This window comes from Lemur catta, chromosome 20 (genome assembly GCF_020740605.2).
Source record: "Lemur catta isolate mLemCat1 chromosome 20, mLemCat1.pri, whole genome shotgun sequence".
NCBI classification, from domain to species: Eukaryota; Metazoa; Chordata; class Mammalia; order Primates; family Lemuridae; genus Lemur; species Lemur catta.
The window spans coordinates 21,811,668-21,955,846 of record NC_059147.1 but is presented as its reverse complement, the minus strand read 5'-3'; the positions used below and the strand labels follow the sequence as shown (position 1 = coordinate 21,955,846).

Genomic DNA, 144,179 nt, shown 5'->3' with positions numbered 1-144,179 from the left:
CACTGTCTTTCTCCCCCATGTGTCTTCCAACGACAGAAATCCCTTTTAGTCTTTCACCCCACAATTGGAATAGGACTTCACCTGCAGGTCCTCCCTGAAGGAGTAATGATGGCCCTAAAGTCATACTTTGGTGTGAATGTCTGATGTCAGACTCTTACATGCTCTCCCAGAGACATATTTTGTAAGAGAGCAAGCAGACCATGAGGGCCTGGGCACCTGAAATCTAGGGCAATGGAAGCATGGAGACACAAGTTAATCATTTCCCAGTCTTGTATGGGGCAGACCTAGATGAAAGCTCTAGGAAACACATGTTTTGGAGTATACAGGCTTTGGAGTCATCCTGAATTTGAATCTCACCTCAATCTGTTCCTAGCTGTGAGCCCTTGGCCAAGTACTTAACCTCTCCCTATCTCAGTTTCCTCATCTGTAAAATGGGAATCCTAATAACACCTATGTTGAATGGGTTGACATGAGAATGAGAGGAGCCCATGTGGGTGGCCACAGGCAGCACCATGGATGACCCACTTTAGGTGTTCAGTACCTGGGAGCCTTTCTCACTTAGATCTGCCTGGGCTGCCTCAAGGCCACACATGTGATATGGGGTTGTGGGGGGAGGATGGTGACAGAGAGGAGCAGCGACATGGAACAATACCAAGAATGAAAGCAGGGCGGCGGGGCTGACTCACTGGATGACTCACTTCCTTGCCCAGGGATGTTCTGAGCATCCACAGAGCTGCTTCTCATACTCCTCACACCCTCGGTTCCCTTTTTGTGGGGAAGGCCTGAGGAAGATGCCATCGTGCCCCCTCCACCAGCCCCAGAGTGCAGGGAGCAGAATGTCAGACCTTTCCTTCATACCCAGGACCAAAGGAGAGTTCATCCAGCTAGCATACCATTTCTTTAATTCACAAAATAACAGTCCCCACAAGATGCAATCTTTTTAAGACAGAGCAGTTTTCGCTCAGAGTACAGGAGAGATTCTAGACTCCTGTTGCCCTTTTCTAGATTGTCACAGAGATATCTGCACCCCATAGAACACTTGAAAGAACAGAAAAGCATAAAGAAGCTGAAAAAGTTATCTGTAATCCTATCATTTAGACTTAATCACAGTGATGAGTTTGGTAGTTTTCCACTCTGTTTTTTTCTCTTCATTTTTTTTTTTTTAGTTTACAGTCAAGTTTATCATGTTTATATCAGTACTATTCAAAAGAAATATTATGCAAACCACAGATGTGAGCCATGTAATTTAAAATGTTTCAGTAGCCACATTAAAGAAAAATGAAAACAAACAGGTGAAATTAACTTTAATAATAATATATTTTATTTAACCCAATGTCCAAAATATTATTTTATCATATAATCAATATAAAAATTACTAATGAGATATTATTTTACATACTTGCACAGCTCAATTCAGACTCACCACTGAGCACATTTCAAGTGCTTTATAGCCACAAAGAGTTGGTGGCTACTGTATCGAACTGTGTAGGTGTGTACAATTTCTATCTTGATTTTGTCTTTGCTTAAATTGAATCCTAAGTATTTTTTCATATCATATGCTATCTTTTGAAAAAGATAACTTTTAAGAGTTTCAGTGATATGTATTTACTATCTGATACCAAAGGTTTTTGCTTTGGTTTGGTTTTTTGTTTCTCTCCACTCCAAGACAATTTGTGTTAGTCATTTGATGTAAATACTTCTAGTCTATTTTCTCAGCAGATATTTATATTGAACACAAATTGGATGCATACAATATGCACTGCTTTATAACCAGTCTTTTCACTTAATGATACAGTGTCAACACACAAACCGTGATAATGTCAGAGTCAGTTTTGAGCCTCTACAGAGAGCCGAGCACGTTCAAACACCTGTTCTCTTCTCAGTGGTGGGAGGGGTAGCATTTCTATTCCTGCTTCTCAAAAGTGGAAACTGAGGCTTAGAAAAGTAAAGCGATTTTCATTATTACAAAGTTGGGATTCAACCCAGATCTTCTGATTTTATCTTCAGAGCATTTTGTTTTCGCCATATGGTCTCCTTCTGGAGGGAGGCAGGGAGGGGATCCAAGATATGCCAAAGAAGCAATTTACAAATTAACTTTTGGAGTAGGATTCTCAGGGAATTGGGACTGTCTCTACCCATAGTTTTGTCTAACAACCTCCATAATCACCCAGGTAAATCCTTTTTCCTCCTGCACCCACATGGCCCCAGGGCTGCCATCTTCTCCTTGTGGAACATCTGTCTCCCCAACCCCACAAGATTTCCCCTTCTGTGTAACTTCCAAGAAAGAATCCTGATAGTCTAAGTAAGGATTTCTAAATCTCAGCATTATTAATATCTGAGCCAGGTCATTCTTTGTTGTGGGTGTGTTCTGTACATTGTAGGGTGTTTAGTATCCCTGACTTCTATCCACTAGATGCCTGTAGCACTTCTTCCCATCCCCCAGATGTGACGTTCAAAAGTGTCTGCAGACATTGCCAAATGTCCCCTGGGGGAACATGGCTCCCTACCCTATGACAACTACGGTTCTTAGTATTATCAGATGGAGGAGCCCTTCCTAAATCAGTCATTTGATGCTACCCAGAAACTAGGTAGGACAATTACTTCTTGTACAGACTGCATTGCTCACAAAGACAGGAACATTTTCTCTCCACCATTGAGTCTCCTGTGTCTGCATATAGTAAGCACCCAATAAATGTGTGCACAATGAATGACACTGGTGATTTTTTATTCGTATCTTATATTAGGTTTTTCGAGACTGAGCTAAATGCACACAAGATATGTTCCAAATGATGGTGCTTTTTAAAGATCATATCCTTTTCTCCTGGAGTTCTGTGTCTTTCAGATTCTGATATTCAATCTATCATTTTCTTACATGATATGAAGTCTTCAAAATTACTTCCCTGAATATCATATTACATTTGGATCGTGCACATATGCCATATGCTAGATTGACAAATATTTCTATGAGGCAAAGGAAAGATAATTTTTAACACTTGTAACATATGCCATCTTGTGAACATACCATAATCAACTTTTTCTATGATAATTTGGGGCATTTAGATTGTTTCCAATTTTTCCATTTTAAGTAACACTACAATGAACATCTTTGTGCATATATCTCTGCTGTACACTTTTTTTAATAAAGAAAACCAATACCCCATCTGTGGAATCCAAAAGAACAAATCCCTTCCTGCTCAGCATGTAGACTTTTTTTTTCCTGTAAATTTTGTAGAGAAGTAGCACATAGACTGTTTTGCTGAATTTTATACCTAGAAACTCTCTAATACGGAAAATAAATCACCAACATTGTCTGAACTAATCAAATTCCACTAAATTCAGCTCAAGTTGGCCTCCATCTTTGGGAATATAACTAGAGTAGACTCTTGTTTGTTCCTCCAAGTCTTTAAATTTCAACTTCCTCATCCATTAAATGGAAGTAATAATAATACCAGCTTCAAAGGGTTTTTTTAAAATTCTCTAATCTTTTATTTTTATTTTGTTTATTTCAGCATATTACAGGGGCACAAATGTTTAGGTTACATATATTGCCTTTGCCCTACCCAAGTCAGAACTTCCAGCATGTCCATCCCCCTAAAGAGTTTTTTTCAAGGATTAAGTGAGATAAACATGTGACATTCTTGGCACATATTAAAAAGAATAAAGAAAATTTTTTATTGGTAGAATCTAGGTTGTGGTATATGAGTGTTCTCTATATAATTCCTTCAATTTGTCTATATGTTTGAAATTTTTCATAATAAAATATTGGGAAAGAAAACTGTATGTTATATTAGTTGATATCATGATAATTTACTGTAGAGTGGGAGGGACAAATATTAGAGACAGTCAGGTACCAGGTACACACATTATACCAAGCTTGAAATATGGAATCTGTATCTTGGGGATCACAATGAATTTATTTAGATTTTCCTTGAGTGTAGAAAAGTGTGATCAGAACTTTTATGAGTGCTAGAAAGGACTGTTGGTTTTTATTTCACCATCTAGCCTCGGAATATAAACCACAGTATGGTGATAGCATATGCTGTAGAAGCCATTTTGGTTTTTTTCTGTTGTTGTTTTTAACTTAGGAAATGAAAATACATAGTTTGTTTGCAAAGTAACTTTGGAACATTTAGAACAAACATCTGCTTTGGAGTCAAATGAGAAAGATTTGGTGTGGAATCCTGTCTTAGCTGGTTATGGAATGTGATGTTTGGGCAAGATGCCGCTCTTCTTTGAGCTCGGTTTCTTCGTCTGTAAAATGGGGATGATAATATGCAGTATATTCCTGACAGAGTGGTGTGAGGATTAAGTGAGAGCACAGAAAAGTGTTTAATGCAGGGCTTGGCACAGAGTGAAGGCTAATAAGATAGAGTGTAGTTTCCTCCTTTCTAAGAGGCAAAACTTCCAGTGCATTTTGCCAGGGCATTATTCAGAATGCCGCTTGTGCTAATGTATCTAAAGGTGATTTCTCTGTTGGGAAGGTCACCCAGGGCTCAATATCCTTGAACTGCCCACAGGCCAGTGGTGAAAAACTCAGCATATTGTTGTCCTGATTTCCTCCTATTCAGAGCCCCCGCAAGTGGTGACTGGCTTCGTGATTCACTGAGATCCCTCCCAGAAATTTCACTTTGACCTTAAACATGTGAAAATTCCATTCCTAGCAAGTGGAGCACATTGCTTTGAGAAAGACAGCTGAATACATTTTGCGCTTTGAATCTTCTGCTGTTGGTTAACATCAGAGGACCCAAAGTGTGCACCCATCATCTGCAGAATGTGGGCTTGCTAGAATATGCTATGTGATTCCATACTCCTGTGTTTCCTGATATTTACAGAATACACCTCCCTTCACATCCTTCACCACTGGCAACATGAAACACATCCCAAATCACACTCGTTATTTTCTACAACGATCGGCCATGGCCAACATCGCCTTCCTCTTGGCATAGGATAGAGGCAAGGAAGAGGGCTGGGGCTAGTCCCTAGGGAGCCTTCATGCCAAGTAAAGGAGGACCCTACTTCTCCATACAGGTGTAGCCCTTGCCTGAGTGTGTGACTTGGGGAACACAAAGCGGGCTCCCACTCACCCACCCCCTGAGCTAAACACCCTTGTGCAGGGTACAGCCTGGTGGATCCTGGCAACAGCATGGCCTTTGCAATTAGGTAGAGTCTGCTTTGAATATAGTCCCTGACATTTACTATTTACTAGCTGTGCCTATGGGCCAGTTACTTATTTAACCTCTCTGAGCCTCAGTTTCCTTACTTGATTGTCGTGCCCATTTAATATAATTGTTTGAGGGCTTAAATGAGATAGAATATTTTAACACTTAGGGGAGTGTGTGTTTGAATAAACGTAAAAGAATATACCTGGAAAGAGACACACTGAGCTATTAAAAGTGATTAGAATTTAGGTGCAGAATTACAAGGCAGAAAGGAAGGACTTTAATTCTTTTTGTTATTGTTTCTTTAAACTCTGTTTTGTTGGAACTTGTTCTAATGTGCCTTTATTATGCCTTTTTTTTTTTTTTTGAGACAGAATCTCACTCTGTTGCCCGGGCTAGAGTGAGTGTCGTGGCGTCAGCCTAGCTCACAGCAACCTCAAACTCCTGGGCTCAAGCGATCCTACTGCCTCAGCCTCCCGAGTAGCTGGGACTACAGGCATGTGCCACCATGCCCGGCTAATTTTTTCTATATATATATTTTTAGATGTCCATATAATTTCTTTCTATTTTTTCAGTAGAGACAGGGTCTCGTTCTTGCTCAGCCTGGTGTCGAACTCCTGACCTCGAGCGATCCACCCGCCTTGGCCTCCCAGAGTGCTAGGATTACAGGCATAAGCTACCGCACCCAGCCTATTACTTCTTTTTTAAAAAATCTTTTTATTTTTGAATAGCTTGTTTATTTATTTATTTATTTTGAGACAGAGTCTCGCTGTGTTGCCTGGGCTAGAGTGAGTGCCGTGGCGTCAGCCTAGCTCACAGCAACCTCAAACTCCTGAGCTTAAGCGATCCTTCTGTCTCAGCCTCCCCAGTAGCTGGGACTACAGGCATGCGCTACCATGCCCGGCTAATTTTTTCTATATACATATTTTAGTTGTCCAGATAATTTCTTTCTATTTTTAGTAGAGACGGGGTCTCGCTCTTGCTCAGGCTGGTCTCGAACTCCTGACCTCGAGCAATCCACCTGCCTCAGCCTCCCAGAGTGCTAGGATTACAGGCGTGAACCACCGCGCCTGGGCTATTTATTTATTTATTTTTGGAGACAGAGTCTTGCTTTGTCACCAGGGCCAGAGTGCAGTGGTGTCATTGTAGTTCACAGCAACCTCAAACTCTTGGGCTCTAAGTGATCCTCCTGCCTTAGCCTCCCAAGGAGCTGGGACTACAGGTGCTCACCACAATGCCCAGCTAATATTTCTATTTTTAGTAGAGATGAGGTCTCACTCTTGCTGAGGCTGGTTTCGAACTCCTGAGCTCAAGCAATCCTCCTGCCTCGGCCTCCCAGAGTGCTAGGATTACAGCCATGAGCCACCGTGCCCGGTCATGGAATAGTTTTAGATTTATAGAAGAGATGCAAAAATAGTACAGATATTCCATCTGTCCCTTACCTTGTTTCCACTACTGTTATCATCTTCCATAACTATGGAACATTTGTCAAAACTTAGAAACCAATACTCGTACCTTACTACTAATTGAACTCCAGAATTTATTAGGATTTCACTGGTTTTTTCACTAATGTCCTTCCTCTGTTCCAGGATCCTCATATTGCATAATATACACATATATAAAATATATAATTAATGTATATTATATAGTCTTTTGTTGTTCCCAGATGTAGGGGAAAGAGCTCAAGAAGTTTGAGAATGACTCTGCCACAAATAGCTGTGCAACTTTGAGCCAGACACTTCCTCTCCATGGACTTTAGTCTCCTTGTCTATAAAATAAGTGGTAGGACAGAAGAACACTAAGCCAACCTCTCTCACAGTTCAGGCTCCCTGTTTTTCAGGGGGAAGACAATGAGGAAGTCATAGTAGGATGCAAAGCTGCTTTTAAAACACAATTCTCAAAATATTAAAATAGATGCCATAGCTCCAAGGAGTCCCTTTTGGCCTCATTAAGGAACAGTTAAAGATCTGATCACATCTTGCATCTGGGGACTGCTGACTACCATGGTCCCTGGGGATGAAGGCATTTGGTGATCTAACAGGTCTTTTCCAATTCTCTCTACTAGGATTTATTTTTGTTGTAAAGGCTTGGAGTGAGGCAGAGGGAGATTTTGCCCAAATCCTTCGAGAAAGGAGAAATGTGATAAATCCTGATTCTCATTTTGCTCTGTTATTTATGCCCTCCAGATTTGTGGTGAGGAAGACAGGACCTGCAGCTGGTCTTCATTTTTTACTAGCTGGTTTAGTCTCAAGTTCATGGCAGCCTGCCCAAGCAGTGCCAGTTGAGTTAGCTCCAGATAGCAGGATCTGAAATGGATAATTATGCATAAAACCCAGCCTATATTACCTCTCCTAAAGGAATCTGACATCTGACTTCCTTTCTCCTGCACCATAGGCCCTGACTTGTTTATTCAGAATTGTGTCCAATGCAGGCAAATTCTGTCCACGTTTGGCAAAAAGGAGAGGCAACATTGACTCATCCTCAGGGAAGCTTTCTACAGTTACCCCTTAAAGATTAGGGCAGGCCCCTGGTAAATGCTTTCAAAGCAACCCACACATCCCCATCAAAATAGTCAGTGCACTTATCATCATTTAAGTAATCTGGTATAATTTGATTAATGTTTGTCTTTCCCTCTGGTTCTCAGTGCGACAGTTTTGTCCCCAAGGGGACATCTGGCATGTCAAAAGACATTTTTGTTTGTCACAACTTGGGGAGGGGTGTTTTTGGCATTTAGTGGGTAGAGACCAGGGATGCTGCTAAACATCCTGAAGTGCACAGGAGAGCACCCAGAAGAAAGAATGAGCCGTCCAAAATGTCCACAGTGTTGAGAAACCCTGCTGTGGATTGTGAGAACCACAAGGACAGGGACTGTGTCTGTTATGTTTACCACTGACCCTGGGCCTTGCACAGAGTCTGCCACGGAAAAGGCATTCATCACATAGTTGATGACTGACATCGACTTAATCTGTTCTCTGGGGCTGGGCTGGCATCAGATTGAATTTTGTTTCCCAAGGACTGAACCCAGGGCTTAACATGTAGTAAGTAAATGATTCCAAATGAATGAAGAGTTTATAAATGAATGAATGAATCCATCCATCCATCCATCCACCCATGACCCAAAGAAGCCCTCATGCCAAAAACACTTCAGTAGAGGTCTTCTGACACCAGTTTTGGTTTCACCACTACTCAGCTACATGATTTTATGAATCTGGCATGTATTTTTCTAGACCAGTATTGTCCAATAGAACTTCCTGCAATTATAAAAATCTTGTATATATATGTAGCTCAAAACAGTAGCTACTAAGCACATGTGGCTATTGAACCGTTGAAATGTAGCTAGTGTGACTATTTTTTTTTTCTTTCTGTTTTCAGTACAGACGGTGTCTCAACTCCGGCTCAGGCTGGTCTTGAACTCCTAAACTCAAGCAATCCTCCTGCCTCCGCTTCCCAGAGTGCTAGGATTACAGGCGTGAGCCACAGTGGCCGGCCTAGTATGACTATTTTAATTAATTTAAATTTAAAATAGCCACATGTGACTAGTAGCTACTGTATTGGACAGCACAGTTCTAGACCTTTTAGGAGATTTTTACATTCAGGATCATATCACATACCGCATATATTGTACTCATGTAAAAATAGTTTGTTGCATGAGTTTTTATATAAATATATTTTTCACAGGTTCTGCAACTTGGCTCTTTTACTGTGTTTTTAACATCTGTCCTCTTAGATCTAGCTCATTCCTTCTATCTACTGCATAATGCTTTGTGGTATGACCATTTTATGTTTTATTAACCGTTCCCCTACTGACGGATGTTTTGGTAGTTTCAATTTTTTGTCCTGTTACAAACAATACTGTGATGAACAACTTTGTATGTTAGTCTATTTTCTGTTGCTGTGACAGAATACCACAGACTGGTTAATTTATGAAGAAAAATGTTTATCTAGCTCACCATTCTGGAGACTGGGAAATCCAAGAGCATGGTGCTGGCATTTGTTGAAGGCCTTCCTGCTTTGTCATAACATGGCAAAGGGTGTCACATGGTAAGAGGGCAAGTGTATGTGTGCATGCTCAGGTTTCTTTCCCTCTTCTTATAAAGCCACCTATCCCATCATGGGGACTCCACCCTGATGACCTTATCAAATCCTAATTACCTCCCAAAGGCCCCAGTCGACATATTAATTTGGGGATTAAGTTTCTAACACATGAAATTTGGGGGACATATTCAAATCATACCATTAAGCTTTTCCTGGCTAGCTTTCCAGCATACAATTACTTCATAGTGTATGCCTAAGTTTAATTTCATTATTTCTGCCAAAATTTTGCCCTGATTTGTAAAAAGAGAGGGATTCAGTGATTCCTAAGGTTCTTCCTCCAGCATAAAACCCAATTCTTCTGGAACAATAGAGGTGATAGGCAGAGTTTAAACTTCTGGCAATGATTAGTCTATACTGTGCTCAGTCAGATACAGCGGAAACAGATAACATCCAGGGTCATGTGTTCCCAGTTGTTCTCTCTCTGGGTCCCTGGGAAGAGAAAGCTCTATAACACATCAGATCAAATTTTCTTTTAATCCTCTAAGTAATGAAGTGGGTAAAAGTTTCTGGCAGTGGAAAACTCCAGTTATTCAATTACATTAAAATAAATCTGTCACTAGACTTGGAAACCCAAGCATTGCTTGCTCAGATAGCTACAAAAGTAAAAAGGTTTCCATGCTATGCACAGTTTTTCTAACTTCCCCCATGTGATTGTGATTTAGAGTCATTTTACCCACTCACACCTGCTGTTACCCAACTGTTAATATCAATGCAATGAAAGACAAAACAGATTGTAAGAGGAACCCTATCTCATTCCAGTAAATACCTCATTTCTACTAATTTTCAATATGTCAATTGTCTTTGGGCAGTAACCACAATTCAGTATTTCAGAATATGCACATGTGCAGGCAAATATATGTTCTATTCCTTAGAGATTAAAGACACAATGAACGTTGACATTCTGTCCATGACTCATGTCCACATGATTCTAAGCTTAGGAGAGGGTTTTAACCCATTTTTCTGGGTGGGGGAATATTGTTAGAAAAATATGGGCTTTTCCACCATCTATTTAATTGTAGATACTTGGTACAGGGTATTGATTCTATACTGACATTAACTACCTCCAGATATTAGGATTAATTTGCTAAAAGCTAAAGTTTAGAACAAAATGATTTGGTGGTTTCCCTCTCATTATAGATTTGCTTATTATAAAAACTTCGGAAATTTTAGAAAAGCAGAAGGAAGATTAAATGGATGGGCACTATTGCTATTTTGGTATAGTTCCTTCCCATTTTTTTCTTTAGAAATTCTTTTATATTTTGAGAAACTTAAAAAATACAGAAAACAAAGAATTTTGAAAAGCCCATATTCTCACTGTAAATAATCATTAACATTTTGTCATATTTGCTACCAGTCTTTGTTTTGTTTCTTCCTTTCTAAAAAAACCTCAAAATATTGCAGATAAAGTGAAAGATGAATTTAACCACCATCACCTATCATGAGGTTGGAATTTTGCCTTCCAGTTCATTAAAAAAATACATATACACACACACACACACACACACACACACACACACACACAGATACATATATTTTATATAAAACAATATATAATATTCTTTTTAGTGTGTTTTTAAAAAGTTTACTCTTATTTATAGCTATTGTTTTGATGTATCATAGTGTGTAGATGTATAGTATGTTGATATACCCATTGTTGGGTTTTTTTTGGTGTTGTTCTGATATATAGTGATAGTGTTTAGATGTATAGTATACTGATATTAAACCTGGTTTTTTGTTTGTTTGTTTGTTTTGTTTTTTGAGACAGAGTCTTGCTCTGTCACCCAGGTTAGAGTGCAGTGGTGTCATCATAGCTCACTACAACCTCAAACTCCTGAGTTCACACGATCTTCCTGCCTCAGCCTATAGAATAGCTGGGACTACAGGCACGTGCCACCATGCCCGGCTAATTTTTCTGTTTTCTGTAGAGACGGGGGTCTCAACTCTTGCTGAGGCCGGTCTCACTCTCCTGAGCTCAAACAATCCTCCCACCTCAACCTCCCAGAGTGCTAGCAATACAGGCGTGAGCCACTGTGCCTGGCCTTGTTTTGGATCTTAACGTCCCTCTTAAGCAAGGGGAATCCTGAGCTGGGTTGAAAAATAAAACCTCAGTTTCCCCCATGTGTAAAATGGGAACAGTAATAGTACTGTGACATTGTGAAATATATGTTTGGTCTTCGTCCAGTTTCCTGGCATGCAACTCCTAAAATCCTTGGAATTTTCAAAGTGATGTGTCTTTGTACCTACCCTGTAGGTAGCTTCAGGATGGGGCTGGTCACAGAAAAGACCAAGGACTTTCCCCCTAATCCCACCCCCACAACCTCCAGAGAGGGGAGAGGGGCTGAAGGTTAAGTTGATTCCCAGTGGCCAGTGATTTAATCAATCATGCCTATGTAATGAAGGCTCCATAAAAACCCAAAAGGACTGGGTTGCAGGAGCTTCCTGATAGCTGAACATGTAGAGGTTCCTAGAGGGTGGTGCGCCAGGGAGCGCCTGGGGATTCTGTGCACCATGCCTTGCCCTCTGCGCCTCTTCGTCTGTATCCTTTGTACTGTCCTTTATAATAAACTGGTAAGTATAAGTGAAGTGTTCCCCTGAGTTCTGGGAGCTGCTCTAGGAAATTAATCAAATCTGAGGAGGGGTCGTGGGAACCCTGATTTATAGCTGGTCGGACACCTGGGGCTTGCAATTGGCTACTGGAAAGTTGTGAGCAATCTTGTGAACCCTCAACCTGTGGGATGTGACAATATCTCCAGGTGGACAGTGTTGGAATTGAACTGAGTTATAGGACACCCAGCTGGTGTCCACTGAAGACTACTCTAGAGAATAGGTTGCTGGTGGGGAGAAATTCACACATATATTTGGTGACCTGAGGTCAAAAAAGTGATTTCTTGTGTGAGAGAATAGAAAAACTGAGTCTGTTTTTTTCCTACAAGTACTTGACAGTCATTATTATTATTATTATTATTATTATTATTATTATTATTATTGCTTCCCTATCCCTTGCTCCTTAACTTGATCCTGCTCAGAAGATCTTAATGGCTGCAAATGGATTCACAGAAAAAATGTCAGTAGTCAAATGACAGTTTGGGAAACCCTATGTATTGTAGCTAGCCCTTGGTTTACAGTGCATAGCAAAATATCAAAAGTAAAAAAGTCCAAGGTAAAAAGAGTTTTAACTTTTCCCAAACATATTTGACCACAAAATCCTTTTCTTCCACTAACATCTATAAATGTCCCAAAGAATGAATGATCTATGTGGAATGCACTTTGGGTATTAGTTTAAGATATATACTTGTGTAGCAAAAGTACAAAAACAAGCCAGGCAATGACACATACCAAGTTCAGAAAAGTGATTACTATGAGGAGGAAGAAAGGAAAAAAGGATAGGTAATGGGACTTAAGTGTTATGTATACTGTTTTCTTTCTTTCTGAAAAATATGAACATAAATGAAGAAATATAGAAAATGTTGACAACTGTTGAATCTGGATGGTGGATATGTGGCATCCATTTTCTGTATATTTGAAATGTTTCCTATTCTAAATTAAACAAAAGAAAAAAATTTACCTTGAGCTGATTTATATGAATGTAAAGTTTTATAAGATATTATTTATAAAATATTTTCTTGTAGTTTAAGTATTATGTTTATTTCACTTCTTTTATTATTGATTTTGTGCTTTGATCAATGGAGTTATCCGGAATAGTTTGTACATTGTAAACATCAGAGATGTTGGTTGTTGTGGTTTAATTAGCCTCTAGGGCCTAGAGTTGAGGCATTTAGGCTTTGCTCGATAGTTGTTGCCTTTTTCCTGTTTTTAAAAACTGGGTATGGATTTAGATTACTTGATGATAGTCTCTAGATGTATCAGGACCCAATAAGATTGCAAATGAAAGAAAAATCATCTCAAACAGGCTTAAGATGGAATTTTATTTGGATGTGTTACTAAAGAGTTTTGGGAAATTGGTCAAACTTTGGGGAACCAATGGATCCAGGGTCTTAAATGATGACATCTAGTCACACTTTCAAGATTACAATAATTTTCAGTATTTCAGTAATAGTTTTTTAGTATTACAAATAATGTTGCAATATGCATGTCATCTTATACACATGAGTGAGAGTTTCTCAAACCTAGAAGTGAATTAACAATACTATTGATTTTTGGATCTTGTCTTTATCAGCAAGTTGCTCGACTATTTTAATATTTTTCTTGGACTTCCTATGTAAATAGTTATTTCAACTGCAAATGACAACGATTTTTCTTTCGTACTTTGCAACCCTATTCCTCTCTTTTATTTATTTTTTCATATTGCATTGACTAGAATCTCTAGGATAATGTTTAATAGCAAAGTGAGGAAAGCATCTTTGTCTTTTTTTTTATTTTAATGAAATGCTTCTAAATTTTTACCATGAATTATGATGCTTGCTGTAGGTTTGCTGTAGATTTTTGGTAGAGAGTTATCTCCTGTTATCAGTTGTTATTCTCCTTATAGTAATGGAGTCCTAGATTTTTAACTGGTCAGATAGCTGTCTGAAATGCATGCTATTTTTTTTAGCCTCCTTTGCAGTTAGTAGATGTGGTTATATCTCTAAGCTCTGGCTAGCAAGATATAATTAGAAGTGGTGCTTGTCCTTAAAGGGAAGGCAAGCTCTTCTCTTTTCTTTTCCTCCTCCTTTCTGTTGGCTGGTATATGTCTTGGTAGCTGAGGTAGAATAGCTATCTTGACCCACAAGGTGGAATGATTGCAGGAAATCAAGATAGGAGTTGGGTTTTCATGATTTTGGAGCTGCCATACGAGGCAGGGATTGCCTATATTCACAAGAGTTAGAAATTTGAGCCACTGGGGTTTTTTTTTTGTTTGTTTTTGGTCATTTGCAGCTAAACTTAATTAAGCGTTTATTAGGTTAAAGACATTCTCTTTTATTCCTAGTTGGTTTGCTTAGCATTTAAAAATTTTTAAATCATGACAATGCTTTTTTTCCTGCATTGATTGAGATGATCACAAATTTTGTCTTCTCTTATAATGTTTTTTCTACCCTGCCTATGACATTTGTTTACCTCATGTTTCTAATCAGGATAGGCAGGATAGGAAGATTGGTTTTATTTTTCTAAAACATAGATTAGAATAATATGTTTTCTGTCTAATTAGAAATATCTTGAAAGTTGAGTGGGAATAAGCTGATTGATTAAAGGACCCAGAACTCTAAGTACTCTCAAGTTGGGATGAATTTCTTTAAGTTGATTTGCCCATGTAATTATAAATTTTAAAGACAAAGAAAAAAATAAGACAGGAGAATTTATTTATTCTTTATATATTTAAAATTTTGATATAATGTATTCTGACTCATAATAGAAATCCTAAAAAACTATAAAGCTACAAAATATAACAAAGTATTTTTATATTTGGTTGCTTTTGTCCTTGTTCATGAACTTGTTTGCAGTTATGATCATAGTGTATATATACTTTTTGTATTTTGCAAAATCACTTATTTTTAAAGTTCAGGTCACTGTAATTCTTCATGTAAGAAAAACTACTGAACATCAACTATAAAAGTGCACAGAATGAGAGTCTTCTCCCATCTAGAGTCCTAGAATAAAAGAACTTTTAAAACTGGAGGGAATATTTTAATCTCACCTTTTGAAGACTGATTTAAGCATGTATTTCTAGAAGATCATTATTTGATGTTAGGTTTGGTGGAGTGCTCTCAAATCATTAAATTCTTTTATTTGGGATTGGATTTATGCTGTCAGATCTTTGTGACAAACTCAGTTCTAGTAAGCCTGAATTTTTCAACACTTCATAAACTATAATAACAACCACTGGTAACATTCATGTGATAGTATTACACTTTACAAAGCATTTTCTCATAATTTAGCTCATTTTCTCCCTATGACAAAGGTAATTACTAGATACATTTTGCAGAGCGACAGACTGAGGGTGATTAAGAGATTGATGTATTTAATAAGTGGCAGAGTGGAGACTCAAAATGAAATATTCTGCTTTTTCCTACCCGCACTAGTGGTTTTTGAGCTCCATCAAATCAGATCATGTCATCCTTTTTCCAGTTTGGAGTAGAAAAATAATTCATTAATGGGCCATACTTTCTCAATTATAAATTTTTCTCTGATGTATTTTTCTTAAATGGATACCTCATGCTTGGCTATAGTAGATGCTGCAATAGCTGCATCTGATTTAGCATGTAGTTATATGTTTTGCGATTTTAAGTTTCCCTATCAGCATTTCTGCAGTGTTCTACCGGAAGCTCAGATTTCCAGGTGTGGTGCCACAAAAGTATATTTTAAAACCATTGCATTAGGTTATGCTGAGTAAGCCCCGAAACCTGCAAGCAGAACACAATTTAGGTCCCAAAATAATAGTAAAGAGCTACTGTGGACTTGCTTTTCTTTCTCTTATTTCATATGAAATGTGTATTGCTTCTACTTGCTGGTCATCAAAGTAAATCTTATTGAGGAGTGTGTCCAAAGGGAATTATTAAGAAAAGGCCATAAGCACAGATTTAGCTACAAGGATGTTCATCTCAGTGGTATTTACAAAGGTTTTCAAAAAAGGAAATAAACTAAATGTCAAAAGCAGGGGATTGGCTAAATAAATTAAGGTATTTTCTACAATGAAATACTCTTCTGCCATCACACATTATTAAGAATATTTATCGATGTGAACTGATGCTCAAAATTATGTCAAGAAAGCAGGATAATTTACGAAGACAGAGGCATAAGCAGTGGAAGATAAACCATAAAATTAAAGATCCCACTTCCAGCTGGGACCCTCATCTATCCACTGGCCGATCGCAGAATGTCCCTACTTCCTCTCCAGAGCATCATTCCTTTGTATCTGCTGCCAGAGCCACGGTGCCATTTACTCCAAGGGCTAACTTTCTAAAATTCCACACCTGGAGTGACCTCCAGTTGCTCAGCATCCACTTTGTGTCTCCAAATTGTGCAGGACTCTGTAATCTTTTGATTAGTTTCTGAAAAAACACAATGAAGCATTTCACTTTTTTTATTCAAAGCCATTTAACAAAATATGCAGTTGGTCAGCCCCCCCCCCAAAAAAAAGAAAGCAGGATAATGGTATAAATAGCATAGGCAATTTTGGTACTATGTAATGCAAAATATGCACGGAGACATTCCAAAAGATACATACTAAATGAGTATTCTCTATATGGTGGCTTATGAGTTTTTGACTAATTATTACTTATTAACTTCTTATTTTTATTTTCAGCTATTATTTTTCATTTTTACAATAAATGCATATTGTTTTTGCAGTATCAAACCCCAACATAACTTATTTTTTATTTTAAAAAACTCACTCAGGCCTTTCTAAAGCCTTGGTAAACATGTTACCTGCTGCGTTCTGTCAACTTAGCAAAAGAAGAGGAAATGGCTGTGTATAAAATTTAATTTAGACATAGGAGGAATTTCCTGAAGGTAAGACCTTTAATCAGTTAAAATGGGCAGGGGCCCAGGTGAAACAGGCAAAGGGAGGTGGTCAGGACAGACTCATAGGACCGGGCTGAATATATTAATATAATGGTGGAGAAGATTTGAGGGTAGAAAGTAAAGGGCTTTCTAAAGCCGGCTGCCTAGGATACAAATTGCCGTGGTAATGACTCTGAGAGGCGTCAGTTAACAAGCATGTATTGAGGGCAGAGTTCTGGGGAGAGAAAAGAAATAGAAACTCAGATTTCTATTATTCCTTCATTCATTCATTGCTCAAACATTATTGATTGCTCACTACAAATCCAACATTGTGCTAAGTGTTGGGCTCTGCTCTTGACAAGTTTACAATTTAGTTGGAGAGATGAAACATAAGGATATGAAATCATTCGAGAGGGACTGGAAATGAGAAGGAAAAACCAGGTCACTTAGTTCAACCAAAGAAGATGCCAGAATAGCTGGAATTCATGAGAAGCTTCCTGAAGTTTGGAATTTAAAAGTTTAAGAAAGTTTCAGGAAAATGATAATACATATGAAGAGCTTTTGACTATAATCAGATATCTCACATGTGCTTATTGTCATTTCATATATGAAATGTACCTCTACTTCCCCAAAGCTTTAGATTTTTCAGATGTGCTCTGTTTCTATAAAGGATTTAACTGTTTCATTAAGAAATGATTAGGTAAAACAAAATGGAAAAAACACAAGAATGACAGAATTTCAGGAGGAGGTTGTCTTTGCTATTACGTATTCTGTGACAGATACTGAAATTGTCTCCCAACATCTATTCTCCCCACCTTCCTTGCCAACTAACCCCCAATTTTGTTCAAAGCATCATTATACCCATCTATGCATTTTCCAGCCTCCGTTTCAGATGGTGATCATGTGACACAGTCCTGTCCAATGAGATGTAAATCAAAGGCCCTGTGTGTGTCTTCTAGGGAACAGAGTTGTTCCATTTGCCCTTTACCCTTCCTTCCTCCTCTTGCCTAGGATGCAGACATGAATCCTAGAGGTGACAGCCATCTTCTAAGTGTGAGAACAAGGGCCACTTCTAAAGCTGGCAGAGGGGAACAGCTGTGTGCCTGATGACACTGTGGGGCTGCGAGACTAGCCCTGGATTGCCTAACTCCAGATTCCTTACATAAGAAAACTAAAACCTCTAAGCCACGGGTGTTTGTTATTATCGGCCAGACACAATCCCTGCCTGATAAATGATCTAACCCACCTATTTCACAGAAAGGAGATAGAGGCCAAGAAAGTTCCATAAACCTGGGCAGATTATGTCAAGTTAAGACTTTCTTTCTCACTTTAAAGTGACAGAAAACCCAATTCCAAACAACCTCTTGAGGAAAAAAAAAAAAGGAATCAGGAATTTATCAGCTTGATAATTGAAGTCAGGCATGGCTTCCTCCAGAGACTCCAGTGATTTTTTCAGGTTCTGGTTTTTCTCTCTCCTCATCTCTTGGCTGTGCTTCCTCATGATTAGTCTACTTCAGGCTCTTTCCTCTCTGGGGCATGGTGGTGCTAGCAGCTCCAGCCTTCCCCCACGCAGGATGAAGTCCAGAGGAGAGTCTCTGGAGGAAAGTCACACTAAGGAGAAGCATGAGTGCCCGGTGGGCATTCCAAAAGTGGACAACCTCTGCTCAGTAGGTGCCAAAATGGAACTAGAACTTAGGACTCAGGGTTCCAAGTCAGTTCACTTTCTGCTTTATCAAATAGTTTCTTGATAAACTTCACATAAATAGGTTCAGGTAGCATCCATGAGAAATAGTAGATACTTCCTTGGATCACATGAATGATCAAATATTCTCTTGGAAGCTTCTGACCACTGAGGTGTGTGAGTACAATAAAGAAAACACCAAGTCTATCTAGAAGAAATTAGAACTCACTGGGCAACGTATCTACAGATGGCCCCAACAGTGAAGACCAGTCTGATCTGGGGTTCAGGGTTGACCTGCTCGTGAACAATAACACAGATGACATCTTCCTCTTTGCTTCTGGAGGGAAACCTACTGGAACAACTCTCCCTAGGCTTTTTCTCTCCTGTTATGCTCTTACTGAATGTTTCTTTCTGAATTTCCCTCTTTTTCATATTTCTCTTGCACTCAAAAAAGGCATTCATCTAACAGCTATCACGGGCAGATGATCTACTTGTTCCGTATGACTTCAGTTCAGGCTGTCAGGGCTGAGTTCAGAGTTCCCTCAGCCTGTTTAGTACCTGGGTTTTAAATGCTTTGGTCCTTGGTCCAGGCTTTACAGAGTAAACCTTAGGTCTGTTATTACCCAAGCCTTCCATGAACGAAAGGTTTGCAAATTGATCCTCTTTAAAGATACTATGGCTGCTTTTTTTTCTACAAGTGTTTTTCAGAAGAAACGTTGGCCTTTAGAATTCTTGAACTTCTTCCACATTTAGTTATTGTGAAGGTGAACATATAAAGGCTTAAATAATGCTCATGTATATTTGCAGTGAAAATTGGAAATGCATGCTCATTTGTTTCTTATCAATTTACTCTTTCACTGAGTTGCAGCAAGTTATGTTCACTTAGATTTCCTACTAAGAGTAAGTCTAGGATCATTTCCTTTCTGAATAGAGTCTTTGCCATTCCAGTTAACAAAGTATAAATCTCTTGGGTGATTCGTGTTTAGAGGTGTTTTCTTCTCCCATAAGGACTTTTTGGTGGGTTAAGCTATTAGACTCCAACAATGAAGAACCTGCCGGTAGACGTTTCAAACATCTGTCCCAACATCTCCTTTCTCAGACTTTTTTCTCTTCCTCACTCTCAACATTTGAGCAATTTGAGTTCTTTTGATTGTACTTCCACAGTGTCTCTTGCATATACAATTCTTTCCTTCCATTTTTTCCCTGCACTATTCTTTAGGGCCTCATTGGCTCTTGGCTGGTGTCTCTTTTGAGGCTCTCAGCTGCCAGTTTACTCTCCACATTGCTGCCTCTGTTACTTTCTTAAAATATAGCTCTGGTCAGGTCATTTCCTTCCTGAAAAATCTCCAATGGCTTCCCACTGCCCATAGAATAAAGAACAAAACCCTTGGCATCATGTTCAAGACCTTTCACATCTTCTCTTTTCTTACCTTTCCAGTTTCTTCTTTCATTCTATTAATCTCTGTATCTAATATCAAATTCTTATTAAAATGTCAACAGCTGGCTATTACAGAAGTTTGTTTCTGTTTGGGTGCTAAAGCTATATGCTCATAATCAGTTATAAGCTATTTAAGGCAAGGATTGTGTTTTATTTGTTTTTACTTTCTTGGATACTGTACAACCAAGTGTTCACAATATGTCAGAGAGAGACCTATGAACTGTAATTCACTGTAATGATTGCTACCCCAGCACGTTGAACAAAATGCTATGGGGATCCTGAGAAGAGAACAATTAATATTGCTTGGAAAGGTTCAGGACAAATTCGCAAAGGAAGGGATGTCTGAGCTGGACTTTGAAGGTAAAGTAAGATTTCTGGAGGTGGAGAAATGGAATGAATAAATAAATATTCTCCCTAAATCTCATATTTTAAAATTAGATTCTAACGCCTATGGACAGATCCTTTGTATGACTCTTCCCGTGTTGGGAGCGGTCTACATTTCCTTATTCAGGTGAAGCAAATGGCTCTTGGGTATATAATATGTTATTTCTAAAGTCAGTCTAGTTTATCCAATAACTTCAACTCAGCCCTTCAATTCTGGGGCTTAGTTGTGGATGACCGATTCAACTATTTTATCATTGCATCCTTAACCCAAGTATTGAGCCATAATCCTCTGCAAAGCTGAAAAAAGACAGTGTTTCTTTGACCATCCGCTGACAAAGTCCAATGAAGCTCAGGTATTTCTTGGAATCTTTGCATCAACACATAGTAGCTGTGATGCATCACATTGTAAACATCTGTGTAAGGACTTTGCCCTGTAACTGTCTAGCCTCTTTTAATCCCTGTAGGAAATTGCATTTGATATCAGCAGTGGGGAATAGTGGGAGGAGAAGAAAGAGTATGGTGTGTGAGACAACATCCCTTCCTCTTCCCCTCTCAGGGCTCACCGAGAAAGCAAAAGGATAATTTATTTCTAGTACCTACACAGATTTCTGGCATAGCACCTATCACAATGCATGTTTGTTTGCAGGACATCTCCCTGGTCAGGTTGAGTTTACTTCTTATATTCATCTTTGTAACATCATTGTATCTCCTACACCTGACATAGTTCCTGGCACCTATTCATGGAATGAAAGAAGAGTGAATTTTAGTTTCATGTACAGGGATGGTTTTGCATCTTTTCTGGTTTATGGAGCTTTCTTTAAGAAAGCTTATGAAAGCTATAATTTTAACCTTTGTCCCAAAGAAAGAAATGCATATAGGTACAAGCTTGTAAAAATGTGTGTATAACTTTAGGAAGATTACAGTTGCCTTGAAGCAAACCAATAGACTGTGGGTTAAAACTCCCTGAATTAAGACAGAGGGTGTTAGGAGATTGTAAAACCTTTACTAATTCATACTCTTGATCAAACTAATATTCGAGAGCTGAGGTGGGGCTACTAGACTCAATACACACTATGATTAGATGTAGAAAGAGCATCATAGGAAATGTAATGTGGTGGTATCAGGGCCAGTGTGAATAAGGACTTGCTCTGCAGTTTTCCTATGTCTAACCTGCCTAGCGTTGGAATGATTTAGAGACATTATCTTCCTTCCTTTCTTGGTTTAATGGGCTTGGGGTTTCTATTTTCCCATGAAAATTTCTCCTCCTTAATCCAGCCTTTGAATTCCTCTGGCATTTACTTCCTTTCTCCCTGCTCACTAAATCTTCTAGATTCAAGCTGACTGAACTGTATCTCAGGACTTGCAATTACTCCAAATCTTGAGAAACGTAATGGTCTCTGTAGGATTTCAGATACAAACTCCAACTCAGACCAACTCATAAAATCCAGAAGGCCTCCATCAAAGTGAATGAAATGCTTGATTATAAATTTAAGGTACTCTCTGGAAGATGGAAAGAGTGGGAGTGTTCTACACCTGACTGTAAATAGTATAGAAACTAATTTTGCCTCCAGAAATATTTCTTACAACATATTCTAAGGGTGAAAATTGACACATAAACGTAATCAAATAAGAATTTGATTACAAGTTCAGTGCAAATGCAGTCACTGCTATTTCCCACCACTATCAATTCTCCGTTATTATTAAGGACTGTTCCCTTAATAGGCAGGGCTAAAATATTTGCGGTCTAAACTTTTTTTTGTTCCATTACTTGAACTGCTCTGGAAATTTTCCTTGCAGATTTTGTGTTTGTTTAGTAGGTTCCTTACAATATGTGTGTGACTAAAATTATTTTAACAGCTTTAATTGTATTATAATGACAAAGATTCTGTAGATCTTGTGACAACACATTCCTCTGTTCTGTATGAGTTTATTTAATTCCTTTTCAGTGGTTGATATTTGAACCTCTTTCTTTTAGAGTTGATCCAGCTACACAATTCACAAAGTGCCGAAACAGGTCCAGGAGGGGTTAAAGAACACACCACCAATATAAAAACTGCCATTCTATTGCATAATCTACACAGTCTTTTAGTTGAATCTGGGTTCTTGTGAAATTTTAATAAAGTGACTAGGGAATGTGATATATGATTGGGAAGTAACATAAAAGAAGTCTGCAAACTACTAAATCTGCTTTATGTTTTGTTCCATGATCCTATTGTAATTTTCAATGAGAGGGACTTTCCATATTTTATTTAATACATGCTTAAAGTTTTACTTTTTTATTGTGCTCAGAGGAAATTTTATGAAGGAGTGTGTATAGATTATCGTTTAAAAAAATATAGCGTTAGGTTATTTCAAATATCAAATAAAAGGGGATGCAACTGAGATATAAATGACCACAGAGGGAAATATCATTGGAAATAAGGGTAGCATATAATTTGCTAAAGACATAATGATCAGAGAGTTATTTTTGATGACCTTAAATATCATGCAAGTCACAATGTATTTTTCTATCCGAGTAGAACAAACACTGTTTACTAATGAATTAATTTGTGCTTTTAGTCACTGAAATTTGAGGGGCAAAATGAAAATCTAGGTCTCTATGCTGTTGCAAAGCATGGCCATGAAAACTATCCATCTAAGCAGTTTTTCAAAGAATCTATCTCTGTAAAAGGACAAGGAGAGGGCATTGAATTTTCAAGTATTTATCCGGATGTAATCAGTGCTTAATGAAGGAACTGATGGGGTGGGGCCTGACCCCATAGAATTCCAGTCTAAGGGAATTCACAGTTTAGGGCAAGTCACACTTTGGTGGACCCCTCTTCACTTTGCTCTTACCTAATCAGGGGAAATCTGATTAACATACACAACAAAGCCTCAGTGGAAAAAAAAAGGCACAAAAGGGCAGAGAAGTACTAAGGTAAAGAGGAAGAGGCCTTGCCAATTCTTGACTTGTTAATTAGGGTCAGAACAGTACTGGGGATTTCCTATACCTTAAATCTGTTGAATGGTCACATAGATCTGGGGAAAAGGGATATGCTCAGAGTGATTCACTCAACTTTCTTAGTACTGGGGCTCTGCCTGATGCATTGCACTTTCCTGTCCATTACAAGACGTAGTGACTAATGAATGAGGGAGGTCTCCAACAGGTGTTTACTCCACTTCAGAAGCTATAGCGTTTCAGTAGGCCTTGGCCCGTTGGGCAATGTAAAGTTTGAATCTTCCTCTCTCAAATGAGTGGGGCTCTTGTCAGTTATGAAGGGACTTCCCTTGGGACTTGTTACAACAGCATACAGTGGCAATGGAAATTTGAGGGTAATTTCCTGTTCTGCCTTGCCATCTTGGGGTGACTCTGAAAAGCTTTCTTAACCTCTGGCAGGAGGAAAATGTTCACAGGGTTGATTAATTACTACACAGAATTCAGTGAAGATAATTGGGCAGCATGAATCAGATGTCCAAATGGGAAGATAGGTAGGCTCTGATGACACAAGTTTAAATTCTAGGTCTGCAGGTGGAGCTTTGGAAAGGGCCCCACCCCAAAGACACCTGTACTAGGGGCTCCTTTGCTGAGAGCTTCTTCCCCCAACCTCAGCACTCCAAGTCCGGATGAATTGCTCAAATTAATGGGGAAAAGGCTCTATAAATTATATATATATGAAAAATACAGACTGATTTTTATGATTTGTAACTATCTTTGTAGATAAAAAACAACCAACTCGAATAGCTTAAAAACCTTGCCTGTGTGGCTGCTGGCATCAATATTCCACACAAGATTAAAATTATTTCCCAAGATGCACACCCTGCACTCCAATTGATATTTTAATAACTCGATTAAAAATTTCTCAGAAGTCTATTAAGAGAGTCAGGAAACGGTCTGCGGTGTAGGTGAGGATTTTAAGTTTTTGCAACGGAAACTTTTGGCCCCAGGAACAGAATAGCAAAAACTTAATTAAATATGTTTTTCCTCCATCCCTGCCTAGTACAAAAGTAAAAAATGAAAAACTGGAAGAGTAGCGTTAGGTTTTTTTTCTTTTCCCCTTTTAGAACAGCCAGGTGGATCTACATTTTAAATTGTCTTCTATCTCCCATCCGAATAAACCTGGACGCCCCAGCACAATCACAGAGATCGTTTGTTTTTTTTTTGTTAAATGTTCAGCCTCCAAAGGTCGGGGTAGGGGAGAAAGTCATTAAAAACGATAACTCGAGGAAAAATGTTAAGATACGGTCTGCCATTTCCTAATTAAGAAATGAGTCTGACAGTCCTTTAGCCAGCTCAGTGTGGACACTGCTATGAAAACCCCAAAGGGCCGGTGGCTGTCCAAGCGATGAAGCTCCACTCCCCTGCGAGACCCCAAGCCAGCCCGGCCTGACCGCCGCCCGTCTCTGGGGTCCTTCCCTTCCTCGCGCAGACACTTCGGTTCCCCGGGGTCTGTCTCCTGAGCTCAGCTGGGCGCGCCGCCACCAGGCAGGTGCAAATACCTTTTCCCTCCCCGGGGCCCCAGCGTGAGGACACCTCCCCGCCTCCCTCCCTCCTTGCCGGCGGGGCCCTTTCCCGACTCGGGAAAGCAGCCGGGCCGCGGCGGCAGGAAGCGAAGCCCTTGTTGACGCTGTTCCAGGGAGCGCCTCCCCGCCCTCCGGCGGCCGCCGGGCTCTTCCCCTCTCCTGTACGCCCCCCTCCGCGCCTGCGCAGTGCTCCGCGGGGGGGGGCGGGGCTCAGATTCCTGTCAGCGGCGGCGGCGGTGGCGGCGTCCGTCAGTTTTCGCTGAGGAGAAGCACGAAAAGGACCCGTTGGCTCTCCCCCCCTCCCCTTCCCCGCCCTGAACCCCTCTCCTGGCTCGCCGGGAATCAGTCCTTGTGGAGTTTCCCCTCCAACCCGCCGCCGTTTCCTCGGTCCTCGGCCCGGTGGAAGTCACTGCCCTCGAGGAGGAGGCAGCGGCAGCCGCCCTCGCCTCGCCGCCCCCGGTTCGGTGCCCGCGGTCCCGGAGAGGAGGTGCCGCCGCCACCGCCGCTCCCCCCCCCCCCCCGCTGCCCTCGGGCCGGGCTGGGTCGAGTTGCGATGCCCTCGGACTTCATCTCATTGCTCAGCGCGGACCTAGACCTGGAATCGCCCAAGTCCCTGTACTCGCGAGGTGAGTCAGGCTGGGGGGTGGGGCGTGGGGGCGGGGAGACCGGGCCCGGGGGAGGCCGGGGGTCCCCGTCGGGGCGGGGGGCAGCTCAGCCCCGACCCCAGTGGCCTCTCTTGCTGGGGTGGGGAGAGGCCGATGGGGTCGGGGTCTGGTGGAGAGGGCAAGCCGAGGAGTCGCCTGCCCTGCGGGAGCCGCCGGCCGCTCGGGGCCCATTTTCCGTCGGCCCCCGGGTCTCTGCGGTACGGATCGCCCAGAGCGGCTCTCGGCCGGCCCAGCCCCGCCACCCTCCGCGAGCGGCGGGCCCCGGCCTCCCCCGCTTGGGGATCACCCCAGACTGGGCCCCTGGCTGGGGCCGCCGCGATCGGCGCGCGGCGGCTGCTCTCACCAGACCCTCCTCCCCAGCAAAGTTGCCCCCGAGCGGGCGGCGTGGCCTGGAGCCGGTTCTGGGTGCAGGGTCACCATTTTTCTCCCCCTCCAGCTTGTTTGTGCGCCGTCGTTCTACCCCCGTCTCCCTCCGGCCTAGTCCACTCCCTCCCCTTGTTGGGACAGCCCCCCTTGAACAGGCGTCCTTCCTTTCCTCGTCATCTTATTGCTAGAAAGGGCCCGAATTTTCTTTTTTCTCTTCCCACCTCCGTGGCATTCTAATTACTTACTTCTCCCTCTCTTTTACAAAGCTAGGGGTACTCTCTCTGGGTTGGTTTTATTCCTCATCTCTCCCAGGAGTACCAGCTCAGGCACAGACGCTGTCCTTTGAGAATTTTCTCTTTTTTGCTGTTCAAAGGCTCACTGCAGGGAGGGGACACTGGACAGAGATACTCATTTAAAAACTCTTTTTGGCTAAGGCCTGCAGGGGATTCCCAGCATCTGAAATATTAACACTTGAGCTGATCTCTACTCAGGTTAAATTCCTATACTGGACACCACAAGAATGTGTCAGAACAGGTTCCCTGTGCAAGGGGCATCAAAATCAAAATACTCCCACTGCACTCCTCACCACTTCTTAAACCACGGGAGGGGCAAAAGACATAACTGGGTTGTTAACTATTCATTTCAGCATATTAAAAAAACGTGCCATTGTGAACCCCCTTCCTGAGAAATTCAGCGTTCCTTCTGCTTTTGGTTTGATGTATCCATCTGCTGATTCCACCTCCTCCAAAACAAAAAAGGGACTTCTGCTTCACACGTTAGTGTATTTAAATTGTTTAAGTGAATCAAAGTGAGATGGTTTAACTCTGGAAGGTACTGGACTTTGTAGACTGAGTTTGTACACAGAGTCCTACTTAGTAACTGTAGCCATTGTTGCTCCGATGACTTTAGTTGGCAGTCACCATCTTGCAGGATGTTTTTTGGGCAGCGTTACCTGAAGTGGTTTAGAAATATTATAATGTTGAGTGTCAGAAGAAAGAGACAATATCAAGAGATGATTCTTAGAGCAGGCCTAATAATGTGTTACACATGGGTGCTAAAAATAGTCAAGACATTAACACCATTTGGGCAGTAATCATCAGATAATTTTCCATGAAACAAATACTTAATGAAAATCTAAGTTTAGCTTAGAGACCAATGTAGAGACAATTCAGCCTTCCTTTTTCAGGGAATATATTCACGAATATGGGCTTTAGCTCTTTAAAATACATGGCAGTTATATAAGAGATGTATGCTATCCCTGGCATTTTTTTCCTCATTCAGCATAAAAAGTACCTAATGCTTTTTGTGTTTTTCAGATTCTCTGAAGTTACACTCATCACAGAATTTTCATAGAGCTGGACTATTGGAAGGTCAGCAAAGTGCCATTTTAAAGCATATTGTGTTAGTATGCAAAGGCTTTCTCTGAAATGGAGTTTAAATGGGAAAGTGTGAAACTTTGCAAACTCACACAATGTCGTTTTCAACTGAAGAGCCTGATCCTTCTTTTAGAGCAGCTAAATGTTTCAGTGGATTTTGTTGCTGCATTTGATGTGCTTGTTGGCTGTTGTATCTCTTCTTCGAGAAGCCTTGAAAAATCATTTTAAATTATGTGTTGGGTGTTCTACTTTAGAATTCGGATCTTAATTCTAGCTTTTTGCACACAAACTGAATGTGAAAAGGCCGAAACATTTAAGATGATGAATATAACTAAAAGAGTGACACCAAACACATATTTAGTTTGAAAATTCAGAATTTAGAACTTTTATATGCTGAACATTTCAAAATGCTACTTTAATTATTTATTACAAAAGCATTGATGCTATTACTATTGCATTATGTTTAAGGATAAGGAAAGCCAAGTAATAGAGATGATAATTGAGCTATGCTTAGAAAAAAAGGGTTTTAGAAAATTCTGGCAAATGTTAATAGAATCTGTACAATAGTTTAAACAGCTGACAGTTACTTTAGAAAACTTTGTTTTTGTATTTTAGCATTTTAAGATAAAATACTCTGTGTTGTTTTTGTAGATTTTGAGGAGATTTCACATGTCATCTGTGAGTCCTTGTAATTCTGGAATTTGACAGCAAAGATATTAATTTCCCCAACATAGAGTTGAGAAACTGAGGCCAAAATTAAGAGACTTAAAAAGAAGTCCCACAGTAGCAGCAACAGTACTTTCTGTGTTTTAGTTAGTGCTCTGTACCCAAAGCCAAGCTGCCATTGTGAAATACCTATGTAACCGGTAACTTATTTTATGGCCCACTTAAAAAAGGCCCTAAATATTTAAGTTTGACTTGAGTATAGATTTTTGCCTCCCTTACTGGCAGTGTGGTATAGTGGGAGAAAAATGGGCTTTGTAATTGAGCTTAAGTTTGAATCCCAGTTTAGCTACTTATTAGCTCTGTGACCTTGGGCATGTGATTTTACTTCTCTAAACTTTACTATTCTTTGTATAAAAATGTAGTTATCTCTTAAGTTTAGTGAGCTAATGTGTATAAAGTACCCAGTATAGAGTAGCTTAATAAATGTTAGTTTTTTCCTTAAGTATTAGCTTAACAGTACTTATAAAGATTCTCTTATGCTTTATATACTTCATAGAGCATATAAAAAGTTCTCTAATTAATTGTTGGTTATATTTGTACGTGTAAGAAGCCCATATACATGTATTAATATGAAAGAAAGATATTTTTACAACTACAGTTTGAAGTGAGAAATTTTTAGAAATGTTAGTGAAGCAGATTTCTGGTTTTTAATCATATTGTTCAATTTGTGACCATGTTGTGGAATGATATTTGTCTGTACAAACCCATCCATTTCCTGGGCAACAAACCAGAAAGTGTCATAGTCATAGAGATTATCAGGCAGGAGAAAGAAATGAAAAAAAAAAAAAAAAAGAATGTTTATTATTTAAGAAAATTTTTTTAGTGAGTTGATGGAACTACAGACAACCACTTAGTGTGTATATTCACATTTGTGCCAAAATACTTCTGTTAATATTTCATTTTGGTTGAGAAGATACTCAACTATTTAAAGTAAGACCACCCTTTTATAGATGAGATGATATATACAATGTAAAATGTATAAGTACCAAGTATGTCATGTCCTTTTTACATTTTTGATACAGCATGTCATAAAAAGTTGTTTGCTTGTGTAATGAAGTATTAACTATGCCACCCTATTGCTATTTTTTAACCTTTTGTTATGGAGATTTTAAGAATACATAAAAGTAGAAAGAATAAAATAATGAATCCCCATGTACTCATTATCAAACTTTAACAATTATCAATCTAATTTTGTTTCTTTTCTTTCCTTCTCTCCCCTAAGCTGGATTATTTTAAAACAAATATCAGACATATTACTTCATAAATAAATATTTCTATATTATAGTGACTTATTTCTTACATTAATTTTTAAAATACTCTATTTTATTCCAAAGAATACATATTCTAGTTTATTTCAGCAGTCTCTTGTGGCTTTTCTGCCCTCTTTTCAAGGTACAGTATAGTAGAAGGCTACTACTTCTAGTATATAGTGTATCCTATGATCTATGTTAAAATCATAGGCCATGCTATGAGACTTGGATACAAATGCTTGTTCTGATATTTACTTGTGTGGCCTTGGCCTAATTATTTAATCTTTTTGTGCTTCACTTTTCTCATCTTTAAATGGAGGCAATAATATTATCTTTTACCCTATGCTGTTGGGAAGATTATTTGAGGCAAATTTATGTAAAGCGTTTAACCTAGCACATAGTAAGTGCTCAATAAGTGTTAGTTAAATTAAAAAGTTTTAAACAACAAACATCTGAAGAGTGCTTACTGTGTGCCAAGAACTTTAAAAATATGAACTCACTGAATTCTCCTGACCACCCTTTGAGATGGTTATTATTATCCTACTTTAGAGATGAGGAAACAAAGGTGTAGGGAAGTGCAGTAACTAACCCAGAGTCACATAGCTAGTAAGCTTCAACCTTACTGAGTTGAAGATTCTAACTCAGATAGTCTCACTTTAGAGTCTGTGCTCTTAACTATTATGTTGTACTGACTCCCTATGGTACATAATATAAAGTAGTGTCTAGTAATATTTATGTATGCATGCTTTACATCAGTAGTCTAGATTTCCATCTAATAATTAAAAACTCAGCAGACTAAGGGGAATTTAAGTAATTGGTATTATACAATTTGTTAATTTTTTAATATTAATAGAACATACATTTCCCAAATTTAAGTTCTTTTAGGAAAACAAAGTTGGAAAACCTGCAACTGGGTATCATTAAGCTTTAGAAATAGATTCAAAATATCTTTACTGTTCAGTTGAGTTTGCATTTAATCTACCTGTCAAACAATGTTGGTCCTTCCTGCTACCACCTTTTTTATTCAATGTGGTGATTGCCTGACAATAGAGAAGGGATCTAATTAATAAATAATAATACGTAACCATTAAAATGATGTTCCTGATGACTCCATAATTAACATGTGGGTCTTACTCAAATAGGTAAAAAAATGATGCTGTTGTGGTTATATTGAAAATAACTTGTATAGAAAAAATCACGGACAAAAGTATACACTACAGATTTTCACTTTCTGATTCTGTTTTCCCTGTCATTTTTAAAGAACATGGTTTGTCTATATTTAAAAAATAAAATGGTTGCAGTTAGGAGGTTCAAATTCAAAAGCTAGGCTTCTTCTTTGAAGTACCGGGGAAAAAAGTTCAACTACCGGGAAAAAGGCACTATTTCTTATACATTCTGTACTGAAAAATATTCATTTTGCATACATTGTTTGCCATATGAAAAACTAAGAAATGAAAGTAGACAAATAGATTGAGGCTATTTTATTTTATTTTTATCATGCATACTTATACTTTATAGCTCACAAACGAAAATCCTAAAAATAATACGAATGTTTTATTGATTTTATGGAATATTTCTGAATTGCCATTAAACCTGATTTATTTCTCTTCCTGGGATCCATGTTAGTGTGGTAGTTAGACCATAAATGCCTCTGAGATGATATATATGAAGCTATCTTATTGGATGGGATATTTTGAAAATATTTCACATTAAAAATAATCTATTGAATTATTTGATTGTTTAGTATCTATTAATCTATGGATCCATACCTAGTAAAGTAAAAATATTGTAGAAATAATGAAGTTCAAACGTGTCAAAAGTTATATGTAATTCATCCCTCTTCTTGCCTTTAGATCCATCTCTCTCTTTGAATTCCTACCATCTCTTTTCATGTCTCTTCCTAAATTCTGTTTTAATTATTTTCATTCAGCACTAGAATTCTACCACTTATTACAGGAAAAGGATAGAAATTCATATTTTAATCAGGTGGTTCTTAGCCTAACCTTAATCAACTCTTGACTCCACTGTAATTATTCCAATAGTCCTCTAAAACTTGCAAGAGGTAGTACAGAAAAGCATTTTCTATTGTGATCAGTATTATATATAAAAAATAGCCACTTTTTATATGAAACGATTGACTCATCAGGTTGTATTTTCTATTCAGAATAACAACAGGTAATTAGAAAAAATAAAAGATTAAATTAATCGGAGAGATCAGTTGGGCTTCATTATTTAGTGACACAGGATAGTCCTGTTAACTTTAGAGAGGTAAAAATCATTCTTCAATAGAGATGTTGCTTACTAACTTACATTAATTTGTTTTCTTGCTATTGCTAAGATTTTAGTTCAAGTTATATAAAAAAGATTCATATGTCATCTATTTCCTGTTAATAAAAATCAAGGATAAAAAACTGATAAAGGTATAAGACTAATTAATTATAATTATGGATTTGAGAGAAAAGATACGAATTTTCTAAATGGATTAACTACAGATAATGGGTTCACCTTTCAAATATAAATAAAACCTGATGTTATGATAAAAGATCTACATTTTTGATGATTTGAACTAAAGATGTGTTATATGAGATTTCAGTTACTTTCATTTATTCTTAATTTTTAAAAAAATAGATATTTTTTTCTTCTATTTTTAGTATTTACTTGATAAATAGGTAGTGATCCTTATTGCTTGCCAGCCATGAATGTTTATCACTTCTTTCTCATTCAGAAAACATTGCGATTAGTTCTTTATTAAATTTGGTATTTAGTTTTGAAGATGAAACAAGAACAGAAAAAGTTTCTAATAGTGAGCTAAGTTGTTGATTATGCTTTTCCTTATAAAATTAGTTTTAATTTTTAAAAATCTACTTACAGAAGTGTTTGTAGGACATTTATCAAAAGAAATAATGTTAGTAGTTAAAGAGAAGAAAGAATAATAAATTTAGAATTGGTAATAATTAAAAACCTTTTTTGCCAGTTTGTGTCAAGCAATTTATGTGTACCAGCATTTTAAAGATATTCTTCACATTTAATTGTCTGAAAAATTCTATGATGTAGTACCAGTATCCCTATTTCATAAATGAGCATACAGAGGGATTCATTAATTTTCCCAAGGTCACTTATCTAGTGGATGAGGCTGGACTTTGAACTTCAATAGTTTTACCCCAGAGTTGTGAGCTTATTATACTGACTCTTTGATGGTAAAAACATTTGATAATTGGCGTTTACGCTTTGAGCCCTAATGGGACTATGCCACTGTTGAGATGGTATAAAAAGAGTACTTTGTGTTGGATTCTTTAGCTAAGCCCCTTTCATAAAATAATGAGAGAAATTCTATATGCCACACATATCAGTAAAGAGTATGAGTATGACCCTTTGGGGGAAGATTTTAACACTCACAATTAGCAAATCATTGCCTGGCTTTGGTGAGCATCTTCAAGAGTTAGCTGAAACAGATGGCTCGTCGAAACACCTCTGTTTTGGCTGATGATGGGACTCAAGTGAAAAGTAGGAAAAGCAGAAGACACCATCTAAGGAGAACTATGTTAGAAATGGAGGTGCTTTGGCCTCTTGATTTCTTTGTCAATAGGTCTATGGAAGCATGGAAGTCATTGCTCCCTATTTCTGTTTGTATATTTCAGAGACAAAGTAAACTTGAAAAGAGATGAGCAACAGAAGAAACAGTAATAATAGGAGTAATAGGAGCCTCAGGAATTAGTTCTGTTTCTTCGCATGGTTGGTCTTTGTTTCCTTAACTTCCTGAAAGTTCTGTGTTAGGAATATAGAAGATCTGGGTTCTAATTCTAGTTTGGCACTGAGACCCTGTGGGAAATTGCAAAAGCACTCCTTTTCTTCAGCAGAGACATTATTATCAGCGCTTACTTAAGAGTTATGAGGAAAACAACTGAAATGTGTTGGAGGACTTTGGAAATTATAAAATGCCATATGAATAGTGATATTTTGCATAGAGCTGTATTCATTTATTTTGGTTCTCCTTTCTGCTTTCTTTTTTATCTACCCTTCCACCTATGATATTCTCTATATTTGTTGGTTCTGTTATTATTTCTTGTATTCTTTCTCTATTTCACCTCTTTTTAAAGACAGATCTTTATAGAGGTACAGAAGTGCACCCATTTTAAATGTTCCATGAATTTTTATTTATTTATTTTTTTAAGTATAATCACCATAGTCAAGTTGTAGAGCATTTCAATCATTCAGAAAAGCTACTTCTCATTCCTTTGTAGTTACTCCTGCCCACTTCAGCCCTGGGTAACTACTGATCTGCTTTTCGTTACCATAGCTTAGTTTTGCCTTTTAAGAATTTCATATAAGTGAATTTATACAGTATGTACTCTTTTCTCTTTACCTTTTATTATTCAAGCACCATAACCTTCTAAAAGGGAACAAAGCATTTTAAAAAATGAATATAAAGGTATTACATTTTTGTTCTTTTATATATTCTTATTCTGAAACACAGCCAAATGTAGATTTTACAAGGATTGATTTTTTTTTTTTTTTTTTGGAGACAGAGTCTCACTCTGTTGCCCGGGCTAGAAAGCCGTAGGGTCAGCCTAGCTCACAGCAACCTCAAACTCCTGGGCTCAAGCGATCCTACTGCCTTAGCCTCCCAAGTAGCTGGGACTACAGGCATGCGCTACCATGCCCGGCTAATATATATATATATATATTTTTTTTTTTTCTTCTTTTTTTTTTTCAGTTGTCCAGCTAATTTCTTTTCATTTTTTTAGTAGAGACGGAGTCTTGCTCTTGCTCAGGTTGGTCTTGAACTCCTGAGCTCAGACGATCCGCCCACCTCGGCCTCCGAGAGTGTTAGGATTACAGGCGTGAGCCACCATGCCCGGCCACAGGGATTGTTTTTTGATGTTTATGTGCAAGTAGAGGTGACTTAGCCATAATATTGTTACTTATTCATTCACTTAAGGTGAATTTTCACATAGATCCTGGCTCACATTGCTTATAGTTTATTAGAAGAGCCTATATGAATAAACAGTGATAACACAGAGTTTTAAAGGGTTTAGTAATTCAATTTAGATTAAACAATGAAGTTAATGAAGTTTATTTTTAATAGGGAAATACTTACATGCACAATATACTAGAGCATATAGTTTAAACCTATACTTGATAACTGTAAATTGTAGTTTAGAAGTTTAAAATTTTTTTATAAAATAGTGTACATTTTAAAGAGTTGAAGAGCGTAGAGGTTGTATACTTACTACAGTTAGCCCTCCAATTCCAAGGGTTCTGCAACCTTGGATTCAACTAACCGCAGATTGAAAATATTTTTTAAAAACTGTGCAACTGTGCTGAACATGTACAGACTTTTTTTTCTTGTCATTATTCCCTAAACAATAAACAACTATTTACATAGCATTTACATTTTATTAGGTATAAGTAACCCAGAGATGATATAAAGTATACAGGAGGATGTGTATAGGTTATATGCAAATACTACTACACCATTTTTTATCAGGGACTTGAACATCTGCAGATTTTGGTATCTGCAGGAGGTCCTGGAACCAATCTTCCTTGATACTGAGGGATGACTATACTTTGATAAATGGTTTCTGTAGTCAAGCATAAATAAAGGTAAAAACAGAATATTAGCTTTTGATCCCTTACAAATGAGTACTATCTTGTGTTTAACTATATGTTGTAAATACAAGTTTTGAGTAAAGTTCAAATTTGCCCAATAATCATATATACGATATTCTACATAGCTAGTTTGGATGTTAGACATTAAAGTGCTTTTATTAGCAATCTAATAGAACACTTAAATGTTTTTGATGGAGGCCTGATTACACATATACTCTAATTATTTGTTGGAATTAAAGTTTTCATTACAGTCATCTGGGTAAGTCAATAAAACACATCGTGTTTAAGTGTGTGTTATGGCAATGACCATAAGCCAAACATAGGCATAAGCTAACAAGTAGCTATCCTTCACAGTGGAGTTGTAATTAGAAGTCTAAGAGAATTTGTTAATGTTTCTCTTCTTTCCAGTTTTTAAGTAGCTACTTACTTGTTGGGTTTTCATTCTGAAACAAAGATTTTACGTGGAAAAATAAGACTATAAAGTGGAATTAATGATAAATGAATGTTCTCAAATATACATATTCAACTTACAAGTGCCTAGATAATAGACAGTTATAAGAACTTTAGAAACACTATAAAAATTGCACTTGAGGCTGTGCTCGGTGGCTTACATCTGTAATCCTAGCACTTTGGAGGTCGAAGTGGGAGGACTGTTTGAGGCCAGAAGTTCGAGATTAGCCTGAGCAAGAGTGAGACCCCATCTGTACAAAAAATAGAAAAATTAGCTGAGTGTGGTGGTGCACACCTATAGTCCCAGGTACTTGGGAGACTGAGGCAGGAGGATTGCTTGAGCCCAGGAGTTGGAGATTGCAGTGAGCTATTATGATGCCACTGTACTCTAGCCCATGAGACAGCAAGACCCTGTCTCAAAAAAAAACTTTTTTTCACTTGAATAAGTTTTTGTAAAATTATATTGTGAACTCTGAGACTTTTTTCTACATTATTTATTGTTTCGTTATTAAATCATTCTCTAGAATAGTGGTCCCCACTCTTTTTGGCACCAGGAACCTGTTTCATGGAAGATAATTTTTCCATGGACTGGGTTAGGGGTTGGTTTCGGGATGATTCAAGTGCATTTCATTTATTGTGCAGTCAAACCTCTCTGCTAATGATAATCTGTATTTGCAGCGACTCCCCAGCACTAGGATCACCACCTCAGCTCCACCTCAGATCATCAGGCATTAGATTCTCATAAGGAGCGTGCAACCTAGATCCCTTGCGCGCGCACTTTATAGTAGGGTTCAAGTTCCTATGAGAATCTAATGCCACTGCTGATGTGGCAGAAGGTGGAGCTCAGGCAGTGGTGCTAGCCATGGGGAGCAGCTGTAAATGTTAATACGGATGAAGCTTCACTCGCTCACTGCCACTCACTTTCTGCTGTGTGGCCTGGTTCCTAACAGGCCATGGACCTGTACTGGTCCACGACGGCCTGGGGTTTGGAGACTGCACTCTCAAACATTAGGCTAATGTAGAGTGAATGAATGGAAAATATAAAATAGATTCAATTCTATAATTATTTTTAAAGAACTTTTTTTAGTTTATATTTGCCTATAATATTGAGTAAGGATGAAGATTTATGTATACTATTTGAATTATAGATGCTTTGGATAAAATGATTCCTTCCTTCCTCCCTCCCTCCCTTCTTTGCCTTCCTCCCTCCCTTCTTTGCCTTCCTCCCTCCCTTCTTTGCCTTCTTCCCTCCCTTCCCTTCCTTCCATTCCCTCCTTCCCCTCCCTCCCTTCCCTTCCTTCCATTCCCTCCTTCCCCTCCCTCCCTTCCCTTCCTTCCCTTTTTTTCCTTTGTTTTCTTTCTTTCAACAGAGTCTTGCTCTGTTGCCCTGGGTAGAGTGCAGTGGCATCATTGTAGCTGAATGCAACCTCAAACTCCTGGGCTTAAGCCATCCTCTTGCCTCAGCCTCCCAAGTATCTGGAATTACAGCTGCCTGCCACGATGCCCAGCTAATCTTTCTATTTTTAGTACAGACAGGTCTCACTCTTGCTCAGGCTGATCTTAGAAGTCCGGAGCTCAAGCGATCCTCCTGCCTCAGCCTCCCAGAGTGCTAGTGATTAGTTAATTTCTTAAAAAAAAACTCATTGTTTTAGAAAAAACTGGGTAATGAAGTAGTTGAACTATAGAATGTCATTAGTTAACTAAATTACTGCCCTATTACAGTAAATACAAATAAAACATTCACTATGTAAAGTACTGTAAATAAAAGCTTTCTTCAAAGTGCTTTTTACCCAAACTTCACAAGAGTGGATAGATAAACACTAAGTTCTGCACAGAAAAAAATTTAATGCACACTAAATTGAATTGAAAAACAAAGTGCTCTTTTTAGAAATTAAAAATGATAAAGATGATTGATAATAGGCAGATCCAAAGTCCCACATATTTATCAGGCTTGTGAATAAAAACTCATTTCAAAAACGTGTATTACTAACTTGCTGTGTGATTTTAGGCAAGTTACTTAACCTTTCTGTGACTCAGTTCTTCTGTAAAATGAAGATAATAGACTTACAGATGTGTTATGAGGATTAGATGAGTTAATATTTCTAAAGCGCTTGGAATAGTTCTTGACACATAGTAAGTACTATATAAGTGCTTGTTAAGTAGATAAAATAAAAATACTTACCCAGAGGAAAATTACTTAGCAAACATACTTAGAATGTAGCAAGGAACCAGGATTTTATTAGCATACACTTCTGAACACCTAAATCAGATTTTGCTAAATTTATATATTAAAGTTTAGGCATTCGTAGCACAATGTTTTGTAGGCTTTATCTTTCCAAAATACAAGTCCAAATCTGTCACTTGCTTAAAAATTCTTTAATGGTGTCCATGGGCTTTAGGCTGAACTCCAAATTCTTAAAACCTGGTTCCTGATAGTCTTTTTCAAAAACTAAGAAAAAATTCATATGATGTAAAGTTCATTATTTTAACTATGTTAAAATATACAATTCAATGGTTTTTATTATATTCACAGTGTTGTGCAACCATCACCACTATCTAATTCTAGAACATTTTTTTATCATCTCAAAAAGAAATCGCTTACCCATTAAGCAGTCACTATCTGTTCGCTTCTTCCCTCGGACCGTGGCAACCACTGTTTACCTTTCTGTCTCTACATATTTGCCTCTTCTAGACATTTCATATACAAGGAATCATATAATATGTGGTCTTTTGTTACTGGGTTGTTTCACTGAACATGTTTTCAGGATTCATCCATGTTGTAGTATATATCAGTAATTCCTTTCTTTAAAAAAATGAGTTGAATCTCTAAGTAATTCATTCCTTTTTATATTCCTTATAATGGCTGAATAAGATTTCATTATATGGATATACCACATTTTATTTATGCATACATTAATTGATATTTGAGTTGTTGCCACATTTTAACTATTATCAACAATGCTGCTGTGAACATTCACATACAAGTTTTTGTGTAGACACGTTTTCATTCCTCATGCATAATATACACCTAGGATTGCTGAGCTTTGTGGTAACCCTATATTTAACTTTTTGAGGAACTGCTGCCAAACTGCTTTCATGGTGGCTGCACCATTTTTTCACTTTCATCAGTAAAATATAAGGGTTCTGATTTTTCCACGTCTTTGCCAATATTCGTTATTATCTGTCTTTTTTGACAGTAGCCATCTTAGTGGATATGAAGTGGTATCTCTTGTGGTTTTGAGTTAATTTCCCTAATGATTAATGATGTTGAACATCTTTTCATGCTCATTATTGGCCATTAGTATATCTTCTTTGGCAAAATGTCTAGTCAAGGCTTTTGCCCATTTTTCGTGGGATTTAAAATTTTTTTTAAATGACAAATAAAAATCTATTTATCTTGTACAACATGATGTTTTGAAATACCTATACGTTGTGGAATGGCTTACCTGAGCTAATTAACATACGCATTAACTCATATACTTATTTTTTGTGGTGAGAACACTTACAAATCTGTTCTCTTAGTAATTTTCAAGAATGTAATACAATGTTAATTTTGCCCATTTTTTAATTGAGTTGTGGGTTTTTTTGTTTTTTGTTTTGAGACAAGGTCTTGCCTCTGTCTCCAGAACTAGAGTGTAGTGGTATCAGCATAGCTAACTGCAGTCTCATACTTCTGAGCTCAAGCAGTCCTCCTGCCTCAGCCTCCCAAATAACTAGGACAGCAGGCAATGTGCCACCACGCCCAGCTGATTTTTTTTTTTTTTTTTTTTTTTTAGAGATGAGTCTCCCTCTTGCTCAGGCTGGTCTCGAACTGCTGGCCTTGGGCAATCCTCCCACCTTGGCCTTCTGAAGTGCTAGGATTACAGGCGTGAGCTACTGTGGCTGGCTGAGTTGTCTTTTTATTGTCGAGCTGTAAGAGTTTTTTTTTAATATATTCTGTATACAGGTCACTTATCAGATACATGATTTGCAAAAATTTTCTCCCATTCTGTGAGTTGTCTTTTTACTTTCTGGGTAGTGTCCTTTGATGCACAAATGTTTTTAGTTTTGATAAAGTACAATTTATCTATTTTTTGTTTTGTTGCTCATGCTTTGGTGCCATATTTAAGAAACTGTTGCCTAATCCAGGGACACAAAGATTTATACCTATGCTTTCTTCTAAGACTTTTATAGGATTAACAATTACATTTAGGTCATTGATTCATTTTGAGTTAATTTTTTTTTTTTTTTTTTGAGACAGAGTCTTACTCTGTTGCCCAGGCTAGAGTGCCGTGGCATCAGCCTAGCTCACAGCAACCTCAAACTCCTGGGCTCAAGTGATCCTCCTGCCTCAGCCTCCCAAGTAGCTGAGACTACAGGCATGTGCCACCATGCCCGGCTAATTTTTTCTGTATATATTTTTAGTTGTCCATATAATTTCTTTCTATTTTTAGTAGAGATGGGGGTCTCGCTCTTGCTCAGGCTGGTCTCGAACTCCTGAGCTCAAACGATCCACCTGCCTCGGCCTCCCAGAGTGCTAGGATTACAGGCGTGAGCCACCTCACCTGGCCCATTTTGAGTTAATTTTTGTGTATGGTGTGAGGTAGTGTGACAGCTTCATTGTTTGCATGTGGATATCCAGTTACCCCAGCACTATTTGTTGAAAAGACTGTTGCTTTCCCATTGAATGGTCTCAGCACTCTTGTCAAAAATCACTTGAGTGTGTAGATGTGTGGGGTTTTTCCTGGACTCTTAATTCTATTCCATTCATCTGTAAGTCTGTCCTGTACCAGTACCATACTGTCTTGATTACTGTAGCTTTGTAGTAAGTTTTGAAATCTAAAAGTGTAAGGCTTCCAACTTTTTTTTTTTATATAGGATTGTTTTGGCTATTTAGCATCCCTTGAACTTCTGTGTAAATTTAAGGAACAACTTCTTAATTTCTGCCGCAGCTTACTTCAGCTGTGATTTTAATAGGAATTGTGTTGCATCTGTAGGCCAATATGAGGATTATTGACATCTTAATAATATTAAATCTTTCTGTCCATGAACATGAGATGTCTTTCCATGTTTTAGGTCTTGTTTAATTTCTTTCAACAATATCTTGTAGTTTTCAGAGTGTAAATTATGTACTTTAAAATAATTTATGTCTTTCATTCTTTTTCAATCTTTTGTTTGTTTGTTTGTTTTTGTTTTTTTGAGACAGGATCTTCATAGCTCACTGCAACCTCAAACTCCTGGGCTCGAGCCATCCTTCTGCCTCAGCCTTCTGAGTAGCTGGGACTATTGGTGTTTGCCACCATGGCTAGCCAATTTTTATTTTTTATGTAGTGAAGGGATCTTACCATGTTGCTCAGGCTGGTCTCAAACTCCGGGCCTCAAGTAATCCTCCTGCATTGGCCTCCCAAAGTACTGAGATTATAGGCATGAGACATTGTGCCCAGCCTCAATCATTGTTTTTATTTACAGAAATAATTTGAGGAAAATTCTGTCAAAATTTAATAGAGCTTTGGTATTTTTTTTTTTTTGGTAAGGATTGGATTGGATTTAATAAACAAGGTCTACAAGGCATCCAAATCAGAAAATCATCTTGGTGGTTCTCTATAGGATTCTGGATGGAGATAATATCTGGGGTTTACAAAGTTAAAAATTAACACCTTTGAAATGGATTAGATCACTCAGAGGTTGTTTTTTTTTTTTAATTATTTTTTTAAGAGGAAAGAAAAAGACAAGAAAGAAGTAGTAAGGAAGCAGAGAAGAAAGAGAGCTTTCATATTTACATACTAGATTATGCATGTGTTCAGGGAAGGAAACCAAGGTCATAATGCGATCTGTAAAGAACAAAAGTCCAGTTTTGTTTATAAAGTTCTACTAGATGGTAAGCTTCTTAAGGAAAGTGACTGTAGTTTGCATTCTCATAATACCTGGCACAAGTCCAAAAGCATCTAAAAGGATCTTGATATTTATTGAGTGAATGAATAAATGAATGAAAAGAAGGAAGAAAAGATATTGGAAGCTTGAAAGGATTGTATTCCAGTCATATGCAAACAGGTAGCAAGCTTTAGTTGGAATAATCATTGCATTAAAATTATTATTAATACAAACAAACCAGGTGCAGTGTCTCATCTGCAGTCCTTGCACTTTGAGGGGCTTGGGTGGGAGGATCACTCGAGCCCAGGAGTTGGAGGCCAGCCTGAGCAAGAGTGAAAGCCTGTCTCTACAAAAAATAGAAAAATTAGCTGGATGTGGTGGCATGTACCTGTAGTCCCAGCTACTTGGAAGGCTGAGACAGGAGGATCACTGGAGTCCAGGAGTTTGAGGTTGCAGTGAGCTACGATGACACCACTGCACTCTAAGTCAGGCAGCAGGGTGAAACCATATCTCTAAAAAAGAAAAAAAGAAAAAGAAAAAAAATACTACAAACGGAGAATTAGGCCTTTGGCCTTTAAAGAACTGGAACTATTTAATCTTTAAACACAAGAACTTACATAAATAAGATGAAAATTGGGGGTGGATTTGTTCACTAAATCCGGAATACTGGAATCCAGAAGTTCTCTTGAAACTTGAAAGAGGCAACTTTAGGGCAAAATGTACAATTATGTAATATAGTAAGCAGGAGTTCTCTTAGGGGACTTTGTATCTCCAACATGTTACAGACTGAAAAAAAAAATATACTCTCTATGGTTAAATTAATAGATGATAGGACTATCATGGCTGTTGAGAAAGGTAGAAATATGACCTTACTTTTATGGCATAGAAGATGTCTGGTACTTTTGTCAGCAAATACAACTTTTCCCAGCAGGATTTTTTTCCCTCTATGTTTGGGAGTGTTATTTTTTGGATGGGACTTAATGAAAAAGAGTTTTAAAGGTCTGTGCTGCACAGAACAGAATGTAACCAGTTAATGTGAGGTAATTGTAGAACTAGAACTAGAGCTGTTTATCCAACCTCAGCTCTACATAATAACCTAGCTTTGTCAAGTCTTTTACTTGGCATGCTTTCCCCGGAACTTTGAAGTGGGGTGGGTGTGTGTGAAGATCACACCTGTCAACTTCCCCCCCAACAACTATTAAGTAAATCTTGTAGTTTTTAACTGTGTCATATTGCAGGAGTGAACTTCACCTTTTAAATATGTCAGTGGGAAGTAAGACTTAGCAATATTATTTATAGATTGATTTTTTTAAAAAAGTGTATGTCTTTAATGTGCAGAAACACTGCATAGAAATTATTTTAGCCGTTAATTTCTTCAGAGTTCCGGGAGCATAGTAGCATCTAAAATACTGATTCAGGAATACTGTGCATACTTGTATTATTTATTTCATTAGTATAATACCACTGCTTTTTGAATAACTTTGTTAAAAGTTAAGGATACTTTTAAAACTTTCTTTTTCTGTTATGAATTTAATTATGTCTTTTAATCATGAGATTCTTAAGTTCAGAAGAGATACCTTGGGTCATTTTAGTCCTATGATTGATATTCTTGAGCACAGGGACTGATCCTTTTTAAATAAAAATATGTCATTTAAATGAGAGAAGCATTTAGATGACTAAATACAATATGAATATATCTGACTACTACATTTTATTGATTAAAACAACTGTTTCCATATATTTAATGGCAGCAATATACTACTTGTTCTATTAAACATATTTGTTTAACTTATACTTAAGAACATGTTGACTTCAACATTTTTCATAAATATTGCTAAACATATAAATGTTTTATCCTAGCACTCTGGGAGGCTGAGGCGGGTGGATCGTTTGAGCTCAGAAGTTCGAGACCAGCCTGAGCAAGAGTGAGACCCCGTCTCTACTAAAAAAAAAAAAAAAAAAGAAAGCAATTAGCTGGACAACTAAAAATATATGGAAAAATTAGCCAGGCATGGTGGTACGTGCCTGTAGTCCCAGCTACTCAGGAGGCTGAGGCAGGAGGATTACTTGAGCCCAGGAGTTTGAGGTTGCTATGAGCTAGGCTGACGCCACAGCACTCCAGCCCTGGGCAACAGAGTGAGACTCTGTCTCAAAAAAAAATTAAAATAAAAAAAAATAAATGTTTTAATAGAAAAGCATTTATACAGTAAAAAAATAAAATACCAATATGCACATGAGAAAAGATGTTCAGCATCATTAATCATTAGGGAAATGCAAATCAAAACCACATGAGATACCACTTCACACCTGCTAGGATGACTATAATCAAATGGATAATAACAAGTGTTAGTGAGAGAGTGGAGAAATCACCTGCGCTGCTAGTGGGAATGTAAAATGGTGCAGCCACTTTGGAAGAGAATCTGGTAGTTCCTCAAAAAGTTAAACAAAGAGGCTGGGCATGGTGGCTCACGCCTGTAATCCTAGCACTCTGGGAGGCAGAGGCAGGAGGACTGCTCGAAGTCAAGAGTTTGAGACCAGCCTGAGCAAGAGTGAGACCTGTCTGTATAAAAAAAAAAAAAAGTTAAAGAGTTACCACATCATCCGGGAATTCCACTTGTAGATATCTACCCAAGAGAAATGAAAACATATATTTACATAAAAATTTGTATGTGAATGTTCATAGCAGCATTATTCATAAAAGCCAAAATGTGGAAGCATCCCAAATCAACTGATCAATGGATGGATAAACAAAATGTAGACTATCTATACAATGGAATATTAATTTGGCCATGAAAAGGAATGAAGTACTGATACACACTACAACATGGATGGACCTTGAAAACATGTGAATCACAAAAGACCACATGTCGTATAATACTATTTATATGAAATATACAAAATAGGCAAATCTGTAGAGGCTGAGAGTAGATTAGTGGTTCCCAGGGGGTGAGAATGGAGAGTAGAGGATGATAGTTAAATGATATAGGATTCTTTCTGGGGTAATGTTCTAAAATTTATTGTGGTGATGGCCACACAACTCTGACTATTCTGAAAGCCATTGAATTATATACTTTAAATAGTTGAACTGTGTGATAATATGAATTATATCTCAATAAAGTTGTATGTGAATACTCATACACACATATATATACATGCACACACATTAAATGTATAGGAAGAATTTAAACAGACAATTGCTTTCAAAACAATCGAATTTATATACTTCATTTTTTATTGCATAGAATTGTCTCTAATAAAAGTAGCTTTCCTTATGTATTACTAGTGGGGATGTAAATGGTACAGCTGCTATGAAAAACAGTTGGTTCCTCAAAAAAGGTTAAACATGGACTTATCATATGATTCAACAATTCAACTCATAGGTATACATCCTAAAGAATTGAAAGCAGGGACTCAAACAGATACTTGTACACTAGTGTTCCTAGCAGCATTATTCACAGTAGCCAAACTATGGAAAAAACCCAAGTGTCCATGATCAGATTAATGGATAAACAAAGTACCTACATGTACAATGAAATATTATTCACCCTTAAAAATGAGGCTGGATGTGGTGGGTCACACCTATGATCCCAGCACCTTGGGATGTCGAGGTAGGAGGATTGCTTGAGGCCAGGAGTTTGAGACCAACCTGGACAACATAGTGAGACCCATCTCTATGGAAAAAAAAATTTGTCAGATGTGGTGGTGTGCACCTGTAGTCCCAACTACTCGGGAGGCTGAGGCAAGAGGATCACTTGAGCCCAGGAGTTGGAAGTAACACTGAGCTATGATCGAGCTACTGTGCTCCAGTCTGGGTAACAGAGCGAGAACCTGTCTCAAAAAAAAAAAGAAAAAGAAAAAAAAGGATTGAAGCTGGGTGCCATTGCTTATGCCTGTAATTCTAACATTCTTGGAGGCTGAGGCAGGAGGATCACTTGAGGCCAGGAGTTCAAGACCAGCCTGAACAAGAGCAAGATCCTGTCTCTACTAAAAATGGAAAAAATTAGCCCGGTGTGGTGGTGCATACCTGTAGTCTCAGCTACTCGGGAGGCTGAGGGAGGAGGATCGCTTGAGCCCAGGAGTTTGAGGTTGCAGTGAGCTACACAGATACCACTGCACTCTAGCCAGGGTGACAGAGTGAGACTCTGTCTCAAAAAAAAAAAAAGAAAAGAAAAGGAAAAGGATTGAAATTCTGATCTATGCCACATGGATGAACCTTGAAAACTTACGCAAAGCCAGGAAAGGACAAATATTGTATGATTCCATTTACAGAGATATGCACAGAGATAGAAAAGAGAATATTGGTTACCAGGGACTGTCGGGAGGGGAGGAATAGGGAGTTGTAGTTTAATGGGTATAGAGTTTCTGTTTGGGGTAATAAAAAAGTTCTGGAAATGAATAATGGTAATGGTTGCACAACATTGTGCATGTTCTTAATGCTAATGAATTGTGGACTTAAGAATGGTTAAAATGGTAAATTTTATGTATATTTTGCCACAATTTAAAAAATTATTCATAAAAAAACCCAAAAAAACCCTAATTTTAAGAGTGAGATATACCAACTTTTGTTTCTATGGTTAATGAGACAGGTAATTATGTGATGGCATGTAGAAAGACTGTTTTCATTTTTGCATTTAACAGAGTATAATATTTTAATTGTCATTTGTGGGATTTTTTTCTTCAGTTTTCATAGAATGTGAATTTCTATTACTTTCTATATGGAACCCAAAATGTTTAGCTTTAAATATAAATGGGATGACCTAAATACTACTAACTGTGCTACATTTTTGATACTCAAAAACGAAATTTTGACAAGGCAGACTAGACTACAAATGACTTTGTGAAAATTTCATGAAGTAGACACATTAACCTCATTTAGATTGGAAAATTTTTTGACTATTAATATGCATGGTTGATTCATTTTGTTGATTTCTGGAAAGCAAATGTTTATATTTAATAGTAGCAAGAGGATTGCAGTTTTCCAATAAATGTCACAGAATTGTGGCAATGAGCCAGGAAGAAGAAAAGCTGCATTAGTGAAGTGAGATATACTTCTGTAGTTATGGAAACTAGAAACCCTACTAAGTCTCAAGAAGGTGTTCTCTTTGTATTTGTATTATTAATTAGACATTGGTAGGGGTTAATGAGGACCCTGGATAACTGCTAGATTAAATTTAGGGATAATTATATTCATCAGAAGGCCTGGTTAAGAGGCACTGTTAGTTTAGTATTTGTTTTGTGTGAACATTGAAGTGCTTAATTTACTTTTCTTTAATTTCACTTATGTTCCTCAACTACTAAAAAACTGTGTTTTTAAAAGAATAATATTTTCTTAGATTATTACCACAGCTGAACTTTTAAGTTTGAGAATAAATGAGAGAAAAGGAATGTGACTATTTATTAAAGTTAAATCTTAACCTATTTACTAGTTTGTTTACTGGTAAAATGCATATTAGCTGTGCACAAGTAGATTTTATGAATGAATAAACTGTGTGTTAAGTTTAAATTAGGCACTTTGGTAATTTACAGTAATTCTTATAAAATGACTTGTGCCTTTACCAAGTAATAATTTCCTGATGGATAACCTGACTAGGCTATAAGCTTAATATTTTCCCTTAGTTTAGAAACCAACTTACTCCTAAGAATACTTAAGATGAAGTCTCTAATCAGGGTTGCCTATACTCATTTGGTGGAATTATGATGGTCAGCTTAGGGTGGCAAGCTTCAGAAGACAGATGATTGCTAATCCTACAAACAGAAAGGTAACCAAGAGCCAGAAAGATAGCTACTGAGTAATTGTGTTCTCACCACACGTAATTGTTTGCTGATTTTTACGTAAACCTAAAAGTGCATTTCCCTTTAAATTTAGAAGTGTGCTGTTTTCTTATTTGTCTATACTAGGAAGTACTTCTTCAACTTGCTAGGCCACTTATCAGAAACGTCAGCTATCAGCCAGCATAGAGGCAAACTGTGTTTTAGAATCTCCCTAATCAAATATATTTAGAAATGAGGCCAGGCACAGGGGCTCATGCCTATAATCTAGCACTTTGGGAGGCTGAGGTGGGAGGATCACTGGAGGCCAGGAGTTTGAGACCAGCCTGAGCAACATAGCAAGACCCCCATCTCTACCAAAAATAGAAAAATTAGCTGAGTGTGGTGGCACACACCTTTAGTCCCAGCTACTTGGGAGGTTGAGGCAGGAGGATCTCTTGAGCCCAGGAGTTGGAGGTTGCAGTAAGCTATGATGGAGCCACTGCACTCTAACTTGGGCAACAGAGCAAGACCCTGTCTCAAAAAATAAATAAATAAACAAATAAATAGAAAAAAAAATAGAAGTAAAATTTAGCAGTCCTTTATTGTATGAGTGAAATGAAATGGAAAAAGTGAACTATGAGAGAGAGATTCTTTTGGAAAAATCATTTTAGATTGGAATCTATAATATTGCCTAGAAAAGAGAGTCCTCCATTTGGAAATGCCAAATTACAGAGACGTTGGTGAAAAAAAGATTCTAGGCCCTCTTCTATGTAGAACTATTTGAATATTTACTACTGTCTAGTTTTGGAACAAAGAAAGAGCATTACATGGAGTGTCCTTCTCAGTGTAGGACTCACCCCTTTTCCCACTTCCTTTTTAGTAGCATATTGTTCATCTAACTTGTCCATTAACTGCATATTTCAGAGATCATGGATTTCCTTCATAAAGGAACTGGATGGTGTGTCCTATGAGAAAAATACCATTTTAGCCATCCAGTTGTGGATGCATTATATACTAAGATAAGCACATCACATTTTAATTGCTAAAATCTTTAAATGCAGATAAAACCTCAACTCAAAGGATAAAATTTGATAAAAATAAGAGGGTAAAAAAAGTTTTAGCAGTTAAAAAAGTTAGGAATAGAGTAAAAAGCAATATCCCTAATTTTTGTATTTAGCTAAGGTTGAATAGAAACTTCAGGTTGCAGAAGTTTACCTCAGGATGATTCACATCACTTTGAGTCTTCAAGTTAAGGCTGTTGAATTCCAAACCCAGGAATTAAAAAAAGAGAAGGCTTCATTTTTTTTTCCTAAACAGCAGGAAGTTATTTTTCTTGAATTATAAGTTTCTTACAACTTTGTTTCCCATATTCCTTCTCTGTATATTTTGTCTTCCACCCCAGACATCTAAAGAACTCTTTACTTTGGCATTTGTAGGTCTTCTCAGAACAGATTTTAATGAGTGCTAAGCACCAGGTGACTAAAAACTAGTATTCAGAATCAGAATGAATCAATGAATCAGTAAATTGGCAGATCTTGTTTCAAGGCAATTTTGCTATGGTATGCAACAAAGTGGTCTCCTAATAATTTTAGGTTTGAGTATTTATAATGTTATTAAAAAACTACATTAGTCAAAGTTCAGGATTTTTCGAATAGAGGTGTTTTATAATACAAAGCAGTTCTATTTCTTTATATTGTTAAAATAAACTCATTCAGTTGAATTTCAATTTGTAAATAATGGAAAATTGTCATTCACAGTTACTTTGTCTCAGCCTAGTTGATTATGGGGAGAAAATAAGTTCTAAAGGTGGTTTAAACCAAATTATGTTTTAAATTTGGTGTTATATAAATTTCAGGTTGTGTTCTTTATCTTTTTCTGTCTTTTTTACCCCCTTAGCTTCAGAGTTTGGTTGTTCAGGATAAGAAGACTTGTCCCATGTAATCATTTTTTAGTTTTGCTGAACATATTTTATAAATGGCTACCTTTGAGCCATGGATGAAAAGACATTGAGTCTCTTGTTGCCTCAATGGTGAGTTCTGTAAAATGTGCTTACGTAATTGCTCTCTATTGCCCCATTCAGTCTCTTCATTGAAATGAGGGTCACCCAGAAGTTATGTTAGGGGGACCCTGTTCTTTGCTTCAGAGCAGCTCCAGGTCCAAGGTCTAATGCCCAACCATGTAGGAACACTTAACATCCCACTTTGCGGGGCTGGGGTTTTTGTTCAACAGCAGTATTTTTGTGCTCTGGTCATATAAAATGTAAAAATATTAATATTAAGGCAACTTGAAAGAAACTTTCTTCTTACCTGTTTATTCACCATATTCTCTCCCATGATGATATGTTAACATGGAGAGGGCGGTGTGTGTAGTTGTTAAGGGTGTGGACCTTGGAGCAAGACTGCCGAGGTTCATATTCTGACTCTTTTGTTCATTTACTGTGTGACAGCTTAGGTAAATTAATTGACCTCTCTGTGCCTCAGTTTCCTCATCTGTAAAATGCAGTTGATAATAGAACCTACATCTTAGGATTGTGAGAATTAAATGAGTTAATATAAGTAAAGAGCTGAAAATTATGCCTAGCATAAACCATATAAGTTGGTATTATGATTGTTAGAATATAGTTTCTAAGTGTCATTTTTGTTGTGGAAGGGGTTAAAAAGATACTTTTATTCTAAAACAAGGGTCCGCAACCTATGGTGAGTTGTGTAATTATTTCATTATATATACAGTGTATTAATAATAGAAATAAAGTACAAAATACATGTAATACGCTTGAATCGTCCCCAAACCATCTCCCTCCCCTCCCTGGTCCATGGAAAAATTGTCTTCCATGAAAACTGTTCTAAGATCATTAGAGCCAAAGAAAAAGTAGAAAATATATTTTAAATAAAGCAGAATAAACATCAAATGTTGATCTTTTTGTCATTCTGTGTTTGTGGCCATTTTCCTTTGGGTAGTTTCTTGATTTTTTTGATTGTAGGAAGAAAAACAGTGCCAAAGTATCTTTGGGCTGAAAACAAAAATTTGTGCCAGGGCAAGAGCAGCTAATACCAATAGCCATCTCTTTACTAAAGATTGTACAATCTAGGGTGTCTGGTTTTTAAGGCTCAGTTTTCTTATTCTGAGGATGAAGATGAAGCGGAAAAGCTTAGATATAGTTGGTTCCAGGCTGGCTACAATGGAAAAATTACTTCCTGTTGTGTCTGATTTGCAGTGGAAACTGTGTAGTAGGGGGAAATGTGTAGAATTTGTAGTTAGGAAACCTATAATTATCATTTTTACATTTTGTTATATTTCTTTTTATCCTTTTATTCTCATTTCCTCTTTATTTGACAAGGTTATGAAATTTCTATGAAATAATTTTTTACATTATGCTAGTGCCTTTAAACATTATTTAAATGTGAATCTCTGACTTGTTCTGCATATTTTAAGGAAAAGTTGAATATTTATTTGAAGTTGATTTTTCAGGAGAAATCATTCTTTTTGGGTCCTCAAGATATTTTTTGTTTGTTTGTTTCCAAGACAGAGTCTCACTGTGTTGCCCGGGCTAGCGACAGTCTGGCTCACAGCAACCTCAAACTCCTGGGCTCAAGCAATCCTTCTGCCTCAGCCTCCTGAGTAGCTGGAACTACAGGCATGTGCTACCATGCCCAGCTGATTTTTTCTATATATTTTTAGTTGTCCAGCTAATTTCTTTCTATTTTTAGTAGGGACGGGGTCTCGCTCTTGCTCAGGCTGGTCTCGAGCTCCTCAGCTCAAACGATCCACCCCTGCCTTGGCCTCCCAGAGTGCTCGGATTACAGGAGTGAGCCAACATGCCTGACCCCTCAAGATATTTTTAATGGAAAATGTTTGCAAATTGAAAGCAGTTTTTTTCAGATTATAATAAAATTATAGTTTGTTATGTTTATTATAAAAAAGAGGAGACTGTGAAAATATGCTTTATTAATGTTTTGATATATTATTTTCATGTTCTACTTTATATGCTTTAATCCTAAAAAGGAAAATGACAGTTGTTTTCCTATGGATGATATGTGAAACTTAGTTGTCACTGGTTATTTTTTTGGCCCAAATTATTATAGTATCTATAAACTTGTGATCATTTCAAAACCTGGAGATCACAAATCTTAACTAGTTTATAGGATTATGAATTACAGGATTAAGATTAAAGCGGAGTTTTTGTTTTTTATGTTACTAATGTAAAGTTTTAAGGGGCATTAATATTTATGAAGTTGATAGTTTTATCATCTTTTGATCATTCCCCTCATTTTAGCCTTCTTAAAAACACATTCTAATTAAAAAGATAAAAAGATATTAATACTTTGGTATAGAACTAAGGGACGTAGATATATCCTTTACAGGCAAATATGTTTGATCAGTATATTACAAAATCTGAAAGTCTTCAGCTATTGAAATATAAAAGGTTAATTTATTACTTGAAATTTTTGAAATTCTATGGTTCTGTCTTTTCTAAAGAATATATCATTGATATAAATAAATTTTAGTTGTCAATAATTTCTTCAGTTGTGCAAGGCTACCTCTTTGTCAACCTCAGTGTTAGATGTTTACTAAGGTACTTGTGGTAAAATTATCTTAAGTGTCTTCTCAACAGCACTATGTGTCTTAATTCTAACATAATGTATGATGAATTCATAAAGCTAATTCACCTAAAGCTGAATTAACTGTGCCAATCTACCTGTACTATTCAGTTATTGATTTCTTTAAAATGTTCCTTTAGATGAATTTATGAAAATTGTGAATAGAGTATAGTAGGGCTTATGCTTGGGAGTTTGAAGTTGAGCAAAGAGACATGAATATAAGAATGGTTCCTGTCTGGATAATTTAGAAATTTAATCCTTTTTAAAATTCAAAATGATTAGCAATTTTATTTTTTTTGTTAAGAATCATGAAAATGCCCCATTCAAGTACGTATTTTCCCAGTTATTTACATTAGTGCCAAAAATGAATAAACTAATTTTATTCATTTTAGGTTTGTGATGTGTTTTGAATATCTTATATATTTAAAAATAGAAAATTTTATATTTTACATATGTACACACTCTTACTAAATATGAATACAGGAATTAACCAACAAGTTGTAGAATTGTATTTTTACTGGTCAGTGATTTTTGCTGAGTTTCTTTTTCTAAATGTTATAGTGAAACATCTAAAGCAGAAACTGAAATGAAACGGCATTTGCCAAGTGAATAACTTCAATTTACTTCTGGTATTGCAGCACAGTTACATTTTTAACAATGTAATTTTGAGAATACAGGTAAAAGGACTGGAATCCTAAAACTGATTGGTGTGTAGGATGGGGAGAGAAAAAGGAATCAAATTAAATTGAAGGAGGAAAAATGATAAAATGATGTTTGAGTTTATTATTAGAAGAAAATATGCCATTTTGTGTGCAGGATAAGACTACAAGCTTATCAGAATTCTTGAATATAAAGTTTGTATTTTAACCCATTTTCATATTATTATAGAACCATTTTTTCCCCAGATGCTGTTTTCAGCTGTAGCTATTAATGGGCTGAATTTACGCTCCCCCACACACTGGTTGTTCATTAATCTGTTAGCACTTGACTATTTTTTAATAGGTTCAGGAAAATCTGCTACTTGTTAGTTGAAACTGCTAAGAGCTGAAATTGGACTATTCTGTTTGTTTCTAGTATACAGTGGTCTTCCCTTATCCAACAGGCATATGTTCCGAGACCCTCTAGTGGATGGATGCATGAAACTGAGGATAGTACCAAACCCTATATATGTATGTAGTCATGCATTGCTTAACAACAGGGATACATTCTGAGGGCAATTTCATCTTGCCAGCATCATAGAGTATACTTACACGAACCTAGATGATATAGCCTCCTACACACCTAGGCTATATGGTATAGCCTGTTGCTCCCAGGCTACAAACCTGCGCAGTGTGTTACTGTACTGAATACTGTAGGCAGTTGCATCACAATGGTAATGATGTTTGTATATCATTGTGGTACTACCTCACTAGGAGATAGGAATTTTTCAGCTCCATTATAATCTTATGGGACCATTGCTGTATATTAATTTTAATTTATAATATGTAATCAATTATAACTTATATGATTAATTACAGATTTAGAATTATAATACATTATAATTAATTATATTTATAATTAATATAATTATAATTTTGAGACTATCTCAAAAATATATATATTAAATAATTCTATTTATAATTAACATATATATGTTTGTTTTTGAGACAGAGTGTCACTCTGTCACCCAGCTGGAGTGCAGTGGTGCAGTCATAGCTCATTGCAGCCTGAACTGCGGAGCTCAAGTGATCCTCCTGCCTCAGCCTCCCCAGTGGCTTGGACTACAGGTGTGCACCACTATACCTGGATAATTTTTGAATTAATATTTTTTGTAGAGATATAGGGGTCTTACTATGCTTCCCAGGCTGGTGTCAAACTCTGACCTGAAGCAATCCTCCCTCCTCAGCCTCCTAAAGAGCTGGAATTACAGGTGTGAGCTTCTACACCGAGCCTAAATATATTTTTCATATGGAAAACCAAATATCCCAGTACCATTACTGAATATCAGTCATTTCCTCCTACTTGATCTGCAGTGCCAATACTAGGTGCCATATATCAGATTTCTATGTATGCTCCATTATAATCTTATGAGACTACCATCATATATATGGTCTATTGTTGACTAAAAGTTATGTGGAAGATGACTACTATGTTTTTTCCTATGCATACCATACATACATATGATAAAATTTAATTTACAAATTAGGCACAGTAGGAGATTAACAATAATAGCTGATAATACATACAATTACAACAATATACTGTAATAAAAGTTGTATGAATGTGGTCTCTCTCAAAATATCTTATTGTACTGAATTCACCCTTCTTCTTGTGATGATATGAGATGATACAATGCCTACATGATGAGATGCAGTGAGGTGAATGACATAGGCATCATAACGTAGCATTAGGCTACTGTTGACCTTCACTATTCCTGAATTGGTGTAACCATCCCTTACTTGTGGTAAATGGCTATCGGCACTCATTTCAGAGGATCCCTTGCTGAAATCTTCTGGTGCAGCATGTTGCCATCAGTTGGAACATGTTTTCCGTTCATGTCTTCCACCCACACATTTAATGCCTTTTTCATCTTAACTAAGCACTTATCACACACTGGCTGTAAATTTTGCAGTTTGAGATGTGACAGCAAAACCAGCAGGAATTTCTTTTTTCTTCTTCACAATTTCACAGAAAAAAGATTCATTCTTATTGTATATTTTAGCAGCCACAGCGTAAATTTTTTTCTTTCCAAGATAAGAACTTTCACCTTTTCGCTTAAACAGAGCTTCTCTTTGACATATCCAAATTGCCAGTGTCACTGTATATTAAGTAAAATAAGGGTTACTTGAACACAAACACTGAGATACATCATTCGATCTGATAACCCTAATAGCTACTAAGTGACTAAAGGGTGGGTAAGGGATGATTCATGACCAGGGCAGGATCGGTCTAGACTGCCCTGGGATGGCAAGAGATATCACTCTATTCAGAATGGCATGCAATTTAAAACTTATGAGTTGTTTAAATCTGGAATTTACCCGTGGTTGACTGTGGTAATTGAAACTGCAGAAAGTGAAACTGGATAAGTTGATTTCATTTTGAGAAAATTTACTTTTGACTTTAATAGGCTGACTTACAATTTATGATAACCAACAGGTAAGATTAGATTATAGGAGAGTGGGCAAGTGGATAGTACACTAGTATTCTATGCTTTGCTCAGAGTTTTGTAGACAACTTCAATATATGTTATTTAATCTTTTTGACACCTAGGAGGTACAATTATCACCCACATGTTATTGGTAATAAAGTTCAAATCCCAAATGAAGTGACTTGCCCAATTTGACACTGTTAGTCAATGGTAGAGTTAGGTTTTCTTTAAAAAGAAAATAAAGTATTTTGATTTCAATCTCTTCTTTTTACTCTAATTGCAGCCAAGATAGTTTATTTGCTGAGTGTCTACAGATATAATGGTAAAAGATGTAAATGTGATTCCTTCCCTAACTGAAGTTACCTTCTAGTTAGGGAGACAGACTAAGAAATAATCAGTTAAAAAACAGGATGTTAGGTGCTGTGAAAAGGGAAGTACAGGTTGATGAGGTGGGAAATAACAAGGGTGCATATGTGCTAAGTGATCAGGAAGGGCTTTTGATAGGAGGTGGCATCCAAACTCAGTCCTGAAATCATAAAAATTAGTCATATAGAGATGAAAAGGGCAGTGTTGGAGGGGGAGTGTCCCAGGTAGAGGGGAGAATATCATGTTGGAAGATTTGGAGATAAGTGAGAACTTGATGTGTTGAAGAATTGAACGAAATTCAGTATGGCCGGATTATAGGGCTAGAGATCAGGGAAGAGGGGAGGGTAAAGGAAGGAAAAATGTATCTGTGAAAGATGTGATAAACCAAAGTGGATATGATAAGGGCTTGAATTAGTGACAGCAGGGATGGGGAAAAGAGGACAGCAAGTATCACAAGAAGGTGAATAAATGTGTTAGAAATACTATAGCCAACAAATGATATTTTATATAGTTATTACATATACCTTTGTTTTTTGTGCACAGTAAAGGACACATGATCCTAAAAGTTGAAAACAGGTAACAATGCACACTATTCATCCTGGTGAACCTTGGAGATCAGTATTGGCTATCTGATTCTTTTGCTACCAGTCCTAGCCTAACTTCTCTACTCTGGGTTGTTGTGGTTAACTTTTCTCCAGAGAATTCTAAAGAGGGTCTTGGACCTAAAATAAATAAAGGGTAGATAATAAGTGAGGCTTACCCTTGCTAGAACTTAATAACTTCTGTTGTCTAGAGAAGAAGGTATTAGGGAAAAGCTAGGGGAAGAGTAGGTATGGAGGTGTGGAAGTTATGATTTGTTGCTATAATGGTAATTATTGGTTTAACTTTTATCCATATGTTTAAGTCATTAATACACTGAATATTAAGATATTTGGGAAGGTGACCATTTATTCAATATGTATTCTGTTTCCAGTGCTCAAAGTATAAAAAGGCTCACCATTGTTAATAGGGGAGACAGGAACATAATTTCATCATGGTTTGGTAATTGCTACTTTAAAATAATTGTTTCATGCTAAAAATAAAGCAGCAGAAGATAATGAGTTCAGCTTGGGGTATGTTAAAATTGAGATGCTTGTGGGGTATTGAGCACCTACTGTGCACAAAGCATTAATCTAGGTGCTGGCGATACAAAAGTAAAGAAAATAAAGTCCCTGCTCTTGCCAGTTTATATTCTCTGGTGGTTAGAAACAGACAACAAACAAATAATTATAAAATGTTGGCCAGCTGTGGCAGCTCACGCCTGTAATCTCAGCACTTTGGAAGGCTGAGGTGTTTGAGGCCAGATGTTTGAGATGGTCTTGGGCAACATAGTGAGACCTTTTCTCTAAAAAAAAAAAAATTTTCTTTAAATTATCCCATTGTCGTGGCAAACATGCCTATAGTCCCAGCTACTTAGGAGACTAAAGTGGAAGGATCACTTGAAGCTAGGAGTTGGAGGTTGCAGTGAGCTATAATCACTCCACTGCACTCCGGCCTGGGTGACAGAGTGAGACTCCATCTCAAAAAAAAAAAAAGTCAGGGAGTGAGAATAGGCAAATTTACTGAGAGAGAAAGTAAATTAGTGGTTGCCGGGGATTCGAGGTTGGGGGAGTGGAGAATGATTTCTAATGGGGATGGCTTTTCTTTTGGGGGTGATGAAAATGTCCTGGAATTAGATAGTATTGATGACTACACAAGTTTGTGAATATACTAAAATCCACTGATTTGTACACTTTAAAAGGTAAACTTTATGTTATGCAAATTATTTCCCAATAAAAAATGTCAGGGAGTGAAAAAAAACAAAGCAGGATTAGTGGGGATAAGAAAGTGATAGGGGATGCTATTTTGTAAAGCATTATTGTTGTGCTGCCTTGAGTGGTGCCTCATTTGGACAGAGACTTGAAGTGAAGGAGTAAGCAATGGAGATATCTGGGGAACGAATTTTCCAGATGAAGGAACGGCAAGTAAAGAGATCTTGAGGTTGTGAAGGTGCTTGGCATATTCAAGAAATAGCAAGGAGGCCAGAATAACTGGAGCAGAATGGGTAAGGAGGAGAGAGTTGTAGGAGCTAACGTGGGAGAGATTACTAGGGTGCTAGATCATGTAAGGACTTTGAGTGTTATGCTGAGATGGGTGCTGAGGAGTGATATCTTCTGAATTAGGCTTTAAATGGATTATTCTGGCTACAGTGTAGATGATAAACTGTAAGAGTAAAAAGGAAATCAATTAGGAGGCAATTGAAGAAGTCCAGGTGAAACAATTAGATCAGGATGGTAGTAATGGAGGTAGTAAGAAGTGGTGGAATTCTGGATCAGGAGAGAAGAATGAGAAAGAAGTAGGTTGACGATTTATTTCTCTAAGAATAAACAAAATATTTAAGGGGCATGAAGAGAGGAGTAGACTAAAGAAAAACCAACGAAGGAAGAAAAGAAACAGAAGGTAGCAGAGAGAGGAGTTTCCTGAAAGCAGGAGCAGTCATTCGTGTCTGAAGTTGGAAATAAATCAACTAGGAGTTTACTGGTAACTGGGCAATTTGAATGGAGTGGTGGGAACAGAAGCCAAGTAGTAGCTGGTTGGGTAATAAATGTGAATGGAGAAAGTGGAGGCAGCTAGGAAGAAAACTGCTGTACGAAGGGTGGTTGTGAAAGGAAAGACGGGCAGTGGGGTGTGGAAGCTAGAAAGAGATACAGATAGAAATAGGACTGCTTTGTGGAATGAGGGAGTTGAAGATAAAGGACAGGAATAATTAATAGAAGAAAAGTTTTGAAGGAGCAATGAAGAAAAAGGGACCTAATACAGGGTTGCTTCTCTTTTTGAGCCCAAAGGGACAGAGGTAAGGATAATTTGTATCTGGGAAAGGAGGTATGGGAAATTCATACCCTATATCCTGTTTTCTCTGTGGAGATGAATAGTCATTTGCCAAGAATGATAGATACAGGTTAGTGGCCTCAAGAGAGTATTTGTGAGGAATTAGGGAATAAAGCTGATGATAAATACTTTTTAACAAAAGAATCCTGAGCTACTTTGAGGAAGATCATGAATTCATACTGGTACTCGTCTGCATGTTTTTATTTTCTCCATCAAAATTTAGAAGCTATTTTGTACAGGAATGTTGAAGGTGGGTGGTTAGGGTCTTTCAGGATTGGGCATGATTAACAGGATGAATATGATAGAAAAATATTAATAATAGGGGTGGTGTAAAGGAATTCTTTAAGATACAAGCTCAAGTTTCATCTTTTCCTTAAAGTTATTCCCCATTGGTCTTTTTCTTTTTCATTTTGTACTACTTTTCCCTGCTACTGCTGTCTTATGTTTAATCTATTACAATTAAAAATACATATACACACACATTTATATGTTTTTTTAAAAAATATGGAAAAGTACAAAACAAAGACATATCTCATGCAGTGCTGCCATATTTAGATAGGACCACTGTTAATATGCTGGTCATTATTCTTTCAGACATCTCTGTGTGTGTATATACATCTGCTTATACTTTTCTGCGTAAATGGGATTATATAATACATGTTTTATCTGCTTACTGATTTACTAAATATACAGATCTATTATAATTTGGAATAGTTGTAAAGCATTATGTTGTGTAAATAACAAAATTTACTTAATTAGCCAATCCTTTGGTAATGAATCATTATTTTTATTGTATATTTTAACCTTTATTATACATCATTGTAAAGAACATAGCACAAACCGTTTTTTCTTCATACTAATTTCCTGTGAAGAATAATAGCCAATACTTATGTAGAGCCTTCTATAATGATGAGCATCATTCTAAGCACTTAAATTTGTCTTTTGTTTCTAAATTTCTTCTGCTATATTCTACACCCAGATCATCCTATAATCTATAGTGTTGTGGTTAAGTGCATAAGCTTTGGAGTCAGGACAGATCTGGATTAAAATCCTTGCTCTGCAACTTCCTTTAGTTGTATTAGTTTAAGTATCAGCTTTCCAGTCCATTAAATAAAGAACATTTAAAACATAAGACTTTTTTTCATTGGGAGAATTTTGTAACTGAGATGAAATGATTCTTTAAAAATTTTGTTTAGCTAATGAAAATCCTTCATGGTGCCGTTTAATGTTATTGTCCTTTTCTAGGTTAAGGGAAAGTAGAGAAATCTCAATTATCATCTTTTGTTTAATAATCCTTCATAAATGGAATACTATGCTTTATTATAAATGATGTATTCAAAGAATATTTAATGATAGAAGAAAATGTCCATGATTGCATGCTAAATTTTTTAAAGGCAAATATAAAACTATGATCCCAGTTTTATTAAAAAAAAAAAGACTAATAGAAAATAGACTAATGTTAGAATGGTGATCTGTGGAAATTGGAATTTGAAGTGGCTTTATTTTCTGCCTTATACTTAAAAAAAGTATTTCCAGACTGGACATGGTGGCTCACACCTGTAATCCCAGTACTTTGGGAGACCAAGTCAAGAAGACTGCTTGAGGCCAGGAGTTCAAGACCAGCCTGAGCAACATAGTGAGACCTCATCTCTACAAAAAATAGAAAAATTAGCCAGGCATGGTGGCATGTGCCTGTAGACCAGCCCAGGCAATAGTGCGAGATTTTGTCTCAAAAAATTTCCAAATTTTCCGTAATGATATATTACCTTTACACCTCCTTTAAATCCTTTATACATCCTTTTTGTCCATTACTTTTATAACCTAATAAATCATAAATATTAAAATTTGAATCTTCATGTAGTAGAACATTGTAACTAACACTGAAACTTTTATGATTACTTTTTTTTTCCCCCCGCCCAAGAGATAGGGTCTCATTCTGTTACCCAGACTGGAGTGCAGTGGCACGATCATAGCTCACTGCAGCCTCGAACTCAGCTCAATCAAGTGATCCTCCTGCCTCAGCCTCTTGAGTACTAGGATTATAGGCCTGTGCCACCACACCTGGCTAACTTTTTTTATTTTTTGTAGAGACAGATTCTCACTATGTTGCCTAGGCTGGTCTTGAACTCCTGGCCTCAAGCAGTCTTCCTGCCTTGGTCTCCCAAAGTACTGGGATTACAGGTGCGAGCCACCATGCTTGGCCTGATTCCATCTTCTAATTTTTTCTCATAGATTTTGATTTTATATTTATGGCATCCTCTAAGTTCTCTTCAAGTTTTTCATTCATATCATGCATTGCAGGAGTTACAACAGAACACATTTCTCTATTGAGGTCTGATTCTATGAGATATATATATGCATATATATATATATAAAAAATTCTAAAATTATTGTTTCCTTCATATATATTCTAAAAAAACTTGAGATTTGAACAATTTGCACGTCAGTATTACTATGTGCAGCAGCTTTTGGTGGTGGAAAAACCTACCAGTTACAAATTTCCAACAACATTAATATTATATTAATTATACTTAATTATATAATTAATTTTAATAGCTGACATTTGTTTAATTCTTCCTAAGAGCCTGGTTCAGTGGATTTTTGGATTACCACATTTAATCCTCAGAACAACCACATGAAGTGTAGATAGCATCATTACTTCTATTTTACAGAGAGTAAAACAGCCTAAAAGCAACTTGTCCAGGGATACATAGTATCAAGCAGTGGAGTTGAGCTTCAGGTTGAAACAATTTGGTACCAGAACCACATACACACCCCAACTCCCTGCTCCTCCCTACTATGATAAATTTATCTCTCCTGGTTGGGTGAGATTTGCTGATATAATGTATATTTAAAGTGTCTAGCGTTGCACTTCGTCCCTAGTAGGTACTCAAGTGGATTTTCTTTCCTGGTAGGAAGAGTGATCCCATTGAATTAGGTGGCATATTCCACCTGGTGTTCAAATAAGGAATTATCTTTTTAAAAATTTTTATTGAGCTGTACTTTACATAAATCAACCATTTTAGAGTAAACAATTCACAGTGTTGTGCCTCTCTCTATTTATCTAAATCCATAACATTTTCATTACCCCAAAAGGGAAATCCTGTACCCATCTGCATTCTCTGCCTGATTCCCCTGCTCCACCCCTAGTTCCTGGCATCCACTAATCTGTATTTTATCACTGTGGATTTACCTATTATATTTCATATAAGTGAAATCATACAATATGTGACCTTTTTTTTTTTTTGGTCTGGCTTCTTTCACTTAGTATAATGTTTTGAGGTTTATCCGCCTTGTAGCATGTATTAATACTTCATTTATTTTTATAAGTGAATACTCTTCCATGGTATGGATACCACAGTTTGTTTACACATTAATCCATATCCATTGGTGGACATTTGGGTTGTTTCCACCTTTTGGCTATTGTAAATAGTGCTGGTGTTCACATGTTTAAGCACATGTGTACCAGTATTTGAGTATCAATTTTCAATTCTTTTGAGTCTAAGAAGTTGGAGCTTTGGTGTTTTTTTTGTTTGTTTGTTTAAGGAAAGTGGCATTTATTGGAGTCTTTAAAATTCTGTAAAAATATTAATAAAAAAAGAATGGAAAAGTAGTATATTGTAAAGAGTATGACTGTATGTTTATATTGTAGCATTTTGCATGGAGCCTTACACATGGCTTGGTGCTTAGTAAATGTTAATTGAACTGTTTGATTTTGAGAAACTTCTTTCTAATTCTGATTTTGCTATCAACTATCTGATTTTGGGCAAATTCTCAATCTCTGGTCTTCAGTTTTTATATCTGTAAAATGAGGAAATAGACTAAGTAAACTCTTGAAGAGCCTGACTGTTAAGTTCTCTGAAAGTCTATTCCCTTTTTTCTTTTAATAGGAAGTGTTTTTGTACTGCATCTTTATTTTATCCTCTGAAAGATAGGTTCTTACCAGCCTTGGCTATTGTAGGCAGATTTTTTTCTCATTAAATTGCTTCTGGAGAGGGATGTATGATCAAGAAAGTTGAGACCACTTACTGTTGCAGTTTTTAAGCTCTTGCAAGATTTCTTCAGGAAAAACTCACCTTTTGTCTTCCCCTCCCATTCTATAAAAAGACCTCAATCTTGAAACTCCTAGTGCAGGGATTGAAAACTCAGATCCCTATAAGGCACAGTGTAATACAGATCTGTGAAATTGGCCGAATGGTGCTTTTGGTATCTGGAGAGCACACTGAAAAGAGGCAGCTCCAGTTTTCCTTGTGGGAATATAGATTTAGTGTTGCCAGATTTTGTGGTTTATGAAGAGAAGCCAAAAGTCTGGAACTTTTATGTAAATTTGATTTTTAAATATTGACAACTAATTCAAAATGTTTTAAAACACTGTGCAGGCTAAATGGACCACTTCTGCAGTCCAGGTAGATACTGTAGAAAGTACAAGACCTGTAGAAAGGAAAGCTGTGTATTTTGAAGTAAAATTAAGCATGAGGTATTTACCTGATTGCCTTTGTAATAAAAGAAATACTGCCTGTGGAATATCTCAGTAACACCTCTTCATTGCGTGTGATTTTGAGGGCAGGAATTAAGGCTTTCATTTATGTTAGTAGCTCCAATTGATACATTAATAATAGTTTTAGGTGTGTTGTAGTGCTCGCAATTCTATAAAGTAGATAGGTATTGCCACCATATTATAAACTGAGACTTACTGTGGTAAGTAACTTGCCAAGGTCACACAAAAAATAAGTGATAGAACTATAATGAAAGCCCAGTTCAGCTTTGCTCTTTCATTATGACATGCCTACCTCTTATTTATTGAAAACAATAAACCGTTGATATACAAGGATCATCTGCTTTGTATGATTGTAGACATTTCTAAGGAAGCTTGTGACTTTCTCCATTTTGCCTTATGTCCGTTCATGCACAAAAAGAGATTACAATAATATTTGAAGTGCCTACTAATCATCTGCTATATATAGTTATGACTTTGACTTTCTGATCAATCCAAATGAGAATTTATGTGCATTTGTTTAATAACAGTGACAACCTCTAGTACTAAAACTTTTATCCCCTGAGTCTTAATCCCTTAATTCTTTCATATGATATAATTGGTCCTTTAAACATTAATGGGTAAAGAAGGATTTCTTAAATGCCTTTTAAGCATCTGCTTCTAGAGCATAGCCACTGGCAAATAGAAATAACTGAATTCTCTTCTAGAGCACAGTAAATCTATCCCACTAAAGTGTCTCAACTTTTTTACCTCTTCATCTTGAAAATTTATTTTGGTCTTCTCATTCTCTCTTTTCCTCTTCTCTCATGTCAGTGGAAGAAATTCCCAATCTCTTTTCTGTGGCAGCTTCATTCTCCTGACTTATTTCTGTGACATACTTTTTCTTTCTTTTATATTTTCCTACTCTCCTTTTTCATTATTCCTTTTCATGTGTTTGTTTTCTTCATACTAGTAGTTGTCAAACTGCTTTTAAGTATCATTTCTGTAGAGGTACCTCTATATTTGAGGTACCTCTAATTTCAAAAATGGCCCTGGTACTTAAAAAGAACATTAGAAAACTAATTCATTTTGGTAGTGTAATCCTGTAACAGTGCTCTAGAAAAACTGCATATACAGGTTGAATATCTCTTATCTGAAATGCTTGCTACCAGAAGTCTTTCAGATTTCGGATTTTTGGAATATTTGCATTAAACCTAAATTCCCAACTGGAAAATCTGAAATGCAAAGTGTTCCAGTGAGCATTTCATTTGAGTGTCATGTCAGTACTCAAAAAGTTTTAGATTTTGGAGCATTTCACATTTCAGATTTTCATATTTGAGAAACTCAGCCTGTATTCATTACTATGCTAATCTCCTTTTCTTCATCCAGTTGTCCCTTAACCCTTTGTTTAGTGTGCATTCTCTAGGAAATTCACTTATGATTTCATAATTGTCAAATCTGATGGCATTTTTTAAAAATTAAACTTCTTCTGTATGCTCTCTTTTGGATCTTCAAGCTTTTCCTCATTACTGGCCATTTTCCTTATACTGTACAGCCTATGCAATTTCTTCCACACAATCAAATAAACCCTTTATGGCCCTGTCTCCTTAAGTATCCTTTTCCTTTTCTTTGTAAGGATTTTGTGGAATAGTAGTCTGTATTATGCCTTACCTTGCATTTACTTTCTCACTTCCATTTAGACTTCAACTCTTTGCCTCTGGCTTCTGTCCCCGTCACTCCCTTGATAACTTCTTTGGCAAAAGTATCAAGAAGTACCCTTTGGTGCGGTGGCTAACACTTGTAATCCTAGCACTCTGGGAGGCCAAGGTGGGAGGATCACTTGAGGTCGGGAGTTGAAGACCAGCCTGAGCAAGAGCGAGACCCAATCTGTACTAAAAATAGAAAAAATTAGCCGGGCATGGTGGCTCACACCTGTAGTCCCAGCTACTTGGGAGACTGAGGCAAGAGGATCACTTGAACCCAGGAGTTTGAGGTTGCTGTGAGCTAGGCTGATGCCGCAGCACTCTAATCTGGACCACAGAACAAGACTCTATCTCAAAAAAAGAAAAAAAGTACCTTTTGCCATATCAAATAAATGCTTTCTTTCAAGTTCTTCCTTACTTGAACTAAATGAGACATTTGCACTTTTGTCAGTTTGCTCCCAAGACTCTGTTCTTTTTTTGACACTATACTCTCCAAAGGAGACTCCTTTGACTCTTGTTTTTTCTAGCTTCTTTCCTGGCTTTTTTTCCCCATTCTGATACGCCTGCCTCTTTTTCTTTATATGGTCTGTCAGCAACTTTATATATTCCCACAGAGTATATTTCCTTCTTCATTCGTGTACTTATCAAATGATTGCCTATTTGTGTCAGACATTGTACTATCTATTATTGCTGAGGAGACAATGTGAATGAAACTGACACAGCCACTACCCTCATGATGTGTAATAGTCTAAGTAAACTGGCAATTGTCAAACAATGTGTGGTAAGTATTCTGGTAGGGAAATACATAGGAGAGATAGCTAAGATTGGAGTGGGCTGGGCTGGGTGGCTCATGCCTGTAATCCCAGCACTTTGGGAGGCCCGGGTGGGAATCTTGCTTGAGGCCTGGAGTTTGAGACCAGCCTGGCTACGTAGTGAGACCCTGTCTCTACCAAAAAAAAAAATATATATATATTGGCCAGGTGTAGCCACTCATACCTAGTACTTGGGAAGCTGAGGCAGGAGAATAGCTTGAGCCCATGAGTTCAAGGTGACAGTGAGCTTTGATTACACCACTGCATTCCAGCCTGAGTAACAGAGCGAGACCCCATCTCTAAGAAAACAAAACAAAAAATTTGGAGTGGTCAGGAAAAGCTTATGGGAAGAAGTAACAGTTGATAGAGGTTGTGAGAAGGTCACAGGCAGAGGTTTCCGGCAGAAACAATGGCATTTGCAAAGAAATAAAGGTAAGGTAGTAATGGCTGAAGGTTTGAAAAATCATTGTATCTTGATGAAAATGTGTAAGGAAAGAGGAGAATGGAGAGAAGTAGGGCTGCAGAGTCATAAAGTAGGCACTCATAAATATCATTCAACAAATATTTAATTAGCTCTGTTATTTTATAGCTCTACTGCCACATAATCATACGTTTCAATAGCCTAGTTTTCATTACTGCTGCTATGAACAGTCAAAACTAGGCTTTAGAAGGTATCTGAGTCTATATTTGCTTATTGCCATTGACCAGTGTGTGATAGGTTTGTGCTGGCTATCTTACTAAATCTGATTCAGATGGCACCTTTTCAAAGAGTCTTATTGATTACTCAAAACCCTGGCTTCCTGTCTCTGGTCTTTAATTATAATCATTGTCAATATTGTACAGCTTATTTTTATTCTTTAAATGTTTCATATATGTGTATGTGTACATATATGTGTATATATGTACATGTGTATATATACCAATATTATATAGGATATATTATATTAATGTAATATATAAGAATATATATATATACACATATACATATATATCCTTATTCCAGCTAGATTTTCAGTTCTTTGAGGGCAGGAACTACTGCATCTTTAAATTTCTTTTTAAATTCTCCTTTGTGCCTAGAGTATAAAGAATACGGTCGTATATGTATGGAGAATTTTTGTTCTTGTACAAGATTAAGGCTCATTTTTGTAAGCTTCAAAGGGCTTAACCCAACGTTTTTTTTGTTTTGTTTTTGTTTTTTGGTTTTTTGTTTTGTTTTGTTTTTGCCAAATCCTAACCACTAGACCACCAGGGATCAATGTTTGTTACATGGGGCACATACAATATTTATCGAACATTAAATTAAGTAATCTGAAAATTCTTCAAATCTATTAGAAGTTGTCAAGTAGAACATAGTAATATTAATTCTTCATCCTTTCTGAGCAAAGAACATATCGATAGGGGTTAAAATGGCAATAGAATAACTTCTCCTTTCAGCCAAGGTATATTCACAGAGAGACTAGATTTACACTCTTGCCTGAAACAACTAAAAAGCCAGATGAAATGTATGAAACAATTGTTCTCTTTACATTTAACATCAGGCAATGAAGAAAAATGATCCATGAGAGAGAAAACAAATGAGATGAGCCCTACAAGTGCCCTGGCTGGTGGAGAAAGTTCCCAGGTTATGGTGCAGAAAGGGAGAACCCATGCAGAGCCCAACAGTCTCCTTAAGTTGAGGTGGTAGAGCTAGAAGTCTCCGGGCACAGTACTAGAGTACCAAGATGGCTAGAGTTCTCAGGGCAGAGTACTGGAGAGAAGGGAGATCTGTAGAGGATCTCCTTCGAGTGTTTAGTTGAGTAGTGATCATTGGGTGCATATGGGGAATAAAGGCTGGGGAATAAACTGCCTGAGAGGATTAGAGGGAACAATGCCCAGAGCTCACAAAGGGCTGGATTATGAGGCTTCTTTGCGCCAGCCAGAGTAGAAAACCTCTTATTTCATTCTATAGCAAGTACAATGTTGCCTCTTCACTGCTGATATATTTATTTATTACCTCTTTTATTTATTAGCAGTGTCTCTGAAATAATATGAATATTAGAAATTTTCCTGAAGCTTATTTTATAACTTAGAATTATTGCCCAGTAGCTTTCCTTAATATTTTGATAACTTCATCAACAAACATTGATTGTCTGTTCAGAGAAGACATGACATAGTTTCTGCCCATGAAGGATTTTCAACTCAATTGGAGAAATAGGAAATAGACATAAAGATTATGTGTAACAATCTGAGGGGTGTCAAAGAAATGGTACATATGGGAAATTAATATGTTATATTCAATGAAATGTTTGATATTAAGTTTATGTACATTATTCAACTTTTAAAAAATTTGCATAGAAAAATATGAAAAGGAGGCATAAATATATTAGTGTTTTTATTATTTAGTGGTGAGATTGTGAGCAAGCTTAATTTTTATTTCTTACATGTCTGTATTTTTAAAAGCAAGGAATAACTCTAAATAAATTAATCTAGTTCTAGGACAGATTTGGTATTAAAAAAAAGTAAAGGAGGAAATGTGCCCAGCAGCATGAATTGCTAGACCTCTGTCCTGTTGATGTATTCATTTGGATGTCCCATCAGCACCTCAAATTTATCATTTAAAACTGAATTCTCAAGGCCAGGTTTGGTAGATCATGCCTATAATCCCAGAACTTTGGGAGGCCGAGGCAGGAGGATTGCTTGAGCCCGGGAGTTGGAGACCAGTCTGGGCAGCATAGTGAGATCCTGTCTCTAAAAAATAAAAAAAAAATAATAATAATAAAAAAACCTGAATTGTCATGTTTTCAGATTTACTTTTAACTCCCATATTCTGTATCATGGGAAGTGGTACCACCTTCCATCAGTTTTCCCAAGCCAGAATTCCTATGAACTACTTGGAACTCTTTTATTTTTCTTTTCCCTCCCTGTCCCTCTGCAGCCAGTCATCCCATTCAAATTATCTGTTTCCTAAAGATCTTTAAATTCATATCCTATTCACCATACTCACTGGTACTTCCTTGGTTCAGGACTTCAGTATTTCTTGCTTAGGCCATTATTGCAAAAACCTTTTTATCTCCACCTCTAGGACCTAATCTATCTACATGAACCTGGTAGGATGATCTTCCTCAAATATAAGTCTGAGCTTATCATTTCTTTGTGTGAAACTTTCAAAGGCTCCCTATGTGCTTGAGGGATAAAATCCTTATTGCTTAGCATGATATTACAAGGACTTTCATAATCTGGCCTCACCCTCCCTTTAATAGCTTCATCTTGAGTTATTCCTTGGAACTCCCATGTTCTAATTTAATTACTTGAAAAACTGAAATAAAATAACTCTTTTTGTTCAGGTTTGCTTTTACAGTTTCTCCTCCCTTTTTCCAAATCTGTCTGCTAAATACTTACTTCAGTATTCAAGATTGACTTTAGGTATCAAATCCTCTGTGAAGCCCTCTCTGATCCTCCGCAGATAACGTTAAGGGTTCCTTCTTCTCCAGTTGCATAACATTCCATACTTTTACTAAAACACATGCCGCATTACTTTAAACTTGACTCATTTTATTTTCTGTAGACTGTGATCTTAAGAGTGATTTTCTTTTATATTTGTGTCCCCAGTTCAGTAAAGGAGCTAAATAAATGTTGAGTGAATGTTTAATTACCGTTCTATCAAGTTGAAGGTGATAGTGAAGATGAGATGGCATAGCCAAAAATACTGAGTCTGTGAGTGTGACCAATAAGATGTCAAACAAGTAAATATGATCAAGAGTTAACTCATCATGTAGTTTTTAACCAAGACTCTGCTACCTTTCTCTACCAAAGTATTTGGTTTTGTTTGATTGATTGATTTTAAGAGGAAACTGTGGCAAAAGTGGGAAGGAGAACAATGTAGATTGTTTTTTGATGGCCAGATAATCAAACATGAAGACATGAAATAAGTTTGTTTCCTTTGATATATTAATTTCTTTGCAAATTGAAATTTTAACACGTAAAACAATTTAATACCAGTAACAGATGAATTTTTGGAATCCTTAGTAATTAACTATTAAATTTTTAATGAAACATGTACCTTTATGTGCTTTTTGGAATGATCTTGAACTTATAAAAGAATTGTGAGTATAGTGGAAAGTACTTTTTTCTTTTTTTCTGAATCAATTAACATCAGTACATTTTTTCCATCTCATCCTTAGATCCCATTCAGGTTTTGCAAATTGTCCCAGTAACGTCCTTTATAGCAAAAGGATCCAGTTTAGAATTATATGTCCATTTAGTTGTCATGTCTCTTTAGTTTCCTTCAGTCTGAAATAGTTCCTTGGGCTTTCCTGGACTTTCGTGGTTTTCATACTGTGATTATAAACCAGTTGTTTTGTAGAATGTCTCTATTTTTGGGTTTGTATACTTCCTCATAATTACATTCAAATTATGCATCTTTTGCAGGAAAATCATAGAAATGATGTGTCCTTATTTTGTCCTATCAGGTAGCTTATAATTTTGATTTGTGTCATCACTGCTGATACTTTGATCACTTGATTTAGGTGGTGTCTGTCAGACTTCACTTTGAAGTTACCCCTTTTCTCCTTTTGTAATTAATAAGTATTTTGTGGCATTGTACTTTAAAACTATATATTAATAAATATCCCATTTCTCATTAAACTTTCAATTTATTCATTACTGTTTTATGTCAGTGTGGGTTTCTATATTTTCAGTAGATTATAATCTGTTACTATTATTCTTTATATGTTCGTAGTGTCTTATATTTGTCCAGTGGGAACCCCTTCAGGCTGGCTTCTCTTTCCTTTTGATATGTCCCCATAATTCATTGAATACTTCCCTACCTTTAGCAAAACAATACATTCCAGGTTCATCTTGTACTTTTCCTGTCCCAGCCCTGATACTACCTGTTTCTCCAAGAAACTCTGATTACTTTTGGTGGAGAATAGTATTTAGAAACCAAAATATGGCTACTTGTTGTGTTCATTTTGCATGAGCCTGCTTTTGAGGTTTTGCTGCTCCTAGGACCTTTCAGAGAACAGAGCTAGGGAATATGTGTATCTTTGTATACACGGACACATACATTATACATTTATGTCTAAATTTTTCTATCTATACATACTGACTGTCAGGAGTTTACACCGCTATCTCCAATTGCAATGCAATACCATAGGGTTTCTTCTCCTTTTATCTCTTTCCATGTTTGTAATGCCCTTGTTTGACAGTAAGAAACTTGATTTCCTTTAATCTTAATATATTTACTTATTTGATCAATCTCCCTTTGTATAACCAATTTTCCATTGCCACCACTTCCCTCTTTCTGACACATTAATGCCCTAATTACCGAACTGGAACTCCCACATCTTGCCACCTACGTAGATGCTCTAGACACCCAGAGTTGTCCTCCTGCTCACTTGTGGACACCCTCCTCACTCTACTTGGGTTCTTACTTCACACATTGGACAGCCCTGCTAGGCAGATAGACTGCTGTCTTCCTCTCCTGCTAGGATTTTGATACCCTGCCTAAAGCTACGCTTTGCTCCTGCTCCCCTGACCCCCGTGGATGTCTTCCTTACCCCATATGAACTCCAACACCCCATGGTGGGCTGCCCATCCATGGAAATGTCCTCTTCTCCCTGTTAGTCTCTGACTTTCCCACACTAAGCAGCCCTTGTACATAGATGCCCTCCTTTTCTTGTTCAGGCTCCGTGGTCTCACATGAATGCCCTCCTGGACCTTCTTGGATTAGAACTCCCTGTGCTGGGCTCCCCCACTCCTCCCAAGTGGGCACATTCTTCATACCTGCAGGGTAACCTTTGATACCCAGCCTTAGGCAGTCCTTCCATGTGGATATCCTCCTTACTGCTTAGGTCCTGATACCCTCTGTTGGATGCCTCCTGTATAGACACCCTCCTTACCTTGCTCTGGCTCTGACATCCTATCCTGGACTATCCCTGCTTCATCCTGCACGTACCCTCCTCATTCTGCTCAGGCTTTTACTCCCTGGGCTGGGCAATCCACCCATATGCAGATTCTCACTTTGCTTGGGTTCCAACCTCCTGCACTGGACTCTCCCCTTGTATATCAGTCTTCCTTCTTGTGTGGATGCTCTCCTCATCCCACTTCTTTGGGCTCCAACATCCCAAGTTGAGCCATTCCTCCTGCACAGACATATTCTTCACCCTACAGGGGCTCTGACACACTAGGCTGTCCTACACAGACACTTTCGTCATGTTGCTTGGATTCCGCACCTGGAATATCTCTTCTCCCTACCACCTGCTCCTCCTTTATGCCTCCTCGTTCTGCTTAAGCTCTAAAACCCCTTACCAGGCCTCTTCCAATTCTCCATAGATACCTTCCTCATCCCCCAGACTTCTGAACACCCTGCGCTGAGCCCTCATCACCATTCTTCGACTCTGTCCTGACTCCATAGTTCTTAAAGCTCTATTGAAGAAGTACTCTTGTAAGATCTCTGAAAATTATAGATAAGGTCATAAATGTTTCACTCAGTGGTACATGGATCCCCTATGACTGGAGAGTTTTGTTCCTTCTAGGGCAAACATAAGTAATTTCTTCAGAAAATAACATGAAGAAATTAAAAATGTAGATAATCACAATAAGTTGACTAGTATATATATTCCATTCTGTCTTTGTAAGAAGTTATTTAGAAAATAACTAAGCTAAGAAGTTATTAAGAAAATAATTATGAAGTGTTTAAGTGAAAAGTAATACCTAGTGGAAAAGTATATGGAGAGATATGTGTGTGTGTGTGTGTGTGTGTGTGTGTGTGTGTGTATACATATATGTATATATATTTTTTTGAGTCAGGGTCTCACTCTGTCACCCAGTCTGGAGTGTAGTGGTGCGATCATAGCTCACTACAACCCCAAACTCTTGGGCTCAAGCAATCCTCCTGCCTCAACCTCCCGAGTAGCTGGAACTACAGATGCATACCACCATGCCTGGCTAATTTTTTCACATTTTGTAGATATGAGGTCTCACTAAGTTGCCCAGGATGGTCTCGGACTTCCAAACTGCTAGGATTACAGGCATGAGCCGCTGTGCCCAGCCTATGGTATGCTATATTAAAATGTCTGTGGAAGTCAAGTTAGTTTTCTTATTCCCTAAACTGTTTATTACTTAAAATTACCTTGGAACACTAGATTGTTTTAGGAAAACAGTAATAGAATACAATCTGGAGGAAGCGATATGAATATAAGTAAATATGTGACAGCAGACTAGTAAATTGGCTTAAACTTAGAAATTGAGAAAAAAATTTTAAAACAGAGCATCACCTACCAGTATTCTTGGACTCCATAATCTTGTAGAAACCAAATATCCAGTGGACCTGCAGCCAGTACATTTTTCCAGTGGAGATGCCAAGTATGATGACTGTCAAGCCTAAAGTGTTTTTAACAAAATGAATGCTGTCTCTCTTTAATGCAGAACTATGTTGGCACGCTGGATATGCCAGGCACTTTGTTTTAGAGTGTCTGACTTAAAACCATAGCTTTGGGATTTACCAGCTTATTGAAATAGTGGAGAGATGCAAGAGTATGGCAATTAGTTCCCAATTTTTGGAAAGTTTTTTTTTTTTTAACTCTTTCAGATGCCTAGAGTAGCTTCACATTTAGAATTTTTTAACAAAAGATAAAATCTAATATTTAAAGCAAGATAAAAATGTTTACAAATGGATTTTTCAGCACTGTAGTGTTTGCATCTGATTATTAGGAACCATACATTATTTGAGTAACTAATATCTGTTCTGAGCATTAGTTTACTTTTTGTTACATTTTTAAAGCATTCCCAACACAAAGTAACATTGTTATTACCACAAATATTTCCATTTAACCGCTTGCTTGACAATTGAACAGAAACATCTAATTTAACATCTTTCCCCCACTTTTTATTATTCATCTCTGCATAGATGTAAGTCAGTAGTATTAGCTGTATACAACTTTATTACCTATTAATAAAAGTAAATATGATCACCTTGAGAAAAGTCATAAAGTAGATAGGCCCTGTAACAATTTTGGTCTTTACTGTCTGACCTCAAAGCAATTGAGTACCAAATGCCAGCTCTCAGGTTAACAAGAGTGAAGTGGGGATGAAAATTACAAAAAGGAATAGTAGCTTACAGAGTCCTTTTTAACCAAGCATCTTATTTAAGCCTTATAGCAACTCTGTGAGGCTATACACTATCCATATATAGCCCTAATTTTATTGTATTCATTTATTTCATTTGATTATATATTTTAGTATTAATAAAAAGAATACGCATGAACCCACTGTACAGCTCAACTTTTTTTTTTGCCCTCTGTTGCCCTGGCTAGAGTGCCTAGCTTGCAGCAACCTCAAAACTCCTGAGCTCAAGGGATCTTTCTGCCTCAGCCTCCCAAGTAGCTGGAACTACAGGTGCGCCACCATGCCCAGCTAATTTTTTTCTGTTTTTAGCAGAGATGGGTTCTCGCTCTTGTTCAGGCTGGTCTTGAACTCCTGACGGCAAGTGATCCGCCCGCCTCAGCCTCCCAGAGTGCTGGGATTACAAGCATGAGCCACCACACCCAGCATAGCCCAATTTACTTTTGTTCCTCCTTTGTCCTATCTCCTCATCTCCCATCAAAGGAAACCACTGTCCTAAAACTATCATTTTCTTTTGTTTTATCACACATTTTTATTTTTTCTTTTTATTATAATACAAGTCTTGCATTGTTTATTGGTGAAACCTACCTCATAGAATTGTTTTGAAATTAAATGAGAAAAAAATATGTAAGAAGTTTTGCACGGTACCTGGCTCCCTAGAATGCTCAATGAATGGTAACTGTAATTGTGTTATTAATGTTGTTATTTTGCTGAGAGAGAGCAAGAAAAACATGTCTTTTCTCAGCTGTTTTATCCCTGCTCTCTTCTGGGGGAAAGTGAGGAAGTATGGGATTTGAGATCTTTTCATCTCTTCCTGGAACAAGCAATAACAGAATGAAGGAGAAGACTGGGATTTGGGAGATCAGTAGTTGGGGCACAGAGTGCCCAACTGAGAAGAATAAGAAATAAGTTGCACTATTAAGTTACCAATTTTTCTCTTCTCTCTCACTGTCCTTCATCTCAGGATAGGATTTCTGTCTACTCTGAGCTTGATGCACTGTAGTGAAATTCTTCCACCTCCTTATAGACAGTGTTGAAGAATAAAGGGTTGAATTAACCCAGAAATAATCAGTGACATAAATGGATCAATCAGAGTTTCCAGAATGACCAAGCAAACAAACCAGCCAGTCAGCCCATTTTTACGTTGTTTGCCTTTCCACCCTACTTTGGGAAGCATTAGTTTCTTTTCAGTCTGAAAATCATGATTTCATTCCATCATTTCCTCCTTCCAGTTGCCCTAGGTTCTAAGCTATTGTACCAACATAAGACTAATTCTTGATTTTTCTGAGCCTGCTTCCCTTTTTGCTTAACTTCTTTTCTCACGTATTCATATTAATAACTTGCATTAATAGAGTTATTATATCACACACTTACCCTAATTCTACTACATGGGTACTTAAGCAGTATGCTTATATTGGGACTTTGATCAACTAAAATTCATAATGAAGCATTATGTGAATTGACTACACATATTACACAAATTATTAGCATTAATAGAAAAAATATATGAGAAACAATCACCCTCATCTTGGTACACTGAGGAGAGAATTCCCCAGAAAACGAAAGTAAAATCACTTCTATGTTAAATTAAAAAACAGAAAGAGAGTGAGCACATGTAAGTGCATTACATAAGAGCAGTTTTTACCAGCTGTTACATTAATACTTATTAAATTCCACCTTTTTTTTTTTTTGAGACAGAGTCTCACTCTGTTGCCCGGGCTAGAGTGAGTGCCGTGGCGTCAGCCTAGCTCACAGCAACCTCAAACACCTGGGCTTAAGTGATCCTTCTGCCTCAGCCTCCCAAGTAGCTAGGACTACAGGCATGTGCCACCATGCCCGGCTAATTTTTTTCTATGTATATTTTTAGTTGTCCAGATAATTTCTTTCTATTTTTAGTAGAGGTGGGGGTCTCACTCTTGCTCAGGCTGGTCTCGAACTCCTGAGCTCAAATGATCCACCCGCCTCGGCCTCCCAGAGTGCTAGGATTACAGGCGTGAACCACCGCACCCGGCCAAATTCCACCTTATTCTTTTGGGTAGATATTCCAGTCTTTCGTGATTTGTGATGCCTTATGACACAGTATACGCCTCTTAAGCCCGTCATTTGCAAATTCAATATCTTTGTTCAAGTAATTGGTATAATAACCATCTTCCTCCAGGTTGAACCTATACATTTGTGGGTGCTGTTGCTTAGAAATCATCTATTTTATAAAGTTACGTTTCCTCATCTTGGTCACGAGAACTTTTAAAGATTTTTACCACATATTTTATTGAATTTAGGGTAATTATGCCTGCAGCATTTTCCTGATCCTCCAGTACAAGAGCCTTAACAAATTAGTTTGCAGCTTGGCCCTCTTCATAATTTTGCTTTTCATATAGAAGCTATTTGAAGAGATATTTTTGTCCATGTAGTTTATCAGGAATATTGTTAGATACCCTGCTTGCTCTTTTGTAAATCTCACTCATGTTTGTTCTATTTTTCTTCTCTCTCCCTTTTCTAAAAAACACTTTTATTGACATATAATTTACATACCATAAAGTGCACCCATTTAAATGATACAATTCAATGGTTGTTAGTATATATACAGAGCTGTGTAACCATGACTGTTAACTAATTTCAGAACATTTTTACCACCCCCAAAAGAAATCTTATACCCATTCTCTCCTCCCCCTCTTAATCTAAAAGTAATTTTTCTTTTGTTTTTAAGAAAGTCTTTCCTCAGAAGCAGCCTTTCCATTGTCGATTTCCCATTCTTTCTTCATATTCTGTGTGTGTAAACCTAGAGTTTCATTCCTCCCTTATCTATCTGAACTAATTCAAAAGACAGCAAAAGAAAGATAGATATTGTGGCATAACATGAAATATCTGGCACTTATTTAGGAGTGTCTGTCATTTTCATAGATTTAAGGTACCTGTGCTCTTGTTCAGGAGCTCCTTCATTGGCTAATGGAGACTGTAAAAGCATTTAATTTAGATTGAATTTAGGACTGAATGACAATAGCATTAATAGCATAATTTATATTCGTTTAATCTTTAGGTATCTGATGGGAAGCAGATTTAAGAGAAAGGCTAGTGTATGTGGTCAGGTTGTACAGTTATAGCTTGGAGGGAGTATCTTTAAACTATCCGGGTAAAAGAAGAGTTTAAATGAAGATTTAAGTCTTAGAGAGGTTATTTAAAATACAAAACCAACCCAGTTCTGTATGAAATAAAAGCCTGTGCTGGTATCGACTGTATTAACTGCTACTTCTCTTGGATAGATAAGATAAAACTTCTGGCAGGACTTTTTAAGTTTCCTGACACTTGAGTCATTTAATCAGAATACACCTTTGATGAGAAAAATCCATGCTCCCTGCACCCTCCACTTGACCTTGCACTTTACTTGTGTTTTAGGGGGCAGAATTTGGAGAGGGCTAGAATGTAACATGTTCTGTTTTTAGTTACTTTCCAATGTACTGTTTTGTAATAGTGGTTTTATATCTCTAACAAAGACTCAACTTTTACCATTCTTTGGGAAAGGTGGAGTGTTTCAGTCTACAAGATTTTGTTTTGATTTAATTAATTTATTTTAAAAATTGGAGAAATGGAGAAACAGTCCTAACTGGTGAAGTGCTTTTAGTGACTGGTTTATTGCTAGGAAAAGTTTTTTTTCCGTGACATAAATCATAAATGTATTTTGGTAGATCCCTTTATCTTAGCTATGTTTTATTTTCAAATTTCCTTTTTGTTTGGACAGAAATCTTTTATATCTAAGGAACTCTTGTTTTCAACATGGATTGAGAAAGATAATTGTGTTAAAATGAATATTTAGTGATAATATCATTTCTGTTTTAATTAGATTCTCCCTATCTCCATTCCCCCATATTGTTCAGAAGATGGAAGTAATTTTCTTAAGACTTTTAGCAACATTTTAACAAGCTGAAAATTTTCAGTCAGGGCATATCATATTCAGACAGATGCCAAATTTGCCAAATGCTTTGAGGATGAACATTTCAAGTGTTACGTAATAGAGTTTTTCAAAAGAAACTTTTAAGTTTATTATTTACTGTGAATGAAGATCATTTAAGAGTACAACTTCTAATTTTAGCTTTCTTTCATGACCTTCCTTAGCCCCATCCACATCAAAGTTAGGATACATACTTTAGTGATTAACTAGGAGGATCAAAGTATTTATGAATCCAGTAAGCAGTTAACTAAAAGTATTGTCTGTTACCAAGGATAAAATGTCTTATGGTGCTACTTTTGTTTGTTAAATCACTCATGCAGATAATTGATAATCTTCTTTAATTGTTGGAATATTAGATTTTTTTGACTACTAGGCAAGTCCCTTATACTTTGTGCCTCAATTCTTTTGAAAATAGACATATGCTTTTAATTGGTCTTTTGAAGTTCCTTCTAACATTGGTTCTACTACCTTTAGAGGATATTTTGAGAATTACTTCTGTTCAAAAATCATATAATTTATTAACTACAAATGATAAGTCTAATTTTATGGACAATTAAAATATTATAAAATACTTTTAAAAGATATGGGATTCTTTAATCTGGCATACAGAAGTAATGGTAACCTAATAGAGGCATTTATGCTTTCTGATTTAAGAGTATCCTATACTTGTGCCTTTTCACAGTTAGAGATGCTCAGAGAGTATTTCCTTGGGCCATGACATTCCTTTTTTAGTTTCTTTAGGAGGGGAAAATGAATTATTATAGTATTGAATTAAAATATTTGCTAAAGGGTATTGGGTAAAAGAGCAGGACTAGACTAATGGACTAATTGGAGAAGGCAATTTAAAGCCGATATACACTAGCATATTGCTATCTGATATATAAAGGATGGTAAGTTATGCTTGTACTATTGCAAAGGAAGATATTGGACCATCTTAGGTTATTTGACATTTCTTCTATTTTATCTAGTTTTATCCAGTTTGAAATTTTAATGACTTTTTCTAGAGACGATCTTGAAGATAAGGAATAAAGCCAAGAAGAAAACAGGGAGCAAAACTAATGGAAAATTCATTCTTCAGTTCAATAAAATTATATAATAAAAGAAAAAATATTTGCTAATATCTCTTTACAACATTAATTATATAGGACTAATTTTTGTGAATAATATAGTTTTCCTCATAAGAAGTCATTTTGTGCACATATAATTAGGTTGTTGACTATTTTCTTTTAAAATTTTTTTCTCTTCTCCTTCCCCCCCACAGAATCTGTCTATGATCTTCTCCCAAAGGAGTTACAGTTACCTCCATCTAGAGAAACATCTGTAGCATCAATGAGTCAGACAAGTGGTGGTGAGGCAGGCTCGCCTCCTCCAGCTGTAGTTGCTGCTGGTATGCATTTCATTTTACTTTTATTAAAGAAAACTAAGGGCCAACTTGAAATCTGGCCAACATGAACAGTGCTGGCAACATTCATATTAAAAAGAGTGTGATTTGAGGGTTTTTAAAAGAGGTTTTCAACTATATACTTTTAGCCTCAAATTTTTTCAATATAATTTTCTTGATGCTATTTCTTAAAGTTTCACATTGGCACATCTATAAGTGGCATCTCCTAAAATGGACCTTCTTTTTAAATATGGGAATCAGTTTTAAGTTTTTTGTTGACTGCACATAAAAAAGTTAAATACAAAGCTGTGAATAGAAAATTATATTTGAGTTTCTATTTGACAATTATTTTTACAGATTTGTTCAAAGGAAAAAGTATTTTATATGATCTGAAAAAGGACTAAAGCACTCAAGTTTCTTTTACATTTGTAGCATGTTACTGTCAACTTTTTCTTACATTTAAAAATATATGTGACTTTTCATACTTAAATTCATTGAAAGTAATGGATGATTTGAATATAATATTTATATAAAGATATTTTATTATATCAATGAAAAAGTACAAACAGTAATGTTTGAAATTTATCAAATTTATTTTTACTGAGCTCTCAAATCATACACTTTATTGATTAAAATTTTTATTTTGAATTAGAATAAGAGATGGACAGAAAAGCTAGTAGAAAAAAGTCTTGATTGGTGATAAATTAGTATGAATGCTTTCTGTAATATTTATTTGCCCAACTGTAATTCTTTTTTTAGTTGGGTTTATTGACTACTAAGTGTGTTTGCACTTATTTTTTTTCTGAAGTTTATCTAATTAAAGGTTTCTTGCCCAATACAATACCTCTCGTCTTTTAAAATGGAATTTAAAGTTCATCACACCATTGTTTTAGGGGAATTTTTTTAGTTTCAAAAAGACAACGGTGAAGTGGAAGATTATGATTTAAATGAGAATATTGGTACTATAATATAACTTTAGATATTTTTCTCATATGCATTAACTTATGTACCATTAGCCTTGTATACCAATCTTTCCTGAGCCATATAGTGCATTATGAAGCGTTCCTGGTTGAAGGCAGGAAAACTTCAAATATGGCAAAGAAACTTACCAGCTGTGCTCACTGTTCATGTGTTGCCAGGTATTTTCTAACAGTTTCTGTGGATTTAATTGTGAATTAGTGAATTTTTAATAATCAAATTGATAGGGTGACCTGGTTCACTGTATATCCATCTACTGGGGTTCTGAAATGGCTCTAATTATTTTTTTGGAATTTTAAGTTTTAAATCTAGTTTAAAAATTGTATCAGATAATAAAATATGAGAAAGATAAAATAATTTTATGAAATATTTCACTTTAAATCCACAGGTAAAAATTGACTAACTGATTTCTTTTGTATCTTTTGAGGTTGTTTTTTAAAGACAAGTTGAATCTGTATAGAACTAAAAGTCTGCTTCTTCTGTGCTTTTTAACATCTGTTGACAGTAAATCCAGTTCCTTTTTAAAAGCTGAAAAAATGTTAGCTAGGTTTAGAAAAAGAATAATAAGTCTTCTTGTTAAGCAATATCACACCCAATTTCAGAAAATTTTTCTTTTTTCTTTTCTTTTTTTCACCTTTTAGTCCAACTTAAGCCTTGTAAGAAAATGTTATATATGAATAATAAAAGTTCTTAAATTTGGGTCGCTGCATCTCCCCACCCCCACCATATATATGATAAAATCTTCTCCAGTCACATTAGATTGAAAACTATGAGTTAAAAAATGATGAAAATAAAAGATTTAATCAAAGGAATTATTCTAAAGTAATACATTCTTACTGTCTTGAAATAAATGACATTGTAAAGATGGTGAAAAAAATAAGGAGATAATTGCGATAGTTTTCTTATAGTCACACACAGAAAGTTTCTATGATCTAAAACCAAGTCATTTGTAATTTTTTTTACATCAATTTACTTTTAGTAAGCAACATAATTTATTCTAGGATTCTGATGTCTTACTGGAAGAAAGAATCCTTTATACTTTATACCTTACTTAGCATTATAGATAAGAGTTCAAATTACATAATTATTGTAGGGAAATCAGTTAGTATATATCATTAGAGTAACATTTCGTAGCATTTTTATTTAACATATCAATATCCTTAGCAATATAATTGTCAAAGAGAGAGATTTGAAGTATATTACCAAGTTACTCAATGTTTTTCTAGCCAAAAGACTAGATGTATAGGGAAAGGCACGTTAATTTAGACTTGTATGAGTTTTTAAAAAATCTATAGCATTTAAAAAATAAATGAAATGTATAAAAATGATGACTCTTGATGTAGTTAATTCTTCAGAGTATTGAAGGAGCTGGATTGGCTGCTATCAGGTATGAGGGCCTGGTGGAAACAGACTTCTAGTTCTGCCATAAAGGTTTGTGTTTCATGAATTTTAAATCAATTTAAATTTTAAAATTTAGAGGCTGGGCATATGGGTATTCACAGACATTCTTTGTTATTTAAACATTTAAAATGTGTTTCTCAGATTCACCAATCTAGATTTTTGTTTTCTCCTCACATATTACTGAAAGAATAAGTTGACATGGTGCTGCTAATCCACAATCTAGAATGTTGGGTAAAAGAGTCTCTCTCAACCATTTTTCTGCTTCTGCGGTATTCACATTTTTGTGCACTCCATCAAATAACATCCCTTTATCCTATGAATCCTAGGGTGGGGTCAAGGAAGAGGAGCTTCCTTACAATTCCACTCCCCTTCATGGGGCCATGTGTCAGAATCTGGGAGGTGAAGTTAAGAGTCACCAACTATTTGTTCTCCCCATTTTTAAGAATTTTGTTTTTTTAACTTTTCAATTTTTTAGTTGTTTTTATTTTTTAGAGGCAGAGCCTCACTCTGTCACCCAGGCTGGAGTGTAGTGGTGTGATCATTCCTCAAACTCCTGGGCTCAAGCAGTCCTCCTGCCTCAGCCTCCAAATAGCTGGGACTGCAGACAATGCACCATCACACTCAGCTATGTTTTTTATTTTTTGTAGAGATGATGTCTTGCTGTGTTGCCAGGCTGGTCTTGAACTTCTGGCCTCAAGTGATCCTCCCACCTTAGCCTCCCAAAGTGCTGGGGTTCCAGGGGTGAGCCATCGCACCTGGCCAAGAATTCTGTTTTTGTCCCAGTGGAAAGATAGTTAAGAGTTTGAAGTTCAATATAAACTTTCTGAAACAGTATTTTAGGTTCTCAGTAGTGAAGTTCAATATAAACTTTCTGAAACAGTATTTTAGGTTCTCAGTAGTTAGGACAGAGGCCATGTTCCTAAAATAAAAAGGTTATCCAAATGAACTAATGGTATATTTTGGCAAAATGAGTTGATCAAGAATAAAAGTACATCATGAAAGAATTCTTTTTGTTTTTGTTTTTTTTGGAGAATCCTATAGGTTATAGGTTATAAAGAACTAAAATGTAGGTATTATTTAGAAGAATTAAATAAAACAAACAGTTATACCAGAATTTGGGGCTTTTAAAAAGAGATATAAGGCCAGGTGCAGTAGCTCATGCCTGTAATCCTAGCACTCTGAGAGGCTGAGGCAGGAGGATCACTTGAGCCCAGGAGTTTGAGGTTGCTGTGAACTAGGCTGATGCACCCTAGCCCGGGCAACAGAGCAAGAGTCTGTCTCAAGAATAAATAAAAAAATAAAAAAAGATATGGAAAGTTTCTTATTTTTTTTAATAACAGCTTTATTGAGACATAATTCACATGCTGTTCAGTCAAGTACTATTTTTAATCTACTTATATGTTTATGGTTTATCCGTAGATTCCTTAATTTATTTGAAATGGGAAGTCTTTCATGGAAGTAAACAATTATTTTCTTGTTCTATCCTCTGCTTGTCTTCATTTGGGGATGAAGTTGTTAGTTATTAGTTTATATCAAAATGTGATATTTTGCTAAGGGTACTATTTCAAGTTTCTTTGAAAATTTTTATTCTAATTCTGAACTAAACATTAAGTTAATCAAAATTAAGGTTTTATAGTCAGCCAGAGAATCCTAATAACTAGTTAATAATTCTTTTTTGTTTATTTTCACAAAATTGATTTTTTACTTTCAATAATTATATATTAATATTCCTTTCAGAAGTAACATAGTCTCAGTAACACTAATACCTTTTAGCAGTTTTAACATGTATAGATAATATATGGTCATAAAGCATGCACAATAGAAATTTCTGTTGGATATCTCCACTTACTGGAGATTAAGTTAATCAAAATTAAGGTTTTATAGTCAGCCAGAGAATCCTAATAACTAGTTAATAATTCTTTTTTGTTTATTTTCACAAAATTGATTTTTTACTTTCAATAATTATATATTAATATTCCTTTCAGAAGTAACATAGTCTCAGTAACACTAATACCTTTTAGCAGTTTTAACATGTATAGATAATATATGGTCATAAAGCATGCACAATAGAAATTTCTGTTGGATATCTCCACTTACTGGATCACTGTAGGTTTTTAGGGCCATAATTTAAGTTCATAAATTTACATTAAGTGATCCATGCAATAATCTTTTCTTTTGGAAGCGCATTACTGAAAGTGCTTTGAATTCTATGCCGTGGTGATTAATAAATCTCAAGTGTGTAACAGGTATTTTCTACCCAGTTGAAAGAACTTGAGTGCTATTTACACTGTAGCAGAGGACATTAGAGAACTAAGTTAATGACCTATAATCAAAGAACTTCTATGTTTTAATTCATTCCAGATCTCTTAATTACCTAAATTAAAACCATAGGAGGCCAGGTATGGTAGCTCATGCCTGTGATCCCAGCACTTTGGGAGGCTGAGGCAGGAGGATTGCTTGAGGCCAGGAGTTCAAGACCAGCCTGGGCAACACAGCAAGACCCCATCTCTACAAAAATTTTAAAAAATATTATGTGGGTGTGGTGGCCTGTGCCTGTAGTCACAGCTACTCGGGAGGCTGAAGTGGATCACTTCAGCCCAGGAGTTTGAGGTTATAGTGAGCTATGATTACTCTACTGCACTCCAGCCTGGGCTACAGAGCAAGACCCTGTCTCAAAAAAAAAAAACAAAAACAACCACAAAAATAGGAATTTCTATACCATCTATAACAACAAAGCTATACAAAAAATAAGGTAAAGAAAACATATTATCATTTTTGGGTTCCCACTATGTGATAGGAATTGTTAGACAATTTGCATACCATCATATCTTAGTCATTCTAGCCACAAAGTTACCTTTCTTCTTTCCTACAGGAGTCTTAGTTGTCTTAGTTCTTTACTCCTTGCCGTTGTACTTTAGAGAATTTGGCATTGTGTGCTTTCTCTTCAATTAGGGAAACACAAGATCCTGGACTAGGCAGTGTATAGGCTATTGAGTAGAAAAAGCTATACCTCTTCTGTGTAAGTGTAGGATCTGCAAAATGGGAATATGATTTCTAGAAGCATATTAATTCTTAATGAAAGTGATTCACAGCAACAGAATTTTATATCCCATTGAATTTATTATAATTTATTGACTTGCATTAGAAAGTATTTACAGTTATGTAATTTGGATTTTCTTGAGTTAACTAAATTTGAGGACCAAATTTGCCTTTGTTCTTCTAGATTAATGAGATTAACATATTTCAGAATTTTTGCTACTTAATGTAGTATACCATTTATGATATTGAACCTGAAGCCTATTAACAGGAAAGGTAACTCACCTATATATTGTTGTGAGCTAAAATGTTGTGAATTGATCTTGGCTATTCCGTATGGTCATTCTTACTTTTCCTAGAAAACTGGAACCACTTCCAGAAGAAAGTCCGATCCTAGTTATAAACATGTTGCAAGTAGGTTTAAAAATCCCTGCTCCTCCTTCTATTTTATTATACTGAAATTAAATCCAAATACATAAACTTATACAGATAGGTAGTATATATGTATAGATAGACTTATTCTAAATTTTGCATTATTAGAATGAAAAGTATAAGCAAACTTGCTATAATCATTAATTCAGAAACAACTGCTAATTCAAGAAACTATCCACATTATAAATTGTCATTGACAAAAAGTGAACTTGGTCTTTTATTGCTTTATTCCTTAAATATTTCCCTTTTATCATCCTCTTAATTTTTAGGAATAACTTTTGTAAACTAGTATGATTTAGTCAGTTTCTGGTGAATAAGTACATTTTTATATTACCTGTCTATAGAACAGCATTTTAAAACTGTTCACAGATTCCCAATCATTCATAGGCTAAATACTTACATAAGATAGATACAATTTCTATTTTTATGTGTTTTATACAATTTTACCTAAGAAATTAATGTGCAGATGTGTATATAGTTTTATTTCTTTCTGCTAATTTTTCTCACATATGAGATTAATGTGGATTTGGGGATCATAAAGACTTAATTTGAATCTGATTGCTATCATATCATTTCTATCATATAGACAGACTCTTGGAAAAGTGAAATAAATTTCCAATAATAGGCTGGGTGCGGTGGCTCACGCCTGTAATCCTAGCACTCTGGGAGGCCGAGGCGGGTGGATCGTTTGAGCTCAGGAGTTCGAGACCAGCCTGAGCAAGAGTGAGAACCCCGTCTCTACTAAAAAAAGAAAGGAATTAGCTGGACAACTAAAAAATATATAGAGAAATTAGCTGGGCATGGTGGCACATGCCTGTAGTCCCAGCTACTCGGGAGGCTGAGGCAGTAGGATCGCTTAAGCCCAGGAGTTTGAGGTTGCTGTGAGCTAGGCTGACACCACGGCACTCTAGCCTGGGCAACAGAGTGAGACTCTGTCCCAAAAAAAAAAAAAAAAATTTTTTTTCTAATAATATTACCCCTGTAATTAGACAATACTACCAGCTTCTTCTTAAGATTCTTATGAAGATTAATATGTAAAATACCTAATAAACCTGACAATTAATGATTATTCAGTAACCATTGACCTCCCTCCCATGTAGAGTTTCTAACTACATTTATTAGTAAGGTTTAAAAAGAAGTCTTTTCTTTATAACAATCAGTTTTTGAACTTTATTTTCATTTTTTTCTTTCTGTTCTCTTCCAACCAGGATCAGATGTTTTATACACAGTAGCATACCTAATTCAAAAGTAGAAATTGGTATTTTTTTAAGCGGAGGATAAGGAAGTATGTGGGAGTCAGTATGTCCTGAAAAATGAAAGGATTCTTTTGTTGCTGAAATACAGGTATTTCTTACAGCTTGAGTGTATCCATTCAAAACATACCTTCTTCTACTCTTTAAGAGAGTTTGGGGAAGGGAACAGCCTATAAAACACCTGAAAGAGACCATTCTGACTTGTGGATTAGATTGCATTTGTAAACAGGAGAACAAATTGGTGAATATGAGTTAAAATCTTTGGATCAGAAATTTCCCCACATGCATTTATTGGATGCTAACAATTCAATTTTTAAAGTTTATTTAAAACATTGCTTATTTTAGCATGTAAACTTATGTTGGGAGGGAAAAGTACAAATGGGAAATTGAAACTGTTTTAAATATGTAAATTAAATGATCAACCCTACAATTTTTGTTTTTTGGGTTTTTTGTAAGTAATCTGGATTGCTTATTTTATATGCTGGGATGCTAGTTGTTTTTTCTATTAATACACTTAACTTGCATTCTAGCTTCGCCATTCAGAGACAGGCATCGTGTGGTGGGTTGTGTGACAGTGTCTGTCAATAGTGAAGACAAATAGTGCCAGAGACACTTAACCCATCCAATCTCACCCAGGGTATAGGTCGGTCTCGTTTTCAGACTTCTTCATAAGTCTTTCTTTCTTTCTTTCTTTCTTTCCTCCTTCCTTCCTTCCTTCCTTTCTTTTTTTGTTTCTAAATAGTGGATTGATACTGATTGAAACTAAACCTTTTTGTAAAGTTTTAAACTTTACATTAATATTATAAGAAGAAGAAGAAGAAAAGTAGAAAATGAAGGTTGGCATGTAAGGTGTTGACAAAGCAGGTTTGCAGCCACTTTGTGTGTTCTAGATATTTCAGTCTCTTGGCGACATGAATGTTGGCCTTACAATTTTTTCTCTGAATATCTTTCTTCTTTGATTTGAAAATGGGTCCTTGTATCTGATGACTTTTATCATATAAGATGTTTAGAGTTGAAGTCATTGTTACACTAAGAAAAATATAATACTTAAAAATAGGGCCGGACGTGGTGGCTCATGCCTGTAATCCTAGCACTCTGGGAGGCTGAGGCGAGTGGATTGTTTGAGCTCAGGAGTTCCAGACCAGCCTGAGCAAGAGCGAGACCCCGTCTCTACTAAAAAAAAAAAAATAGAAAAAAATTAGCTGGACAACTAAAAAAATATATATATTAAAAAAAATTAGCCAAGCATGGTGGCGCATGCCTGTAGTCCCAGCTACTCTGGAGCCTGAGGCAGTAGGATTGCTTGAGCCCAGGAATTTGAGGTTGTTGTGAACTAGGCTGACACCATGGCACTCTAGCCCAGGCAACAGAGTGAGACTCTGTCTCAAAAAAAAAAAAAAAAAAGAATAACTAAGATTGAACAATATGTGTTTTAGATCAGAAATTGTTTCTAAATATGCTGTGTTAGTTTTCTGAACAGTCAATAGTTTACTCCTTTGTTCCACTATTGGTTCACTTAGCACACTTGCAAAATTTTATGGCTTTTGTTTCAATTGATTTTGCACAGGTGTTGAAAAATTATAAAACATATGTGCATATTTAAATGGTAGGGATCAGATTTTCATTTTGGAAGCTTAGTTAAATGCTATTTCTGTCATATATTTTAAATTAGTGAAAGGTATTTGTTCCTTTTGAGGATTTTAAAGAATGTTTCTAATTTCAAAGCTTTCTATAATAAGTTTGGTTAGTTCTATATAAAGTGTCATCTATTTTTATGGTATTTTAAGGACTAAAATATGGTAGTTAAAATAATTTCTATTAGACAAATCTAGAACTAATAGTTCTTCATTTTAAAATATAATTGAAGCAAGGAGTATGTAAAATCTACATGGGTTTCTCTATGTGGTACCATTTAAAATCCATTTTCTTCTTTCTCATCAAATTAATAATACTTGCAAATATGGTAGATCCATGTATTCCATGTAGATATTATCTGCCAATTTCTTTTCCCAACAACTTCGAATATTCATAGTGAACCTTAGTGATTCTATCAATTCTTAAAAGAGGCCATATATATAATTCCAATTTACCCTCTTAAAAGAGGCCATATATACAATTCAAATTTACCGTCCTTGCTGACATTTGATGTGGTAATTGGCTACTGCAAATAGTGGAAGTATTAGACTTAAATATAGGACACTGTAGATATGACACTCCCTTCACTTTTAAATTTTAAAATTAATCTATTCTGAGATTGTAAATTTCCATTAGTAAATTGTAGAATGATCTATGATTTTAATTTTCCCTTTGATTCGCTATGCTCTCTGTAGTCATAGAAAATGCTGTAAAAAAATAAAATTCTTCCATATAAGTTAAACTAGGTTCATAGATAATTCTTTCATAACAGAAAAAAGTCAATATATTCTTAGATGAGAGAATAATTATAAGAAAAAATTTAAGACAAACTTCTAGGTTTATGAAGGATTGGTAAGAGATTGAAGGAACAAATAAAATTACAGTTATAAAGTAGAAATACGTTATAACTATTCTGTTCAATGAGGAAATAAAAGGAGTTATTAAAACATTTTTATGTTAGAGTTTCTGTATTTTTAATATGTAGCAATTAAACATAGTCTTTATATTCCTAACAGATAAAATAGAGGCTCAACACCAAAAAAGTAGGGAAGGGAGTAGTTAACATTTTGCGGGAACTTACAAATAGAAAAGAATGTATAGATGGGGCAGGATTGCGTTAGTACTTTAGTTCTGTGGAATGTCAATTAAGTTGTTTCTTGATATTTTATTTAGTGATATAGTGACTGAAAGGTCTTTATAAATATTTTAAGTAAATTTACAGTACTCCCAAGAATATTCTTTAGTGCTTTTCTGGGAATGCTTGGAAATGATGAATTAGTGTTTAGAAATCTAGAATGTGTTTGATAACATTACTTTCCTGTATTTATATTTTAATGGAGTAATAAATTTATAGATTAATATATGTAGGTAATTTGGCTTGTTTATAGTTTAAGGAAAGTTATTAAAATGCTCTTTGTAGAAATAGCAAATAGTTACCTCTAAACAGTATTTTCCCTGTATCAGATAATGCTATTGTAATAATATATATTCTAAGCACTTTGAGTAGTAAATCCTTTCTTTTTTCAACCTACATTTATTTACCAGTTTGATTTTAATAGAACTCAATATATATATAAAATTTTTGGCTTCCCATAAATCAATTTAGTTAAAAATTTGAATTTTATTTTATTCAGGGCACTGTGGTAGGTGTTACGAGATTCCAAGGTGAGAAAGGTATTGTCAGTGCTCTGAAGGGGCCCACATTTCTTATTTTCCACTTTACCACCTCACCTAACATGATTAACGTACTTAAGGTGATCTCCTGCTAACCAGAGTGTAACATTTTCATGTGAAAGATTTTATATACCGTTATCATAATCAGAGCAGCAGTGATAGCATTGTAAAGAATTTTGTAGCTTAAAAAAATTATCTCATTTGTCTTAAAATAAGTAGAATTGGCCAGGCGCAGTGGCTCACACCTATAATCCCAGCACTCTAGGAGGCTGAGGTGGGAGGATTGCTTGAGCTCAGGAGTTCAAGACCAGCCTGAACAAGACCGAGACCTTGTCTCTACTAAAAATAGAAAAATTAGCTGGGCATTGTGGTGCTCACCTATAGTCCCAGCTACTCAGGAGGCTGAGGCAGGAGGATCACTTGAGCTCAGGAGTTTGAGGTTGCAGTAAGCTATGATGATGCCACTGTACTCTACCTGGGGTGACAGAGTGAGACTGTCTCAAAAAAAAAAAAAGAAAAGAAAAGAAAAAGAGTAGGATATTTGTAATTTTGAGACCAAACTGAGTACACCTTTAAAAAGTAATATTATTTTTCAATTGAAAGATGCTTACCTGCTGTCTTTTGACAGTTAATATTTTCAGTTTCATGGTTTTGTGATAATGAACTTTTTTATTTAATAAGTATAACCAGGAAACTACAGATAAAATGCAGCAATTGTGTGTTAGGTGTCCAAGGAAAATGTATAGGATATTTAAATTTATATACAGTATAATACCACAGTTTGGAATAACTGTCCCAGAACAGACACTTATGTATGACTATATCAGTTAGATTTTGTAATCATAATCATTTTGATAAGATTTGCAGGATAAAATTATTTTTTACTCAAAGAGCAATGCTAGGTTATATTTTGCATATTAAATATATAAATAGCACATAACTTGCTTTTTAGTTCATGATCACTTTCACCTGTACTTTGGGGATCTCTGAGATGTTCATCCTCTGCATTCTCATGCACATGATACTTAGATTCAAAAAGAGTGGGTGAAAGAAAGCCGCTTTGCAGAAATACAAGTTCACAGCATTCATGCTGCATGCTTTGTGTGTTCCATTGCAAATATTGCATGCTGCATACTTGTATTTCTCTGCAAATGAAGAACATAGGCTCATGCACATGCAAAAATTTAGTTTTATTTTGGCCAATAGTTGGAACAGATGGAGGAATGTTAGACATAATACTTTCTCTGTTTTTTTCTAGAATAAATTCTGTAGTATTTTTCAAAAAACAAGGAAAAAACTTCATATTTAAACTCAAAGTGGCTACAAATCAGCTCCTAACCTGTCACTGATTTAGATTTTGTAGTTTTTACAAATCTTTTAAAATATTTATTTATTAAGAAAACATTGCATTAATGCATGATACAAAATTAATAAGTTTTTCTTTAAATTGGAATGCAGTTTAAAGTGACTGAATTTTCCAATTTCAGCTACTGCATTTGACAAGGATACAAACTGGAAAATGGAACTGGTATCATCTAATTGCTTTAGGCTCTTTGATTTATGGTTGTTGGGAAAAGTCTTTCTATGTGGCATTATGTAGATCACATTCTTGATGGCTAATGTTAATTACTGTGCTCTTAAGCCTTGACAGCAATGAAAAAACGTGGGTGGATATAGTTCTTGCAAATAATTTAAGTGTTTTGACATGTTTTCTATTAAAAAATAGATCTTTGGCAATTGACTTTTGATTACCTAAACATTGACATTCTTACATTTCACTCTTTATGTTATAATTGATATGAATGTTGCAGTTCCAATGACTGCACATTAATTTCAAGTTTTATCATACACTTTAATATAGTAGCCTAGTTGGCTATAGATACAAATGAATTTTAGATTTCAAGTATTTTTTAGTAGTCTGTCACATGTTACCTATTTTTATTTTTTTATGTGTATGATTATAAACCTTTCCATATCTTGTACGAGATAAAATGGTATTTTTAGAACTTTAGGGATAACTTCCAACCTTAGCAATATTAGTGTGCCTCTGAGGTTATGATGTTAAGGGCTAAAGTAGTATTTTCAATGAGCTATTCTGCCAGTTTGCACACCTTCTGAAAAGATCTACTTAAATGTGTTTTGCTAGGCATAATAGATAAACAGTTTTATAAAAAAATCTTTTTTAGGCCAGGTGCAGTGGCTCACACCTGTAATCCTAACACTTTGGGAAGCCAAGGTGGGAGGATTGCCTGAGCCCAGGCGTTCAAGACCAACCTGAGCAAGAGCGAGACCCCATCTCCACAAAAAATGGAAAAATTAGCCAAGTGTGGTGGTACACACCTGTAGTCTCAGCTATTGGCGAGGCTGAGGCAGGAGGATTGCTTGAGCCCAAGAATTGGGGGTTGTGGTGAGCCATTGCACTCTAGCCTGGGTGACAGAGCGAAACTCTATGTCAAAAAATATATATTATATATTTTTTTGTAAGAATTAATTCTGATGCTCTCCAGACATTTTCATGCTTAATTCTTTTTTGTTAGACTTCTGCTAATAAAATTTACTGTTACTCTTATATTAGGAAATTCCCTTAACAGTCACACTCAAGCAGGCCCTTTAAAAAGAAAAGAAATGGACAGTGGTAACCAATTGCTGAGCATGTAATCAGAGAAATCCATCCAATAATCAGTCCTTACTCTGCTTTTTATTCTGTCATAAAGGAGAGATTTATTTATTTTATAGCTCATGGATTTGAACTGCCACTTCCAGCTTCTGGAGACTCAGTGGTTAACTTGTTTATCTTCTACAACCCAGCCTGTTCCAAATCAAACCTTATTCTTTATTCTCCTAGATTTTACAACCAATCATAGTGATGGTACCAGTTCCATTTTGCCTCCAAATCAGTTGGTTATATATTTTTTCTATTTATTTCTCATTTTATAATTGATATCTGGAATAATCAGCAGCTCTTTTCTCATTTATTTTCTCATATTTTTATTCCAGGATTTGCCTCTGAAGCAGGGAGTGTCTGCATTAAAAATGACCTGTAGTTCTCTGCTTCATAGGTTAGAAACTTATTTTAATATTTTGTGGCTAAGCACAGTCCCACTTTTCAAATTCTATAATGAATTATTTAATTGGCATTGAATGTGGACCACCAGCATATATTTCATATTGGGGTTTTCTTTATTACTTTAAATGATTAAAATTCGATAGAACGTCCAGCTGAGGCAATAAAAGCTTATTCTTGCTTTACAGCTTAAAACATTAAATTAGATTTTTAAAAAAATCTATCAATTATAAGACAAGTAAAATAATGCTATTTGGGCATTTTTTTAAATTGCATTTCTTAGGCCTTGTATTGCTCGAAGCATTTATATTCTAAAACTTAACCAAATTCTGACTATTCATCTTGGGGAAAAACAATCAGTTCACAAATCACATTTTCAATGGGACTGCTAGCCAGCATAGGTGAAAATATGTATAGTGTATTTACTCTTGAATTGTACACTGCAGATGCTTCTTCAGCTCCCTCCTCTTCCTCCATGGGCGGTGCTTGCAGCTCCTTTACCACCTCTTCCAGCCCTACCATTTATTCTACCTCAGTCACCGACAGCAAGGCTATGCAAGTGGAGAGCTGCTCCTCAGCCGTGGGGGTAAGTAACAGAGGGGTAAGTGAAAAGCAATTCACCAGTAACACAGTTCAGCAGCATCCATCAACACCGAAGAGGCACACAGTCTTGTACATCTCACCACCACCTGAGGACTTGCTGGATAACAGTCGGATGTCCTGCCAGGATGAGGGGTGTGGATTGGAATCTGAGCAGAGCTGCAGTATGTGGATGGAGGATTCCCCCTCCAACTTCAGTAACATGAGCACCAGTTCCTACAATGATAACACTGAGGTACCTCGTAAATCACGAAAACGAAATCCAAAGCAGAGGCCGGGGGTCAAACGACGAGATTGTGAAGAATCTAATATGGATATATTTGATGCCGACAGTGCCAAAGCACCTCACTATGTGCTTTCTCAGCTTACCACGGACAACAAAGGCAACTCAAAAGCAGGAAATGGGTTGGTATTCACATTTTTTAAAGTTCTATCACCATTATGCAAAACGAAAAAAAAAAATCATTCCCAACTTTTCTTAATTGCTCAGCTCAAGTTTGCATATAAAGCAAAGATATGAATTTTATCATTGAAATACATGAAAATTTTAACTTAAAATTACCAAATTTTACTAGAGGAAAAAATAAAATAACAATAGGTTCTTAGCAATAGATATTAAGAGTATGGTTAGGTAGTAGAAAATGAAAATAATATGTTTTGAAATACATTTCAAATGAACTTATATTTTAAAAGGATTTAAAAATATTTTACTCATAGAAATAACTAGCAATATAATGGCTCTAGCTAAAACAACTCAAAATGGTCACCAAGAGCTGTATTCTCTTCCACATCGTTTCTTCGTATGCTTCATCTCATTATAGTTTTGAGAAGATTTTGACTTTATTTTTGCTTTTTCTCTTTATTTGATGAGAAAAAGAAAAGACTAAGTGGATAGTTGGATCTCATGATTTAGGTTCACATATGTTAAGCTTTTTTTTCTTGGATACATTGATTGTGCCAATTCAAGATTTTTTTTTTAATCACTTTTTTTTCTGTGATTCTGGGTTACTTATTTGGAGGGTGATGAACAGGACATGTTTGAGTGTTCTTTCATCTCTGCCAGTTCATACTACTCACTAAATATATTTCCATAACTACATTACAGAGTATTCATTGTTATAATATAGACTAGTATGACTTATTTTTTAACTTTTAATTTCTTTAGTACTTCTATTGTAATGTTTAAATGCTAGACTTTTTTTTTTTTTGGAGACAGGATCTCTCTCTGCTCCCTGGGCTCGAGTGCAGTGGTGTCATCATGGCTCACTGGAGCCTCCCTCTGCTGAGCTCAAGTGGTCCTCCTGCCTCAGCCTCCCAAGTAGTTGAGACTACAGGCATGCAGTACCACACATGGCTAATTCTTTTATTTTTTGTAGAGACAGGGTCTTGCTCTTGCCCAGGCTTAAACCCCTGGGCTCAAGCAATCCTTCCAAGTTGGACTGCCAAAGTACACGAGTGAGCCCCTACCTGACCAATTGCTAGACTTTTTAATTAGATTTTCCTACAGTATATTCAACATAGCTTGTTGAAATTGAACTCACTGGATTTTGAGAATGACTTTTTTGGGAGGAAGGGTATGATCCTTTAGTTGACCCAGTATCACCTACAATTTCAGATGATCACAAAAAGTGGTCATGAAGCTTTAGATTGGTTTACTACTTGATGACATCATTGATCTTTTTTAAGTTAAAGATCTGTTTGAATATTATAGAGAATATTCTTAATGTATATTAAACTTGTCTTTAAACTTTCCCTCAGTACATTTTTAAAATAACATCTACTACTTAAGTAATAATTATACTACTTTCTTTACTACTTTCATTTAAAATTCCTTTGGGGTAGTATAGTTAAATAAAAATGTATATTTAAATGCTTGTCAGTTTTAGAAAGTTCAGATTAGGAAATCACCTAGAAGAAAACAAAGTATACTGTTTCCTAAAATGTTGCCATTTAACAAAGTCGAGAACTCCAGAACATAATATTTGTAGAACGATTACATATAAAATAAAGCATAATGAAAACCACAGGTAAATACTTAATTGTGACTAGTAGCACAGACCTAAAAGATTCATGAATATCATTAAATACACGTATATGTTTATTTGGGCTTCAATGGAGAAAGTCTTTTATAAAGTTCTAGAAGAGAGATTTTCATCTTTGTATTGAAGTAGATGTTGAAGGTTCAAATTAAGAACAAATAAAATTTTGACATAGAGGATAATCAATACAGTGATTTACAACAGCTAATTAAAGAGATATCTTCACTACGTCTTTTCTGCTTCTACTTTTGTTGATAGATGCATCTTATGAGGTTACCTAGGGAAAGTATAATGACATTGGTCAAAACAAAATCTTTCATGAAATAATTCATGGAGCAGAAACTCTATTAAGCAGCAGAGGAAATGCCCAGCTTCTTAGGTAATGAAAAAACATTTGACACTAGTATATGGAAATGATAGAAGTAGTTTAAAATTTGAATTTATAAAAATTATACTGAGGAAGGGATGAAACCACATGTAAATATATAGAAAAATTGGCCTTAAAAACAATTTTTCAGAGCATCTCAAGCTAAAAGCCTATGTTCTTCAACAATGAGAAAGATGTCACAAACACGAAAGAAATTTTAAAATGTTTTGAGAGTTAAGATGTCTAGTCTTAGATTTAATATGCTATAAATTTGCAATTTATATAATGCTAAGTATTTTTAAAATGTACTTTCAAATATGTGTACAGCAGTTTATTGATCTTCAAGATACTCACATAGAAATATTGATAGTCTATGGATGAAAATACCATTTTTATATAACTAAAATTTTAGAGTTTATTTTTTTAATTTTTAAAAAAACAACTTCGTATTTAAATATTCCTAGCCACATCATTCTTAAATTCTTCAACTAAATAACCTGAAGATCAGTTACCCCATGTGCTCTTCTAGATATTTCTACAAGTTAAGACATGATGTCATCTGAATCTGAAACCTATTTTAGGCATTTTGTAGTGACAATTATTTTTGTGACATAGGCAACCAGAAGGATTAGAAGGATTGTGCAGCACAAAGAAATTAGAATGTTATTTTAAAACTTCTGAATAGACTATGCTATGACAGTAGATTTCACCTTTTAGTTGTCATTTAGAAGCAAAATCCCCTATAACTAACTGCTACTTTCTGGTTTTTTATTAAGCCATCATGCCTTAAACATTTATGATTTGAATGACTACTTGTGTAAGAATTAGTTGATGTTTTTATGGTTTTACATGTCTGTAGATCTAAATATGTGTGTATTCCATTTTTATATTTAAACTTAGAGAATAAAAACAGTTTTAAGGACTTTTTAAAGTATCATTTTAGAAATTGTTTTATTACACATACTATTCTTCTTTAAGCTGTAATATGTATACTTTGTCAACTCACTCAACAGGTCTTCATCTCAAGTGAGATACTTTATTTTACTGGACTAGTAAAACTCATTTTCATTTATTTTTACGTTTATCAGTATTGGCACAACTAGCGTAAGTGAACATAAAAACATATCTCATCAAGTTAATTGATATGCAATACAAATTTTCCTTATGTTTCAAACTAAAGTTTATAAAATTAATAGATATGAATTACAAATATTTGAAAAATACAACAAAATAACCCATAATGTTACCCGGTACAACTGCTATTACCATTTTACTGTATTTTCTGTTAGTCTCTTTGTATTTGGGGAATGTTTTTACATAGTTTCTATAAATGAATATTTTTGCTTTGATTTTAAGATGAGTATAAAACAGAATATCATTATAGAATTTCATGTGTGAGGAACTGCACACTATTCAGATATTCAGACCAAATGTTTGAATTTCTACCCAGAATCATGAAAAGAAAAACAGGGTTTATTGCCCATTGTTCCAGCTTCAACTTGATACTTTTGTTCATAGAATTTATTCTTCCAGGCCCTTTTAAATGACTTACACAGGTAATCTTTGACTTTATTATGTCAGACTTACATGAATGGTATTCCTTGTCCAGTTAGGACCTTTCTCATCCCACTATTTTAGAAGCTCTTTTTTAACCTCTCTTTTCCTTTCTTTGTCCCTTCTTTTCTTTGCCTTCATCTACAAACATTTCTTCAGCACCTGTTATGTTTCAGGAACTGCACAGGTTCAGGGAATATGAAAATGATTAATCACAGTACTTGCCCTGAGAACTTTTCTCTTATCCAGTCAGTTTTACTGCATTCCTATGCCAGTTCCATTCCTTCTGCCCCTTTCCTACCTGTAGAGTTCACCCAGTCCCCACTTCCATTGAGAGTCCTGCCTTTGCATGCTCTCTCTTTCTCTCTCTCTCTTTCTGTCTCTTTTTTTTTTTTTTTTTAATGATTGAAACAACAATTTGGTTACTGCTGGAATAGTAAACATTAGAGCTAGGTTCAAGGCTGCTTAACTTCTCTGTGTTTGAAGTCATACTATTCTTCCTGGGACCTTGTTGCTTTTGGAGGAGATTTTGTACACAGTCCTCCTGTTCCTGGATCTTCAGTGTGAGTCAAAATTTAGGACTAGGAAAGTCACAGAGGCCCTGACACTATTTCAAAATGTACATGAGTAATTTTTTTTTTTTTTTTTTTTGAGACAGAGTCTCGCTCTCTTGCCTGGGCTAGAGTGAGTGCCGTGGCGTCAGCCTAGCTCACAGCAACTTCAATCTCCTGGTCTCAAGCAATCCTACTGCCTCCGCCTCCCGAATAGCTGGGACTACAGGCATGCACCACCATGCCCGGCTAATTTTTTCTGTATATTTTTAGTTGTCCAGCTAATTTCTTTCTATTTTTAGTAGAGACGGGGTTTCGCTCTTGCTCAGGCTGGAAATAATTTTAAATCTGTTGCATGTTGCTCAAAAGAAAACTAACAGTGTTGTTTTTTACTTATTTTTATTACATATTTGCAGTGCTTCAGCTGTTTTATAGCTTAAATGTGCTTGCCTGAAGTCCTAACCACCATTTGGGATATTGTTTCCCTATGAACATACATTGCACATAGCAAATGCATTATAAATAAATAAATGTTAGCAACAGAACTTAAAAAAATAAGTTAGGTTGCTGGTGCAATAAAGCCTAGGTTATAAAATTTTTATTGAGGGCTTTAATTATTTAATATAATCACAAATAAAAATACTCTAAAAAAATCACACTTCTGGGAATGATTGTTTAAAATAAAGCTAATTTCCCAATAAAAATGGAATCACTGATCTTTTATTATAATTTTCTCCAATTTGATTTACTGAGAAAGATATTCAAAACAATATGCTGCATACACTGTCATTTGTTTTTTTTAGGGCTGAGACTGATTTGCTCTCCCCACTTTTTTTCCTTTGCTTTGCAAATCTGATGAGAAAATAATAGTTGTTAATCTAATAGCTTTTATATAAGACTCACATATATATGTAATTTTTAAATTTTATTTTGACTGAAGTGCAGTGTGAAAGGTTATAGTGACATTAACTATTCTTTCCTGTTATTCTCAATTTATTGCACTTAATCTTCCTCCCTTCCTCTTACCACTCATATGCATTCTTTCTCTTTCCTGTCCAACTTTGTTTTATTTTTGCATCATAGAGTTAAATTTTGTTACAAAACTTTTAAAGATATTTTGCTTATGAAATGTATCCTCCTTTAGGCAGTATTTTATTTTGCTAGTAAGCTAAGCAGTTGTTTTTTAATGTTATTGCCTATTCGGTTTCTTCCTTTATCTTAGATAGCTTTTGTAGAAAACTCTTTTTGATACTTTCTCCATGTTGTGCTTTGATTTCTCAGAACATTGGAAAACCAAAAAGGAACTGGAGTTAAGAAGAGCCCTATGTTGTGTGGACAATATCCTGTAAAAAGTGAGGGAAAGGAGCTGAAGATAGTTGTACAACCTGAGACCCAGCACCGAGCTCGGTACCTGACTGAGGGCAGCCGTGGCTCAGTAAAAGATAGAACACAGCAAGGCTTTCCTACAGTAAAGGTAATTATTTGGTAATACATAAAGAATTTTCTCTAATTTTACTTATTTTGTTTTTAATCAGCAAAAGCTGCCTAAAACAGAAGGGTAGAATTACTAGCTATATACAATAGAAAAGATAGTAAAAGTCTGACTGGACCATAAAGCAAATATTGTTACTTTCATGTCATTTAAATTTTAGTTTAAATGAAAGAGGAGATGAGAATATGTTCTGAAAAGTAAAATATCTGCAAGTTATGAATTTTCTTCCCTTAATTTGATATTTGAATTAGATTCATCCCAAACTTTAAGAAGAAATTTTAAAGTGAATTCAAGAAATATAGTAGAAATTATTAAGCACTTTGAAAATAAGGTTTTTGAGATGGTTAATCAGGACTCTTAGAAAAGAATTGATACTTAAGTCTTCAGTTTATGAAACAGGATATCAGTTGAGTCTTAATCTTTTCAGAACTCAAACTAAAAGTAAAAAGGGGGCTTAAATTTCAGCACCTGGGATATTTTGTTATAAAGACTATTTCTTTTTGAAAACAAACCAAAAAAAATTGGAATGGGGGATGTTTAACAAATGTCTGGATCCCCTGCAAAACACTAAACAGGGAGGAATTTTGGCTAGTCATATGGCAGATTCTTATTAAATATAGTGTGTGTAAACATGTTAATTGAACAGTATTTTAAGATTAGAGTACAATAGTTCAAGATTGGAGCACAGTTGGACTGCCTTTCATTTATACTTGAATGAAATTATGGTTGAAACTCAGAATCAGGAAACTTGCTTGTGACCATTTTTAAGGTTCAGTAATAGTCATAATACTTATATGTACAATATCATTTCTACCCCTCTTTACTACCCACCACCCCAGCCCACCCCATTCCCTCAAACCCAGGACAAGTAACAGACAAGTGAGAAATTTAAGATATGTTTTATGTAAATATTTGTCTACCCAGACATTTTGATAGTTTGGAGTAACCTAATTGCCCTGACTTTAATTTATGCTTTTGTCTAAGTACTTATCTAATTAGAAGTACTGTTATGTTAATTGTCTATGATAGGGCATGAATTGACCTTAAAAGTTTATTTATTTATTCATTCAACAAATATTGCATCTCTCCATGTTCAGGCAATGTTCTAGGTACTGCTAACAGTTTGACTAGTTTGTTTATTTGCTTGCTTATTTGCCTCATTATGTTATCATTTCGCAAATATATAGCTATACTGGGATAGAAAAGATGTGTGAGTTTTTAAACATTTCAATATACATTGTATAATTTATCTTGTGATTTTCTGCATTTTCTGTTAGCAGCTTCAATGTTTAACTATAAACCTCATCAAGAATCAGAATTGGAAACATTTGTTCCCAAATGCTGTTTTAAATATTTATTTATTCTTCAGCATTCAAATTATAATTTAATTTATGAAGGCTTGCTAAAGTCCTGTGATTATCCATAGATCTTGGTATGAACTAGTAGTTTTCATATGGTTATGTTTTGGCCTGAGATTTCATGATGTTGTGTGTGTGCATCTAGTCTATGAAAATGAGCTTTATTTCCGTATTATTCATACAGCTGCACTTCAGACACTTTTCTACTCAAGTAGAAAATTTAGTGTAAAATACAGCGTGATCTCATTTGAAGATGATACCACTAACACAGTTTTGTGAATTTTTCCATTAGTTATGGTGGTAGTTCTTCAGTAACTCACATGCTGCCTAAGGGACTGTGTATTCATTCTCATCTGCTTGTACAAATAAATTATAAATGATAATTTATCATCTAACATATAAATTTTTAATTAAAGTGTGGTTATTGCAGAATTAAAACTAAGGTTTTCTGCATAAACTTAGCCAATTCTCCTTTATGAAAATGTTTTACCTCTATTTTTCTTGAGGATTTAATTTTTTAAAAATGTAATCCAGTTAAAAATATAAGATTTGGTCTTAAATATTTGATTTTACAGTTAGATTATTTGAAATGCTAATTGGTGTTTCTGCTGCATGTTTTCTGGTTTCAGCTGGAAGGCCATAATGAACCAGTAGTATTGCAAGTGTTTGTGGGGAATGACTCTGGTCGAGTAAAACCGCATGGATTTTATCAGGCCTGCAGAGTAACTGGACGAAATACAACGCCTTGCAAAGAAGTAGACATTGAAGGCACTACTGTTATCGAAGTTGGCCTTGATCCTAGCAACAACATGACACTGGCGTAAGTACTTAGAAGAATTTTTTCATTATTATATACTATACTCTTGTGGTAGGCAGGAAGATTTTTTGGTTTCTAGTGCGTAAAAGATTTTAGGTATTTTATGAAAATGTTTTAAATATTACAAATAAAAAAAGACATTACTACATAATTGTAATGGTTTAAAATTAACTCTTTTATCCTTTGCTAAAGAATTTCCATGGTGAAAGGCAGAGAAATGAAACCAGGTGGAATGCTGGCTTTTAGGAAAATTACAAAGACTGACTTATTGGGATTTATAATATTAACATTGAAATTGAAATTATAGTTTGATTTGTATTCCTAAATTCCAGTTTATTAATGTTCTTTAGAAACTTTTCAACAGCAACTGTGAAGTGCTTTGCCCCATCCTGATGTGAAAAGCATACTGCTGGTCTAAATTCACCTTCTGTTTTTATTTTCCTGTATTTAAAATAATTAATATCTTTAGACTTTGTATTATTTATCTTATACATTTTCACTGCCTGAAAAATATTTGAAGTGTTAATGATTTAATTTTTTAAAATTATTTTTCCTTAACCCTTTTGTGAAGGGCCTTTATTTGTAAAATTGAACCATAACAGCAGGATGTATAGTGGTATGGGTTAGACCTATGTTATAATTATTTGTATATTGGATAGCTGTTAAAGACTTTACTCAGGCTGGGTGCAGTGGCTCACGCCTGTAATCCTAGCACTCTGGGAGGCCGAGGCAGGCGGATTGTTTGAGCTCAGGAGTTTGAGACCAGCCTGAGCAAGAGCAAGACCCCATCTGTACTAAAAATAGAAAGAAATTAGCTGGACAACTAAAAATATATAGAAAAAATTAGCCACGCATGGTGGCGCATGCCTGTAGTCCCAGCTACTCGGGAGGCTGAGGCAGGAGGATCCCTTGAGCCCAGGAGTTTGGGGTTGCTGTGAGCTAGGCTGATGCCACGGCACTCTGGCCCGGGCAACAGAGTGAGACTCTATCTCAAAAAAAAAAAAAAAAAAAAGACTTTACTCAGTTTTCAGTTTTGTTTTGAAAACCATTTGGAATAGATTGATAAAAGGTTAATTGGAAAAGGGGAATTTTGAGAAATATTTAGTAAAGATTTATTTTTTTATCTTGTAACTTTTAAAAATTATTAAAATAAATGTATATAATGGAGGAGGAAAGGAAGGGATCTACTGATTATAAAAATAGTACTTATGCTATATAAGAAAGTTGGAAACAGTTAAAAAAGAGCTAAAAATATGCCTTTTAAGAACCACCTTCTCAGAAATAACCATTTAAATGTTTATCTTCCCAGCCTTTTTTGGACAAAATTGAGAAAATACTGTACCCATTGTTTTGTAATCTGCTTCTTACTTAACATGCCATCAGCATTTTCCCATATCATATTGTAAATGTTACAATATACTTTTTAATGGCTGTATACTATTCCATCCTTTTGGGGACAGTTCCTAATATTTTTAGAAGTAAAATTTATTCCCTCTATTTTATTATCTAAATTAGCTGTAAAAAGAAAGAGGCTAAATTTATTTTTTTTTTTAAATAGGAAAAATCTCTTCTAAGCCATAGTTATGTTCAGATTTTAAAATAGAAATAGTGCGGTTTTTTTTTTTTTTTACTATTTTTTTGTTATTATTATAAACAAAAGGGTGACAACATCAGGAACAATGAATATATAGTTTACCCTTTTGTGCGTTTTGAATTTGGAACTTTATGACTGTATTACATATTCAAATAATAAGCAAATTTTTTTTAAAAAAGAAACTTGTTGATAAAGAACACTGTACTATTTATACAACAAAATGTTACTTTGTATATTTTTTTCTGTGTTAGGGTGGACTGCGTAGGGATATTAAAACTGAGGAATGCTGATGTTGAAGCCAGAATAGGAATTGCTGGTTCCAAGAAAAAAAGCACTCGTGCCAGATTGGTTTTTCGAGTTAATATCATGAGGAAAGATGGCTCCACTTTGACACTGCAAACACCCTCTTCTCCAATTTTGTGTAGTAAGTAAGAAAATATGGAGATACTAAATTATAGAGGTTTTTTTTTCATTTTCTACTAATCTTTCAGACATCTCTAAATTAGATATTTCACATACTCCAGCTTGTGATCATGCAAAATTTGAAGTATTTTCAAAGCAGTAGTCACATTTTCTAGAGTAAACTAAAGGTGAGTAATTGGGGTAAAATTCAAAGGTGTGTAGCATTCTGTAGTTGCCTCTTATCATCATATACTGATTTAAAAAGTAAAGTAAATTGCAAAGCTAAAGGATTTTCCAAGCATCCTCACTGTGTGATAAATAGCTGTGGACCTAACTCTGTTTTGTGTTAGAACATAAGAATAAAGTAAGCAGAACTTTGCAAAGAACAGCATGTTGGAAGTTTTGATTATAAATTATGTATTATAGTATAGTTGGAAAGTGGGAAATGAAATTCTTACAGTTTACCTTGGAATAGAAAGAAAATGACATGTGCATGCATGCATTTGTGTTTAAATCCAATTGTGTTGTCATGTGTGACTCACCTAATTGTAGTTGCTAATGATTATTATTACATGGAATAAAAAGGAAAAATTTTCCCTTTATTACATCTCTTAAGATTTTTATTATGAATTATTTTCTTTGGCATTGCTTGTTTATAATCTATACCTGAATTTAAAAGAGCAAAAAAGAATTGTTCCATTCAGTTGAATTTCTTCTGTGGTTGTTGAGGCTATTATGATCTTGCTATTCCTTGGATAGTTACAGAGCCTTTGTTATTTAATTGTAGCTTAGTTTTGTCAAATTACTCATCCTTTGTAAATCATATTTTTCCCTTTTAATTCATATCAGGAATTTTTATAGCTAAACATTAGCTTAGCAAGCATTCCAATTTTAAAAGGAAAGTACTAGAAATATCTTTCTGATCTCAAGAGAGCTCATGTGGATTTTTCTGTTTTTCACTATTATGAAAAATTTGTTTTTATACTAATATTTCCTTAGAGAATTTTCTAGGTAATATTTACTTACAAATAGACTGTTTTTAAAGTTTGTAGATTCCATGTCCATTCTGTCACCTTCAGATAGGGGCAGAATGAATAATCTGTAGATGGTTTATTGAATTGTAAAGCTTTTCTAATTAGGGTGCTCCATTTCTTAATTTTTTTATAATATGCTCCAACTTGAATATTATTAGGATGGAGTTCCAATTTTTGTGGGGCATATGTGGTTCTTCTTTTACATGATCTAATACCTGAGCATGACCATAGCCACTCTCTGAAGGCCAGAGCCAGGAGGTACTTTAGCAGGGACTGGAAAATGCTTCAGATCATATTGCTTTAGTAGGAACTGGGAAATGGTTGCCCACTTTATTTGTTTGTTCCTTCCTTCATTAATTTGTTCATTCATTTCCTCCTCTGCTATTTTATTAAGGTATTGATAAAGTATGAATATATCCAGCTAAACATGGTAGAAAATACAAAAGAAGTAGAAAATATAAAAGAAATAGAAATGTGATTTTCTAAAAATTTTCATCTGCAGTTATCATTTGTTCATTATCACCATTAATGATAGTATGTGTCTGTATTGCAAATGAGTATATCTCCCTAGGAAGCTGCTTCTGGGATGGATATGATGTATGATGAGTATGATAGCCCTAAGAAGCAGCAACATACAATGGAAGGCATATTTAGCTAATAGTAAAAGCTACCAAGTTTTGAACTCTGGCTATGTGCCTGGGATTGTATTTACTACTTTATAAGCATTGTATCATTTAATCATCACCTTTATATGGATTCCATTCTATAGTTGATGAAACTGAGACTTAGATTAAATAACTTCCTCAAGATCACATGGGTAGTAAATAGCAAAACCAAGATTCAAACAAAGCCTCTGCTTTCACATAATCACTTAAATTAGTGCTGAAACCAAGTTTGAACAATCTACTTCATTCTTGTCATGGCTTCTGGGTGATTAGAACTATGGTTACAATGTGAAATTATTGTTTAGAGAACTGTTTCCTCTACCAAGGAGATTTATATTCTGTAATTTAGACTTTTTATGAATTTAGAAAATAGATTTTAATTTATATAAGGGGATTTTACTGAATATTTATGTTGTCCCTTTTATTTCCTTTTGAAGATGCTGTTTATTATGAAGATGTAGGATATATCTTTTATTCCTTTAATTGATTACTTTTTTATTCCTTTAATTAATTAATTAATTCCTTAACTAATCTTGCCCATCTGCTTAGAGAAACTTAGATAAACATGGTCAGTACCTCCTTTAAAAGAAAAGATACCTTTGCAGTGATGGTTCCTATGTCTCTTTTAGAAGAGAAAGTGTTAGAATAATTAATATGCAAATAAGTTTACATAATAAAGACTTTTCATATTTATTTTTACTATTTTCATATAATTTCATGTAAAATTAGTTTTTTCTTAAAACATTAATAGCTTAAAATATTTCTAATAGTAATTTCTATGAATATTCAAGATTTAATCATTTAGGGGAGAATCTAAGCCTCTTGATCTGCATATTCCTAATGGGTCAATGATTTACTTTTTTAAAAATCCAGCATTCTGTGTTCAAAATGTTTATATAATTTTAGTTGATCTTCATAGGTTATCAGCAAATATACTAGTCAGAAGTCTGTAGTTGGTCGGTTAATTTTGCTTTATTTAACTGGCAACAAAATGAACGATTTTAAGTTTTCTAAAATTACTTTTTAATGGTTTTTGCTTAAGCATTAGACTAGATAAACAGGAAAAGATATTAGCTTTAATATCATTTTTCATAGTAGTACCTTATCTCTGTGTTGTACTCTAAAGTTTAGAAAGTGCTTTCATGTATATTGAGGTCAAATAAATATTCCCCTTGGAATTAGAGTTAGACCCTTAAGAGTCTGAGAAATTGATATGAAAATACCAACTTTACTACTGATAAAACTACTAGAGAATAGGACTGGCTTCTTCAGTCTGTAATTAGATATACCAGTCCACCCAGTCAAAGCAGCCTTCACACAATTGCAGGCCTCTTACCACCTGGCAAAGAACAGTCTAATGTATGCTTTGTGCTGATAGGCAAATGCAGAAGAGGGGAGGAGGAAAAAGGCCGAGCTAATCATGCCCAATCCCCGCTTTTTCAGTTCCGCAGTAGATAAGTCATTCCTCCTCCTTAGTGAGTATTGTTCTAATGGAGTTTCCTACTAGTAATATACTACTTTATCCCATTTGGTCCTGATAAAAACTCTGTGATGTTAATAGAATAGAAATGATTAGTTTTACTTTTTATATAATGGGAGAAGGAATAAATCTTGTTTATTAAAGGTGGGACATGACAGATGAAAGACATATCTGATTTTATTTGCCCATTGTTTTGAGCTGGTGTCCACTGTAGACTATAGGAAGGATTTTATTTTGATGGATTGTAACATAATAGTGGATATACTTCTTGTCCTATACTGTATAATTTATTAGTAGGATATTGGCATTATAGGCATTTAATTGCTTATTTTCAATTTATATATAATCAGATTCATACTTTCTGTCTCTTAGGTGTCAGTTTTTTTCTTTTATAACAGCTTTACTGAGGATGTAATTCACATACCATGAAATTCAGCCTTTTAAATTATACAGTTAAGTGGTTTTTAGTATATTCACAAAGTTGTGCAGCCATCACCATTATATAATTTTAGAATATTTTTATTACCATCCAAAAGAAGGCCTAAACCCATTAGCTGAAAAGCAAGCCTAAACTTCATTCCCCCATCACCCCAGTCCCTGGCGATCACTAATCTACTTTGTCTTTATGGATTTGCCTATTTTGAACATTTCATATAAAAGGAATCATATGATATTATATATGACCTTTTTGTTTGACTTCTTGCACTTACCCTGTTTTCAAGTTTCATGTATATTGTAGCATATGCTTCGTTCCTTTTTATGGCTGAATGACACTCTATTTTATGTATATACCACATTTTGTTTATCCATTCATCCATTAATGGACATTTGGGTTATTTCCACATATTAGCTGCTGTGGATAATGCTGCTGTGAACATATGTGTACAAGTTTTGGTGTGCACGTATGTTTTCCATTCTCTTGGGTAGATATCTAGGAGTGGAATTGTTGGGTCATGTGGTAGGCAGTTTCTTGTTTAACATTTCTCTGAATTTCTGTCTTATGACTCACAGAAGACAACTGTATTCAGTTTTGTTTTTTTAACATTTCTCTGTATGTCTCCCTATTTCATCATCATTTTTCTGAAAATATTGGAGAGAAATGATTTCTTTGATTCAACTTGATCATTGTTTTGTCTCTGTTCTTCAATCACTTTATTTGACCCATTTTTAAAAATAATGTATGATATACTACTAAAAATTTTGTATTCAAATTTTGGCAGGTAGTGAAATTGTTCAGATGAGCTTTTTTTTTTTAATAGTTTGACTTACTGGAGGCTACAGCTTAGTTCAGAGAAACAGTACCATGTTTTAATAACAAAATAGTGCCTCATTGCCCATTCAATCACTCATTTATTCAACATAAATTAAATGCAGTGTTTATCAATCCTGGGTATAAGCTAGAGTTATCTGTGGTGTATTTAAAAAAAAAAAAAGACATGCCAATTAATCAGAATCTCCAAAGGTGGATCTTAGGCATGTTTGTTTTTGGAAAGCTTCATAGTTAATTTAATGGATAGCTATAAGGTGCCATACTCTGGAAATAAAGAGATGAAACTTGAGCATATAGTTTAGCAGTCTAGGAGAAAAAACAGACAAGTAAATTTCCAATTGTATTATAAAATTATGTTAATTTCCATATATACCTATATAAAATTATATAAACTTCCATTTGTATTATAAAATTATATAAAGATACTATATATCTACAGTAGATGCATGAATAAGGTACAGTGGAAGCACAGTAAGAGCCTGTAGGCTGGGCGTGGTGGCTCACGCCTGTAATCCTAGCACTCTGGGAGGCCAAAGCAGGATTGCTTGAGCTCAGCAGTTCGAGACCAGCCTGTGCAAGAGTGAGACCCCGTCTCTACTAAAAGTAGAAAGAAATTAGTGAAACAACTAAAAATAGAAGAAAAATGAGCCGGGCATGGTGGTGCATGCCTGTAGTCCCAGCTACTCGGGAGGCTGAGGCAGGAGGATCACTTGAGCCCAGGAGTTTGAGGTTGCTGTGAGCGAGGCTGATGCCACGGCACTCTGGCCCAGGCAAGAGAGTGAGACTCTGTCTCAAAAAAAAATAAGAGCCTCTAATTCAGACTGCTTGGAGATGGTAAAACTTGCACTGTCTCTTAAAGGACAAATAGAAGTAAGCCAGACAAAATGGAACTTAGAAGAAGGTCATTCTGGGTAGAGTGATCAGTGTATAAATACACTCCCTGAAAGAATATGATTCTGTGGGGCAACTTAAAAAGGGTTTGGGGCTGGGCATGGTGGCTCAGGCCTATAAGCCCAGCACTTTGGAAGTCTGAGGCAGGAGGATCACTTGAGGCCAGGAGGAGTTCAAGACCAGCCTGAGCAACATAGTGAGACCCCATCTCTACAAAGTATTTTTCTTTTTTAAATTAGCCCAAGTGGTGGCAAATACACTTGTAGTCCTAGCTACTCATGAGGCTGAAGTGGGAAGACACTTGAGCCCAGCCTGGGCAACAAAATGAGACCCTGTCTCTAATTAATTAATTAAAATAAAATAAAATAAATAGAAACAGTTTGAGGTGATTAGAACAAAAAGGTATGAAGAAGTGGTAAGATTTGAAGTTAGAGCACTAGGCAAGATCTCTTTCATAAAGAGACTTGTGTTGAGCAAAATAATTTGAATTTTATCCTGACCACCTTAGGGAGCTTGAGGCTTAAACTTAGACTTTGGGGAGTGGGTATGGAAGAAGAGGAAGAATAAACATATACACAGCGAAACAAAGGACTCAAAAGATCTTTTTATTTAAAAAATTAAAAACAGGAATGTTTGTTCCATTATGGGTTTCTGGCTTGTGTGTATTTCCATGAATATAGCCTTTTTGGTAGGTTTAAACAGTTGGAGTAGAATGAGAGGTAAAAAGGAAATAGGTTAGTAAGAAAGGTTAGAATTGGAATGGGGGATAGAAGGAAACAGGAAGATGAGAGAGAGGTAGGAAAGGAAGTAAGGGCCAAAAGGTGATAGAAGTGGATGGGAGGAGAGGAAACAGATACTTGATCTTCCATCTATAGACACTGAGTGGAAAGAAGGCCTAATGCCAGGATTCATGTTGTGCTTTGTGGCTTTAAAAAAAATTCCTACTTCTGATTGTTCAATTAACAATGGCCATTGAATCCTTTGTCTTTTTGTTTGTTTGTTTTTAAGGGGATGAAAGAATCATCCCCTTTTATGTTCTTAACATCTTTAGAGTTCTCCAGATAACACAAGTATATATGTTTTTTGTTGTGGTATGTATATTATTGTTATATCAAATTGAGAATACCAATTTTTAGCTGAGTGCAGTGACATGTACCTGTAGTCCCAGCTACTGAGGAGGCTGAGATGGGAGGATCAGTTCAACCCAGAAGTTTGAATCCAGCCTGGGAAATATAGTGAGATTCCAATCTTTAAAAAAAAAAATTATCAGTTTTCATATCTATCTTCCTATAATAACTTTTAATAGGACAAAATAAATCATAGCTTTCTTATATATAATGTATATCAGATTTTATCTTAAAATGCTTATTAAATTCAATCTGACTCTAAATTTAACAAGTTTTTACTTCTTTTATTCCTACCTATCCCACAACTATGGGAAAAGGATAATATCATTAAGTAAACTACTATTGCTCTCTTAAAATTTTCGGCATGATTAGTAATTTACATGATCAGATGGAGGCTTTTTATTCTAAAATTTTCTATTTAATATATACCTCTCACAGACATTATTACAAAACTTTATAAATTCTCTCTTGTCAGGTTGAAACACTTGCTTAGTTATTTTTCAGTATTCAGATATTCATTAATTTTTTTCAGCTTTATTTTTAAGACTGTTATTTGAAAAGCATCTAAAAGCATTACTGTTTTTATAATGCCAAAAAGGTGGTTGCTTTTTCTGTGTTATTATGTTTAAGCAACGTGATCCCTTTGAAGAGTCAGCTTACAAACTGCTTAAAGACCAAAATAAAACAGTTAATGCTTAAATAATCCTGACTTTACTTCTGTTTAGTGTGGAATCTGTCCTGTTAGGTAACCATTAAACTTTTTAATAGAAAGGACCTTTTAAAAGGTTAAAAGTTATCTTGAAAGTACAGACTAGTTCTTTCTGTAATATAAATACAAATATGTAGAAGATAAATACATTATAACCTTAAGGGCCTCAGGTGGCCATCTTATGCCTTTAGTACATAAAAGGAAAAAAGTTCCCTTGGTGTGGCTTGTAAGAAAAAAGAAAATATAAAAAAAAAAGAAACATAAAAGGAAAAAAGGAGATAGGAAAAAAAGTTCTAACAGTAATCAGTGAAGTAGAATTTCCACATAGTGTTTGAAAATAGGGGGAAAGGTTTAGAGTTTACATTTCATTTTGTTAATGCAACATATTTATATAATTTTGCACCTCTTATTGTTTTCTAATTAAAATGGTATTTACCATCTTTCTCTTGAATATCTTAATAACAAATTTCCTGTTCCTATGTTACTCCAAAAAGTGACCTATAAATAAATTGGTTTAAATATTTCTTCATTTAAAAGGGTATATATTTGCTAGTGTATGACCAATAACCCTTTTTATTCTGTTCGTACATTAACATTGTGAGTTCTAGACAATGTATTTTTATATATGTTCATAATTTCTTTTCAACTCCCTGATATTGCTGAAAATGTCATCTGTTGTTTAAATATAGGTTAAGTATCCTTTGTCCGAAATGCTTGGGACCAGAAGTGTTTCAGATTTTGGATTTTTTTGGATTTTGGAGTATTTGTACATACATAATGAGATACCTTGGGGATGGGACCAAGTCCCAACATGAAATTCATTTGTTTCATGTATATATTACACATAGCCTGAGGGTAATTTTAGACAATATTTTTAGTAATTTTGTGCACGAAACAAAAGTTTATGTACACTGAACCATCAAAAAACAAAAATGCCAGCCTGAGCAAGAGTGAGACCCCGTCTCTACTAAAAATAGAAAGAAATGATCTGGACAGCTAAATATATATATAGAAAAAAAAATTAGCCGGGCCTGGTGGCACATGTCTATAGTCCCAGCTACTCGGGAGGCTGAGGCAGAAGGATTGCTTAAGCCCAGGAGTTTGAGGTTACTGTGAGCTTGACACAACGGCACTCTAGCCTGAGCAACAGAGCGAGACTGTCTCAAAAAAAAAAAAAAAAAAATGTCACTGTCTTAGCCAGCCAAGTGGACGAATCTGTGGTTTTTGGCATCACCATTATTCCTGACTCCATATTTATATACTACCAATAAACCATTTTCTTATACTTTCTCACAAATAAGTACTTAACAGTAAAAAATATCATATACCATTAATACAGTGAAAAATAATGTGTCAAGTGTGAAATTTCCACTTCTGGCACCATTGATATGCTCAGAAAGTTTCAGATTTTGGAGCATTTCAGATTGCATGTTTTTGGATTAGGGATGCTCAACCTGTATTTAACAAAGATGGGATACTTACTTGTTTTTATCAGTAGGTAGAAGCTAAGTGATGCTACAGTAACAAACAACCAAAACAAAACAAAAAAAATCTCAGGGGCTTACAACAACAGAGATGGTGGAATCGTGTGATGGCTCTTAAAGTTTTTGTTTGGACTTGGCATATCACTTTTCAGTTCACATTTCATTGTCCAGACAAGTCACATGGCCAAGCCTGATGTCAGTGGGACAAGAATTACAGCCTCTCCAATAATTGTGTTATTGTCAAAATATTCACTATGCTTCCTTCAACAAAGACAACTCCTAGAACTGGATAATTGCAAGCTGATTTTAGGTAAGAGGTGTTGGTGGTTCTTTTTATGGAATGTTTATGTATATCCACAGCTCAGCCAGCAGGAGTGCCAGAGATATTAAAGAAAAGCTTGCATAGCTGTTCGGTGAAAGGAGAAGAGGAAGTGTTTTTAATTGGCAAAAATTTTCTGAAAGGAACTAAAGTTATTTTCCAAGAAAATGTTTCTGGTAAGTAGGCATGTTAGTGATACAGAGATTTTGTTATATTGATATAGTCATAGCTATAAAGTAAAAAAATTATTCAAATATTAAGTAAGTCACTGTTTTTATTTCAATCAGATGAAAACTCTTGGAAGTCAGAAGCTGAAATCGACATGGAATTATTTCATCAGGTATAATTTAACCCTTTTTATAATTTGGTTCTTTACTCTCTGAGCAATTCAGTTTTGTTCTGAAATGTTCCTGAATCAATAGATTAAATTTCCTCTTCATATGGGATTGATATGAATCGTTTAAAGTTTCTTTCTTGGCTGGGTGTGGCATGGTGGCTCACACCTATAATCCCAGTAGACCAGCCTGGACAATATAGCAAGACCCCATCTTAAAAAAAAAATTGAAGTTAGCCAGATGTGGTGGCATGCACCTGTAGTCCCAGCTACTCAGGAGGTTGAGGCAGGAGAATTGCTTGAGCCCAGGAGTTCAAGATTGCAGTGAGCTATGAGTGTACCACTGCACTCCAGCCTGGGTGACAGAGTGAGACCTTGTCTCTAATTTAAATAATTTAAATAAAGAAGTTTCTTAAGTTTGTTTAACTGAAGTAGAATTATTCCACAAATACAAAACATGACCAATTCTCTATTTTAAAAAGTTAAGAGCATTAGCAAATGTTACCATTGTTAATAATTGAAACATTTCTTTACTAATATTTATTTTTTTCTGAGGATTTAGGTTAACCTCACCCTACTATATCGTTACATCAAAGGGAAACTCATATTTATTGATTTACCTGCTATGTGCCCTGTGCTTTATGTTTGTTAAAGTTACCTTCTTGCGTTTAGAAGCATTTATCGTACTTATATTAATTAGTCTGTATTTGTAGGACCTTACCATATATTTTTTTCCAAATAATAAGGGATAAGAGCTTGAGTAATGTGTAAAGGTATAGGTCAGAGAGAGAAGACAGGAGCAGGAACAAGCTAATGTATAAAATACCCAAAGCCTAAAATTTAGTGTAAGGAGTTGATGGGGATAGAAAGGAACACATAAAAACAAGTAGAGGAATGGAAGAAGCAAAAATTGGGGAATCTACAGCCAATTTATCCAAAAAGTTTATAATTCCTTTGTGGTTTTTAAATTTAGTTTTTATTCCTTTGTATATTAAAAAAAAACTAGTAAAAACATTTAAAACATTATATATGGAATATATTGCCAAACTCAAGGCTAAGGGCACAGCCAAGACTGCTACCACTTATATACCAACCACAAGTTCAGACATCTCCAGGCCACCATCCCTTTTTAACAGCTGGCTTCAAATTCAGGTTTTCCTACTGTCCCCTCAGATTTGATAACTTGCTAGAACAATTCACAAAACTTTAGAAAGTGCTATAATTATGATTACAGTTTTACAACAAAAGAAATACACATCAGAACCAGCTAAAGGGATAGGTGCATAGAGCAAGGTCTGGGAGGATCTCAAACACCAAGTTTTTTTCATCCTCAGGGACATGTTACCCTCTTGGCACATCAGTGTGTGACAGTATGCGGAAAATTGCCAACTAGGGAAGCTCACTCAGTCCTTTGGTGTCCAGAGTTTTTATTCAGACTTGATCATATACTGCCCATATAGCTGACCTTTGGTCTTCACTTATACCAGAGGTCAGAACAATATTAAGCATGTTCCAAATCTCCCGTTATAAATCACATTGTTAGACTGTCTGGTGGCCAAAGCCCTCAAACAAAGATAATCCTATCAGATGAGACATTGCAGAGGCCTAGAGATCACCTCCCGATAGCCAAGGGCAAAGACCGGACCTATCTGTGGGTAAAGGTAATTCTTTACTACACAGTATCCTGTAAAGTAGGAGCTTCCTAAATACTTAGCCTAATGCTATGTAGAAAGTATTCCTCTAGACTATTAGAGGAATGCTACTACACACTGAGAAAAAGAGCTAGTGGGATTTAACAGTCATTCCTTTGTCACATAAACCATTAAACAATATCTCCTAGGGTTTGTTGTCAGACTGGTCTCAACTGCAGTTCTAATGCCTGCTTTGTCATTAACAATCTGGGTTATCTAAGTAAGACAAGTCACTTTTGTGTCCCAGTTTTCTAATCTATAAGACAAGCTCTTTCACTAGATTATTTGAGCCTTCTTCTAATGCTGACATTTTATTATTTCTTATGCAACTTGATCAGACCATCCCCACTCCCCATGAACCACCAGTAGCTTCTTCTAGAGGAATCCTGGAGGTTAGGGACAATGTACTATGACTCTTCTGTGTTCCAAACACTTAACAGATACTCAAGAAAAACTTGTTAGTTCATTTTTATTCACCCTAAAGAAAAAGAGGACTCTGTGGTCTGAGGTCCATTTGTTCTTTCTGAGGGTACTTCAAACCCTAATTTCAACCAGGTTCTTATATATCTAGAGTTTTAATCCTGACTGAAACTTAATTTATCCCTGTAATACTTTTGTATGCTATTGACACATTTTGTTTTTTGACAAATTGGTTAGATTAATGTAAACTCCCTTGCTTATAATGTTCTATTACAATTCTTACTCTTATGATATGTATTTATAGATAAGGAGACTAGTTCTGGAGATTGAAAGACTTGCCATACAAATGAATAAAATAGCCCCAACAAATTATAGTCTTAACTTGCTATTTCATATATAACTTTATATTAACAAGTCAATCCTCCCTCTCTCTCTCCCCTCTCTCCCTTTCTCTCTCTCTCCCTTTGAGGCATGGGGTAGTTATGTTTTTAAAACACTTTTTTTCAGGGCAGTTATGCCAGCTACAATAGATTAAAGAAGAATAATCATAAAAATAAGACATGTGGTGGAATGGAAAGGAATTATATCCTTATTTGGTGGCTATATCTAGAGGTCCTGGGGTTTTTGCAAGCAAGTATGTAAACAAACTAAATCATAATATGATCTGTCATTAATTCTGTGATTTCATTCATTTTAAAATTATCTATTTCAGAGAGAGCTCTTATTTCTTTTTTTTCTAAAGGGGCTTTCTGGGAAGTATTTTCTTAGAGTGGAATCAGAGCTGAGATTCTAGAGAATTGATTGTAGAGATCATATTAAAGGAAAAAAGATAGAAATTAGACATTTAGAGGGAAGAAAATGTGGTGAACAAAAAGAAATTTCAGTGGTCAATAAAGAAATATCAGGGCCAGGCACAGTGACTCACACCTGTAATCCCAGCACTTTGGGAGGCTAAGGTGGGAGGATCGCTTGAGGCCAGGAAGTTCAAGACCAGCCTGAGCAATAGCAAGACCCCATCTCTACAAAAAAATAGAAAAATGAGCCGGTCATGGTGGCACACACCTGTAGTCCCAGTTACTCAGGAGGCTGAGGCAGGAGGATTGCTTGAGCCCAGAAGTTTGAACTTGCAGTGAGCTATGATGATGCCATTGCACTCTAGCCCAGGTGACAGAGGGATAATTTTGCAAATTGCAAATATGAAAAATTATGATAACCATTTAGTTATAACCTCAAAATTGAGTTATCAGGTATTAAACTTTTTCTGTTATATAAATATTGAGATTGATGAAATCTGAGAAAACAGTTCTTTGTTTAATATTTAACTCTTCTAGTCAAGGCCATAATACATGTCATGCTTATATATACCAAATGTGAGTACATAGTCATTGTATGTACTCCCTTTTAACAACTTTAGATAAATTATGTATAATATTGTCTATTAAAAAATAAATATATAAACACATTTATGTGTCTCTGTGTGTATGTATACATACACATATACATAAAAAGATAGCTTAGGGGAAGATAGAATATAAATATAGAAAGAAAATTCTTGAAATAAATGCCAAAAAGATACTCAGCAGAACTTGTGGGAAGAACTAGATTAAACAAAGACTCAATGGCCGGGCGCGGTGGCTCACGCCTGTAATCCTAGCACTCTGGGGGGCCGAGGCGGGTGGATCGCTTGAGGTCAGGAGTTCGAGACCAGCCTGAGCAAGAGCGAGACCCCGTCTCTACTAAAAATAGAAAGAAATTATCTGGCCAACTAAAATATATATAGAAAAAAATGAGCCGGGCATGGTGGCGCATGCCTGTAGTCCCAGCTACTCAGGAGGCTGAGGCAGTAGGATCGCTGAAGCCCAGGAGTTTGAGGTTGCTGTGAGCTAGGCTGACGCCACGGCACTCACTCTAGCCCGGGCAACACAGTGAGACTCTGTCTCAAAAAAAAAAAAAAAAAAAAACAAAGACTCAAGAGTTTAGAGGTTTTGTGTTTTCAAATTGGTTCTAATTGTAATTTTGTAATGTGTCTTTAGTCAAGTTCAATTATATATATTCCCAACTGTAAAATGAATATGGCAATGGTAATTTTCTCATAGTAGATTGAAAAATATCCATTCCTTATACACAGCAGAAAAAGATTATCTGCTAGGGAAAAAAAAATTATTTTGAATCCAAGCAGATTTTTCTAAGAAATTAAAATTTAGATATTCTCTTTTTGCCCTGAAGAACATTATACCTGCTGTAAAGGCCTCCCAGCCCTTTCATGTTTTGTATGTATTGTATTCCTAGCTGAGTAGTAGTTAATTGCTCCTAATATGTGAGTAGTATTAAAAACAACTTTTGATCCCTATTCAAAATTTACCTAATTTTTAATTCAAATCAGGAATTTCTAGATTCAGATTGAAGGAAATATGAAGAATTCATAGCAAAATAGGTTCATTTGATTTTTTAAAAGGTTTCAAATTAATTTTGCTTAAATATGCTTTCTAAAGCAAGTGGAATAAAACTATATATGTATGTATAATATTTTGATGAAATATGCATCTGATTTTTAGATACTAATTGTGTTTATAATTACCAAGAAATAAGTTGTTATTCAGAAGAATAATTTCAATTATAGAGTTAGCCAAATAATTTTAAAAGTAGAAGGATACTTCACAAGCTATCCATTCAACCATCTCCTTAACTGTAGGTAGCCTGGTTCTGTGACATAGTCATAGTGTCTGAACAATAGAATAAAAACAAAGGTAGACAAGATACAAAAACTCTTGTTTCTTAGAAGTTGTATCAGTGCTAGTTCATTTTTGATGACCTCATGTGCTTTAAGGTTCCCCCCTGAGTAACTGGATGTACACACATTTGTACATGTTCTTCCACCTGGTTTTAAACTATGTGGCTTTTTTGAGATGGCTAACTTAGGAGGCATCCTGTTAATGCCATAAATTAGAAGCTAATTCTTTATTTATAATATGACTTTATTTCAGAGAGTGTGTTTTAAGATGGCTCAGAAACAAATTAAGTGCTCAGAAATTGAAATCTTGGCATTGATCTCATTTGTCCCATGTTCTATTCAGCTGAGTCAACCAACTACAGTCTTAAGTAAATTTTAAAAATGTCATCAAATTTACTTTACCCTGAGCTGTCAGTTTTGGCCTCCTGATATCAGATCATTAGTAAAAAAAACATAATAATCTCCACCCCCAATGTTCCTTTCCAGTACTATAATCTACTAATGAAGAAGAAAAATAGTCAAATGTGATTCATGTTGTCTTCTAAGATGTAGTCCCCTTAAATAAATACTGGTGAAACATTTATGAACTCTGCCCTTTTCTTCTAAGGATGCTTCTGCCAGTATTCTGACTAAAAATATCCTTCATTTACTGAGATTTGAATAAACTGAACCCTATTTGACTTTAAATGAGAATTAAGTGGTTAGGAAGTAGTGAACTGCATTGGGTAGTACATCTCACATTGAAGTTGTACAGAACATATGATAAGTGACTTTGCTGTTTGTGGGCATATTTTTTCCTCCTAATTTATTCATTCTTTTATTCAACAAATGTATTTGTGTGTATTTTGTGTAGGGTACTATTCTTAAGAAGGAAGGTAGAGTGAAGAATAAAACAGCCTAGATCCTCATGGAGCTTAGATTCTTGGTGGTTGGAGAGAGACAAAAATTAGGGTAATTTTAGGTAGTGATAGTGTTGTAATGGAAATAAACAAGATTACGTAGTCAGGTTGGGGAGGAGTGTTACTTTAAATAGGATGGTCAGGGAAGACTTTTCTGAGGAGGTGACCTTTGTTTAAGACCTGAAAACAGGTAAGGAACTTGCCATTTGAGGAGGTGAAGAAAGAATATTATAGTTGGAGAGAATAGCAAGTATAGAGATTCTGAGGTAAAACTGAGTTTAGTATCTTAGAAGAACAGACGAGAAGGTCAGTGTGGCTAGAGTATAGTGTGCTAAGGGGAGAGTGGGAATGATATAAAGTTGACAGGACAGGGACCTTGTAAGCCATTGTAAGACATTTGGACTTTACCTTACAAGCAATTTTAAAATTAATCTCCTAATGCCTGTGAACCTGAGCTTTAAATATATTCTTTTTCTAATCAGATTTTCAAAACTTTACAGCTGATAAGAAATGTACTTAAACTTAATTAAAATTTTTTAATTTAAATACTGCTTCTTTTCTGACTCTTATACTTTTCTTTATATTAGAATCATCTTATTGTGAAGGTTCCCCCCTATCATGACCAACATATAACTTTGCCTGTATCAGTGGGAATATATGTAGTGACTAATGCTGGAAGATCTCATGATGTTCAGCCATTCACTTATACTCCAGACCCAGGTAAGTCAACATAAAAAATTCTGAACTAAAGTGAATAATTAATTTCTAGTTCTTTGGAAGGATATGAAGATGACCAAGCCAACCAAAAAAATAGGTTGCTGGTATCAATGGGTTGATGCTTGTTTCTTTTAGAGATGGCATTATTTCCTAAGAAGACAGCCACCAAATACTGCTTTTACTCTTAAATTAAGGGAATCATTTCTACCTTATACTCTAATAATAAAAGCCAGGAATGCTATGAAGTCAGACTCTCTGAAACTATCTTGCAGATTACTCCTTACCAAGACCTTACCAAGAGTTACCATTCATTGAGTACCTCTTATATGCAGACAGGTGAAAGTGACAACTTTGGGAAATGGCTAACGGTTTAGTTTGGCTGGTTGATAGGATGCATTTTGAGAGAGGTAAGACAAAAGCCTGGAGTGGTAAATGGTAAAATAAAAAATATCAAAGATTGGTGGTAAATAAATATTTAAAATATAATTTTAAGCAGTTAGGTAAAATAAGATATTTTAGAAATTGAAGGAACAAGACCATCTGAAATGTTAAAAGTTTAGAAGGTGTCTGGCTATGAAGTATTTCATGAGTTATTTGCCTACATTCATTTAGTTGCCTGAACAAAAAAAAAAGCCTTCTCCTGGCAAAAGTAGGGAGAACATTTTGGAAACGGAAACACTTTGCATGTTCCCATTGACCTACGCTTGGTGTCTGCCGTGGTTACCATTAGTTCAGTTCATTCCGGTCTCAGGAGTACTTCAGAATTAGCAGTTTTTCCATTTCTCTAGTTTATTGGTATGTTATTCCCAAATAGTTGAGGATCCAGTGAGGTGGAAAGTGAAGAAAGGTGGCAGGGAAAGAAAGCCCTGGCATCAAAAAGTGAGGGATACAGTATCTAGGACAGAGTTAGAACTATTCTTGGTAATTACTTTCGGTCACCTTATTTATCTATTCTCTGTATTGTTTTTAATCATGCCTAAATTTTGCAACATTGGTTATTTTCCACTGGTTTGCTATAAAAGTGTGCCACAGTATACCACTAATGAAATACCTCTTGGTATTTGTCTCACAGTAAAAAATCGTGAGTAAGAACTTTGGACTGAAAAGGCAAAGTTTAGAAATAATATTCTGGCTTCAACAAAAATAGAACGAAGATTGGTTTACACTCAAAGACCAAATATTTGATTGTTTTCTTTCTAGGAAGGCCTCAAAAATCCAAGCAAAGTCAATTTAAAATTAATGGTAGTTAAAGCATTTTAGTAACTGTAGTTACTGAATATTGACATTGAATATTGTGCAGGAGCTTGTGTAAATGTGGGGAAAAAAGATGGTGTAATTAATATGTAAGAATGTGTTTCCTGAGGGGCTTCTGTATCACTTGTGTGGGAAGAAGGGGGATGTATGTCAAGGAATAGGCTTAAAGTTTTTGCTGTTCTAAAAATACTGAGATTTTGTTGTTTGTTTGTTTTTATTGATCAATTATAGAGAACTTTAAGACTTTGAAGTACTTAGCATCAGCACTAAGAATCCTCATTTCTCAGTGATAAATGGTGATTATTAGAAACTTTTCTTTGATAAATTTGCCAAACAAAGCAGCTTTAAAGTATTCTGCTTTAAAGGCTATATAATTGCCTAATTTCGGCCATTCCTGGGTAATCATTACCATATGTTTGTTCTTTCAAGTTTTCCCCCCATATATTTTGTATATCATAGATAGCAGTCACTCTTAGAAAATCTTGTTTGAATAAATATATGGTATGCAAACTTCATAATAAGATCTAATGCCTCAGTTTCTGAGTTTATGACATACCTAATTAAAGAATCTTCCCACAATTTCACTTTTTTGGATTTTCTAAAATGTGATAGTTTTTTGAGGTGTTCATGAGAGAGAATATGATTTCAGGAAATCTTGGGCACAGAAAATTTGCCCTATCCCTGTATAACAAACTAATAGCTTTTGCAATTCATTTAGGGACTATGGTTAAATATTTAAATACTCAATAGTGTATCATTATAGCAGCTAAAACTAGGCCCACCCTAGTATTCTCAAGTCAGAGTAGAAATGGTGACTGTTAATACCATTTGTCTAAATATTTAAAAGTTATAAATAAAACTAACAAATCACTAAATAAAATACCTCCTTCACTCCTATTTTGACCAAAATACCTTCATAACAACCTGGAAGGCCAGATTTGAATTTAGAATTTTTGAACTACTTTAGGATTCCAAGGTGGAATATGGCAGCATGGAGAAAGAAGATCCTCAGCTTGCCACCCTTCTTTTCCCACTTGTGTCTCCATCCTATACTTGGAGGGTCTTGATACCCTAGCCAGTGCTTCTAAGCTCTGTCTACCCAATAGGCCTAAGAGCACTCATATGATCTAGGATAGTTATACAGAAAATTTGGGGATCCTGGGTACTTGGTACATGAGCTAAAGGTAGTGTCAGGGCAAAGGCTTATCCTGCCCTCTGCACACTCTGCCAGACACAGCCCTTCTAACACCCTCTGGAGCTATACTGCCCAAGTCATATATCTTATGTATATGCTGTCAGGCACTTAGATACTTGGCAGAGTCATAAAACCTTTAATGCCAGTTAGTCACTGAAGCTTTGCTTCAGCACTAAAGCATCTTTAATTTTTTTGCTTAAATTTACTCAGACACAAAAATTAGACATTATTTGCTGTGACTGCAGTGGTGATTTCTGTAAGAAATGGACATATAATACCTATATCATTTTTTGATGCTATAAAAACAAATTACTAATAATTTGATTCAAAAGTAGAAATTTAAAATTTTTCCAAGGATTAGTTTCTATTTTAAAATCTGTAATTGTTAGAGTTAATGTTAATGCATAAAAATTGTATATGGATTTCTTTTTCATTCAATTGTGTATAAATCATTTGTTGGATCTACTGTGCAACGTACTAAGGTAAATTAATTCACTTTATTCTTAGGAGAAGATGTGTACAATTTTGTCTCTATTCACTTAGTTACAACTATCATTTGACACATTAGTGAATTAAAATAAATACATTGAAAAATAGAAATTCAAATATATTTAAATAAAATTAACATATAGTCATTTGAAGCAAGAATCCATTTATTTCCTTTATCATTTAGTACTGATCTTTATTTGTAGGCTCGTTAAATATAAACTTGTCATAGTAGATACAATTGATATGACTAGATACAGGAGCCTAGCAATTTTCCATTAATACTAAGAAAGATTTTTTTCAAAGTATTACAAAAATAGTAATCATAATATTACAGATTCAGTATGTTCATACTTATTTTAATTTAGCTCAACCATTAATTGACTAATGCTTCTGAATCAGTATTTTTTACTAAATCATTTATATAGGCGAATGAGTAAATTTTTTTCTTGCTAGTGTCCCAGTATGTTTGATAAGTTTTAAATGATTGATATTCTTATATCAATCTTCTGTTCATCTGATATCATCAACATGTATACTGTTATAAGAAGGCTTTATAAAAATTATTCTGTTTTTGTTTTGGTAAGTGATCATATGCTCTGCCCACTTGGAGATCAGTGAATTTAAAGGATAGACTGCTGGTTATGAAAACTCATCTCAACCTAGAATTTCTGCTAAACAAGTAATTTAGTGATGCTTTGTGACAAAATATTCCAATTAAAGTTTTTAAAGTACAAATTTTGTTAGGGTGAATAAATTTAGATAAGTACATTTATCTTTTTTTTTAAATAGCAGTAGCTGGTACTTTGAATGTAAATGTGAAGAAGGAAATATCCAGTCCAGCAAGACCTTGCTCTTTTGAAGAGGCCATGAAAGGTACCAATTTGATTCTTCTTAAAAATTGTAAGTAGGTGATCCTGTATGTTTTCTCTAGCAAACCTTAGTATTTTGTTTTCCCTTATATACTTACAACACTTAGGAGGGTATCTTCCATTTTGTAAAATAAATATTTGTTTAACTTAACTGAATGCAGACTTGTTTTTCAACTTGATATTTTCCTTCATTTGGCATATAAACATAATTTTTAGTATATGTTGAAGAGGAGGAGTTTTTTGTTTTTTAATTCTCCAGTATTAAAATTTTACTTGTTTGCAATTTTTTCTTCCCTCACTAGAATGTAATTTTAAAGTAGTAGAGACTTTACCCATCTTATTCATCACTGGATCTCCAGAACCTAGAACAATGCCCGGAACATTGTAGGGGCTCAATAAATACATATCGAAAATGTAGGAAGAAAAGATAAGTTGGTATCTCTCAAGCCATTTAATATTGCTTAAAGACCCATTAAAATACAGTTGTGGGGCTGGGCACAGTGGCTCATGCCTGTAATCCTAGCACTCTGGGAGGCCAAGATAGGAGGATTGCTCGAGGTCAGGAGTTCAAGACCAGCCTGAGCAGTGAGACCCCGTCTCTACTAAAAATAGAAAGAAATTAGCTGGACAACTAAAAATATATGCAGAAAAAATTAGCTGGGCATGGTGGTACATGCCTGTAGTCCCAGCTCCTCGGGAGGCTGAGGCAGTAGAATTGCTTGAGCCCAGGAGTTTGAGGTTGCTGTGAGCTAGGCTGATGCCATGGCACTCTAGCCTGGGCAACAGAGTGAGACTCTGTCTCAAAAAAAAAAAAAATACAGTTGTGGGTTCTGGGACAAAGTAGTATAGTCTCACTTTTCCCTGCTCCTCTCCTCTAAATACTACTAAATAGCTTGGAAATAATTCAGAAATCATAAAAGCACTTTGAAATATGAAAAGAAGAAGGTGTACTGGCTAGGAACCTCAGAACTTAAAAGAATGACACCACAGTGAGTTTCTTGGGTTTTTGTTTTATCTCCCACTTTTCCCAAATTGGGCACCTGAGAGTCCTGTAGCCCAAAATTGCCAACAGGCATACACAAAAAATAAATCAATAAATAAGCAAGAAAAGCCTGCTGTCTTTGGCCAAAGGACTAAGAAAGGGAAAGTCCAGCAGAGACTTAATGGGATGATCATATCAGGTGGCAGCAGGTGGCCACCAGTGGAGTTTAGGGGCCAATCTATGCCATACCCATTCCTGCAGCAACAGCAGAACCAAGGAGAGCCAACCCTCCCTGTAACCTATATCTGCCAGCAGCAGTGGGCCTGATCTGCCCATGGGCCACACGTATGCCAGTAGCAGAAGATTGATCTATCTGCAAAAATGGCAATATTAGAATTTGGAGGGCCAACCCATTCCCCACCCTACACCAGGCGAGAGCAAGCAGATTCTCTGCCTGCACTGACAGCACCCAGCAAGCCCAGTATTTCCATATCCTTCCCCCAACAGCAGAGAGAGAGACAGAGACCCAGACCTAGCAGCTCCTAACCCTCCTCCCAAGAGAGAAGAATATAGGCCAGGCATCTTCCAACCTTCCACCCAGTGGCAGAAGGCAACCCAGATGCAGAAGGTAAACCAGGCCTGGGGTCTCCCAATCTTTCACCCAGTGGTAGGGAGCTATCTAAACCCACTGCTCTTGACTCTTCACCCAGTGGTAGAAGGCAGCCCACATAGGTGCTTCCCTGCTTCTAAAAGCACCAACTGTGATAAAATGGGAAGCCCATTGGCAACAGGAGACCAGAGAACCTACCAGGAGAAATGCTTTCCATCCTGCAGATCCAGCATCCTTCACCCCCACCTAATAATACCAGATAGCCCAGGGAAACACCTTCTTCTCATGAAAGGAGCAGCAGGAATCCAGGTGCAGCTCAAGAAGAGCCAGGGTAACAAATCAGACCAGAATAGGGCTCAGAAAACTAAACTGTCATTAAAACTACAGTACACAAAAGTAGACTAGAACCTACACAGGTTAAACAGGGTAACTACATGTATTAAGATTTAAATAGAATAAAGAATCAACTAATATCCAAAATGTCCAAGAAATAATAATAAGATCACTTGTCATACTAAGAACCAGGAAAATCACAACTTGAATGAGAAAAGAAAATCAACTGATATCAATACTAAGATGAATCAGATGTTGGAACTATTATGGTGGTTATTTAAAGAAGCCACCATAAAATTACTTCAACAAGTAATTACAAATTCCCTTGAAAGAAATAAAAAAATAGAAGATCTCAGCAAAGAAAGGGAAGTTATAAAAAGAACCGAATGGGGCTGGACGTGGTGGCTCATGCCTGTAATCCTAGCACTTTGGGAGGTCTAGATGGGAGGATCACTTGAGGCCAGGGTTCTAGACCAGCCCGAGTAGGAGTAAGACCCTGCCTCTACAAAAAAATAGAAGAATTAGCCAAGCATGGTGGTGCACACCCAGCTGCTCGGGAGGCTAAGGCAGGAGAATCACTTGAGCCCAGGAGTTTGAGGTTGCAGTGAGCTATGATGATGCCACACTACTCTAGCCCAGGTGACAGAGCAAGACCCTAATTCAAAAAAAGAAAAAAAAGAGAGAGACTGAGAGACTTCAAAAAAAGGAAACAAAGAAGCCTTCTAGCCCAGATGACAGAGTGAGACCCTGTCTCAAAAAAAAAAAAAAAACAGATCCCCAGGGATCTGTGGGACAATAGAAAATAATCTAATGTTCATATTATTGGAATTCCAGAAGGAAAGGATAAAGAATATGAGGCTGATAAAAAGTACAGGCATAGCTCATGTTATTGTACTTCACTTTACTGTGCTTTGCAAATATTGTATTTTTTACAAATTAAAGATTTGTGGCAACCCTGCATCAGGCAAGTGTATGGGTGCCAGCAGCATGTGCTCACTTTGTGTCTCTGTGCCAAATTTTGGTCACAATATTTCAAACTTTTTCATTATCATATTTGTTATAGTGATCTGTGATCAGTGATCTTTTATGTTAATATTTTGATTGTTTTGCAATGCCACAAACTATACTTATATGAGATGGCAAACTTAATCCATAAATTCTATGTGTGTTCTGATTGCTCCACCAACTGGCCATTCCTCCATCTCCTTGGATCTCCCTATTCCCTGAGGCACAACAATGTTTAAATTAAGCCAATCAATAACCCTACAGTGGCCTCTAAGTATTCAAGTGAAAGGAAGAGTCACATCTTTCACTTTAAATTAAAAGCTAGAAATGGGCTGGGCGCAGTGGCTCACGCCTGTAATCCTAGCACTCTGGGAGGCCGAGGCGGGTGGATTGTTTGAGCTCAGGAGTTCAAAACCAGCCTGAGCAAGAGCAAGACCCCATCTCTACTAAAAATAGAAAGAAATTATATGGACAGCTAAAAATATATATAGAAAAAATTAGCCGGGCATAGTATTGCATGCCTGTAGTCCCAGCTACTCGGAAGGCTGAGGCAGTAGGATTGCTTGAGCCGAGGAGTTTGAGGTTGCTGTGAGCTAGGAGGATGCCATGGCACTCTAGCCTGGGCAACAGAGTGAGACTCTGTCTCAAAAAAATAAATAAAAAATAAAAATAGGCCGGGCGCGGTGGCTCAGGCCTGTAATCTTAGCACTCTGGGAGGCCGAGGTGGGTGGATCGCTCGAGGTCAGGAGTTCGAGACCAGCCTGAGCGAGACCCCGTCTCTACTAAAAATAGAAATAAATTATCTGCACAACTAAAAATATATACATAAAAAAATTAGCCAGGCATGGTGGTGCATGCCTGTAGTCCCAGCTACTCGGGAGGCTGAGGCAGTAGGATCGCTTAAGCCCAGGAGTTTGAGGTTGCTGTGAGCTAGGCTGATGCCACGGCACTCACTCTAGCCAGGGCAACAAAGCGACACTCTGTCTCAAAAAAAATAAAAAATAAAAAAATAAAAATAAATAAAAATTAAAGAAAAACTAGAAATGATTAACCTTAGTGAGGAAGGCATGTAAAAAGCCAAGATAAGCTGAAAGCTAGACCTTTTGTGCCAGTTAGCCAATTGGGAATGCAAAAGAAGAGTTCTTGAAGGAAATTAAAAGTACTACACCAGTGAACACATAAAGAAAGCAAAACAGCCTTACTGCTAACAGGAAGAAAGTTTGAGTGGTCTGGATAAAAGATCAAACCAGCCACAACATTCCCTTAAGCCAAAGCTCAATCCAGAGCAAGGCCCTAACTCTATTCCGTTCTATGAATGCTGAGAGAGGTGAGGAAGCTGCAGAAGAAAAGTGGAAGGTATCAGAGGTTGGTTCATGAGATTTAAGGAAAGAAGCTCCCTCCATAATATAAAAGTGCAAGGTAAAGCAGCAAGTGCTGATGGAGAAGCTACAGCAAGTTATCCAGAAGATCTAGCTGAGATAATTGATGAAGGTGGCTACACTAAACAACAGATTTTCAATGTGGACAAAACAGCCTTCTATTGGAGGAAGATGACATCTAGGGTTTTCATAACTAGAGAGGAAGAGCCAACACCTGGCTTCAAATCTTCAAAGAACAGGCTGACTCTTTTGTTAGGCACTAATGCAGCTGGAGACTTCAGTTGAAGCCAGTGCTCACTTACCATTCCCAAAACCCTAGGACCTTTAAGATTATGGTAAGCCTATTCTGCCTGTGTTCTGTAAATGGAACAACAAAGCCTGAGTGACAGCACATCTATTTGTAGCATGGTTTACTGAATATTTTAAGCCTACTGTTGAGACCTACTGTTCAGAAAAAAAAGATTCCTTTCAAAATATTACTGCTCATTTGACAATGCCCCTGGTCACCCAAGAACTCTGATGGAGAGATGTACAGGGAGATTAATGTTGTTTTCATGCCTGCTGACACAACATTCATTCTGCAGCCCATGGATCGAGAAATCATCTCAACTTACAGAATATAATTCTCAAATAATAAGACCTGAAAGTTGAGATGATTCCTTGATCTGTGGGCTGCAGAATGAATGCTGTGTCAGCAGGCATGAAAATAACATTATGGATCTAGTCAAAGTCTGTTGAAAACCTTCTGGAAAGGAATTAACATTCTAGATGTTATTAAGGACATTTGTGAATCATGGGAGAAGGTCAACATATCAACATGGACGGAAGTTCGGAAGAAGTTGTTTCTGACCCTCATGGATGACTTTAAAGAGTTCAAGACTTGGGTGGAGGAAGTCATTGCAGATGTGATGGAAATAACAAGAGAGCTAGAATTAGAAGTGGAGCCTGAAGATGTGACTGAATTGCTTTAATCTCATGATAAAACTTTAATGGATGAGGAGTTGCTTCTTATAGATGAGCAAAGAAAGTAGTTTCTTGAGATGGAATCTATTCCTGGTGACGGTGCTGTGAACATTGTTGAAATGACAACAGAGGATTTAGGATGTTACATAAATTTCTGTCGATAAAGCAGTGGTAGGGTTTGAGAAGACTGACTCCAATTTCGAAAGAAGTTCTGTGGGTAAATGCTATCAAACAGCATCACATGCCACAGAGAAATCTGTCATGAAAGGAAGAGTTGATCTATGCAGCAAACTTTATTGTTGTCTTATTTTAAGAAATTGCCACAGTCATTCCAGCCTTCATCAACCACCATCCTGGTCAGTCAGCAGCCATCAATGTCAAGGCAAGACCCTCTAGCAGTAAAAAGATTTCAACTTGCCAAAGGCTCAGATCGTTAGCATTTTTTAGCAATAAAATATTTTTAATTAAGTTGTGTACATTATTTTATGGATATAATACTAACATAACTTTTATGTGCACTGTGAACCAAAAAATTCATGTGACTCGCTTTATTGCGATATTTATTGCAGTGGTCTGGAATTGAACCCACAAGATTTTTAAGGTATGCCTCTATTTTAAGAATTAATGGCAAAAAACTTCCTAAATTTGGTGAGACACATAAACCTACAGATTCAAGAAGATGAGAAAACCACAAATAGGATAAACCTAAAGAAATCCACATCATGATTTTAATCAAGACACATCATGATTTTAATCTTAGGAAAACTAAAGACAAGAAATCTTAAAAGCAATCTGCCCACAGAGAGAAATGACTTAGTACCTATAGGGGGAAACAAATTCTAATGATAGTGTATTTCTCATTTAGAAACATGGAAGCCAAAAGGAAGTGGCACAGTATTTTTCAAGTATTAAAAGAAAGGAACTGTCAACCACAATTCTATATCTGGCAAAACTATCTTTCAGGAAAGATATTCTCAGGTGAAGGAAAACTAAAATAATTTGTTATCAGCAGACCTACCCTTAAAGACTATCTAAAAGATTGATTCCATATCTTGGGTATTGTGAATAGTGCTGTAATAAACATGGGTGTGCAGATATCTCTTCGATATACTGATTTCATTTCCTTCAGATGTATACCCAGCAGTGGGGTTGCTGGATCATGTGGTAGTTTCATTTTTAATATTTTGAGAAATCTCCATACTATTTCCCATAATAGCTGTACTAATTTACATTCTCACTAGTAGTGTGTAAGGGTTACTTTTCTTCACAATCTTCCCAACACTTACGTTTTCATCTTTTTGATAATAGCCATTCTAACAGGAATGAACTGATATCTCATTGTGGTTTGATTTGCTTTTCCCTTGTGATTAGTGATGTTGAGCTTTTTTTTTCCCCCTAGAGACAAGGTCTGGCTCTGTCACCCAGGCGGGAGTGCAGTGGCGCAGTCATAACTCACTGTAACCTCAAACTCCTGGGCTCAACCTCCCAAGTAGCAGGACTACAGGCACACACTACCACACCTGGCTAATCTTTTTATTTTTTGTAGACACAGAGTCTCACTATGTTGCCCAGGCTAGTCTCAAACTCCCAGCCTCAAACAATCCTCCCATATCAATCTCCCAAAGCACTGGGATTACAGGTGTGACCCACCATGCCCAGCATACTTTTGCATATATCTGTTGGCCATTTGTATGTCTTCTTATGAGAAAAGTCTGTTAGGTCTTTTGTGTATTTTTTTCATTGAGTTATTTGTTTTCTTACTATTGAGTTGCATTTCTTATATATTTTAGATATTAATCTCTTATAAGATGTATACTTTGCAAATATATTCTCCCAGTCTATAGGTTGCTTTTGACTCTGTTGATTGTTTCCTTTGCTGTGTAGAAGCTTTTTAATTTGATGTAATCCCATTTGTCTATTTTTACTTTTGTTGTCTGTGCTTTGAGATCTTATCCAAAAAATCTGGGTGTATATCAAAGGAAATGAAATCAGTGTGTCAAAGAGATATCTACATCCCATGTTTAAAGCAGCACTGTTCACAATAGCTGAGATCTGGAATCAACCTAAGTGTCCATCAACAGGTGACTAGATAAAGAAAATGTGCAAATATATACAATGGAATACTATTCGGCCATAAAAAGGGTGAAATCATGTCATTTGCAACAACATGGATGAACCTGGAGAACATTATGTTAAGTGAATTAAGCCAGGCACAGAAAGACAAACACTGCATGGTCTCTCTTGTATGTGGAATCTAAAAGAATTGATCTCATAGAAGTTGAGGGTGGAATAGTGGTTACCAGAGACTGGGGGAATGAGGTTAGGGAGGGAGAGATGGAGAGATTGGTCAATAGGTACAATGTTACAGTTAGGTAGGAGGAATAAGTTCTGGAATTGTATTGCCACAGTACAGTGACTGTAGTTAACAATTATGTATATTTAAAAATAGCTGGAAGAGAGGATTTTTAATGTTTGTACCACAAAGGAGTGACAAATTTTTAAGGTGATGGATATGCTTGTTACCCTGATTCGATCATTACATAATGTATGCATGTATCAAAGCATTATGTTCTCCCTGGTAATATGTACAAATATTATGTGTAAGTCAAAAGTAAAATAAAACTTTTAAAAAAAGAGTATCTAGAAGAAGCTCTTCAAACAGAAAGAAAATGGTAACAAAAGGAGGCTTGGGATTTCAGAAGGGAAAGAAGAACAATGGAGTGAATAAAAATAAAGATTAAATATAATAGACAATCCCCATGAGTTTCTTAAATCATACTTTATTGTTGAAACAAAAATTGTGACGTCTTATTGTGGTACTCAATGTAGAGGAAATACTTGAGACCATTATAAAAGTAGGGGGAAGAAAATAAAAGCGGAGGAGGGTAAAGGGATCTGAATCAAAGTAAGATTTCAATGCTTCATATGAAGTTGTAAAACATAAATACCAATAAATTACCTATATGTTGCAATACCTAGAGCAACCACTAAGAAAACTGTATGAAGTGGTATACTCAGAGGCAGTATAAGTAAATCCTAAAATATGTTCAGATAACCCACAGGAAGATAAAAAAAAGAGAGAGAGAGAGAGAAGCAGAGGAAACAAATAGGAAACAAATAATAAAATGGCAAACTTAAGCATTAATATATCATGAGCCACTGCACCTAGCCTGGCAGTGGCAGATGCAAAACTGATAAACTAGTTTTGTACCTCATGCTACCATCATAGCATCAAAAAATAGACATTTAGAGCCAAGCATGGTGGCTCACACCTGTAATCCCAGCACTTTGGGGGAGACCAAGGCAGAAGGATTGCCTGAGACCAGGAGTTCGATACCAGCTGCACAATATAGTGAGACCCCATCTCTACAATAAAAATATATATATATTTAAATCATAGCCTTAGTCAATAAATTATAGAATGAAATAGTTGGTAATTTTTGTGATTTTAAACTTTTCTTTCTTTTTTGTGTATACAGCAATGAAAACTACTGGATGTAACTTAGATAAGGTAAATATCCTTCCTAATGCTCTGATCACTCCACTCATATCAAGCAGTATGATTAAGAGTGAAGATGTTACTCCAATGGAAGTAACAGCAGAAAAAAGATCTTCCCCAATTTTTAAGGTAAGCTATATTGACTAGTGCCCCAACTCTTAACTTTACATATAAAAATTGCTATATTTTACTTTTCCTATTCCTTTCACTTTTTTTAATGCTTTGGATGCACTCAATAAATTTTGCTTTTCAGAGTGAATGCTTTATACGTCAGCAAAATTGCACACAAAGTGACTGCCAATATACATTTTAACAAGGGAGGAATTATTCATAATAGTTGCTAGACCTGTGGGATGTGGGTGTTAATGAAAGTACTAATTTTAGCATTTTCAGAATTAGAGCCTTTTCCCCCCAAGTCTTTTCCCATAACTCCCCCTCCCTTTTTTACTTGTTTCCCTCCCTATAATGTTAATGATAAGCCACAAGATGGAGATATTTTGATCTGCTCTTATTTGTCAAAGCATATCAATAACTGATTACTCGTCTACTTCCTTGTTTGACTGTCTTTGCTTATAGTACTTTAGAAAGATACATCCTGATGACAATCATACATCTTGTTACCATGCAGACTCATAGTCTTGCACCCGTTCTCTAAATGGTAATATAGAGTGGAAAATTGGTCTTGTTTATACTTTTAGAAGAATAATAATTTTTGTAGTATTTTATGAGCTTATTTAATGTTTTTATATATTCATATTATTTGGGGGTTTTTATTTTTTAGACTACAAAGGCAGTTGGATCAACTCAGCAAACATTAGAAAATATCTCTAACATAGCTGGAAATGGTTCTTTTTCATCACCGTCATCTTCCCACTTACCTTCTGAAAATGAAAAGCAACAGCAGATTCAGCCCAAGGTGTACAACCCAGAGACCCTGACAACTATCCAAACACAAGACATCTCACAGCCTGGTACCTTTCCAGCAGTTTCTGCTTCTAGTCAGCTGCCCAACAGTGATGCACTGCTGCAGCAGGCCACACAGTTCCAGACCAGAGAATCTCAATCTAGAGAGGTATTACAGTCGGATGGCACAGTGGTTAATTTGTCACAACTGACTGAGGCGTCACAGCAACAGCAGCAGTCACCACTACAAGAACAAGCACAGACTTTGCAGCAGCAGATTTCATCAAATATTTTTCCATCACCAAATAGTGTGAGTCAGCTACAGAATACTATTCAGCAGTTGCAAGCAGGAAGCTTTACAGGCAGTACTGCTAGTGGCAGCAGTGGGAGTGTTGACTTGGTCCAACAAGTTTTAGAGGCACAACAACAGTTATCTTCAGTTTTATTTTCTGCTCCAGATGGTAATGAAAATGTTCAGGAACAGCTTAGCGCAGACATTTTTCAACAAGTCAGTCAAATTCAAAATAGTGTAAGCCCTGGAATGTTTTCCTCAACAGAGCCAACAGTCCATACCAGACCAGATAATTTAATACCTGGAAGAGCTGAAAGTGTTCATCCACAGACTGAAAACACATTGTCTAGTCAACAGCAGCAACAGCAGCAACAGCAAGTGATGGAATCATCAGCTGCAATGGTGATGGAGATGCAGCAGAGTATCTGCCAGGCAGCTGCCCAGATTCAGTCAGAGTTATTCCCTTCATCTGCTTCAGCAAATGGAAACCTTCAACAATCACCAGTTTACCAACAGACTTCTCACATGATGAGTGCATTATCTACCAATGAGGACATGCAAATGCAGTGTGAATTGTTTTCTTCTCCTCCTACAGTTTCTGGAAATGAAACTTCTACAACCACCACACAGCAGGTTGGGACCCCTGGGACTACTATGTTTCAGACATCAAGTTCAGGAGATGGAGAAGAAACTGGAGCACAAGCAAAACAGATTCAGAACAGTGTCTTTCAGACCATGGTCCAGATGCAACATAGTGGGGACAATCAACCTCAAGTTAACCTTTTTTCATCTACAAAAAGTATGATGAGTGTTCAGAATAGTACTACCCAGCAACAAGGCAATGGTTTATTCCAGCAAGGTAATGAGATGATGTCACTTCAATCTGGGAATTTTTTGCAGCAGTCTTCTCATTCACAGGCTCAGCTTTTTCATCCTCAAAATCCCATTGCCGATGCTCAGAACCTTTCCCAGGAAACGCAAGGTTCTATTTTTCATAATCCAAATCCTATTGTCCACACTCAGACTTCTACAACCTCCTCTGAACAAATGCAGCCTCCAATGTTTCACTCTCAAAGTAGCATTGCTGTGTTACAGGGCTCTTCAGTTCCTCAAGACCAGCAGTCAACCAACATATTTCTTTCCCAGAGTCCTATGAATAATCTTCAGACTAATACAGTGGCCCAAGAAGAACAGATTTCATTTTTTGCATCACAGAACTCAATTTCTCCACTTCAGTCAACGTCAAACCCTGAACAGCAAGCTGCTTTCCAGCAGCAAGCTCCAATATCCCATATCCAGACCCCCATGCTTTCCCAAGAACAAGCACAACCCTCGCAGCAAGGTTTATTTCAGCCTCAGGTGTCCCTGGGCTCCCTTCCACCTAATCCAATTCCTCAAAACCAACAAGGAACAATTTTCCAGTCACAGCACTCAATAGTTGCTATGCAGAGTAACTCTCCATCCCAGGAGCAGCAGCAACAGCAACAACAGCAGCAGCAGCAACAGCAGCAACAACAGCAGAGCATTTTATTCAGTAATCAGAATACCATGGCTACAATGGCATCTCAGAAGCAACCACCACCAAACATGATATTCAACCCAAATCAAAATCCAATGGCTAATCAGGAGCAGCAGAACCAGTCAATTTTTCACCAACAAAGTAATATGGCCCCAATGAATCAAGAGCAGCAGCCCATGCAATTTCAGAATCAGTCCACAGTTTCGTCACTTCAGAACCCAGGTCCTCCCCAGTCTGAATCATCACAGACCTCCTTGTTCCATAGCTCTCCTCAGATTCAGTTGGTACAAGGGTCACCTAATTCTCAAGACCAACAAGTAACACTCTTCCTCTCTCCAGCGTCCATGTCTGCATTGCAGACTAGTATAAACCAACAAGACATGCAACAGTCTCCTCTTTATTCCCCTCAGAACAACATGCCTGGAATCCAAGGAGCCACATCTTCACCTCAACCACAGGCTACTTTGTTTCACAACTCTGCAGGAGGCACAATGAACCAACTACAGAATTCTCCAGGCTCATCTCAGCAGACTTCAGGAATGTTCTTATTTGGCATTCAAAATAGTAAGAACTTCTTTCTAATTTCTCATTACTTAATTGAAATGGCCAAATTATTATTACCAGAAGGAAGCAAAGTACAATCATTTTAAGAGCACAGATTGTAGTTAGAAGTCAACAACTTATAGATTATGAGATCTTGTACAAATTGACTTTCGTAGACCTCAGTCTTCACATCTAAAATGGTGATAATATCACATACTTGAAAAGGATATTGAGAGAATGGAATATGGTAATATATAAAAATGTGTATTTGCCATTTTAAAAGCTATAAACTTGAAAAGGAAATGAAGTAGGAATGACAGATGATATCTCAGCCAATTGAAGTAAATAGTTTCTAAGGAAGTAGAAACCCATCTTTAATATATATACCAAGAAAATGATATAGGACTTAATGATATCTAAGCAAAAATGTATTTTTATATACTAAGAGGAAACCTAAGATGAATTTCAGAACCATTCTGTGAATACCTTTTTCTTGGACTATAAGGTATCTCACTTTTAATAATATACTAGGTGAACACAGTAATGAATTTTCCCCAGCAACTAATAAATGTCTTCTCATGAATCTTTACTAATAAGATATCTTCTATTGTCAATGTCTTTGCAGACTGTAGTCAGCTTTTAACCTCTGGACCAACTACATTGCCAGATCAATTGATGGCCATAAGTCAGCCAGGCCAACCACAAAACGAGGGCCAGCCACCTGTGACAACACTTCTTTCTCAGCAGATGTCAGAGAATTCTCCACTGGCATCCTCTATAAATACCAACCAGAACATCGAAAAGATTGATTTGCTTGTTTCATTGCAAAACCAAGGGAACAACCTGACTGGTTCCTTTTAACTGAATATGTAAGTATTTTTTGGCTTCTTATTGAAAAGCATCAAATTTTATTCTTTTTAAAGATTTGGGTTAAGTAATAGCAGTTCAGTTTCTAATTTTTTTAAATATTTCTTCTTCATAAGATGGTACTTTTTTACTCTGAATAAATTACTCTGAGTGATCACTCGTGGTCATATTTTTAATAAGGGTGAGCATCCCTAGTTTGAAAACCCCAAATGTGAAATGCTCCAAAATCTGAAATTTTTTGAGTGCCAGCATGGCACCCAAAGTGGAAGAGTCCACACCTCACCTCATGTGATGGATCACAGTTAAAACCCAGGTGTACAGCTCCTTATTTAGCATCCCTCCCAGCCCCCTTTAGCTGTGTTGTATCTTTTTGGTGTACCTGAAATGTAAATGGATTTTGTGTTTAGATTTGGGTCCTCTTCCATAGATATCTCATTATGTATATGCACATGTTCCAAAATCTGAAATTGGAAACACTTCTGATCCCAAGCATTTCACATAAAAGATAACCTATATTGGGCATTGCTTCTGGCTCTACGCGTCTTTGCCTTGGACTAACAGAACATCTGATGAATGTGCAGAACGTGTTTCTTTTGTACTATATATTGGGTATGATCATGTCTCATTTCTCCCTTCTTCAAGAAATAAATATTATGGCCGGGCACGGTGGCTCACGCCTGTAATCCTAACACTCTGGGAGGCCAAGGCAGGTGGATTGTTTGAGCTCAGGAGTTGGAGACCAGCCTGAGCAAGAGCAAGACCCCATCTCTACCAAAAATAGAAAGAAATTAGCTGGACAACTAAAAATATATATAGAAAAAATTAGCCAGGCATGGTGGCACATGCCTGTAGTCCTAGCTACTCGGGAGGCTGAGGCAGTAGAATTGCTTGAGCCCAGGAGTTTGAGGTTGCTATGAACTAGGCTGACGCCATGGCACTCTAGCCCGGGCAACAGAGTGAGACTGTGTCTCAAAAAAAAAAAAAAAAGAAAAGAAAAACATAAATATTGAGTCAGAAAAGTCCATGGAAGAACAAATATGATAAAGTTTCATTTACAGTACCGTAATATACCATTCAGGGTGACAGGAACTTTATAAATGTTTTCCCTCCCTTATGAGTTGCATTAAACTTTTTCCTTTTTTTTAGAAATTCCATGAAGAAAATCCTGATTCCAAGATGTCCTGAGATCTTATGGTTCCATGAGGATTACTGAACTATTACTTTAAAAACAAAACAAAATATGAAAAACTGTATTTGAGTAAATGGATAGATTTTACTCTGACTGCAAAAGAGCACACCTATGCTGTCTGTTGCAGTGATTAGCCATCAATGATAACATGTTCATATTTTATATTCCTAATAACAGTGATGACTGAGAACCAATTTGAGTTTCCAGCTGACTGAATTGATTGTTGCTATTTTCCTAGGTGTGGTTTCTTTAAAAGTAAAGTTTAATTTCAAGGCTGGACCACTCAGTTATTATTGCTATTAGAAAATAATATTTGTCATGTTTACTTTTGTTCATTTTTTTCTGCATTGTTTTAGTCAAGCAATGGCTTTTGAAAAAGCAAAATTCAATAATAATTAAGGCTGTGATTTTTTTCACTATAAAAAAGCACAGCTGTTGGCCAAAGTGAAGGAATCTTTTTTCAGTTTTTGTGGAGAAACTGAAGGGGTAACATTCTGAGAGATGAGCTGTCTTAAGAACTCTATGCAGATAAGAGGACTCTTGATTTAATACAAAGGCAGACAATACACAAAACTGGGGACAGCTGGAATGCTATTGATTTTATTTTTCAGAGAGTTGTTAATTCTCTGTGTTTCTACTAAGGGGTTTAGCCATAACTGTGCATAGAAAAATACTTATCTTGCTCTATAAAAAATGAAGGGGATAATATATGGTGAGTTATGTTCTGATATCCTCCTACAGTAGTTTAAAACTGACAGAATGATTTGAGTCTGTTTTCTTCTTAATCCAGTCTTAGGCTGGTATTCCCTTTTTATATGCATCTATATTATTTTCCACCTCTTTTTCATTTTATTTTAGACAAGTATTAATATACTACTGGCTTTGTGACCCTGTAGCAACTTAAAGGAAAAGGCCATTTTAGGGTGACCAAGCAATCCTGCAGCATAGGACAGGAAGTACTCTTTTGGGAATTATTGAGAGTTGATTCCTGAGAAACAATATATTTTTTTCCCCATGAACGGTGCTGTTCCGAAGTCTTCAAATTTTTCCCTCTAATTAGAAAACAGTGTAAATTTTAATTGAAAAAAAAGAAAGACAAACTAAAACTTCTTGAAACATTACTTCTCCCTGAGCTGCAGTGAGTATAAATTCACTTGTCACCTCAGTGCTTTACTTGGTCACTTACCTGATGGTTTCCACAAGCCTTAGGCTTTACAGGGTTGTATAATTGACTGAAAATGAAGAATTAACTGTGTTACATCTATACAGAACAAAATAACACACTCCAGAACTTGCAGTTGTAGCATTAGTTATACAGTTTGGGTGTTCTTGCCACCCATGGGATGCCTGCTTCTCACTACCACCTGTGTCTGGACATGTGCTTATGTCTCATTTTCCTTTTGGCATGTGGAGAGCTGTCAATGCAATATAAGGCCAACATATATGTGACTTCAATGTGTTGATATAATGTTTTGGTGTTCTTGTCTGTTTCATTTATTTGTTAAGTGTACAAAAAATAGCCTGTTAATTGTTGTTGAAGGCTACTTTTCTGTTCAATTTTTTTTTCTATCGTATACATTTAGTTGAACTGTGTGGAATTGTGGTGTTGGTTTTGTTTATACAGCCAGATTTTTCCCTCTTTTTGTGATGGTCTTTGTTCTTTGAATGTGCTCTTCTAATTTGTTTTTTTCTTTCTTCTTATGTATACTTCCCTCCACCCCAACCCTTTCTTTCTTTCTCTCTCTGATTGAGAGGCATTGAATTACGTTTTCAGTAGTACAGGCTTCTTGCCGATATGAAGGGAACTTTTCAGAAAGAGACCTACTCTGGGTCATTTAATTTTGAATACAGTTTTCAATCGTTCAAGTTTTGGATGGTTTATATCTAATGTGTGTTTCATTTTTTTGGAAAGCTATATTTTGTATTTAGGAAATGGTATACTATTTTGCTATTTGTACTGAGTGAGTACATTGGCATAAATATAGAAATTTATATATATACATATATATAAACTATTCTTTTTTGCCACACATTTTTGTGGTAAATTTGTGAGTTTGTCTGATGTTCTACCACAACGTGGCGTCTGATAACAGTGAGGGGGGGTTTGTTATGTCTTTATTGAGTATTTAAGTATCTTTTGAAACAAATGATCTGTTTATCTGTGGCCATTCCATCAGGCAGTTCCTTGGTGTTATTAGTGGGCTAAAGGCAGCTTACTGTGTGTTTGCTGGATCTTTCACTCAGCAAAATGTTAGAGTAAGGAAACCCGTTGAGGCGGTTGTGTCAAATGGTGTTTCACAAGAATGAGCCATTCAGTCTTTGCTCACTATATATTTAATATTTTATTGTTATTGTTATTATTAATTGGCTTTCTGTATCCTATGCCTTTTATTTATAAAGACACTAAAAAAAACCATGTTTGTAATTTTAATAACATTTTCCCCATCTTGTAATATCCAGAGCTACTTTATAAATTCTTTGAACCAAAAGTATTTTCCTCAGTATATCTCTTCTCCCTCAGCCCCTATCGGGAAAAATTACCCAATATAGTTCAGGTTGTGAGAAGGATCAGCTACACAATCCAGTGCTTCAGTTTTAAAATATAAAACTCTAACCCTAGAGCAGGATTGACTATACTGTCAGACAAAGCAAACCCAGCAGGTATGAAAAAACGAAATAGACATTAAAAAATTTAAGTTTTTTTTTTTCTGAGAAAAGTCATAGGAGACTCAAGAAGTCTATTTGTTCACCAGGTTCTAATTAGAATGATTATTAATACTGCACTATGGGTGAAGTGGTGGCAAGAAGACTGGCTTGTGTGCTGACTTCTGTGATTTAGCAAGAGGTTTGTCATTGTAAAATGCTGATTGGCAATGCCAAGTCACTGGGACCAATTTTCTGTTTTATAATACCTAAATTTAGAACAGAACGTACACCTGAACTGTAGTGGTTGGATTGGATGGAGGCAGAAAACCCAATTTTTATTCTCATAAATTTTGTGGTTATTTATACAAGGGCTGTGCTATGCTACCATATTCTTATTCAGTAATAATAGATTTTTTTTACATTGTTAAATGTTCCTTACCCCTAAAGGTCAATGTTAAGTACAACATTCTGAGTATATAATTTGGTTACAAAGAGTATTTGTCTTCTTATTGAAGCTCAGTGGTTGATACTTGTGCTAATAATGCAGTTTCCTGGTTACTGTTACAAGTTGTAGCTACATATAGGAGAGACTCAGTGAGCCAGCAAAGGCCATGGAAACAATTTATTAAATTTATTTATGGCAGAAGGACCTAAATAGACTGTGAACCACATTTTATTTCTTTATATTGTTACATTCAGTTGTTCTTGCTTTCAACAACTCACATTAATGCTTGGAGCTTGTGTGTGTGTGTGTGTGTGTGTGTGTGTGTGTGTGTGTGTGTGTGTGTTATTCCTTATTGTCATTCCATTATATATCCACACCAACATGGGAGAAGATAATTAGAAGTCATATTTTGCCTCTGAGCTTTATCATGTTACCTTTATGATTAGAGTATCATTCTGTTATTTAGCCAATGCAAATCTGTTTTACCCAATCTCCCTAGACCAGGTTGTTTAAAAGGGCTTTGTTTATTATATTAGCAGTATTAATGAGAGATCTTCCTTTTTTCCTCCTTCCCTCTCTCCTTCCTTCCTTCCATCCATCCATCCATCCATCCTTGCTTTTTTTTTTTTTTTGTAGTATATGAGATGTAGTTTGGAATTTCATTCTAGTGCATTTCCTGCCCGTCACAACCTCAGCTAATCTACCTAAGAAAAATAGTGTCAAAGGAAATGAGAAAGAAGTTGTGTCTGAGTCCCTGCAGAACTAAGATAATAATTCTTTTTGACCATTTAAGCCATTATAAATGCTTGTTTTGGAAAAGTGAAATCTGTTGGATACATCAACAAATAACAATCAGAATAAAATGATTTAATAATTAAAGTCTCAAATTTAACATGGTTCTAAATTTTCACTTGGAGTAGTAATCTAAGAATTTTTCATTTTTCTGATGAAATTTTCTGTTCTAATACCAGTTTCCTGTTTTTTTTTTTAATTAATTGAAAATTGTATGAGATCTGTTAGCTTTGCTCTGCTTTGTGACCATAGGCTTCATCTCTAACCAAGATAGCTGTCTTACATCTGCATGCCTTTGGTTATAAGTAGGGACTCAGTATGGAGAGACTGTAGTTCAGGAGATAAATTAGAAAAATAACTCAGAGTATGTACCCTAGTAAATAGGTTAGTAGAATCATGTAACATGTATTAAAAAGAGGTTTTCTCTGCCTTGTTTGTGTCACTAGAGCTATATTGTGGAGATAATGTTCATAATGTAGTAAATATCAGAATAATGTCTACATTTGTGGCTAGTCCCAGTGTTCTAATTACTTCTTCAATCCTCATTTAATTTTATGCCATTCTAGCCTCTTTTATTAATAAAGTTCTGTTCTTCTTTTACTCCACTTTTCTCTTTCAGGAAATTTTTTAAATTAATATTTTATATCTAGATTAAATGCTTATGGAAAAGTGCCTTTTTACCATAATAGTGCTCCCTTCTTATAATTTTATTTTTCACTATTGCCAAAAACATACAAACACATGGTTTTAACAGGTCCCAACCTTCACTTTTTCCATTTAGTCATTCTTTTCTCCATTTCTTGATCACCATAAGAAACAACTTCGTAAGTCCCTTTGGTTTAAGAATAATAGAAAGAACGCATTTTTAGAATTGTTTCTTTGGGGAGGGTAAGGCTTTATATCAGTTAACTCTAAATTTTTCTTCATCTCAACCAATTAGTGATAGGTCTTATCTAAATACTAATGAGAATTTTACTGTCTTTGAGACTTCTTGCACACAACTGTGTGTAAATTTCAACAAGGAATTGTTTAAAGCATTTTCTCTGATCTTAGATGAACATAAATCCCTACTAAAGCGTAGTTTAAGCGAGTCCAGGTAATGTCAGTTTTTTTTTAACTAGACAGGGCAAAGTTGTTCATTTTAGTGTACTTATCAGAACCTCAGTTAATTTGCCTAGGGAAAAAAGTGTCAAAGGAAATGAGGTAGAAGTTAGATCTGAGTCCCTGTAGACTTAAGATAATAATTCCTTTCAAACAGATAGAGTTGGATTTAGTGCCCTGGTTTTTGTTAATTTTGCCTCTATTTTGCTCCTTAACACAATGGTGGTGCTTGAAGGAAGGGCCATGAGCAACAGGTCAGGATAGTGGTACCTTTGGGAGAGAGCTACTTTCCCCATGCAGCTATTTTTGTGACTGTTAGTGACACTGAAGACTGCAAACCTTTATGCAATATTCTTAATAGCCTATTGATATTATGCACTTTAGTCATTCCAAAGAAGCCAAGAATGCTGTATAGAGATGATTCCTGCTTAATGAATACATCTTAACTATTTAGAATATTATGTCCCATTTTCTTTTGGTTAGCCAACTTAGTGTAAGAGTTATGTGGATATTTTCTAAAATGACCATATAGTAGAACTGAAGACTCTATAAGGGGAAATGATTACACTTTTAACAAATCATTTTAGAAACATTACAGTATTCAGCTTGCTAATTTATATTTGAGAGTTCATTAAAATCAGCCTTCTTTCTATATATTTTGTTTCATGTATATAAGAGCATTACAGTGTATCGTTTTCTATATGTGTAGTATGTACAAATCAGTGGTTCTCAAAGTATAGTCCTCAGTCCACCAGCTAGCATTAGTATCACCTGGGAACTAGTCAGAAATGCCAATTCTTGGGCCCCATCCCACACATACTGAATCAGAAATCTGGAATGGGGCCCAGCAATCTGTGTTTTAACAAGCCCTCCAGGTGATTCTGATGCACACTAAAGTTTAAGAATCACTGATATAAACTATATCTCGAGAGAGCTAGCAAGGTTTTTTTTTCCCCACTCAGATACAGTTATACATTATTCTTTATGTAAATTCAGCTTAACCTGGTTAATCACTTATTGTCAGTGATAATTCTCAGTACTGCCTATAGAAATACAGTATATTTTATGTACATACACAGTCTAGTTATTGATAATTCAGTTAACTTAGTTTGGCATTTTCCTACCACTTACTAAAAAGTTTACATTAAATGACATTTAAATATGTAGGTGCAGTGTTCTATATTTATTTTAATTGCCATGACATTTAAGTAGCTAATATAATTGACGGGTGCTAAAGTCTCCTGTTTATCCATAAAATGGGTACATTTTGGGCAGTGTAATACAAGATTTCTTTTCATTGCCTCATACTTTACCAGCAGACCACAGTTTTGCTCTGGCTAGACCAACTCTCAGAACAAAATTATCATTCCTTGTATTTATATTTGTATCTGAAATAGTAAACAAGATGGCTGGCCAGGTCAACATAGCACCTTATTTAATTTCTTTTTTTAATAGGTAAAACTTCTTTAAAAGTAGCTTGCTTTGTATCAGAACTAATGCAATAGAGATATAGCTGTCCTTGAGCTTATGGCTACAGACAAGAATTATTTACTAAAATAAATATTAAACAAGATAATGCATTATATAATTTGGGCATTTCTCCTTTCTCCATTTTATGTATCATGGTGAATATAAACTAACCACAAGATAAGTAGATTTATTCATTCATTTTAATCTCCTGTGCAATTTAGTACCTCTATTATTGTTCTAATCTCCCTCCCATTGTTTACAAATCACCAATTAGTTAACTTATGAAAGAAAAATTTACATTTCAGAATAAAAATAAATGTATACTCACTTTATAAAAATCACCACTGCTATCTTTCCTTAATACTAGCAGTGGAAATGTTAAGTGGCTTACTCTAAAAACTTTGGTGCTGGCAAATACATAGGCAAACTGTTGGGAAATGCTGTAGTTAACATTCCTCCTTTCTTATTTCTTTTTCCCTCTTCCCCACTTAACTGCACATATTCCTCTACCCAAGGCATTCTACCACAATTCTGTTCAACTCCAATTTGTGATCTCTCATTTAAAACTTACATGTTTAACCATATCACCCTGCTTGCTCACTTGCATTCTCTCTCCCTCCCTCCCTCCTCTCTTTTCCAGAAGTCACTTGCCCGGTTAGAAATATTTTGTAGGGATTGCTTATTATGATTATTTTAGCTGATGAACCTCAGGACAACATACATACACACACACACACACATATACACACACACAAGATCTCAGATGTTTGAGTGGATTTGGAGTCAAATTTCTGTGTCTAAGAAAGAACTGTCCTGCACTGAAGTGACTGGTGACTTTGATAGTTACAGATTGATTCCAATGAACTTGAGCTAATTTCTTTTGATCTAATGAATGTATCTGCTCACCTTGTTCCCTTACTTCTAATGGATAAGCTCCAAGTAGTTGCTAATTTTTTGGCAACTTTTACTGAGTTTCATTCACTTCTTTTACTTAGTCTTTTAATAAGTATACTACACATATTTCATTAACCTGTTCTCAAGTGGTTTAGCTACCATTCTGCCATTTAAATTTTTATTTAATTTTATTTGCTCGAGCACACTGATCAACCACTGAACTGCCTTCTTCCATTGTCCTGCAACGATATAAAGGTTACATTTTTGTGTATATGGCTTTCATAGTGGGGATTTCAGAGCACTGATACCAGATATTTTCAGTTTGTTCTCTGGGGGAATTTCATTTGCATCTATGTTTTTAGCTATCTGTGATAACTTGTTAAATATTAAAAAGATATTTTGCTTCTATTGGAACATTTGTATACTCGCAACTATATTTCTGTAAACAGCTGCAGTCAAAAATAAAACATTGAAAGTTTTCATTTTGCAGTGGGTAACTGTCTTTTTTCTCAAACTTTGTGAATGAATTCATGTACTTGATTGACAATTTTGAGCAACATGAGTATGTGGCTGAAATTATAAAATCATTAGGGAAGAGGTATGAAATATAGAAATATTTTTGAGTAGTTATTTTATGCCTACCATTTTGCCAGGGAGAGTACAAGTGTTTTAGGGTTACAGAATTTTTGTTATTTTTACTTAATTTAAATATTTCTTGTTTATAAAGCAATACATACACATGAGGTGCTTTTGATGAAAACCAAGTC

The 144,179-nt window shown here is 35.9% G+C and overlaps 1 protein-coding gene across 7 annotated transcripts; it reads left to right on the top strand.

Annotated features, from left to right (window-relative positions):
- The first annotated feature begins 24,912 nt into the window (after window positions 1–24,912).
- NFAT5 (nuclear factor of activated T cells 5) lies at window positions 24,913–143,894 on the top strand. 7 transcript variants are annotated; one of them, XM_045533371.1, is made up of 15 exons: window positions 24,913–25,320; window positions 27,042–27,095; window positions 78,036–78,161; window positions 92,075–92,633; window positions 98,021–98,213; window positions 100,219–100,409; window positions 102,252–102,424; window positions 111,423–111,557; window positions 111,669–111,721; window positions 118,044–118,176; window positions 121,901–122,011; window positions 130,732–130,880; window positions 131,533–134,029; window positions 134,634–134,877; window positions 136,022–143,894. In XM_045533371.1, the coding sequence occupies exons 1-14, from the start codon at window positions 25,248–25,250 to the stop codon at window positions 134,867–134,869; spliced, it is 4,683 nt and encodes a 1,560-aa protein (XP_045389327.1). In that variant the 5' UTR covers window positions 24,913–25,247; the 3' UTR covers window positions 134,870–134,877; window positions 136,022–143,894. The 7 variants fall into 7 exon arrangements, with proteins under 7 accessions (XP_045389327.1, XP_045389331.1, XP_045389330.1 ...); XM_045533374.1 differs by having other exon boundaries at window positions 24,919–25,320; window positions 121,904–121,984; XM_045533372.1 differs by having other exon boundaries at window positions 24,919–25,320; window positions 121,904–122,011.
- The last annotated feature ends 285 nt before the right edge of the window (window positions 143,895–144,179 follow it).

Coding starts and splice junctions, on each gene's coding strand:
- NFAT5 (XM_045533371.1), top strand. CDS start 25,248: ATGCCCTCGGACTTCATCTCATTGCTCAGCGCGGACCTAGACCTGGAA. Junction 92,634..98,020: donor AACTCAAAAGCAGGAAATGG/GTTGGTATTCAC, acceptor TTGATTTCTCAG/AACATTGGAAAACCAAAAAG. Junction 102,425..111,422: donor CTCTTCTCCAATTTTGTGTA/GTAAGTAAGAAA, acceptor GTATATCCACAG/CTCAGCCAGCAGGAGTGCCA.